General features: G+C 39.8%; 1 protein-coding gene and 1 pseudogene across 1 annotated transcript; both read left to right on the plus strand.

The window, feature by feature from the left end:
* Positions 1–12,103: 12,103 nt before the first annotated feature.
* Positions 12,104–97,514, plus strand: LOC127440581 (uncharacterized; annotated as a pseudogene).
* A 5,200-nt stretch (positions 97,515–102,714) lies between these two features.
* Positions 102,715–121,499, plus strand: LOC127440724 (uncharacterized). The gene is made up of 20 exons (XM_051697500.1): positions 102,715–102,807; positions 103,204–104,122; positions 104,707–104,898; positions 106,721–107,126; positions 107,390–107,502; positions 107,590–107,615; positions 107,974–108,014; positions 108,174–108,218; positions 108,739–108,871; positions 108,962–109,121; positions 112,143–112,266; positions 117,423–117,457; positions 117,575–117,638; positions 119,446–119,480; positions 119,574–119,637; positions 119,971–120,051; positions 120,142–120,155; positions 120,319–120,352; positions 120,538–120,617; positions 120,785–121,499. Exons 1-19 carry the CDS (start codon positions 102,799–102,801, stop codon positions 120,608–120,610), a joined length of 2,568 nt encoding a protein of 855 aa, XP_051553460.1. The 5' UTR covers positions 102,715–102,798; the 3' UTR covers positions 120,611–120,617; positions 120,785–121,499.
* The last annotated feature ends 397 nt before the right edge of the window (positions 121,500–121,896 follow it).

Raw genomic sequence — 121,896 nt, forward strand, 5'->3', positions numbered from 1 at the left:
GTAGAACAGTGGAACTATGTTTTTTGTCCGAAGAGTCCACATTTCAAAACGTTTTTGAAAATCACAGCTGTCGTGTTATCTGGGCCAAAGAGGAAAAGGACCATCCAAGCTGTTATCGGCATCAGGTCCAAAGGCCAGTGTCTGTATGGACCAGGGGTGTGTCAGTGCCCATGGCATGGGTAACTCACACATCTGTGAGAACACCATGAATGCAGACAGATATGTACAAATATTGGAGCAGCATATACTGCCATCCAGCACCATCTTTTCCAGGGACGTCCTTGCATTTTCCAGCAAGACAACTTCAAACCACATACTGCCCAGATTACAAGTGCATGGCTGTGTAAGCAGAGATTGTGGGTGCTAGACTGGCCTGCCTGCAGTCCTGACCTCTCTCCAATTGAGAATGTGTGGCACATTATGAAGCACACCATCCGGCAATGACAACTGTGCAGCTAAACATACATACATGTATAAACGGGGGAAAATTCCACTTTCTAAACTTTACAAACTTTTGTCTTCAGTGCCTAAATGCTTAATAAGTGCTATTTGAAGATTTGGTGATGTTTCACAGTGGTAAACACTCGACAGTCCCAACTTTTTTGGAGAATGTTGCAATCATCTGATTTGAAATTACTGTACATTTTTTTTTTTTTAAACAATGAAATTCACAAGGTAAAGCATCAAATAATGTGTAGTTGTAGTGCTTTCAATATAGCAAAGGGTGAATATAATTTACAAATCACACATTTTTGCTTTTATTAGCATTTTTCTGATTTCCAACTTTTTCAGAATTGGGGTTGTAGTATCTGTATTTTAAAAGCATTAAAGCATTCAAGGCCATGCAATAGTCACTCTGCTTTGCATCATGCACTTTAGCTGTAACTGCTGCATATTACCCTATGTTAATATTTTATATGTCTTGTTCAAACAACGAATTTACAGAGCATTATTCCATGCACAAGCCCTTAATAGTTTTAATTCAGTGTAGTTTATTACTAATTTATTTCTGTTTATTTTCACTGCTTGGCTGACAGATTGCATAACCATGATAACATCATAAATGATTGCAATGCCTGATGTAAAATGAGACTTTAAGAGTGTTTCTGAATGGCAACAATAGAGCAGCAACGGTTGCAAGGCGGCTAAGTCAAGGGTCAGTTCCTTTCCATCAATGACAATTTCAGTGTATTTGACCTTAAATGGGCTCTGATTATTCACAGGGGTGACACAAGAGCCAAAGAGAGGAAATTGATTTTTTTCATTGTCATTTTAATGCAATTATTGTCCAAGTTGACTGAAACAGTCAACCTTGTGCGTAAATGAACTTGCATCTCTTTGGCAAAAATTGTAGAATTTTTTTCATTTCATTAATCATTTGAATTAGTCAAATCTTTAGTATTTGCTTCTGTGTTGTTTTGTTCGCAGTCAAATAATTTGTTCCTAGTATGGATTGTTATTTGGCCAGTTGCTGTTGAGCCTGTTTAAGGACAAAAATTAGAACAATTTCAGAATCTTAACTTAATTCATCCAGTTTCATTGTAAATCATTCAATACATTTAATGTAACAAATTTAATACATTTTAATATAATATTTTTACTCAATATATAATACATGTAAAAAATATAATACAAATATTTAAATTAAATATGTTTATTATTATTATTTATATTAATTAATAATACAATATAGCAAATAATTAATTAAATAATAGTATAATAAATTCATAATTCAATACATTTTCATCCATTTATTAAGAATACACTTGAGGTCGTAGAAATTTGACATCACAGATGGAAATTAGTATAATCACAATACTAAATTCAAACTTTATTTGTATTTGATTGATTGATTGATTGATTGATTGATTGATTGATTGACTGACTGACTGACTGACTGAAAAAATGCAAGTGCGGCTTGCCCATGCAAAACTTGCCAAAAAGATGCCAGGGTGTTCTATGTGGTTACTAGTGCATTACTTGGTGATTGATCAGATGTTGTGGGTGATTGCCAAGATGTTTCTATGCATTTGCTAGGGTGCTCTGGGTCCTTTATATAGTGTGTTAACTTGGTAGTTGCTGGGGCATTTTGGTGGATGCTAACTGACCCAAGTTAAAAGAGCCTAACCCCAAAATCTCTATGATATTATCCCTCGATATGGCTCGGTTTCCTCCTTTAATGTGATTTACACTTTTTTCTTTTTTTGCCTGTTTTAATGTAAATCCCATATTAAAGTAATAACGCTCTTCTCCTCAAGCCACATCATATGAAGTATATAATTCCTTTCCTTAACACAAAGGTGGACAAGTTACTTGCCAAAGTTTTGGGTTAGGCGTTTGTTAAAGGTGAACTATGTAATTTTTTCACCATTAAAAAAGTTTTAATCTTAAAGAAATGAATTGTAATTTTGAAACATATGTATAAAATCATCACCACTCACGTGAGTCACACCCAGGCCTGATTATTGCCAGCCCTGTTCAATCAAATCAACACCTAAATAGAACTTTTTCAGCAGCATGAAGTTGGCTAAAATGTTTCACCCAGTAGCACACTATGCCAAGGTCGAAAGAAATTCCAGAAATGATGAGGAAAAAGGTGATTGAAATACATCAGTCTGGGAAAGGTTCCAAAGCTATTTCAACAGCTCTGGGATGCCAAAGAACCAAAGTGAGATCAATTATCTCCAAATGGAGAAAACTTGGCACAGTAGTGAACCTTCCCAGAAGTGGCCGACCTTCCAAAATTCCTCCAAGAGCACAGCGACAACTCATCCAGGAAGTCACAAAAAAGCCAAGGATAACATCCAAGGAACTGCAGGCTTCTCTTGCATCAATAAAGGTCACTGTTCATGACTCCACTATCAGAAAGACTCTGGTCAAAAATGCCATCCATGGAAGAGTGGCGAACCTGCTAACCCAGAAGAACATTAAGGCTCGTCTGAATTTTGCCAAAACACACCTTGATGATCCTCAAACCTTTTAGGAAAATGTTCTGTGGACTAATGAGTAGAAAGTGGAACTGTTTTGAAGACAGGGGTCCTGTTACATCTGGCATAAATCAAACACAGAATTCCACAAAAAGAACATCATATGAATGGTCAAGCATGGTGGTGATAGTGTGATGGTGTGGGGATGCTTTGCTGCTTCAGGGCCAGGGCAACTTGCAGTAATTGAAGGAAACATGAATTCTGCTCTCTACCAGAAAATCCTAAAGGAGAACTTTCGGTCATCAATCCGTGAGTTGAAGCTCAAGCGCAGCTGGATTATGCAGTAAGACAATGATCCAAAGCACAGGAGTAAGTCCACCACTGAATGGCTCAAAAGAAGCACACTTAAAGTTTTAAAGTGGCCTAGTCAAAGTCCTGACTTGAACCCGATTGAGACGTGTGGCAGGACCTTTAATGGGCAGTTCATGCCCAAAAAGCCTCCAGTGTGACTGAACTGAAGCTGTTCTTTAAAGAAAAGTTGGCCAAAATTCCACCACAGCATTGTGAAAGAATGATCTGCAGTTATCAGAAGCGTTTGGTTGCAGTTGTTGCTGCTAAAGGTGGCAAGTTAGTTTTTCACATGGGTGATATAGATATTGGATAACCCAGTAGTGGGGTAAGATGGCCCCTTTTCATATTTTTTTATTTTGTACTACGACAACAAAATTAGCAAATGTTTCTTTATTTCCCTTGTTAATATGTTGGATTTGTTAAAACACTGGACCTTAACACTTACTTAGTCTACACATTTTAAACCATGAATTGCACTACACATTAATAACTAATATTGGCATTATATTCATGCTGTTTAGCCAGAGGGGAACTGGCCCCCACAGTGAGTCTGGTTTCTCCCAAGGTTATTTTTCTCCATTAACCAATCATCTTATGGAGTTTTGTGTTCCTTGCCACAGTAGCCTTTGGCTTGATCACTGGGGTTCTAAATACAATTATTATTATTTATTTTGATACTCAATTTACAATCATATTCAATAAAATTACACAGTGATGACTCTATGACTTTATAGATATTACAGTTTCGTTTTTTTTTGTTAATGCATGATTTTCTGTAAAGCTGCTTTGAAACGATGTGTGTTGTGAAAAGCGCTATACAAATAAAAATGACTTGACTTTGTGATGCATCCTCATGTGACACTAAAAGTATATCTATAAATGTTACAATTAAAAAGTAAATGAACATTGTTCTTAAGGGTGGCATCTTACCCAATATTTGAAAGCTGTATTTTGTGTTTACTCAGGTTGCCTTTGTTTTATATCTCATTTGAAGATCTAAAACAATTAAGTATGAAAAATACACAAAAAACAGGAGAAATCAGGATGGGGGAAAATATTTTTCAAAAGCACTGTAAAAGCTGTTTTAATCTACATGGGGAGGGGTGCCCTCATGGGGGCTGCCATTTTAGAATCACATGACCAGCTGAATACTACTTACTTGATCACAGTAACCATCTTGTTATTGGACACTTTCAATCATGGATTAAATGAATCATGACTGATTGTGAATGGTGATTTTCTACAATGTCATCTGTAATTGAAAACTATTGACTTTGTATGATGCTGCATCCACACCACTAGGTGTCACTGTCCAAGTTGACAAACAAAGTCACTGAGTGCACCTTTAAATTAAAGTATAAGCAATAATAATATGATGCTTAATTACCTTGGCAAATACCAATAATAATATTAGATCTGTTACTTGGTTGTTGGTTTGCAGTCTCTTTGTTAAAGATTGGTGTCCAGTTCACTTGAATTGCATGAGCTGAACTGAACATCACTTGACAGTGTCTGCATCATTGTTTTCTCCAAAATTAGAACAACTGCATTAGAATTACTTCAATTATGACTCGGACTAAAGTAGAGTACAGTACAGTAATGCAGCTTACACTGGAGGATGGAAGGTCAAAGGATTAAAATATTCAATAAAAACAGAGAGCATCACTGTTAGAGACAACAGACAATGAGGATCACAACCATCTGTAAAAGCTCCAGGATTATTTATCAGTACGTTAGAAGCCACATGTCTGTCATCATAGCTGGGACCAGCTGCTTTTTCAAGGGCACAAAGCCAGACTCTGGACACAAACAAAAATGGAATTGTGGGAAAACTAAAATCTGGAAGTGGGGAGACATTTTAAAGGGTTTGTTCACCCAAAATTGAAGCTTCTGTCATAGTTTGCTCACCCTCTATAACTTAAGTGGAGTGCAAAAGGAGATGTTAGGGACTTACAGCCTCAGTCACCAATCACTTTCATTGTATGGAAAAATTATGCAGTGAAAGTGAAGGGTGACTCATTTTTGCGTGAGCCATCCCGGTTATGATTAGTCCCAGTCTATGTTGGGAAAACCGTAACAAGGTTGTGGTTCCCCTCTTAAAAGTACTGCTACTGAAGAAATAATTCAAGTAGTACAAGTAGAAGTACTGATGTTACAGTAATTATGTTACAAGTTATTTTATGAAAATTATATTATATATTGCATATACGCTTCCATTTTTAGAACATGAAGACATTTTTGTTCTTGAAAGAAACTGATGCTTCCATTCACCAAGGATGCATTAAACTGACCAAAATTATTAATTGCAAATTATTATTACGGTTTGAAATAATTGTTTTAAGTGGTATTTATTCCATTTTTTCTTTACCTGTGATGTCAGACATATACTGTGTCACCTATTCCTTACAAAAGCATTCTAAAGTGCTAATTTGGTATAAAATAAAATTTATAAAATAAATAAAATAAGGCAGAAATAAACATTTCACATGTAAATAACTGGCAAATAACTCCGAAACTGGCATTTCTCTGTGTGGTCAGTGCCTCTTCTATGAGTTGCACAAAGTGTCCTGATCTAAGGGGGAGAGATTGAAATTGCACCCGGCTGAGGCACACTCTGTCGCGGGGATGCTCATCCCTCGAGCGCGCACTTAATGCAGGTAGATTATAACGTGATGGCTCATGACTTATTGAATCACAATAACACAGTGTCACTGTGCATTTCTTATCGTGAAGAAAACTGACAATACGCAGCTTTATTAATAAGAGAGAGTTTGTTTTTTTTGTGAGTTAAAGATGGATTGAAGTGAGAGAAAAGTTGAGAGAGGTAGTGTTCACTCCCATTATACACTGCAACAAAATACGATTTTGATTTGTTTTTCTTTTGGCTTGTTTTCCAATATAAATATCTAAAACTCCTTTAAAACAACGTACATTTACTTTAGCAGCTATACTGCAGAAGAATTTTATTTTTTTTATCTGAGAATGTTGAATATAATATTAAAAATACAAATATTTGAAAATATCTAAAAATCCTTTAAAAAAAATGCATTCACCTGAGAAGCAGCATATAAGATATTTAGACTTGCTTTTAGAGAATAGATCTTGAATATATTTTGTCTTTACTGCAATTGCAGAAGAATAACCAAGTTAAAAAATACACTTATATACAAAATACACTTATATTTAAGATACATTCTCTTAAAGCAAGTCTAAATATCTTATATGTTGCTTCTCAAGTAAATGTATCTTGTTTTAAGGATTTTTAGACAATTTTAAATGGAAAACAAGACTAAAACACTTGATAACAATACGATTTTTTGCAATGAATTTTTTACTTAATTAAACATAATAAAAAGTATTTTTTCAACCCAATTTCATGAAACTTTGTACAAAAATTACGAGTTGGCTATTTTGTATGGTCTCGCACGATGTTGTTCGCATAAACTCATATGACTTCATCACGTGCAAATTCCCAAATGTGTAATGCGGAAGTTAGCGCGAGTTCCACGCACGAGGCGTTAAGGACATACTTATTAATATTATACCCTTACCCAAACCCCATATCTAAACTTAACCATTCAGTAGAGTGTGTAAACATGATAGGAAGCTGTTGTGTGTTACAGAAACAAGAAATTATTGCATATTAGATGGAAACGATGTCCAGCAACGTCATTGACTTTAGTGAAAGTCATAGTAATTTAAACGAGTGCAGTCGCATGATATCACACTGACGATTTCGCCGTGAGAGTGTGTTGCATTTTTTTCCCCTTTAATACAGTGAAAGAGGTATTTTTAAAAGATGATTTTGTCCTCTTTATTGTTAGCAAGCACATAGAAAAATCCCCAGTGTTAAATGTACACTCCTGGTGTTTATATGGTTCTCACTCACTGGTGTTAAAATTGTTATGGTGTCTGCTGGTTTGTTCTCTTTTTTCCTGTTCTTGTTTGTCTTTCCTTCAGTAGATTCTGCTTGTTAACATCAGGTGTCATTACTAATGATCAATCATCACTCAGAGAGTGTATCTACTTTAAATAATTATCTGTTGTAGATTCAACACTGCTTCAGTGTTAGTTTTTAACACCAGCAAGTGAGAACCATATAAATACCAGGAGTGTACATTTAACACCGGAGATTTTGCTGTGCAGAAGGCCTCTCGTAAACCACGCTGCCAAACCGTAATACTGAGAAACATGCTGTGGTACCACTGAGAGCACCAATCAAAGCCCGGGGTCCAGGCGATACACTGAGCTTTTTAAAACGCTACACTGCCAGTTTATTGTGCTATTTTCGCATGATTTGGGATTTTGGGGTCAGGGAAATTAAATATCTGCCATTATGGGACATTACAGTGTACTATTAAATTGTTTGGCAGTAAAATTGTGTTTTTCATGTTTTCCTAATAATCTCATGCAAATTCACTTAGCGAAACCTAATGAGCAATGACAGCCAAACTCATGTATACATGGAGGGACGCAGTTTATGCAAGCTCTTACCCATATCCACTGTTAATACGATGCATCATTTGATTTGATTTTAATAAAGGGATGCTGTGCAAGGCTGGGAAGACACTTCACCAGTTACTTTCCCGCCACCTCATTCTGGACAAATCTGACATATGCTTCCATCTTGTGGTAATAAAATGGTTATAATTCTAAATAAAAAAATGTAAATAAAAAAATTATAAATAAAAACTTTCAATTTGCAAAGTTATGGGAAATGAAAATTGGAAGAAATCAAGAAAGACAAAACATAAGAAAACATCTGACATATATATTGGTCTATAGGTCAAATTTTAAACACACGGCTGTTGATATTGATTCCTCTGAATAATGCTAGCCTCAACTGAGACTGTGTAACCTGGTCATCTGAAGAGTAAGACCACATCCACACTTATACCTTTTCATTAGAACATGCATTAATTTTGCTACATTTACACCTCTCATCCACGATAGAATGGTGTTTCCTCCACCGAAATTGGAGCGTTTCAATAAAGCTCTCCGTATACCATACAAAAACGATGCAGTTACAAAACAATAAAAGGGATGTATTAATATGGATGTGGCCTTCTTATGTTTGGAAGGATGTTCTGTATATTGAATATGTAGTCCATGGCTATTCGTTCACACAAATCTTCATTTAAAACCTCTGTTTTCGGTTTCCTAACTCCATCGTTTTCCAAAGTATGTGGTTATGGAGAGCGTTTTCAAAAGTCTCCATTTCGGTGGAGGAAAAAGCTGTTCTAGTGTGGATGAGAAGTGTAGACGTAGCTAAATCAATGCATTTTCAAATGAAGACATATTAGTGTAGATGCGGCCTGTAACTCCAGAGATATGAGCTCAAATACAAAGTCACGGTTAACTGAAGCTAGATTTTTACATTTAGTCAGAGTAATTTAATTTAATAAAAAAGGTATTGTATAAAGTTGGGCTGTGATTTGACTGTGTAATTGGGCATATTCGTCAACTGAACTGGAAAGTTTGCAGGGCTCAAAAAGGTCATAACAGAGAATAACACAATGTGAAATCCTTTGAATTGAAAGTTCAAACAAGGTAACCTTCATCGTCGCCTGTTGCCCAGCAATCATATCGCATTTAAAGGTAATATCTCCAGGCACTGATAAAAGTTAATGAGTTGCGCAAACAGCATAAGGGCTTGCTTTGTGCCTAAAACAGCATAAACCAATTAAGCTAATTTCATTTCTCCATTTCTTGGAACTGAGTTTGACACCCCTGCTCTCATACGTGATAACCTACTGATGTAAACTAAAAAAAAATAACCATGCTTGCTTGCATGCTTGAATTAGTCAACTGAACCTGACACATGTTGAAACACAAAATATACGAGATACTGTTTACAGTCTTAAATAATGTAACCCTTTATATTACAGTATTCATGAATTAGTGTAATTGATGACAATAATGAGTTAGTGTGTGTAATTACCAGTGTTGGGTAAGTCACTTGAAAAAGTTGATCAGTTGTGGCAAATAATACAACCATGAATTGTAACTACATACAGATTTGTACATACAGTTATTGGCGTAGTTATACAGTTAAGTTCAACTGGATACACATGTGGTCAACTAGCCCACAAATGCATGTTTACATTCGTGTTTTAGGGCTGCAGTAATCTTAATTGTTAAAAATAAATTATATGGATCATTGACAAATAAGGTTGTCTGGGATGATAAAAAATTATAAATCTATTAAAAATATTGTAAAACACATTTAAAACTCATTTAAAACATGTATCAAGTTCGGAGAAATGTGATCTTTGTTGTTATTGGAAATGTTGGTTTCACATATTTCTGAAAAACATTTAAATTTAAATATATATATATATATACACACACTGGCAGCCAAGTTTGGAATAATGTACAGATTTTGCTCTTATGGAAAGAAACTGTTACTTTTATTCACCAAAGTGGCATTCAACTGATCACAGTGTATAGTCAGGACATTAATAACATGACAAATTATGAATTTACATATTACAAATTGAAAAACAAATTTCAGAACTTCTTAAACTACTTCAAAGTGTTCTCATCAAATAATCCTCCACATGCAGCAATGACAGCTTTGCAGATCCTTGGCATTCTAGCTGTCAGTTTGTCCAGATACTCAGGTGACATTTCACCCCACACTTCCTGTAGCACTTGCCATAGATGTGGCTGTCTTGTCGGGCACTTCTCACGCACCTTACAGTCTAGCTGATCCCACAAAAGCTCAATGGGGTTAAGATCCATAACACTCTTTTCCAATTATCTGTTGTCCAATGTCTGTGTTTCTTTGCCCACTCTAACCTTTTCTTTTTGTTTTTCTGTTTCAAAAGTGGCTTTATCTTTGCAATTCTTCCCATAAGGCCTGCACCCCTGAGTCTTCTCTTTACTGTTGTACATGAAACTGGTGTTGAGCGGGTAGAATTCAATGAAGCACTCAGCTGAGGACATGTGAGGCGTCTATTTCTCAAACTAGAGACTCTGATGTACTTATCCTCTTGTTTAGTTGTACATCTGGCCAAAACAATGATTGACTGACGAGTTTCTAGAGAAAGCTGTTTCCTTTTTGCCATTTTTGACCTAATATTGACCTTAAGACATGCCAGTCTATTGCATACTGTGGCAACTCAAAAACAAACACAAGGACAATGTTAAACTTCATTTAATGAACCAAATATCTTTCAACTGTGTTTGATTTAATGGCAAGTGATTTTCTAGTACCAAATTAGCAATTTAGCATGATTACTCAAGGATAAGGTGTTGGAGTGATGGCTGATGGAAATGGGGCCTGTCTAGATTTGATCAAAAATGACTTTTTTTAAATAGTGATGGTGCTGTTTTTTACATCAGTAATGTCCTGACTATACTTTGTGATCAGCTGAATGCCACTTTGGTGAATTAAAGTACCAATTCCCTTCCGAAACAGCAAAATCTGTACTTTATTACAAACTTTTGGTCGCCAGTGTGTGTGTGTGTGTGTGTGTGTGTGTGTGTGTGTGTGTGTGTGTGTGTGTGTGTGTGCGTGTGTATAAATATATATTTAATGACTTGATGTAATCAAGTAAGAGCTATTAAAATACTTTCTGCTCATTAAAGTGTGTAAACTTAATCACTAATTTCAAACATATTTTTCAAGGTACATTTTTATTTTTATTTTTGAGTCACTAATATAAAGAAGTTTTCTTATTTTTACTCCATATTACCTGAACAAAATTTTGTAAAAGGGATTTATTTTCTTCTTCTTCTTTTTCTTTTTTGGTCACATGACAACAGAATGGAAACCTACACTACCTGACTTTGACAAAAGATTTTTGACTATTAATAATGTTTTAAAACAAAATTGTTTCACGTCTTATTTTTTTAAGAAATATAATAAAAGACTCCTAATGCCAGCATTTTTTAAAATATAATTTCTAGCTTTAATGAGACTTTTTATTTATTTATTTGTGCATTTATTTATTGTTTACTCTCTGTGGATGGTTACATTTTAAAAAAAAAAATTACTTTAAGCCCCAGAAAAAGAAAAAATATATATATCAAAATGACTGAACACATGTTCATCATGCATTTAAGTAATTGTTTTGTGTGAATTCATCAATTTAATTGAGCCACATAGCCTATATTTGTCATTTGTATTTTGTTGATTCATGTCTTTTATTTTGAAAAGTTTAGTTCCTGTTCCCTTGTCATGTGATTTACATGTTTTCCCTCCATGTTAATGTGTCTTGTCTTTTCATTGGTTGATTGTTTAATTAGCTTGTTATCAGTGCTGTTTGTGCATTGGTTTATGTTCCCCATGTCCATGTATTTAAGCCCTCATGTTTTCCATTGTCTCTAGACAAGTATTGAATGTCCATGGTTTGTCCATAAACTGCACTTGGGTTCTCTACACTAGCCTTTAAAAAAAAAAAAAAAAAAACAAACACACAAATTAAACTTTTACTCTCAAATCTCTGAGAAATTGTAATAGTTGTTCTGTAATCGTAAAGACTCCTATCATAGCATGTACTGTGTGTCATAGCTATCTCCAATCAAAAGTGGGCATCTGATGCATGAAAGTGATCGTCTGATTCCCCTTTTCCACTTAATCTCCTCCCATCCCCCTTCACTCATCTCCACATTATCCTCTGTGCATTTGAATCATTTTGTCACGGGGGTCTCTCTCTCCTCCCGCCCCCTCGCCCCATTTCTCTTCATAGCAGATTATTCGGGCTGAGAAGAAACATTTCATTCCTGTCTAACGTCATTGCGAACATTGGCATCGATTATATGGGTGATGTTCAGAGGCTGAAACTGAGTAACTTCACATGCACTTGTTCTGTCTGCATTTCACAGTCAGATGTGCTGAAGCGGTAATAAAATGGATTTAACTCTGAATTTGACCATGAGAGCTGCTGGGACATCGATGATGTTTGGAATAAAACCGTTACATTAGAGGAAAACGCGACGTCTGGCTGTTCTTGAGGTGAGTGTACGCACGCGATGTTTCTGTTACAGGTGCGCAGCGTTTCAAAATGAAATCTTTCGTTTGTAAGAATGTAAACTTCTACATTTTGACTCAATTATTTGGGTAAAGTGCACGCAGTTTTCATTGCGCCGTACTGCAGAAAATTAAGTTTGAGCAACGTGTCTTTGAAGTCGGTTTTGCATCGGAATAGTCCTGTGAAAATATTCAATTACGACAATTATCGAAACACTGCAAGGGACATAATTGATAATAATAATAATAATTATAATAATAATAATAATTATTATTATTTATTGCATAGTGAATTCGCCTCTAGTAATTTTTGTTTCTAGTATTTTCTTTGGAAATTGCTTGACAATTTTCCTTATAGATGTTCATTAATCTTTGTGCATTATTACAGTATGTTGACACTCAGCCAGTAATTTGGTTACTGGAACGTTCTGTGAACGTTGTTTTATAGTTATGAAAAATAAACCCTGAAAATCACCATTAGATAACTGTATATAAGTTGTTATTAGGTTATCACACAAACCCTTGGGACTAGAGGTTTTCCTAACATAACTAACATTCATCGAACGTTATGAAAAGGTTCCTCCAAAAATAACCAAATGTGAACCTCGTACGTTATAATGAGATGTTCTTTATTCGCCGGCAAACAGATCCCTGCAAATATTATTCCATTCATCCTAATGCCTGTGCACTATTTAAAAAGCATTACATTTGGGTTATTGAGGAAAGATGAATCTGGAACATTCAGATGGTGTGTTCCTTGCTCAGACTGCCATAATATGCATGTCCGTATGTATTCAGCATTCAGCTGTATGCTGTAGGTTTTTTGGTGGTGGGGGTTGGGATGCGGATATCTTGGCTATCACTCACCTCATGAAAATAGATGAGCTACATCTGAACTTGCCTTAAAGTTGATTCAGCTGATGCTTAATCATAGAGGACTTCTGTACAAAATAGATAAGTGATGTTGGAACAGTAGAATAACTTTCATTAATCTAATTATATGGGGTACATAATTCGTATCAGATCTTTGCTTTGTCTGAATGGAGAATGTTTTCCCCACTTTACAGCAACTGTTTCATTGATTGATGATGAAATCCTGTTGATTGTCATTAAGTGTATACGTTAAAGGGATGGTTCACCCAAAAATTAAAATTCATTCATTGTTTACTTACCCCTGTGTTGTTAAAACCTAATATGACTTCCTTTTTCTTAACACAATGGGACCTTGTGAAAACATTTTGTGCTCAGTGATGTCATAAAATGGCAGTTTATGGTAACCACCACTTCAAGCTTCAAAAGGATGCAGAACTATAATTCAGAAGTCTAATAAATTGTTCCATGAGACTTACGATTGTAATGAAAGCATACCATAATGTTTGATGAGAAACAAATCGAAAACGAATCTAATATTAAGTGAAACTGTTGACCGACCGTTGCTCTGTGTGATTTCATGAGACTGCATGAGACCAGTAGTTCGGGCACCAGCTAGCGAAAAGGAGCATTCAGGCAAAAACACGATTTGTTTATCTAAAAACGGGTCTGCCACAGTTATACTAAAGAACAGAACACAGCTGCACAAAAACCAGAGAACCGAACTAACAAAACATGTGTGAAGAGTTGTAGTCCAAGAATAGATGCATTTCTATGCCCAGCTTTATTTATTTATTTTTTAACCAGAGTATTCAATCAAACAGAGATAGAGTAGGTGGGAATGTCTGTCACCTGTTCTCCATTCTGAACCTCCATCTGAAGAGAGCGATATCTCAGCAAAACATTCGGTAGGTGTGACATTCTCGGCCAAAATCAAGTAGTTTTTAACCAGCTCATTAGATGCTGACTTCAATAAACTGTTATGAGAACGGTTTTAAACTTGTGCCAGTTCACAGCAGGCGAGGTTACCCAGCATGATGATACTGAAAATGGAAATGCGAATGACAGAATGTACTGTCGCTCTTCAGGGATAGTTAACTTATGACAAAAACTCTGATGATTAACATATAAAAGATACCTTTTATCGCATATCGCTTGCGGTCAAGTTAGGACACGGTGTGACTGTAGCTGCCTTCAGCCTCCTCTGTACATGGCTGCGTCCGTAAACTGGAAAATGCTGCCTTTGGAGGTGATATACAGAGGTGTGATGAAAATAAGGTGCCCTTCAAACTGTCCTGAGACCAGTTCCCTTAAGAGTGATATTCATTCATAAATGCTGTCAGTTAAGCCGTTAACTGATTACTTTTTTGGATGCAGTCTATCTCTCACAGTTTGACTGAATACTCCGGCTAAAATAAATAAATAAGGCAGCGGTTGAGATCTGATTTGGTTCTCAGCTATGTTGAGTTCTGTTCCTTAGTATCACTGTGGCAGACCTGTTTTTATATAAACAAAACGTTTTTTCACCTGAACGCCCCTTTTCGCCAGTGGGCTGCGTGAACTACTTGTCTCATGCAGTCTCATAAACACGCAGAGGAGAGCAACGGTCGGTCAACAGTTTCACTAAATAATTCATTAGATTTCCATTTGTTTCTCACCAAACCTCATTGTATGCTTTTTTAACAATCATGTTCTCATGAAATAAATTATTAGACTTCTGAATAATACTTTTGCGTCCTTTTGAAGCTTGAAGAGGTGGTCACTATAAACTGCCATTGTATGACATCACTGAGCACAGCATTTTTTCACAATTTCTCCCTTTGTGTTAAGAAAATAAAAGTAAAATGGGTTTATAACAACACAGGGGTGAATAAACAATGACTGAATTTTAATTTTTGGGTGAACTATGCTCAAAGATACTGCTGAACTGATTGTTTAATAAATCAAGCCACGCATGTGCAATTTAGAATTACATTTACTCGCTTTAATATGATATTGGGTGTGCAGTGTCACCAAAATTTACATGAAGTGAATTCTTGATACCACTAAGAAAAATGTTAGTGTATGATTTGATTCACCAACTTTCGAATAATCTTCACTGGATTCTTATAGCTTTAAAGTTAGGCCCTGTGAAAGTTTTACTCAAGAGAGTACAGCAATAACTTCTGAGATCATGGTTCCATCTGGTGCTGCACCACCCAAAAGGAATCATGGTATATTGTGTGTTTTATCTTTGTCAAGTGATTTAGGTTTTCCAGTCGGTTTTCTTCCTGTTCAGATTATTGCTGGATATGCAGGGGTGCAAAAAGTACTCAGAAATTATACTTAAGTGAAAGTATGGATTCTGAGTGAACATTTTACTCAAAGTCCAAGTAACATATTGAGTGTAAGTAAAAAAGTACTCACATTAAACTAAAGTATTAAAAAAGTAAAAAGTAACTTTTTTCCTAGCTAGAATGAAATCAAGAGAGGAGATTGTGTGAGAGAGGATGTTGTCAAATTAAACTTGTTTGTTAAATCGCCTTTTTACTCAGGGCTCCAGACTGCGACAAAAATGGTCACAAATGCGACCAAAAATAATTGATTGCGACAATAATTTAAGATCGAATGGTCATTGGCGACAGTCAGGTTGTGTGCGTTCATATGCGGTTTCGTCAGATATCATCTTTTGAGTTATTGAATACATCTTTAGAGCGCCAGTGTGTCTCACGGCACTTTTCACCCATTCTGTTTCTGATGAGATCGCTGCACCGCATGCAACAACAAACTCAGCGTGAGAGAGTCGTGAACAAATGACTCTTGGACTAGGTCTTTTTTATGAATCACCCGAAAAGAACTGAGGGGCTACATCCAAAACCAAAGGTAGCTGTATTGTTGCCTCGCTGCCCTGTCAGTCAATGACTCAATAGACAGCGTTTGCATATGAAGGTACCTCCAGGAACTGGTTTCGGACAGGCTGTAGAGGCAGCATAAAGTTAAATCGTTGCTAGGATACCTAGATACTGTGCTGACATTGTTTTTCTTCAGCTCAAAAGCCGTGGATTCGGGAGAACAGGATTGTGGGATTTCATAGGCAGCGAAAGATACATCTATGCTGCCTTCAAAAATCGATCAGATGAAGGTCTCTCAGTAGACAGGATGTGACGCAAACATTGGATTCAGACATGCCTTGATCCCTTCCTACCTCCGTATACAGCAGGAGATCAGCAGTTACAGAAATACTCAAACCAGCCCATTTGGCACCAACAATCATGCCATGGTCGAAATCACTGAGATCACATTTTTCCTCATTCTGATGGTTGATGTGAACATTAACTGAAGCTCCTGACCCATATGTGCATGATTTTATGACAATGCACTGCTGCCACACGATTACCTGATTAGATAATCGCATGGATGATTGTTGGTGCCAGATGGGCTGGTTTGAGTATTTCTGTAACTGCTGATCTCCTGGGATTTTCAGGTGCAAAAAACATCCAGTGAGTGTCAGTTCTGCAGATGGAAACACCTTGTTGATGAGAGAGAACAACAAAGAATGGCCAGACTGGTTCAAACTGACAAAATCTATGGTAACTCAGATAACCGCTCTGTACAATTGTGGTGAGAAGAATAGAATCTCAGAATGCTATTCTGAGATGCAGGTTGGCGCTGTTTTGGCGGCACGAGGGGGACCTACACAATATTAGGCAGGTGGTTTTAATGTTGTGGCTGATCGGTATATACTGGCAATGGTTTGGCGTATTATGACAAAACTTGGGGGTGCCATTGCCACCATGCCCTGGGTAAAAACTTTACAGACGAGACGGCATTCTACTTAGCGTGCAAGTCACAGCCAGCATATATCGGTTTAAATGAATTGTGAAACATATGGTGACAAGAATACTGCTGTTTTATTCAGAGCTTTTGTATGTTAATGCTAATCTCTTGGCGGTGAATTATGAAAACTTGGCCTGCAACATCTGGCATGTAGTGGGGGATTTGAAATTGGGTGGCAGAGGGCGTCTCATCTGCCCTAGTCACTCAGAGACACATCTCTGCCTATTCCCTTTCTGCCAGTCATTCCTCATCTGTGATGTAAGATCTCTAGGCAGGCTGAGTGTACAGAACTAATGAATCGTTATGTTGACCGGGAGGCATTAATGTAGCATCGACTGAGTCACTTTCTTCGGTATGTCCACTTTAATGGAAAATATAAAACCCTGTAACAAACCAGTTGTGTAAGATTGTCTCTCAACAAGCTTGGCTAGCTCAATCTGTGGATTTATGTCTCTAGAGGACTAGAGTTGAGGAAATTACAACTAACTACAAAAACACGCAAATGCTTTTTCTCACCAATGGTGAGTTTGGGATGGAGCTATGCATTTTCCGACCAATGGCAATGAATAGTTTATTAAAATAAATTAAATTATGCATTAGATGGAAATAACTGTCTAAAAAAAAACATATACATATTAGAATGTTTGATCAAGTCAAAAAAGCAAGTTGTTACTGTGCTTCAAATAGAAACATTTGCTTTTTATGTTTTAAATGTTGATTTAATTTATATCTTGGAACATCGGAAGGCAAACAAAACCAGGCAATAACCACTACAATCATAGTGCACTGCAACTGAACAGATTTTACACAGGATGAAAATTTGTAACTTGCTCCAAAATTTATGGAGGTCCAGGCTTTAAAGCCCTTGACTTTACATAGAAGCCCCCCACCCAACACACACACAAAAAAATAGCCTACACACAGAAACTATTAAAACTGCCATCATTATAATACAGATGAAGTTCTTCTCTTTCCCCTCAGAGTTTTAAAATGAATCTATATCATCTTTGTCAAAATACCATTTACTTCAGTTGGTGTAGCTCTAGTAATGGCACACATTATGTCTGGCCTTATGAGATGTCTGACATTCTCCATAGTGTTTCAGAGTAGAAAATTGTCTGTTTAATTCTAACGAGTCTCAGGTTTTGTGGTCTGCGCCGCAGTCCGCTCCGCACAATCCACAATCCAGTTGACACTGATTTATCAATAGCCGCGTTCCCACTGTCGGACAAAAAGAGGGCGTGCTAGTATGTGCCAGGGCCAGTTGCATTCCCACTGTCACTTCTGAGGTTACTGCATCGGGGGGTGTCCCTCCCAAGGGGAAGACACTGCGGAGACCACACCCCACCCAAAAAGGGGGTGGGTGGGTGGGTATTTTGAGTGGAATACGTCACATGGTCTTACCGAGTCTTGCCAGAAGTATGTCATGTGAAGAGGTCCCATGGTAGGTCCTACCCGAAGGGGGAGGAGTTTCTACAGAGCATGGCGACCGAGGGCAGAGGGGCCTCTGCCCAAGGAAGATGCAGTTTGCCGACAGGGAAACGATTTTGCGGAATATATCACATGGGGTCACCTTTGGGGAACCAGCACATGTGGAGCACCTACCTCAGAACAGGGGCTCATTAGCACACATACTGGGCTGGTCAGCAAGTTTCTCCGCAAACTCAACTGCCAGAGGGCTAAGGAGGAAAGTCATCCAGGAATCACAGTCTGTGAACACGACTGGGAGTCAAGAGCACACATCTTCACCTCAAGGGAGGGGAAAGGCGCTATGCGCAAGCAGTACACCCAGCCAGTTGTCCCGGAATTTACCTGCTCGTGCCTGCCAATACACGGGACGAGACCGGCTCAACCCGAAGATTGTAGAACCTCGCAAAGGTGTTGGGTGTTGCCCAGCCCGCTGCTCTGCAGATGTCTGCCAAAGAGGCACCACTGGCCTGGGCCCAGGAGACCGCCACACTCCTGGTGGAGTGGGCTCGTATCCTGAGCCTGCTATGCCATCGCGATGGCATCAATGACCCAGTGGGCGATCCTCTGTTTGGAGACAGCGCTTCCTTTCCGCTGTCCACCAAAGCAGACAAAGAGCTGCTCGGAGCTTCTAAGGCTCTGCGTGCAATCCAAATAGAAGCGTAAAGCTCGCACCGGACACAGCAATGCCAAGGATGGGTCTGCCTCCTCCTGGGGTAGCGCTTGCAGGTTCACCACTTGATCCCTAAAGGGGGTTGTGGGAACCTTGGGCACATAGCCAGGTCGGTCTCAGGATCACGTGAGAGTAACCCGGACCGAACTCCAGGCACAATTCGCTGACAGAGAACGCCTGCAGTTCTCCTACCCTTTTGATGGAAGTGAGCGCAGTCAGGAGGGCAGTCTTCAAAGAGAGTGCCTTAAGCTCAGCTGACTCCAAGGGCTCAAAGGGAGCTCCCTGCAGACCCCGAAGAACTACCGAGAGGTCCCACGAGGGGACGAGGCACGGTCTGGAAGGATTCAACCTCCTAGCAACTCTCAGGAACCTGATGATCAAGTCGTGCTTCCCCAAGTACTTACCATCTACTGCATCGTGATGAGCCGAAATAGCGGCTACATACACCTTCAGGGTGGAGGGGGACAGCCGCCCCTCCAGCCTCTCCTGCAGGAAGGAAAGCACCGATCCGACTGCATCTCTGGGGGTCTTCGCGTCGAGAAGAACACCACTTAGCGAACAGACACCACTTCAAGGCATACAGGCGCCTCGTAGAGGGAGCCCTAGCCTAAGTGATCGTGTCTACCACTGCGGGTGGTAGGCCACTTAGGTTTTCTGCGTCCCGTCCAGGGGCCAGACGTGGAGATTCCAGAGGTCTGGTCGTGGGTCAGTAGGGTGCTACTAGGATGATCTGCTCCTCATCCTCCCTGACCTTACACAGGGTCTGTACAAGTAGGCTTACTGGGGGAAACGTGTATTTGCGTAGTCCAGAGGGCCAGCTGTGTGCCAGCGCATCTATACTGAGGGGTGCCTTGGTCAGGGCGTACCAAAGTGGGAAGTGGGAGGATTCCCAGGAAGCAAACAGGTCTACCTGTGCTCGACCGAATCGACTCCAAATCAGCTGGACCACCTGAGGGTGGAGTTTCCACTCTCCCCTGAGGGTAACCTGACGTGACAGTGCGTCCGCTGTGGTGTTGAGGTCGCCCGGGATGTGAGTGGCTCGTAGTGACTTGAGGCGCTGCTGACTCCAGAGGAGGAGACAGCGGGCGAGTTGTGACATGCAACGGGAGCGTAGACCGCATTGACGGTTGATGTACGCTACCGTCGCTGTGTTGTCCATCCGGACCAACACATGCTTGCCCTGGATCAACGGCCGAAACCTCCGCAGGGTGAGCAGTACTGCCAACAACTCTAGGCAGTTGATGTGCCAACACAGCCGCAGGCCAGTCCAGGAGCCGGCGGCTGTGTGCCCATTGCATATGGCGCCCCAGCTCGTCTTGGAGGCATCTGTTGTAACCACGACGTGCCTGGAGATCTGCTCTAGGGGAACCCCTGCCCGTAAAAATGCAAGGTCAGTCCAAGGGCTGAAGAGGCGGTGACAGACCGGCGTGATGGTCATGCAATGTATCCCACGATGTGTTCCACGGTGCCATGCCCATCTCGGGACTCGAGTCTGAAGTCTCATATGCATCAACCCGAGCGGTGTGGCTGCCGCTGAGGATGCCATATGCCCCAGGAGCCTCTGAAAAAGTTTCAGTCACTGCATCCGACTGGCATCCGACTGGACGAGCCATATGCCCCAGGAGCCTCTGAAAAAGTTTCAGTCACTGCATCCGACTGGCATCTGACTGGACGAGCCCGCTCTCCGATGCAGCGCTCAATAAATCATCTTCTTCCCGGGAACGAGTGGTCGAACTCGCCCTGAGACGAGCTGGCGATCTCGTCCAAGCGCCAGACCGGGGCAAGCGAGCGTGCTGGGGAATGGGAGGTCCGTGGGGGGATACCCGGCGGAGGTGGTCCCATTGAGGTCCCCAAATCGCCCTCAGTGCTAACCGGCACGACCTCATACCCGTAGGTAGAAGGACCGAGGCGGGGAGCCGCTGGGGTGGCTTGCTTCCTTACGAATGCAAACCGTGACCGCAACTTTGCCATGTGGTCATGTTCTCGCAGTGAGGACAAGACCCATCCACGAACGATGTCTTTGCGTGGGCTGCGCCCAGACACGTAAGACAGCGATCGTGGCCATCAAGCGGAGAGATAACGACCGCTACCAGGAATAACACACAAACGGAAAGGCATCTTTAAAAAGACATTCCGTGTGTGCCGCACTTTTAGAAAGAAAATATACTCTTTTTAGAATATACTCTTTTAGTTGTTCTGCCAAAGCGCCCAGGGGCGTTTTCTGCACTCCGCGGGTGCAGAGGGGGAGAAGCCGCTGAAATGCGCCGTAGAATCCAGCAGATGAGGTGAATGAACTTCACGGATGAATTCAGCTTCAATGAATAGAACCGCTCGGCTCCGAAGAGAAAATCTGAATGAGTGGTTGCATACCAGCTCCTTTTATACCCGTATGTCCGGGGGAGTGGCATGCAAATTCCACTCGGAAATTCTCATTGGCCTTTTTTTTTAAAAAGCAGAGGTGTTTGGGGCTCCCAAGAGTGACCCGTAGTGTCACTACATCGACACAACATCGAGTGAGTGACAGATAGGGAATTGTGTATACACTATATGTAGACATTGTAATTTACAGTAGAATTACAGTCCATCCTTAAATAAGTAGGGGATATACTAAATATTGCAAAATATTAGTTGTATGATTCATAAATTCATCTCTTTCTTTCATAAAGAAAGAGAGGTCCAACAAACTGACTTTAGAATATGATGAAGTGGTAAAACAAGGTTTGTCTTTTTTTTTTTTTTTTTTTACAGTGGGCTCCCAATGTCTGAGATCACATTAAAAAACTGGAATTCATCTAATTTAAACCTGAAAATAAACCCATATAACTTTAGTAAACAAAATATTTTAATTTTTAGAATAGAAGTAGGCTGCAACGTAGTTTACAACCTCACTGATTCCTAAAAGATAAATTTAACATGAGCCTGAAGCAGCACCCCAGATATACCGTAGATAAGGTTAATGTTGTTGTTTATTGTTCCTTGAAGGGGCTGCGTGTTTAGAAGACCCTGTGAGTGATTCAGCATGTGAACTGCTTTTCCCTCAAGCGTTTTCTCTACTGTGCAGGTAACTGACCCATATAATTTGTTTTCATAGCTCTGCCAGCTATTATGATGTATTAGAGTGGAACAAAACAAGGATAAACAAGACACTTCAAGATATGAAATGGATTTTATTCTATACCAGTACACTAAATTAAGCTTTATGTGTCTTTTATCACAATGACGTCTCAAATGAGGTTTGCTGGCACAAGTCACTGATGGATTAGTAATAGTTATGGCTAGCAGTGTGACAAGCTGCCAGTGGGCTGTAATATTCATTATCAGATGTCTGTGAAGAAGGAACATATTGAAATATTTCACACCTCCCGTGATTCCAGGATTTAATCACATCATAGCCTAATTATTTGTGTGTATGCCGAAACTGCATTGTGCAAATACTAATTACACCAAGGGCGTAGATTCCAGGGGGAATGGGGGAGGTAACCCCCCCTAATAATCAAAACAAGCAAGTACCAAGTGTCCATCAAATGTGTCAACTAGACTAGAACTGCATTTTCGGTGAAACAGAGCAGAGCAGTCAACACTTGCTGAAGCCATGAGCACTGGCTCTATTACTGACATGTAAAGGTAACTATCCAAGCTTTACATTCCTGGGTTAAATTGTCCAAAAATGTTTTGCAAAAAATAACTGGATCTGTTCCTCTGCCTGGCACTGTGAAACTGCACCTGCTGATGCCAATTTAGTGCTACATGCCATTTGTTCTTTGTAAAAACAACACTGCAGCTTATATGTTTTAAAAGATTGCTTCCTTTCAGGCATATCAAAAAGTCCTCTTGTACAATAAGGGAAGGACAAGTTAATTTATGTTTTTGAGAGGCTTAATTTAGATTTGAATTTTTCTTTCAATTGGTTTTTTAAAGTGGTAGATTAGTTTTTATGTCCAACTTGGTTAAATAATAAGTTTTTGTTTCAACAAATTGTTCACAAAACAAGGACTTGTTTATTTGATCATTGGAAAGTCTTCCCAGTCCACATGAGGCACATTTGTTTTTTTAGTTAAAACGATATGTCACATATTTTGGCTGCTGATACCGATCCAGACATCGGATCGGTGCATCCCTAGTATGTTTTCTACAATCTTATGATGGACATACAAATTTCTTATCCTGTCTTTGAAAGCCTGTAATTCAGGCTTTGTTTGCTCTGTGTCCCTGCAAAAAGTGTTAATTAATTCAACTAGATGGCAGCAACAACTAGGAAAAATAACTTTTCCTATAACACCTTCAATCACAATATGCAAATCTGAAATGCAGGTGGCACTCGCCATGTGCTGATCCAAAAGGTGTGATCCCACACCTTCCCCACTGTTTGTCCACTATTTTGGCCTCTGAGTGGAATAGAAGATCCTCCGCTTTGCAAAGATATGTAAAATGTAATTATTGGAAACATTTTTGAAAACGAAAACATATTTTGCCAAAGATTTGGTAATCATGCTTTTTCTTCTGGTCTAAGACATAAACTTTGATTATTTAGGCTACCCAAGGAAGCTCACAGACAAATCTTTAAAAAAGTTCAGATTTTAAGCTTTCAATTGGTACTACTTATGACTATTTATGTTTCCAGGGATTTTTACTTTTTAAGCATAAACTTATTACACACTACAGTCCCCACCCAGTTTAATGGGTTAGATAATACTAGTTATCAGGCCACGTTCACACTAATATGAAACGAAAACGTATCTTTTTCTCTATGTTTTCGCCTTCCGTCCACACTGAGACTGCATTTTTGTTAGTGAAAATGGAGCTTTTCAAAAGTGGATAAATTCACATTGTAGAGTAGACTGGGAAAACGGATATATCTGAAAACAGTGACGTATTTGTTGTCATGTGATGCAGTCATGTGATCCATTCAGCCCAAAACAATCAAGATGGCGGCCTGTGTTGTAGTGTCGCTGTTGTGCCTGATATACTTGTTGATAGCATGTTAAAGATAAATGTAACCTTATCCAACCTTCAAACTTATTGCATTCCTTTAAAGGCGATGGGAAGTTTACTTGGAATTGCTGTCTGGCGACGGAACATGAGAACAATTGCATTACAGACCGTACAGTAAGGGGATATTCAAGAGTTTTCATACGTTTCAGTGTGGACGAGCAACTTTTGGAAAACACTTGAAAACGGCAGTGTGGACGGAAAGCGTTGTGAAAATAAAAATGCCTTTTTCAAATGTATCAGGATAAATGCACTGATGTTCAGCTCCCACTTGAGGTCCTGGGAGAGGATGGTTCCCAGGAAGCGGAAGGACTCCACAGTGTCAACTGGAGAGTCACACAGGATGATGGGGGTGGGTGGGCCTGGGTGCTTTCTGAAATCTATGACCATCTCCACTGTCTTCACAGCATTGAGCTCCAAGTTGTTCTGACTGTACCAGGTCACCAGATGATCAATCTCCCGCCTGTAGGCGGACTCCGCAAACTTCAGGAGCTTGACAGACTTGTATATAATATAAAAGAGTTATTCATAAGAATTTGTAAGCCTAAATGGGAAAACTCTTGTGCTTGTGTGGGTACTGGAGCTGTTGCTATGGTTAAGGATGGTGGCCGCGTGGCGCTTTAATGGCCAGGTGTGGCGAACTGAACGTGAACTTTCAATTCACATGAAACTGGGGCTACTACACACAAATTCCAAAATATAACAGAGGAATTCAATCTACCAGACTCGTATCCACCAAAAAAAAGCGACTTAAATCGGCTGTTAGGGAGCTTTTAGATGACTGACTGAAGACAACAGATGTAAATTATGCAGACAGAAGTCATAGAAAGAAACATCCTACAAATGGGACAGGATGCTCCACTAGTCGTCCAACAACAAACTAGTAAGTTTAATATTTGTAGCTGTGGTGATTTTAAAGTGATGAATTAAAAGATGCTACTTTTTGTAATGTTTAAGCGTGCTGACAGTGTGGGTGCATTGCATGTACAATAGTTACTATAAGCGAGTAAACTTTTGAAAAGTTGCGTCTTTTCGTCCTCATTATTTAAAGCATTCTATACAGATTAATCACGTTCAACAATAAATTTACATTTTAGTAATTATTGGACTTTAAATTGCCTTCTGTGAGCAATGTTCCCATTATTATGCATAGTCCACGGGTTTATTTGTAAGGTGTTGTGGACAGTAATATTATAGAGTCTGTTGCCAATTCTTTATGTTGGGGAGTCTGACAGACAATGCATTGCTTTAATAAACTGTTGCAGAAGAAAATACTGTTGGATGCCAACAGAAATACGTCCACTAAGATGTTCAGTTGTGATATATGTATTTTTTGCATCAGTGCTATTGTAGCCTATAATGAGAAAGATTGCAAATAATCGTAAAACCGGTTAACCGCGTTTATTTTCTCAGACGTAATCTCACCGTCAAAAACCATTGGCTAAACTGAAACATTAAGGAGTCAAATGGCTGTTTTTAGTTGCCAAATCACAGATTTGCTCAAATTAGATTGCTTTTCAGATAGAAAGCCGAAGAAAAGAAAGACAGCTGATAACCCATTCATCGAAAGTTTAATAAACAGTTGAGAAGATAAGTTTGCATTCCCTTTTGTCTCATAAATGCTCACACCCCTTTCATAATTTATACAAATATAAGAGATAAAATATATTTTATTTAGTACTGCTCTTCAGAATCTACATTACAGATAATTACATATAGTATGCATATAGTAGTGTGTTGTCTTTTGAGCATCAATGAATGTTTGCACCTTGTGTAATAGTTGTGTATAAGTCCCTCAATTGTCCTAAGTGTCAAAAGCTTGATGTCATATATATATATATATATATATATATATATATATATATATATATATATATATATATATATTGTTTTAAAATATTGCTTTAGTCTTTCTTTACTGTTACTGGATGGCCCAGACACAGAGACTACAAGAGAATGAAATTCTCAAATTGAATGAAATTCCAGATTCAGTTTATTGTGCTACTCCAATCCCAATCAATAATTACAAGAAGAGAAACATGTTTTAAACAGTACAGGACCTTCAATTATAAAGAAGCCAAAAATACACATGGGCCTCTTATTTTGAAATGTCTGCACTCCCAGTTGTGAGCTCACTGATGGCTGATTTGCTGAGAAAGTGAATCTGATTTAAACTGCTAACATGAGCTCCTGAGTTCAAACCCTCAGTTCTTTTCAAGTGATTCATGAAAAAGACCCGGTTCAAAAGAGTCATTTTTTCACGACTCTCTCACGCTGGGTTTGTTGTTGTGTGCGGTGCAGTGAGCTCATCATCACAACAGAATGAGTGGAAAGCGACATGAGACACTGATGCTTGCTCTAAAGATGTAATAACTCACAAGATAATATCTGATGAAACCGCATATGAACAACCCGATTTATATTATTATAGATTATATATTATTGTAGCAATCAATTATTTTTGGTCGCATTTGCGACTGTTTTAATCACAGTCTGGAGCCCTGAATCCAATGTATTGTTTATTAGCATATTATTGAACATAAGCCAATCATTGGCATACAGTTCTAATCAATCCATTTTGCAAGTGAATTTGTCAATCAGTCAGAGATTTATTATGCGGGCTTGTCAAAGGGCCCGTCAATGTACACCTGCGTCAGATGAATGCTTTTGGAGCATCTCACTTTGGTTGCGCCGTGTTATAAACATACCATTTTTAGGTCACTGTGTCAAATTAAATGTAGTTTAATACTTAGAAAAACACGTCTTGTGATCCCTTAGTTCGGATTTGTGCTCCATCAAGCTGTGTTTTGAACGCAAGAACGCATCCTTGTGTTGTGCTGTCTGCTGAATGATTTTTTTTCCCTCTGTATAAGCTGTGTGTTGGCTTTACAGCTGAAGTTTCGCTTACAGCCCCTGGAGAAAATAGGTGGTACTACAAGCTTTAATTTCTCAGGAATCTTCCTTTTTACAGTCTGGGGACATCATTTATTGCGTAAATTGTTTTTTTTAATGCATTGATCTAACCCTTAAAAATGACTTCCGTTGGGGTAACCTAATGTATAGTCAGGTTGATTTAGTCAAAGTTATATCATATTTTCGAAATGGAATAAAACCAAATAATTTAGATGGTACCACATGAGCGATTTTTGGGGGGTTAACCGACAAAACATATTTTTACTGTTTTGTGAAGCTGGTTCACCAAGGAAGTCTTACTGGTTAAGCTAATTAAGAAGCTTGGTGGAAACAGCACACCAGCATCCCATGATGGGGGCCAACATTCAAACACACAGCATATGATGACTTTTTCAGCAGGGTGAGGAGTGCATGTTTCTATTGTTGCAAAAATGTTTAAATGTGTAATCCTGGGCATTTTCAGAGTCAGCCTTTAGAAATCTCTTAAAATCAGCTTTTCCTCATCAGAGCCAGGGGCTTCAGGGGAATTTTGTTAAAACATATGTTAACGTAAAGATGAAGAGTGGAATGCCCCTTAAACCTTCAACTGTGACTTAGAAATGAAAGCATGACCTCTTTGTAAAGAGCTGTGTAGAAAAGCATGATATTTTGAGGCACTGGGTTCCCGATACACCATGTGAATGATACCCGAACATGTGCTTATTAGTTCAACTCTGTTATTGAAAAAAATAAAAGAATGTTTTTTTTTTCCTTTTTATTTTTTAGAAAAAATGTTGTCCTTGGCACAAAGCACAAGAATACTGACTGTAAGTAATGTGATGTAAGCTGCTGCTGATGTTTGACATAGCTAAGGCTGTTATTATTTAATGCAAGAGTCCTTTTGTGAATTTTTCTTGGATGTCCTGGACAGTATTGGGTAAATTACTCAAAATAAGTAATCCACTACAAATGACTAAATACTTTTTTAATGTAATAAGATTACTTAAATGATTACTTCATAGAAAAAGTAATCACATTACTAATTACATTACTTTTAAGGGACTTTATAAAACACATTTCATAGAAAAGTTTTTATTTTTCTGATCGACATATTCAAAATATATTTCCTCATACATTGTCATACACTCTTCAGCTGTCACAGAAATGCAAACAGACGTACATATGAATTCATGTCGTAATGTACTTAAAAACTTTAATTAAAAACCAGTAAATGTAATCTGATTACTAGAATTTTAAATGTAACACGTTAGACTATTTTTTTAGACTAAATTACAGACATAACAGCATTATTTTCTCTAAAGCTGCTTTAAAATGATGTATTTTGTTAAAAGTGCTATACAAAAAAAAAATACTTGAATAAAAAATAATTTTATTACGGTAACTAATTACTTTGCAGTTGGATTACACGTAACACTGGTCCTGGATGACTGAAAACCTTAGAGACATGAATGATTTTTAGGTATAGTGAAATGATCATGTATTGATTGTAGGAATGTCATTAAATATTGATAAATCGATTATTGATTGGCACGTTATTTTCTTATGTTTTTGAGGCATTGATATATTACTATTAGCCAGCATTTAAATTAGAAACCTAATTTGTGTGCTTTCCAATTCACAGTCAGTTGGTCTTCCATTTAATGTGTTCTGACGTAATAGTTTTGGGAGTCCACAAGGGGGTGATATAACATTTACTGTACTTCATACTAGGTTACCGTCACCCCTACATTTGTGCAGCTGATGTACGTTGTGGGTAATGTTATGGTGAATTATCAAATAGGAGAGTTTTTGGGAAAGTGCAAAAGAAGCGAAGTTTGGAGTAATTTCGGATTACCTGGATTAATTAAAAACAGTGTGTAAAAGTGCAAGGCAGAATTGCCTTATTCCAGGAACACAACCAATTTAATATCCCAGATGAACAGATATCATGGTGAATGGCAGGGATGTGCTGTAAAAGTAAGTAAACAGGAAGCTTTGAACCCTAGGAAAAAATATAAATTGATTCACCACAGGCAAAGAAGCTAACATAAGTTTACAGTCGGAGATATGCATCCGCTTAACGTGGTGAGTTAGAGGAAATGAAACCAGAGTTTAAGTAGCCCTGCCACTCACAGTTTACTAACGTTGTGTTGAGAGACTAAGAATATCGTGCACACATGGCTTGAGAAGGTGGAGTGCATCGCTCTTACTACCGACTCCTGGACTTCACGATCAGCTACTGATGAATATTGGTAAGCCTTTGCAGTAGATTTAAAGGTACGGTGTAGCAGCGTGTAGTCCTAATTATATCTAAAAAATGCAGAATTTCATATTTAAATGCGGGATGATCCCGTATTTTACGGGAAGTGTGGCAACCCTACCTGGAGGTCTAATTAATTCTCATGAGCAAAGTGTGGATGTGGAAAATCGTGAGTTTATCGGGAGAAATTGTAAATCGGGAGTACAGTGGGAGGAGGGGTGTAAAAACTGGAGAAACCCAGTAAAATCGGGAGTGTTGGCAGGTATGCAGTAAAGTGGTACAAGAGACGGGGGAAATGGGATGCTATGAACATGTTATGAGCACCTCCTGTAACCATGGCACCAATGCAAATGCATTTTAAGGTTTTCTGGAAAGTACAATCCTTTAAGATACATTCAAATTAGCTAAATAAAATGATCTTTTTGTTGTTTCTGTGGATAATGTGCTTTGACATACAGCTTAATTTTTTTCATCGATCATAAAACTTTCTACTTTCCATGTGGGTGCTCTTTTGTGATTTGAAACAGGGCACTGCCAGCTCTCAAATATGTGGACTTCCCTTTAAATCACCCCTGAATGAATAGTAAATTGGTTGTCATATTCCATCCTACGTCTTCACAATGCTAATTTGTAAGCTAATTAATATTTCACACCCTTAAAAGGGAGAGAATCCATGTATGTCAAAGCAAGCAAGCGTAATTCAGAGACGCTTCCCTGACAGTTTAGAAGGCAGCACAACGGAGACTAGTAATGCTTCTCAGCTCTGACCCAGATGAGAGGTGATGCTTGAGCTCTTTAAACACACAGCAGATTGAGCGGCGTGGTGACCTAGTTACCACCGGTTTGAAGAGCAGTCATTCATTACATTAAATCATTCCTCCGTCTAACACAATAAGACACAGCTGGCATGGTGATAATAAAAATAACATTATTTGCTCTGAGTGAAATTGTGTGCCTTTTCTGTTTTTTTTTTTTGGCATATGAACGCGTTGATTGACACGTTTGCTTGTGTTCAGATTGAATCTTTTGATTTGTAACTTGTCTTCAGGAGTCTGATCGTTCAGGCTGCTGCTTCTCTACCTTCAGTTCTTGGTAAATGAAAGGTTGTTTGATGCATGAGCGCACCGGCAGAAGGACTCAAGGCTTTAAAGGGTAGAAAGGTTTTTTTTTTATCTTTGTGGTCAAAGTTGGTAAATTAGTAAAATGAGTGAACCGTGTGCTTCACTTGGAAGTGACATTTCTTTCTTGTTGAGCTTGGATGACAATTTATTCCCACCATTCAAAGAGTGCAAATTACTTTACTTTTATTTGTCCCATCTGGACTAGTAATACATTTCATTTATGAAAAAATTAAACAGGTTGTTCTTGGACAAAGTTTATCCATCAGAAAGCTGATTGTTGTGTCTAAGAATTGAACTCCAACACCTGCGGCGGTACCTTCACAAATGTTCCAGCCATTTTGTAAATTTTCATAAATACTTCTGTCTCTGAAGTCATATATATATATATATATATATATATATATATATAAGGCTTTAGGTTTAAGAAACTGTTACAATCAGTGTTGGGTGTAATCTGATTACAATGTAATTAGTTACTGCAATCTATTAAATATTTTGGTTAAAAAGAAATTACATTTCAAATTTGTGTAATCAAATTATAATGTGACTTTCAAAAGTTAATTACTTTTAAGTACATTATTTGTGTTACAAATGTCTAAAATACTATTATTTAAGTAGAATACATTTAAAACATGAATTATGCACATCTGTTTGCATTTCTGTGACGGCTGAAGAGTCATTAATTAGTCATTGGTAGAAACGTTTGGTGCAGAGTGTACAGACTGATCTCACAGTGAAATTGGAAACAGTAAGTTGACTTTTCTTTAGCTAAAATCAGTCTGTGCTTACCAAAATGCGAAACACTGCCCCCAGTTTCCAAAGTGGTAACTGTTGGTGGGCGCATGGGCGTATTGTCCACAGGGGGCGCCAAAAGCGAGTTGTTTTCATCTGTACATGCTGTAAAACAGTGAAGAGGAATTTATATTTTATAAACTTTACCTCCAATCCAAACCTTAAACCTAAACCTAACCATCAGTGGAGTACAAATGTAATTTTAGAGGGAAAAAAGCAACATCAGAATCACTGCTGTCACTGATTATGAGAACATGATTACTTTCTTGTTTGAAAACAAGATTCAAACCTGGGTCTCCGATACTGCTGATGCAACGTGCTTCTAGTCGCACCACAGGGGAAGGTAAACACACTTGAGCCGATGCAAAAATGTCTGATAGGAAATGCCGCTTGTTGAAACAGTTAATAAATGCTTTCCTCTCAATTTTTTAAAATACATTTTTATGAGTGTGTAAACTGAAAGTTTTTTATAATTCGTGTGTGTAGATAACAGTAGCATTTGTAGCATTCTGTGATAAATGCCTTAAAAAAAAAAACATCTCTGTCTCTCTCCAAAGGGTCTCAGCTGAGCAGTTTGGATTCATTTTAAGAATCATGTGATACTGTGAATGCAACTGGATGTGCTGTGAAAACATCAGAGGAATACTACTAAACTTGTATGCAGAAAAATACAACACAAATACAGACAATCCCACCAACTGCGCCAATTTCATCTGTTTGCATACTGGATATAAAGCTCAGATGACTGGACCAGTACACCTTTGTGTTGAATTATCCTCAGAGGACTAGAGGACTGACTCCATGCTCACCATCTCCATGCTATTGAGAGGAATACAGACACAGGAGGATGTCAACAGAGGCAGAACTTCAAACAGATGTCAAACTCAGTGTGAAAAAGGAGTCCAGGAGAAGAGGTCAGTATCTCGATGTCTTTCTCTCTCTCTCATACGCAATAAAGATACTTGAGAAATCTGAACATAAAAATTTGATAATGATATTGCATCTCTGTCCTGAATGGGTTTATGAAGTTTTTATAGTATGTTGGACTAGAGCAGCAGTTCACAAAATGTGACATGCTGAGTTTGCTTTGGGGATGCACACGACAATATTTGGGTGGAAAATCTTGTAATAACATTATGTCATAGGCCAATGTTTCAGAAAACCTTTTATGTCTTTTGTACACCCTCAGCCCCATTGGCAAGTACTCCATCAACACCAAACCAAAAATGTCTTTCTTTTAACTGATATTGTACATTTAAGCTGTTTTTATACATTTTTAATAAAGGTTTTGATACTGTGGGTGAAAAACATTAGTAGCACATACAGTATATTCTGCTTAAACACTCAGGAAAAAAAGGTACTGTTTAAGGTTCGGTCAAGGGCCGTCACTGGGGTATTACCTCTTTAATTTTTATAACTCTATTTAAATGTATAACTTTTGGGTACATAATTGTACCCTAAGGACCTAATTTGTGTCTTTAAATGTACATTTATATGTTTTCTTTCTCAAAACACACTCTCGTGACTGGCTGGAAGAACTTATACAGCAGTGGGCCACTCCACAATATGTCAGTGCTCTTTTTCAAGCTCCTTTAACAAATGCATGAGCAAGGCTCTGATCCAGAGCTGTTCAAAGAGCTCCGCACCGCTACAGATTTGGCGCTGCGAGCCACGAAAGCTACCGCTCAGGCCAACGGCAAAGCGATGAGCAGTGGTTCTGGATCAGCATATTTGTCTAACTCTCACAGAGATGCGTGACGCAGAGAAAGCTGCCCTCCTTGACACCCCGGTGTCTCCCGATGGTCTCTTTGGCAATGCCATAGAAGGCTTTTCAGAGCACTTCATCGCAGTGCAAAATCAGTGTCAAGCAATGAATCACATTCTGCCAAAGAGAAGTAGCACTTCCCCTTTCCCGGTACGCTCTCAATCTAATTCTGGTCAGTGCCCGGCAAAGAATCCATCTCTTACTGCCCCAGTGCAGCCGAAATCTACTACTGAGAAATCAGTGAAGCCACGCAAACCGTGGTCCAGGTGTGAGCACCCGCCATCTCGCCGCAAAATACGCGCCAATGGAAAAATGCCAGCCGGGCAACAGAAACATTCCTGACGTGCCCAGCCCCGTGAAGAGGAGCCCAGAGCTTGCCATTATTCACGGCCCAGAGCCAAAGAAGGCTCGATTCGGGGCACACAGTGTTTCTCCCCTCTTCCCCAAAACTGTTCATCGGGAACAGACATTGTTCAAAATGTTGCTTCTGTGTGTATTACTCAAACCAAGATTGTTCTCATAAAAGAGAAAATGTAATTTCCACTTCACATATCATGCACCCCACACATTATGCCAATTGTTTCCCTATGCTGAGTGGCACTCTATCTCCTATAGCGAGCGAATCAATAAGTCTGCTGTCCTTCTGCATGAATGCATGGTGAGCCCTCACGGGCGTGTCAGACTGGGTGTTAAAAATGATCGAGCACCGTAATACGATTGAGTTTGTACACCGGCCACCTCATTTCACTGGCGTTTTGCAATCTGTGGTCCAACCACAGGATGCACCAGTGTTGCGTGCAGAGATTCACAGTCTCCTCGCAAAAAACGTGATAGAGACTGTCTCAGACTGCGACACACACAGTGGGATTTACAGCCGTTGTTTTCTCATTCCGAAGAAGGACGGTGGGCTTTGGCCCATACTAGATCTGAGACGCTTGAATCGCACGCTCGCGAAGCACCCATTCAAAATGTTAACTCGGAAACAAATCTTATCGCACATCCGTCCTCAGGACTGGTTTGCATCAATAGATCTGAAGGACACGTACTTTCATGTACCAATTGCACCATGTCACAGGTGGTTTTTGAGATTTGCGTTAGAGGGAACTGCGTATCAATTCAAAGTCCTTCCTTTCGGTCTGTCTCTGGCTCCTCGCACATTCACGAAATGTATCGATACGGCGTTCGACCCATTGAAAATCAACGGTGTGCGTGTTTTGATTTACCTCAACAATTGGTTATTACTAGCCCAATCAGAGGCACTACTGAGTGAACACAGAGACTTTCTGCTTTGTCATCTGAAAAATCTGGGTCTGAATGTCAACTGGGCGAAAAGCACACTTTCCCCAGCCAGCAAATCTTCTTTTTAGGAGTTCGTCTCGACTCCGTGAGCATGCACGTGCACCTCATGAACAAGTGTGTACAGACCATTCTTCGTGTCTGTCTCAGTTCAAACTGGGGAAAACATTGCTGCTGAAGTCATTTCAGAGAATGCTGGGTTTTATAGTGGCAGCATCCAACATCATACCATTAGATCTGTTACACCTTTCCAGTACTGACTCAAGAAACACGTTCCACATCACGCCTGGAACCTTAAGCGCATGTGCATCGCAGTGACTCGCCGCTGTCTGGCTGCTCTATCACCATGGACAGCGCCGGCCTTCTACCAACAGGGTGTTATGCTGGGTCAAATTTTCAGAAGAAAAGATGCATCCAATACTGGTTGGGGCGCAGTGTGCGATGGATGCCCGACTTTCAGCACCTGAGCAGGTGCGAAACGGTGTGGTACATCAACCACTTTGAGCTTTGAGAGCTTTTTATTCTGACATTGTGAATCACCACATTCTGATTCATTACGACAACACAACAGTAGTGGCATACATAAAATGCCAGGACGGACTCAATAATCGCCACAATAATTGAGCATGACACAACGCCTCCTCCAATGGAGCAGGCGTCATCTCCTCTCATTGCGTGTGACGCATGTCCCGGGCTGTCCGATTTTCAGATTGGATCTGTTGTCACACCAGGTAGCATAACCAGGGGAATGGAGACATCATCCTCAGACAGTGATGAGAATTTGGGAAATATTCAGCAAAGCAGAAGTTGACCTATTCACCTCCGTGGAGAATGCCTACTGTCCCTTTTGGTACTCCATGTCCCAATCCCCGCTGGGCGTGGACACGCTGCTCACAAATGGCCGGTGAAATTTCCCCCGTGCGGCTCCATTCTGTCATCAGCAAAGTCCGAGTGGACATGGAAACAGTTCTGTTAATTGCGCCGAAATGGCCCAATCAGTCCTGGTTTCTGGAGATGATAGAAATACTGGATGGCCCTCCATGGGAAATACAGCTGATGGAGAGACCTTCTCTCTCAAGCACAAGGCACGATTTGGCATCCCCACCAGAGCCGTGGAGCCTACACGTGTGGCCTCTGAATGGAGCACAGCAGACGAGCCAGAATTGGCTCAGTCGGTGATGAACTCCATTTTACAGGCTAGAGCACTGTCCACAAGACACCTCTATGCACTTAAATGGTGCTTGTTTGCAAAATGGTGCTCTTCACGTGGTGAAGACCCAGTGAATTGCCCCATAACTGGGATTTTGACATTCCTTCAAGAGCGGCTGGATTCTGGTCTTACCCCATCAACGGTCAAGGTTTATGTAGCGATTTTCTCAGCAAACATAACCTAGTCATAAAGTTCCTTAGGGGAGCGAGGCATTTGAACCCCCCATCCCCTGCTATGGTGCCGACTTGTGCGTATGAATTATCGCTTACTGCTAGCGCTCTTAAAATAGGGCCCATGTAAGTCTTTCAGCAATAGTCAGCATTCCTATCCACCAAAACAGTCAGATCCCTCAGGGCACTCATTTAAAATTGCCTCCTTAACAAGCATGTGGTGAGATGGCCGTGGCCGAGCGACATCTGTGGAGAGCGAGGCTGAGAGAGAGAGCACGGTAAGGGTTGACACCTGGGGAAGATTATCTATGAAAGCTGGAGGGAGATAAAAGAGGAGCCAAGTGGCAGTGAAGGGAAGAATGATCTGAAGCTGGCAACGCTGTGGAGGGCAGCATTATTTTTGTGTTATTCCTTATGTTAAAATCTGATGAGTTTATGAAAAAGAGTGTGGAAAATAAATTACCCTGAAGAATGCAAGCTGGTTCCCGCTTCCTTAATTTCCTTTTAACTGACTGAGAGTGTCATGAAGTGTCACAACAGCATGGACGTACATTCCTAGTATATTCCTATTTCCTAGTACCCCTGGACTCGCTTCGTTCTCCTGCTTTGGAATCACTAACATGGGCTACTTGATTTTATACATGTCAGTGTTCTCAAATAAAAATTTTCACATTACATGCATTACTGATTTCAGCAGCCCAAGCACCTTCACAGTTCCTTTCATCTCGCATTCACAAACACTTCTGCCATCAAATAGCTGCAGCATTTTTCATAATTGGCATGGCGGTTCATATTTGTCTACAGTTGCGTACACTACAGCCATTCGATAGTTTAAGATAATCAGCAATGAAATGTCTATTCTTAGAAACACAAATTAAAGGTTGTGTTCTGTGTTAGTGATTTGAACAATCTCCTTATTAACTTTCATCTAAGTCATCTTGCACTGTTTGCTTTTACTTTTTAAGTGATCTGACTTGTGACTTTCGCCTGGTTTTTAATAAAAATGATAAAAAGGGTGAAAAAAAAAAATCCCAAAGACTTGTTGGAGGTTTTAGAGTTACAGAATTTTTTTGAGAGAGAGAGAGAATCATTATGCCACCACCCAGAACATCATGGCAGGGAGGTTTGCAAGAATCTGTCAAAGATAAGAAAGGGGTGCAGACTGACACACACTTGACTATACAGTTTGTGTCTTTGTGCATATGTCTGAATTGAACTTTTTAAAAGCCAAAAGCCAAGAAAGAGGGAATATAAAGACAGAAAAAGCTGTCACAGTGCCTTTGTGTAATGTCATTTAAGCATAAAGATGGCTTGCATGTTTGTTAATTTACATTATGAATGAAAAAAAAATGTGCTGGTGATCTGCAGAACCTTTTTCCTAAAGTCCTTGATTTTTGATATTTCTGTTCCTCAATACTGAAGATTTACAGAATACAGAAAATTTGACTTTTCCAATAGTTTACTTAGGTCCAGCAAAATTACTGTACTCCACAAAAGACGTTCTTCACATCTGATATGACAAAATTACTGTATGTATTGTGTTGGATTTTGTTCTAGGTATTTGTCTGTAAAAAAAAGTTCACTCCAGGCACGTTTTGCTTACAGAGAACGCTTGCAGGTCTCCTACCCTCTTGATGGAAGTGAGCGCAGTCAGGAGGGCAGTCTTCAAGGAGAGTGCCTTAAGCTCAGCTGATTGCAAAGGCTCAAAGGGGACTCTCTGTAGACCCTGAAGAACTACAGAGAGGTCACGTGAGGGAACGAGGCGCGGTCTGGAGGGGTTCAGCCTCCTGGTGCCTCTCAGGAACCTGATGATCAGGTTGTGCCTCCCTAAGGACTTACCATCCACTGTGTCGTGGTGTGCTGCTATAGCAGCAATGTACACCTTCAAGGTGGAAGGGGACAGCCGCCCTTCCAACCTCTCCTGCAGGAAGGAAAGCACTGATCCGACTGCACATCTCTGGGGGTCTTCCTGTCAGGAAGAACACCACTTAGCGAACAGACGCCACTTGAAGTCATACAGGCGCCTCATAGAGGGGGCCCTAGTCTGAGTGATCGTGTCTACCACCGCTTAGGTCTTCCGTGTCCCATCCAGGGACCAGACATGGAGATTCCAGAGGTCTGGTCGCGGGTGGCAGATGGTGCCCCGTCCCTGAGAAAGAAGGTCCTTCCTCAGGGGAATTTGCCGGGGGGGGGGGGCTGTCACAAGGCAGCGTGAGGTCCGAGAACCACGTCTGGGTGGACCAGTAGGGTGCTACCAGGATGACCTGCTCCTCGTCCTCCCTGACCTTGCACAGAGTCTGTGCACAGACTCACTGGGGGAAACGCATATTTGCGTAGGCCAAGAGGCCAGCTGTGTGCCAGCGCATCTATGCCGAGAGGTGCCTCGGTCAGGGCGTACCAGAGCGGGCAGTGGGAGGATTCTTGGGAGGCGAACAGGTCTACCTGTGCCTGTCCGAATCAACTCCAGATCAGCTGGACCACCTGAGGGTGGAGTCTCCACTCTCCCCTGAGGGTAACCTGCTGTGATAGCGCGTCCGCTGCAGTGTTGAAGTCGCCCGGGATGTAAGTGGCTCGCAGCAACTTAAAGTGCTGCTGACTCCAAAGAAGGAGATGGCGGGCAAGTTGTGACATACAATGAGAGACATATGCTACCGTTGTCGTGTTGTCTGTCCAAACTAACACGTGCTTGCCCTGGATCAACGGCCGGAACCTCCGCAGGGCGAGCAGAATTGTGACAACTCGAGGCAGCTGCGGGCCCGTCCATAAGCCGGCGGCTGCGTGCCCATTGCAAACAGTGCCCCAGCCCATTTTGGAGGCATCTGTCGTGACCACGACACACCTGGAGACCTGCTCTAGGGGAACACCTGCCCGGTGAAACGAGAGGTCGGTCCAAGGGCTGAAGAGACGGTGACAGACCAGCATGATGGCCACGCGATGTTTCCCACGGCGCCATGCCCATCTTGGGACTCGAGTGTGGAGCCAGTGCTGAAGTGGTCTCATATGCATCAACCCGAGCGGGGTGACCACCGCCGAGGATGTCATATGCCCCAGGAGCCTCTGAAAGAGTTTCAGTGGAACCGCTGTTTTCTGTTTGAAAGCCTTCAGACAGGTCAGCACCGACTGTGCACGCTCGTTCGTGAGGCGCGCTATCAATGAGACTGAGTCCAACTCCAAACTGAGAAAAGAGATGCTCTGAACCGGGAGGAGCTTGCTCTTTTCCCAGTTGACCCGAAGCCCTAATCGGCTGAGGTGTGAGAGCACCAAGTCCCTGTGTGCACACAACATGTCCTGAGAGTGAGCTAGGATTAGCCAATCATCGAGATAGTTGAGAATGCGAATGCCCACTTCCCTTAACGGGGCAAGAGCTGCCTCTGCAACCTTTGTGAAGACGCGAGGGGACAAGGACAGGGCGAAAGGGAGGACCTTGTACTGATACGCCTGACCCTCGAATGCAAACTGCAGGAAGGGTCTGTGTTGAGGTAGAATCAAGACGTGAAAGTACGCGTCCTTCAGGTCTACCGCCATGAACCAATCTTGATGCCGGATGCTGGCCAGAATGCGTTTTTGCGGCAGCATCTTGAATGGGAGTCTGTGTTAAGCCCGGTTCAGTACTCGCAGGTCCAAGATTGGCCGCAACCCACCGCCTATTTTCGGTACGATGAAGTAGGGGCTGTAAAACCCCTTCATCTCGGCCGGAGGGACAGGTTCTTTCGCACCCTTCCGTAGGAGGGTGGAGATCTCCGCACGCAAAGTAGCAGCGTTTTCGTTCTTAGCCAAGTTGAAGTGGATACCGCTGAACCTGGGCGGATGCCTGGCAAACTGAATCGCGTAGCCGAGTTGGATGGTCTGGACCAGCCATCGCGACGGATTGGAAAGCACAAGCCAAGCGTCCAAGTTCCGCGCGAGGGGGACCAAAGGGACAACGTCGTTGGACATACCGGCAGGTGGGGCCTCGCGGCGGGGTGGAGCTCGAGGTGCCACACCATGTCATGGCCGTGCTGAGTCTAGGGATACTGAAGCACTTACCTGGCTCCTTGTGACCACCCCTGGTACAGCCAGGTACGGGGGAGGAAGAGGCCTGTCCTCGCAACCCGTGGAGATCTGTCACATCGGGGGCAGACATGTGCCACAGCTGGGCGCGCAGGGGCGGGGAGACTGCCCCTGGAGCGCCAATCCTGCAAGGGAAAAAAGGTGGACGGTGGTCACGATGACGACCATGCACACTGGGTATGTGACCCAGGGAAGGAGGAAACCACTCTTTTGCTGAACTGTTGGGTACCGCAGCCACTTGGGCATGCGGTGAAATCAAATGAAAAGACAACAAAAGATTCTCCACCCGGCCCTCCTCTGGGGGATGGAGTGGTCATACTACCAGCTCCAATGCAGTGGGTTTCTGGGTCGCCCGTCTCAGGGGCGCTTTGACGACCTTCGTGGGTTCTTGGTGGCCGGCCGTGAGACAGGTGGCGTCTGCTTCCTGCGGTGGGCTCCATGCCGGGGCCGGGCCGACGCCCTTGGCGACGAGCAGACGGGGTGTGGGATTTTGAGCCGCGCCGGGGCAGGATATGCCGGATAGCCTCTGTCTGCTGCTTCACCTTCGAGAACTGCTGGGCAAAGTCTTCGACGGTGTCGCCGTGGACATCGTCTGCCCGAGAGACCGTGCCGTGACCTTCATCACTCGGAGAGTGAGGTCGGTCGCCGAGTGCAGTTCCTGCTTCAGATCTGGGGTGGAACTACCCTCATGCAGTTCTTTTAGCGCCTTGGCTTGGTGGGCCTGTAGGAGAGCCATGGCGTGCAGAGCAGAGGCAGCTTGTCCAGCAGCGCTGTAGGCTTTGGCCATCAGGGACAACGTGAACCTACAGGGCTTGGATGGAAGCTTTGGGCATCTGCGCCAGGTGGCGGTGCTCTGTGGGCATAGGTGCACCGCGAGCGCCTTATCCACCAGGGGAATTGCGGTATAGCCCCTGACTGCCCCGCCATCGAGAGTAGTGAGGGCGGAGGAACTGAGAAATCGGGACCGATTTAACCGGGACCAGGAGTAAAAGGTGCCTCCCATGATTTTGTCAGCTCCTCGTGCACTTCTGGGAAGAAAGGCACTGGAGCGGGGCGTGGCTGCTTTGAGCAGCACCGCAAGCCCAGGAACCAGTCATCAAGCCGCGAGGGTTCAGTGGAGAGCGGAGGGTTCCACTCTAGCCCGATGCTCGCGGCCGCCCGGTAAAGCATGTCTGTCATCTTTGAATCAGCCTGTGACTGGGCAATCGTCCCCGAAGGGGCGAGCCCAGCTGAGGCTTCTGCGTCCGACTGGACAAGCCCGCTCTCGGATGCTGAGAGCTCATCAGCTTTGCGGGCTCTGAACAAGAGGTTGAACACACTGTGAGACGAGCCGGTGGACTCGGGGTAGATGAGCGTGCTGGGGGATGGGAGGTCCGCGGGGGGATACCCGGCGGAGGCGGTCCCATTGGGATCCCCAAATCGCCCCCAGTGCTAGCCGCGCTGGCCTCAAACCCGTAGGTAGAAGGACTGAGGTGGGGAGCCACTGGGGTGGCTTGTTTTCTTATGAAAGCAAGCCGCGACCGCAATGTTGCCATGGTCATGTTCTCGCAGTGAGAACATGAACCATCCACGAACGCTGCCTCCGTGTGGGTCGCGACCAGACACGAAAGACAGCGATCATGACCGTCTGAAGTAGAGAGGTAACGGCCGCAACCAGGAATAACACACAATCGGAAAGGCATCTTTAAAAACACGCATCTTTAAAAAGACGTTCCGTGTGTGCCACTCTTTTAGAGAAATATACTCTTTCAGGAAAATAAACTCTCTCTTTTTTCTGCCAAAGCACCCAGGGGCGTTCTCTGCAGTGCACCAGTGCAGAGGAGGGAGAAGCCGCTGAAATGCACCGTCAGATCCAGCAGAGGTGAATGAACTGTCGTGAGAATTCAGCTCAGTGAGCATGACCGTTCGGCTCCGAAGAGAAAATCTGAATGAGTGGTTGCATACCATCTCCTTTTATACCCGTATGTCTGGGGGAGTGGCATGCAAATACCACTCGCCAATTTTCATTGGCCTTTTATCAAAGACCAGAGGTGTCTCGGGCTCCCAAGAGTGACCCCTAGTGTCACTACATCGACACAACGTCGAGTGAGTGACAGATAGGGAACTGCATTACTTGGCAATGAAAGTCCTGTGTTTACAGGTTAAAAAAAATGCTTTCAGGATATCTTAATTATAAAAACCAATAAAATCTTCACTTCATTAGGATCTGAACTGTTAAAAACCATGGAAAGTTGTGCTCAGATGCTGCTGTTGTTTGTTATTAGAGAATCTGTATACCTGAGTTTTGCTCTTGCAGCCATAAATGATAAATTAAATCGCCTCATCCTTGAATTTCTTCCATCTCCATAGCAACTGCTGCTTACCGACAGTAATCCATGTGAAAAAACACACAGGTGTCACCAAAATACATGTACACAAGCTACACAAATACACACATAAATATAACCTGAGGTTATAGAAATCTTTAATAGATTTTCATTAAAAGAAAACAAGTCCTGATATAATGGCAACAAGCATAACACTGAGGCACTTCCAGCACCTTCGTCCTTAAGTATATGACACCACATTGCAAGAAAATTGTACTAATTTTTTAAAGCATCTTAGTGGCTGTCTGTGATCTCACTCTTCCATTTTACACCTCCAACTTCGAGCATTATAGGGCACGTTATTCCCATTTACTCATTAGAGACTTGCATGTTGGGAACTGCAATTCACATTGGGTAAAAAAAATAAAAAAAAATAAACTGTAACCATTAGTATAAATCAGGGGTGTTCAAAAAGGGTTAAAATATATAAATGTCACTATACTATATATTTTCATGGAGAGAGATCAATTTAAACTATATGTGAAAATTTAAAGACATTTTAAATAACTGGCTTTTGTATTGATAATGTACTAAAGGCAAAACAACATTAGAGTAATGTTAAATGTATAAACCTGAAGAGAAACATTTGGATTCAACTGAAATGGCAATAATGTCAAATTCAGTGAGACTGTATGACACATTTAATATATACATACATGTTCATTCTATATAGACACATTTACATTTTTCAATGACCCCTCACTGCCCCCTGGGTTTGACCCCAGTTTGAAAACCCCTGGTATAAATCATTATTATTAATTGTGAAGCAGCATATAAAGAAGATAGTTTGAACATAGTTCTTTGTTCATTGTTGTCCATATTTTATTGCCAAATTCGTTTTCAAACTTAGTCTACTAACTGAAAAATACTGTCATAGATGATATAATTGTCTTGGGAACCCAGTTGTCTGGTCCTTAATTAAATCTGATAAATATTTCTCCATGAGTCATGTATAATTTGTGGTAACTCATCTCTTGGGGGTTGAAAGGTCAATGAGTTCCTGTGCCAAACCTCCAAAAACTAAAGAGGCTCCTGACAGATTGGGGCGTCTAGAGAGAAATCTTCCTCCTCCCATCTGCTGCCATCTGTGCTGCTCTCACTGAACTGTTGAACATTTAAGGCTGTCTGACACATTTCATATAAAAGGACAACAGGGTCCTCTGGAGATATACTGATTTACTTTCATGACAAAGGGAACAAAAAGATTATGCATTTTCTTCTGAGAACGGAACAGAATACTGTGATGAGAGATGGCTTTGAGCAGAGCACAGTAGTTTTGCCGTTTCTGTTTTCAAATTATAGCACAGACATTCCAAATGCTTTATATGGATGAATCTCATGAAAATTACCAAGATAATGTGTCTATTTACCATTCAAATAAGGTCACAATGCAAAAAAAAAAAAAACTAAGAATAATAAGCTGAATGCAAGATATAATCTGTATAAATCTACACTATCAAAGTGATCTCATGAGAACATTTTCTTAAGTTTGAATAGACACTGAAATGTACAATATTGGCGAATTGACATACAAATGTTTACAAATCCATACTGAATCCATTACTACTGAATCCATGGAATTAATTTGTTACTTTATTGTATTTATAATCAATTAGATTAATTAAATGTTCAATGCTAACACATTTATTTAACGCAGATTAAGCATTTACGTATTTTGACTTTACAATGGTCTCATTCTGTTCTGTTTGATTTCAGGTGCTGTTTTGAACTAATTTCGCTGGAAAGACTAAACTTAAAATTTTAAATGAATAAAAATTCTGTGATCGTGTACTCATTATTTAAATTTTATTTTGTTTACACAAAATTTGTTTTCAGAATAAGTTGTGGCACAAAATCACAGCCTGATCTCATGAAAATTACGTGACCACGGCAACAATTTTGTAAAACAAAATTACGTGCTTCATTATATGTTTGGCTGCATTTCCCCAGTGAAATGTCCAGCGGGGGGGGCGCCAAAAGTGAGTGAAATTGTGTCAAAATCAGACAAGGTTTTTAATGTGAATGTTAGAGGTTTAAATGATTAGAACCTACCTCCCTAACCTAAAACTTTAACATAAACCTAACCAATAGTGTCCTAAAAGATAAATGAGAGGTGAACAAAAAAGACATCCTTACCCTTAACCAACACCTAAACCAAACCGATAGTCCTAAAAGCAAATGCAACATCAAAGAAATGTTTTCTGAAGCAACCAGGTCATTTTGTGTCACTTCTATGACACTTTTGTCTCACGTGTCAGCTGTCATTTTTCAAACGATGCGTTATAGTAAAAGTTTCGATGTCATAACATAGCAGTGTGAGCAACAGAGTGAAAAATAAGGGTTTATAATGTCATAATGAGCCATTGTACTTGTGATTTGTGTGCAAGTTGTTGTTTAGCACCTCTAGGGTTAATTTCACCAGGAAACTGCAGTAAAATGTAAACGAGGCACATAAAACCAGAGAGTATTTAGCAGAGACAGGCACTAATGTTCAAATTAATGGGAAAGATTGGAATGGCCAACGGATGTAGAAAAGGAAGTCCCGCCTTACATGTAAAAGAACACAAGCACATGCGCATTAGCTATACAAAACAGGATGCCAGCCTGGGCACCTGCCCATGTCGCCCATGCCTTAATCCGCCACTGGTTGGAATCCATGCCATCCATTGTGTCATTTGAAAGTGTGCTCTCCATGTTTGCCATGTTTTTTTTATTCTTCTTGCCAAAGATGTTGTTAGTCACTGCTTCAGCTGTCCCTAAGCTAAAAGGAATAACTCATCCAAAAATAAACATCCTCTCATTATTTACTCACCATTATTTACTTTGCTTAACAAACATTATTTACATGTCTTTGTTACATGTCTTTCAAACAACAAAAGTTCCTAGCGACCATGCACTGTAAAGTGCCATAAAAGCGTTCTGTATGACTTGTGTGCTATAGTCCAATTTTTTATTAAGTAAAACGATAGCTTTGTGTGAGAAACAGAATGAAAATTCAGTTGTTATTCATTATTTCCCAGCGTCAAATCTCTGACGTCTCATTTGTGATCGCGTTTAGATACTGTACGTTAAGATTGCATTGACATCATAAATTATGACCAAATTTTCATTTTATTGTGAACTAGTCCTTTAAATATGTCTTTCCATGCCTGACTGCCTGAATTTTTCTTTCCAGCGTTTTTTTGCTCGACACCTTTAGTTTACTCACCTTTATCTGACCTCTCTCTTTCTCTATTTTGAGCACTTTTGTTGGAGATTATGTATAACATCGTACCTCAGAACTGCCTTCCAGAAATCTAATGCAACCCTTGACATTGTATGCATGTGAATAAGGTAGAATGCTGAATATTAATGTGGAAAAAGCTGTAAATTATCCTGAAAGCAACAAGCTCGACATTTTCACAGCTTCATTAATATACGGTATGGTTAAAGTGAGTCCATTAATGTTAAATCTTCAACCTTCAGTCTGCTTAAGAGCTCTGAATATCATCACATAATGTTACAAGAATCTTTTTGCAAGCTGTTCAGTCTTCACTCTTGGAATTAGGTCATTGTTTAACCAGCATTAATGTATGATTAATATATATAAATATAGTTTCCCTGGAGCAGTTCCAAGTAAATTATATTTTGGTTATCTTCTAACAGAATGTTATATGCTATACAGTCAGTCAGTAAGATAATTAATGTTTGTACTGGATCAAAGATGATACTGTATACAGTTTATCACGGACATAGTTTTACCATAGTTTTATTTTGTATTTATTTTAATCATCAAGGCTAGAGAAACTGAAGGAAAAAAAGAGGAAAGTGTGACTGTGAACAGCTGGAAGTGTTCCTGTGGGAATGTTTATTTATTTATTTATTTTCTGCTGCCGTGGCATTGGCATGTGGTGTTTGCCCGTGTTTTTAAACTTCATCCTCTTTAATATCTCTGATCCGGCCCTGAATCCAGTAGCCTTTTCACTGAAAACAGCTCAGCTTAACAACCCGGCAGTGTCTAAATCCAGAGAGAGCTGTTGCTAGCCATGCACAGTATTTTCACACTAATATTTACTTAGCTTTAATGCGTGCTCATATTTTGGCTGAAAAGTACCAGGTGCCAGATGTATCTGTTCTTTTTTAGATGCTGTTAGTGTTTTTGTTCCTGTTCTTTGATTGGTCAAGTGGTCTTCCCTAATGACCCATCTGTTCACAATCACATCCGTTAAATCCTTTATGTGTGATTGATGTTGTTGATTAGTTTGTTGCTTGTAGCTTTTTCTCTTTGTTGTTTGCGTTTTGGGTCTTAGGTTGTTGTTGACTACTCCATGTACCAGATGTTTATTTGTTACCTTTGTTATATTCATTATTTGTCGCTATTTTTGGAAATTGTCGATATTGAGAATTTACTCTTTAATATGTCACCCTTGATTGATCATTTTACAGTATAAGAAAGGGGATAGTTATGTCAACTTAAGGGGCTTTGTGCCATAACAATCCAGTAGATGCATATAGTGTAAACAGCTTTATTGATTATAATTAGAGTGGTAAATTACTTTTCACACTTTGCGATGCACCGCTCACATTCATTGTAGCAGACTGATCACACTGTGAATTCGGCAACAAGAGGTCGTAAGTTTTGCTGCTGAAATCAGTCTGTGCTTATCGAAATTCAATTCACTGCCTCCAGTGGCTGAAACTGGAAGTGTTGTTGGCCAGTTTCCAGGTGAAATGTCCACAGGGTGGTGCTAAAAGTGAGTTATATATTTTTAGTTGTGAATATTTTTATTAACTCTACTCCTAATCCCAAACCTTAAACCTAACCATCAGTGGAGTAAAAATGCTAATTTTTGAACAAAAATGAAACTTCTGGATCATGCTTACCATTGAACGCAATAACTTCCTGGTTTCCATAGGACGAGAAACCTTGTCTCAGAGGTTGTTTGTGCAAAGCTCTATAAGTAGCACCACAGGGAAATGTGAAGATGTCTGAATTGATGCAAAAATGTCCGATGGAGGGTGGCGCTTGTCAGTAATTTGGTAGAATGGAGTCAACTTCAGGGTACATGAACAGTCGGAACGGAAGCAGCATGCCAATGTCTTAGATCATGTTGACTGTAGTCAGGGTGTTAGGCTAATGAACTGTGTAAGCTTAACATTACATTGCTTATTCATATTCTTCTTATTTAAGCTGAAGTATGTAAAGACTGTGTTGAAATATTTTCTCCAATACCAGTTTGATATACTATTTTCAGAGAAATGTTAACACTGTGGCTCTGTGGTGATTGTGTGCTTGTTTGTTAGAGCATCCCAACCAATTCTCAATTCTGTTGATGCTAATAGCACAAAATGACTCACGTCAGCTTTAACTATTTAACTATTGGTGTCTTTTGTCATATTGATATTGCACCATTTATAAAAACATAAACCACTCAAGGCCTCATTAGGACATTTACATGCACTTTAAAAATTAGATTTAAAGGGATAGTTCACCCAAAAATGAAAATTCTCTTCTCATTTACTCACCCTCATGCCATCCCAGATGTGGATGACTTTCTTTCTTCTGCAGAACACAAACAAAAACATTTTGAAGAATATATCAGCTCTTTAGGTCCATACTATGCAAGTGAATGGGTGCCAGAACTCTGAATGTCCAAATATCACATAAAGGAAACATAGCAATAATCCATGTGACTCCAGTAGTTAAATCTATATCTTTAGAAGCAATTAAATAGGTGTGGGTGAGAAACAGATCAAAACTGAAGTTCGTTTTTACTCTAAATCTCCACTTTCTCTTTTACATCTGAAAGTCACATGTTGTGCCTGTTTAGTTTCACTTTCACATCTGAAAGTTAAAGTTAAAGTGGAGATTTAGGGTAAAAAATAGGACTAAATATTGATCTGTTTCATCAATATTTAGTCATATGGATTACTTTTATGTTTCCTTTATGTGATTTTTGGAGCTACAAACGTCTGATTGTATTGTATGGACCGACAGAGCTGAGATATTCTTCTAAAAATCTTCATTTGTGTTCTGCTGAAGAAAGAAAATCATACACATCAGAGATGGCATGAGGGTGAGTAATTGAGGAGAGAATTTTCATTTTTAGGTGAACTATCTCTTAATTTGGACTTGAGTAATAATTTGTCTTTTTAAAATATCATGTACACACTTTAGTCTGACTGAACCCAGAGAAATGTTAACACTGTGGCTCTGTGGTAATTGCAAACTTGTTTGTTTGAGCATCCCAACCAACCCAACGTAGCAACATAAGCTATTTTCCCATCAAGGCTTTTTTATGCGCATTTAAGGATATCGCTTAAAATCTGCTGGATTGAAACACCAAGATGTGAATAAAATCTCCAAAATGCGCATGGAAAGCCTATACGCTCGCTTGAGGTGAATACGTTTTTTATTTGATAAGAAGAAATGTGCATAAACTATGATGGAAACACATTTACAGAATAAACTCCTATTGAATTTATCAGGAATACAAGATGCTCATCAAAAAAATCATGTGACTGAATAATTCATTCATAACTGGATGAACCAGCGGACCAATCATCGCACCTGAATTGTTGCCCTGGTCATTCTGAAACACCGGTGTCCTAAAAATCCAAAGCCTGCATAGAGTTTTCAGAGTAAATAAGTTAAACACAAACTTGCACTTTTTCCAGAAGAGCAGGTTTATTGATACCTTTAAAGAATATCTTATAGATCCCCACCACAAAGTTATGATGGAGGAATGCACACACATAGTGCTCCCAGAACTGTGTGACGCGCTGTCATTTCCAGTCATGAAACGAGTTATTCAAGTGTTTTGTCTGCATGTCCTAAACCGCAATTATTTTATTAATAAAAGAGACACACAGTCACTACAATTTCCCTGGAAGTGACGATTTTGTTCTTTTGAACGCAAGGGATGGAAATACTGCTTTATGCGCATATTGTTCTTGCGATATTCTGATATTTCACATAAATTAAATGTGCAACTTGGATGGAAACATAGCTATTGTCTACAAAAATTACTCACGTCAGCTTTAATAAATGTAACGTTTGGTGATTTTTTCCACATTGCTGTTTTCCGCCATTTTATAAAAGAAATAAGCCACTTAAAGCATTGTCAGTAGCATGCCCTTTAAAAGTTAGATTTCATTTGGACTAAAGCATGTGTAATGTAAACACTTTAGTCCAACTGAAGTCGGATACCAGTCTGATTTTTGTGAAGTCGCACTGACTAGATAATGTGATTGTAGCTTGACTTCTTCCAGCATGTATACACCTTAATCGGATCACAACTAGACTCAGTGTTGTGCGTATGTTAAGTCTGATGACAGTTACGGGTGCTTCATATTAAATCATATGGATATCAACGGGAGAATCACTTCTACATGATTATTTAGATAGATGGGATGGCTGACTACCATACTGCTCTTGCTGTTTCTGTTATATCTGTGTTTGGCAAAAACAGTGAGAGAAGTATGGATAGTATGCCATTGTGAACACGGCCATACACTCACGAGCATGTGGCTCGTGAATCAGAGCTATGCCCGATGCATGAAATAATCTCTGTTTTGAGTCAGTTCTTCTCATTGAACTTGTCTAACGTGCGGACTGAATCGTTTGAAACACTTTGTCATGCAGTAAAAGAGTAACGGGATGATTTAGAAGACAGAAGACATAATGCTGAATACAGTGGATATTTACTTCAAACAAAACCTGCAGCTCCTTTCAGTTGTCACGCGTGAGTGCGTGCACAGTCTGTGAACGATTGTCTACTGCAGATAAAGACATTTTCTAAATAAAAGTGTATCAAAATACTAACATTACATGAAAGCGCTTAAAAGTACCAAAAATTACCAAGCCAATACCATGTTTATTGGACATGATCCTTGGAGTAGCCTTCCATAGAAATACCATGCTATAGGCTTACTGTATTGTGTTGATAGTGCCTTGAGTCTATTTGCAGGGATTTATGATTAAACGTTAAACGACAAATGAAGTGGACTGACTTACTGAAGAAGTTAAATTTCAGGTTTAGACTGCAAATGTCACATACATATTGCTGGAATTGCTCAGACGTGACGCACAATCTCAAATATTTGATCACGCATTGTGTCATGTATACTTTTACAGACAGTAAACTCATCAGCATCTTCAATGCAAAAACCCATTGTAGCTCAATTATAACTACTCAAACATACTGAGTGATTTGACCTGTGGTAAAATCATTGGAATGAATGGCTTCTTTTATGGCTGATTTGGATGAATCACAGTGAGTTTCTTCATAATTGCTGGCAGAGGATCATTAGAGAAAATCAAATACTGTTTCTTTTCAGTTGAAAATGTATGTATTTTAGTGTTTTTTGTTAAATATTATTTTCCTTTGATTTTATGTTAAAATGAAAGTTCTTTAATGGGTAAATGCCAAAATGCAAAAATGAAAGAGTTCTTTAATGTGTAAATGGCAAAATGCAAACCCAACTGTGTGTTTCAGTTCAGCCTCTACACAACCACCAGTCCATGAGCGTTTCGGTAATTACCCTTTAAGAGGCAAAGTGAGAGCATTACAAAGTCTGTGGCTCAAGTCTATAATCTCCTGAAGCTGAGATTTATAAAGAAAGGTGAAAGATGGCCAAGATCACTGTAAATAAAGGGAAAAGAGCCTCTGCTAAACCCACATAATGCTCCTCAAAAGCGTCTTTCACGCGGTGGTACATCAAAAGACCCCTTGAGCAGTGCGGACTGGAGGTGACCCTTAGCTGCTTATTCATTTCCTGAGCGTGTTTGAGCGGTTTTGTCCTCCTCATATACCCAAAAGTGCCATTTATTTTGTATCATGGTTTTTAGTGTTCTTCTTAAAAAGCTCCATTTACTGTAATTATCCATTTTATGTTCATTATTTGAAATGGGAAATCTATTATCTTGCTCTTTATGTATCACGTTAAAATGATTAAATCATGTAATGCTCTATCCACATCATCAATGTAAATACAGAATAGACAGAGGGAGGAAATTAATGAGAAGGAAATATAACATCTTGGTTACTTTCGTAACCTCCGTTCCCTGATGGAGGTAACGAGACGTTGTGTTGATGTAGTGACACTAGGGGTCTCTCTTGGGAGCCCCAAACACCTCTGATCTTTGAAAAAAGGCCAATGGGAATTGGCGAGTGGAATTTGCATGCCACTCCCCCGGACATACGGGTATCAAAGGAGCTGGCTCGCAACCACTCATTCAGGTTTTGTGCTGAGGAGCCACAAGGACTGAATTGTGTTACGTGGACTGGTGGTGCGAGATGGGAAGACCGCTGTGTGCCTCGTAGCCAGCGCACCAGGCCATCACGTAACCTCCTCCAACGCTCCTACGAGCGTTGAACGATCCCATTGGTCAGGGCCCAGGAGGCCGCCACACTCCTAGTAGAGTGGGCTCGCAGTCCCAATGGGGATGGCACGTCCTGGGCATGATATGCCATCGCTATGGCGTCAATGACCCAGTGGGCAATCCTCTGTTTGGAGACAGCGCTCCCTTTCCGCTGTCCGCCAAAGCAGACAAAGAGCTGCTCGGAGCTTCTAAAGCTCTGCGTGCGATCCAAACAGATACGCAAAACACGCACCGGACACAGCAACGCCAAGGCTGGGTCTGCCTCCTCCTGGGGCAGCACTTGCAGGTTCACCACCTGATCCCTAAATGGGGTCGTGGGAACCTTGGGCACATAGCCCGGTTGGGGTCTCAGGATCACGTGAGAGTAGCCCGGACCGAACTCCAGGCACGTTTTGCTGACAGAGAACGCCTGCAGATCCTCTACCCTCTTGATGGATTTGAGCGCAGTCAGGAGGGCAGTCTTCAAGGAGAGTGCCTTTAGCTCAACTGACTCCAGGGGCTCGAATGGAGCTCACCGTAGGCCCCCGGAGGACCACAGAGAGGTCCCATGAGGGGATGAGGCACGGTCTGGAGGGAGTCAACCTCCTAGCGCCTCTCAGGAACCTGATGATCAAGTCGTGCTTCCCCAAATACTTACCGTCTACTGTATCGTGATGTGCCGATATAGCGGCTACATACACCTTCAAGGTGGAGGAGGACAGCCGCCCCTCCAGCCTCTCCTGCAGGAAGGAAAGCACCGATCCGAGGGTCGGGGGGGCTTCCCCTGTAGCACCATACCTGATGTAAGTGAACGGTGGGTGAGCACCGGATATGCGACCCAGGGAATAAGGAAACCGCTCTTCTGTTGAATTTTTGGGTACCGCTGCCCCTTGGGCATGCAGTGAAATCAAAGAAAAAGGAAACAAAAGATTCTCGTCCCGGCCCTCCACCGGGGGATGGAGTGGTCTGTCCACCAGCTCCAGAGCAGCGGGTCTCCTCGTCCCTGGGTCGCCTGTCTCAGGGGCACTTCGAAGCCTTCCCTGGGTTCTTGGTGGCTGACCATGAGACGGGTGGCATCTGCTTCCTGTGGGTGGCTCCACGCCGGGGCCGGGCCAGGGGGGTGGGCTGAGGCGGAGCTGGTGCTGTTGCCGCAGGATGACGTCCTTGGCGACAAGCAGACGTGGTGTGGGGTCTTGAACCGTGCTGGGGCAGGATGTGCTGAATAGCCTCTGTCTGCTGTTTCACCGCCGAGAACTGCTGGGCAAAGTCCTCGATGGTGTTGCCGAACAGGCCAACCTGGGAGATGGGGGCATCAAGGAACTGTGCCTTGTCAGCCTCCCTCATCTCGACCAGGTTGAGCCATAGGTGGCACTCCTGGACCACCAGGGTGGACATCGCCTGCCAGAGAGACCATGCCGTGACCTTCGTCGCCCAGAGAGCGTGGTCAGTCGCCGAGCGCAGCTCCTGCATCAATCCCGGGTCAGAACTACCCTCGTCTTTTAGCGCCTTGGCTTGGTGTACTTGCAGGAGAGCCATGCCATGCAGGGTGGAGACGGCCTGTACAGCGGCACCATAGGCCTTAGTCGTGAAAGACGACATAAGCCTACAGGCCCTGGATGGGAGTTTTGGGTGGCCCCGCCAGGTGGCGGCGCTCTGCAGGCACAGATGCCCTGCAATCGCCTTATCCACGTGGGGAATCGCCGAATACCCCCTGGCAGCCCCACCATCGAGGGTAGTGAGAGCGGGGGAGCTGAAAGACTGGGATTGGGCAGTGAAAGGTGCCCTCCACGATCTTGTCAGCTCCTCATGCACCTCCGGGAAGAAAGGGACCAGGGCGGGGCGCAGCCGTGAGCGGCGCTTTGGGCCCAGGAACCAATCATCGAGCCACGAGGGTTCAAGGGAGAGTGGGGGATTCCACTCCAGCCCGACACTCACAGCCACCTGGGCAAGCATGTCTGTCAGCTCCGCGTTGGCCTGCGACTGGGCGACCATACCCGAAGGTGGAAGCCCAGCCGATGCCTCAGCATCGGACTGGACGAGCCCGCTCTCTGATGCTGCGATCGACAGCTCATCCTCTTCGCATGCTCCGAATGAGAGTGCGAACTCGCCCTGAGATGAACCAGCGGTCTCATACCAGAACCCGACCGGGGCAGACGAGCGTGCTGGGGAATGGGAGGTCCGTGGGGGGTTTTCTGGTGGAGGTGCTCCCATTGAAGTCCCCAAATCCGACTTGGCCTCATACCCGTAGGTAAAAGGACTGAGGCGGGGAGCCGCTGGGGTGGCTTTCCTTCTTACGAAAGAAATCCGTGACCGCAAAGTTGCCATAGTCATGTTCTCGCAATGATGACATGACCCGTCCACGAACGATGTCTCCACGTGGGCGGCGCCCAAACACGTCAGGCAGTGAACGCGGCCGTCAGAAGCGGAGAGGTAATGACCGCAACCAGGAATTATACACAAACAGAAAGTCATCTTTAAAAAAGACGCTCCCGTAAGTGCCACTCTTTTAGTAGAAGAAAAGAAAAGAATATACTCTTTTAGCCTGCCGAAGCGCCCAGGGGCGTTTTCTGCACTCCACCGGTGCAGAGGGGGAGAAGCCGCTGAAATGCGCCGTAAATCCAGCAGATGAGGTGAATGAACTCGGCGGATGAATTCAGCTCAATGAATAGAACCGCTCGGCTCCGAAGAGAAAATCTGAATGAGTGGTTGCGAGCCAGCTCCTTTTATACCCGTATGTCTGGGGGAGTTGCATGCAAATTCCCTCGCCAATTCCCATTGGCCTTTTCTCAATGATCAGAGGTGTTTGGGGCTCCCAAGAGTGACCCCTAGTGTCACTACATCAACACAATGTCAAGTGAGTGACAGATAGGGAATGTACAATCTTGTTTTACCTCCACCCCGATACTAAGATTTTGTGTTTGAGTTACCAAGGCATTGGTATGTGGTTTCTAAAATGTTCTGGGTGGTTGCTGTTTTTTTTTTTTTTTTTTGTGGTTTCTAGGTGCTTGATAACTGACCCAAGTTAAGCCCAACACCATGTCTCCATGACATTCTGGAGTCTAACATGGCTTGAGTCCATTCTTGAATATCTGAGAGATTTTTTTTTGCACGTTTTACCAGGAAAAAATTCTGATCGGTTAGAAATGTAATATCACACCTCTCCTCAAAAAGCTACATTATTTCAGCTAGCATTCATGTCTGTTGCACAAAGGGTGTAAGATGAATTTACACATCAAAGTTTAATACTAAGAATTAGGGGTTTAGAAATAAGGACAATTTCTTCAAAAAGACATTTAATCGAAAGCTAATTGCTAATAAGCTTTGTCATTGTTTTGATAATTTTATATTTCATTTTAATTTATGAGATGTGGAATTGCTCAGACATGGTTTGCAACACTATACCATACAATGATGTGAACTTACTCATAATCTTCTTGAAAGCTCACAAGGACACCAGCACACACACTGAAGGTGTTAATGAGTGCATGATTTATCAGTTTGAATGGATTACAGTCACAATCCATCTCTCTGTGTAGGTCAGGACTGCAGTGAACAGGCCCTGATTCAGCGCTTCAGAGGGGATGGCATCAGTTACAAGGCCAAGCTGATCGGGATTGATGATGTGACGGCGGCGCGTGGAGACAAACTGTGCCAGGACTCCATGATGAAGCTGAAGGTAAAGATGTCTGATAGAAGAGAAAGGAGCTGGAGGTTTGATTGCTGGAAAGAAGCCATGTTAGGATGTATAAGAAAGGCTTTACTTTGAACAAAACAAATTTGTTTCTTCATCTATGGCTACTTTTGGCACACTTTTCATACTTGGTCAGTTTATTTAATTTGTCCACTAACAATGTCTTACATTAAATATATATATACTACATCACTGGCTTTGTCATTTAATACAGGGTCCTCTGATAATCTCCAAAGAGTTTAACATCCTAGATTTATGGACAGATCAGTTTGTTTAATATAGCAGGTTCTTCAATGTGATACCAGGTATCAACCGGGTTAGAATGAAGAAGAATGGATTTCCGATAGCATTCCCACAAAGCCATAGATTACTAATCTACTGATCCTTAGCTGTCAGGAAATGTCCATCTCAGCATCGCTTCTCCCTTTGTTCTCGAGTCAGTGCTCAAACGGATTTGACAGCTCATTGAGGGTGAACACAGGCTGCTGGCATTGGTAGCTGTATCTGTGTGTATTATAGTTAAGCTGTTAAGCATTGACTTAAGAGAGATGTCAGGAGATCAAACCTGCTCCAAGTGACCATGGAACGTGTTAAGAATTGCTTCTCATTATACAACAAAAGACCAAGGCAATGGAAAAAGTCTTCTTCAAAGGCTTCAGTCAGCACAATCTGTTTAATTCCTTCAATCAAAGAAGTCTGAGAATATTAGCAGTCAGTGTTCTAGACACGTCTCCATTGAGTCTTTTGTAGTGCTGAATGTAAAGTAACAAAAGAGACCTAACAAAAATGATGTAGAACTGAAAAGGTGTCAGTTATGTAACATATGCAACCATCCCCCCATTCAAACTATGGAAACCTCTTCATATCTCACTACCTTAACTGCAGATGTTTTAATTGACGTTTGCTTTAAAGCTGAAGTGTGTAATTTCTGTGGCACTGCACGGCGTCACCAAGTGGAATTACACAAATAATCACTGTTTTCATACAGATTACAGGAAACTCCTCCTGTCTTCCATTGGTTGTGCAAGCAGATAGTCCTGCCCCTAACTCACACCATGGGTCGAGCCAGTGTTGCTGTGTTGGAATGGACGGGTCACTCAAACAAACAGAAATGTTTTAATAGTGGCACAGTGCCACAATATTACACTTTTGGGAGAAATCAACCTACAAATGGCTTACTAGTTTTCTCTGCAGATTATGGTGGGATACAAGAAAGAATTTCAACATCGAAAAGTTACACGCATCAGCTTTAATTTGGTGCACTTAGGAACATCCATCCATCCATCCATTTTACAAAACGTAAAAAGGGGACTCATCCTTTTTTTCTTTGAACTGCAACAGGGAATTGCTACCTCGGCACGGTCAAAAGGGAACCACAAACAGAGAATTTTCTTGACAGTGTCCTTCGGTGGAATCAAGATTTATGATGAGAGATCAGGGGTGAGTGGAGGATACAATTCATTTGATTGTTATACACATGCACTTTTAAAGAGGTCATACTTTTGTAGCATTTTATCATTATTTATTTATTTTTAGTCCACAAGGTTTTGTTGCACCACAGATTCACACAAGGTACAGTGATATAAATACACATGGAATAATGTACATTAAATAAAAACAGGTATAGAAAATATGATGCATAACATAAAAAAATCTATTAAAGAAAAAACAGGCTCACTGTCTTTGCTTTATTTAATTATTGCATATTTGTATTGAATTCAGGGTTTCTTGTGCATGTGAAAAGAGCACCATTACAGAGGGGTATTCCAGAAAGCAAGGTTAATTTACCATGACATAAACCCTGAACTCTCGGTTGATTAACCCCAAACTTGCTTACTCGTGGTATGTGGGTTCCAGAACACCTGCACTGGGTTAGTTCACTCAACCGTGAGTTTGAAACTCAGAGTTTGTGCACGTTCACGGTGAACTCAGAAAGGCATTCTCAGCAGATCGCTGAATTATCGAGTAACCAGGGAAACAGATGCTAAGAAGAAAAGCGCCATATTTCAGTGATGCAGAACATGAAGTTTTAATGACTGCAGACAAGCATTACTTCATCTTCATTCGTAATAGCGATAGAAGCTGCATCGGTTTAGGACTGAGAGTTTGCGTGACAGAAAGTATACTGAATCATTGCGTGAATTTTTTAATTAATAAAACTATCAAGTTTTACCATACATGTAAAAGCTTAATTCAACATTAATATTAGACCTCTCTTGCCTACATTAATGTTTAATAGGTCGACCGTTATGTTATTTGTTTGTGCTGAACTTCATTCTAAGTATTAACATTCATATTCTATTAATATTATGATAATTGGCTATAGGTTTACTATATATTTTATTTTAAGATACATTTTACTGGTATTTGCCATGTCCTGTGCATGCTCATTTTATTTTACTGTTTATCATGTGAACTGAATGTATTTCCTTTATTTTTAATAGCATTTGATGTACCCAGTTGGGGTTTCTAAAAATTTCAGATCACCTTTAATTTCCCACGGTTGCTGATGGTGTCATTGTATCGATAGACCCTCTCTCAATTGTAGGATCTGTTGTGAGGTAAAGAGGTAAAGATTGCAGTTTACCGTAATATTGCTTTAAAAGTATTATATTGTGCGTAATCTGAACTTCCACGCCCACTGTGTCGCTATTAAAAGGCCACGCATGCACTGACAGCCTCTGAAACTTATTGACATCTACCTGAAATTAAACTAACTTGGGAACATAACCTACTCCGGAGTAAGTTGCTATGGCTACTAACATACCCTGAAAGTTACCTCAGTTTTTGGAACAGAATGCCGAGGTTGTCCGCTTGCTCTGAGTAAACTTACCTGGGTAAGTTGCTTAACCTGCTTTCTGAATACACCTCAGGAGTACTTTGTTACATTATCCTTTCAATAAAAATAACAGTGAGGTTGTGCAATTCGTTTGTTCACAGTAAATTATTGCATGTAAAGAGTTTTTTATGGAATATTTTGCTACGAGCTTAGTCGAAATGAATTGCTGAACCTCACTGCTATTTTTAACACCAGGTTAAAATAACAGGCACAGTAATATACATATTAAATAAAGTAAATAATGACAAAACACTAGGTATATTATAAAATATGAGGTATCAGCACATTACAAAAATCCAATCCAATGCTTGTGTTTACCAGTTGATTAGCGCCACCAACGTGCTGGATTGAGCAGCTGTAGCCACTCTAGAAAATTCCAAAAGCTTGTATCTCATTGGTCTGTTCGTTTTCATCGCAGTCTGAAGAAAAAAAATCGGACCCGATTTGTCGGACCCGATGTGAATAGCGCCATAGGAATTTATTGGTCCAGTTCAAAAGCTCGTTCGAAACGAACAATCGCACTGAAAAAACGGACTTGGTGTGAATAAGCCTTTACAACTGAACCGTGGCTAATGACTACTCAACCCTCTTGACACTGCTTTTTTAAGTAAATCCAACAGTTTATTTTTTGAGTGAACCTGTTAATCAGCCTTGGGGGTGCTCACACATGAGCTTGGGGTTTGCAGTCTTGTCCAATGTACTGTAGTTAGGACACAGCAGCAAACCCGACACACATCCAAGGTCCCATTTCCCATATGGAAACATAAAGACACAAATGTGGCTCAGTTTGGTGTCTTCCTCTAGTGTAGAAGGGTTGCATAAATATACTTGTTGGCAATGCAGGCACAGTAGAGATAATGATCATTATTATCCTTTCTGATCATTAGTGCTCTGTAAGTGTTTTAGAGTCCTGCGGTTATTTCATGCTTTGTACTCATCAACCACATGCACGCACATGCGCACACACGCACACACAGATCAGCCCAGCATCAATCGTTAGTAATCATGGTTATTTATTTAAAAAGAAGCTTTTAGCTTTGAGGTTGTCATTATTCTACTGTAAATCAACTTTTAGCAGATATGCACATGAACATTTACAGTCTGTTTGGGAAAACCAACAAATATTGATAAATGATTAACAAATATTGAAATACTGATATGGATTAACTAAAGGCCATTTGCCATTTAAAAAGACAGGCCCTTCGATATGTTCTGCCCTGATGTCCTGTTTCAATAAGGAATATGCTGAAACAGAAAAGAAAACTGCTCGTCAAACCATTTCTTAGGGATTAGAAAAGGATGGTGAATTCAACCTGATACAGTTATTTTTGTTTTGAGACACACATAGGAAGAGTCTTTAGCCTAGTTAGCTTTCAATCCAACATGGTAAATAAAGTGAGCTTAGCTTACATTATACCGTTACAATAAAGTAGGGCCAATTATTTTACATATAGCTTGCAAAAATGTTTCAAATCCAGTGCAATAAGCACATTTTTAACAGGACAAAATGGTAATACAAATCTGGACTTCAGCCTTGTTTATTTAACCATTTCTCACCAATATAATGAAGTGATAACATTATCAATCCACAGGTCTTACAACACCAGCACTCTGTGCACGAAATCTCCTATATTGCCAAAGACACAAGGGACCATCGCGCCTTTGGCTACGTGTGTGGAAAGAAAGGAAACCACAAATTTGTGGCAATCAAAACGAGCCATTCGGTTAGTGGTTTTGGTCTAAATTTCCATAACTTCAAAAACATTCTAACTGTTCTCTTGGTTAAAACTGCAGTTATTCTTCTTTAACGTCAGTGTTGCTCCTCCTGTAGGCGGAGCCGGTTATACTGAACCTTCGTGAACTGTTCACCCTGGTCTATGACATCAAACAGAGGGAGGAGTCACAGAAAAAGACTCAGAAGGACAAACACTGTGAGCCAGCCATCTATCAGGTAGATCCCAACAACATGAGCCTGAACTGAAGTCTTTCTGGTCAAAAGTGCATTTCATACGTTCAAGAAAGTGTCAGAATGCTTCATATTACTTTTTATATTTTATTATAAGAATATGTAGAGACAATATTGGGTGATGCTGACAATAACATTGCACCAAAACCTTAAAGATTATAATGGAAAGTAAGAATTATATTCATAATATCTCTCATGTTTCAAATGTTTCTGTTGGTTTACCTCTAATGTCTTCTCTACCAATATGCTCCCAATTATGCCTGTTTGTCTCGATGGCTGACACAGAGCATTCTGGAAGATGAGATTGATGATCCAGTGTATCAGGTGGGCAAAATTCACATTTCTATCAGTAATTGTGTCATGTATGTTGACATGTACATGTAATCTGATTTTATAAAGAATAACTGACACATTCTGCTCATATTTTAATCATTTAAATTTCATGTAGTAGTAGTAGATGTTCACGGAACATGAATTTCTGTTAATCATTCAACTCCTACCATTGCCAGTGAATGGATATGCAGTCATGTTTTGTTGATTTGTGTGTATGTTCTACGGAGAGTCATGTACACTCCCACTGGATGTACTGTGATCTTTTCAATCCAGTGCTCTCTCGCTCACACTGAATACAGACAACCTTAACCATCTTTTTGACATCCACATTTTTTCTTCCACCAAGATGGAAGGTCTCAAAATGACACTTTAGTTGTTGTATTTTTCATTATGAAAAAACTTTAAATGATTTCATTTGAAATGTTTTTTGTATCACAATTGTAAATTAAATGCACAAAGTTCTTTCTAACTATAATATTTTACTGTATGATCTTGGAGGAAATGTTATTGCTCAGAGATTGCTCTTTCAGACTTAATGGAGTTCTTGTTTAAGGTATCATCTTTGTCTCAGATGTTTCTCCTAAAATTCCTTCGAAGAAATAAAAATAGACACATATGAGACAATTGTTGAGAAAATAATAGTAAGAGTGTAGAAATATATAATGTATGTGGATTGCATAGCTCTCAATTGCCATTGGATGAATTTGATGAGAAATGGTTGAGGTTATATTGAGATCTTTGATTTTTTGACTGCAATGCTGACAAATCTGAGCACAGTTTGAGACACTGTTGACATCTCTTCTGAAACTCTAGAGAAAATGTGTGAGATTACTGGGGTGATTTTCTCAGAAGAAAATTCAGAAAAGCACGAACCTTAAGCAAAATTGTATATTTAATCTCTATGTAAGCTATTGTTGTACAGGGGAAACAATTGAGATAGTAGAGATCTCATTTGGGATCTTTCTCTCTTGTTAAAAACATATATGGATAAACAGTGAGTTTTGAATGTCGTTAGTGTTGTCGTGTCTGACTGGTTCCCTATGGGGTGTCTCTCGTTTTCTTTCCCAACTCCTCATAGTACATTGTGTTTGAAGCTGGACATGAGCCCCTCCGTGGCCACCAATCAGAAGAGAGCGTTTACCAGGTACTTTGTTAAGCCCATCCCCTTTCTGACCACACCTGTACAGTTAGAGTATCTCAAAGAGATGGGTAGAGTTGCCTTTGATTTTGATTAATATACATTTTATATAAAATCTAAAATGTATATTTTCCAATAACTTGTCAGTTGAAAAATGAGTTGCTCATGTTTACTCTTAGAATTCTACAGTAGACTTAAAGGAATAGTTCACCCAAAAATTCACCATCATGTTGTTCCCAACCCATATGACTTTCTTATGTGAAGCAGTTCGTCTTTTCAATACAATGACAGTTGATAGTAAGCATGACTGCTGTGTGCATTTTCCATTTCCGTTTCTGATTTGTAACTAGTAGCACCTAATAAACAAGCAAAAAAAAAAAAAAAAAATCTAGAGCAAATAGTTTTTCAGAAAATGTATGTACAATAATACCAAGCTATAAAAAGTCAGATTTTTTTAAATCAAATTTTTTATTATGTTTCCAGGTGTTGGTTATTCATGTTTTTGAGACGTTACAGACAGTAAAGCTGAATAAATAATTCTTATTCAAAGTAATGGCCAGCACCATCAAATCACTGCCAACCATGTTAAAATAAAATGTTGCATTACAAAATTCTAAATGTAATCTATGTACTGATTATCATTGTCCCATGTCTTCCAAACATGTTGAGTGGTCCAAACATCTGCAGCCTGAAACTGAACTTTTGGTCGGATTTTAGGAGTGAATGCACTTAGCTGCATAGAAAGCTTTAGGATGTCCCCTTGCTTCCTATTTAGTGAATGACTTAACCTCCAGTGTGCTACCTGTCTGCACTGGTCTCAGAACAGTTCGAAATGCACCTTATTTTCATCCTAACTCCATATAAAGCCTCTGAAAGCAACATTTTTCAGCTTTTGGATGAACCCATTGATTCTCAATGTGAAAATGCACAGCATATATACAGTATGAATGCACTTATTAAAGTTAATGAATAGAACAGTATTGTACAGTGATAATAAAATAAAATATAACAGAATTTATATTAAAATGAAGCAAAATTACCCACAGATGTGTTAATGTTAAAAGTCATTAAAAATATCTAACATGTTTTTTTCATCTTTGGAGGGAATAATGTCCTAAAATCCACATATGTGGACATCATGTTTATCAGTGCGCTGACGCGCGAAAAATGATTGGATTTTTTAAAGTGGCATATCAAACGAAACTAGAGACGCTACTCTTTACACCCAAACAGGTTTCAATGAAAAAACTTAGAGGTTTCTTAGCAGAGGCACTTATGTTGGCTCTGCACCCGTAGAAGCGCTTCACAGAAATCGACGGCATGCTATTGTGTCATATGACTCGGTGCGCCAGAAGTTTAACCCTTAAATGACAGTCTAGAGTGTTGTGAACAGTGTTCAGTCAGTATAAATTAAATTAAATTATGCGTTGCGGATAGCGAAGCCAAAATACAACGTGTACACATGTGGACAAGGGGTCGCACGAGGTTAAAGCTTAAAGGACCCAAAAGTATCATAAATGTAGTTCATGCAATTTGTGCATCATATTCCAAGTCTTCTGAAAGGCATGTAATAGCTTTTGGTGAATAACAACCAGGGGTGTAAAAAGTACTCAGAAATGATACTTAAGTGAAAGTATGGATACTGAGTGAATCTTTTACTCAAAAGTCCAAATATCTAACCAAATACTTGAGTGAAAGTAAAAAAGTATTCACATTGAATTGTACTGAAATATTAAAAAAAAGTAGCTTTTTTCCTAGCTAGAATGAACTCAAGAGAGGAGATTGTGTGAGAGAGGATGTTGTTAAAGTCGACTGGTTTGTCAAGTTGCCTTTTTACTTTCTCTGAGTGTCATATTCCTCCCCCAGTGGCATTCGCAAACTGGTCATAGAATCATGTTACAGTAAATACATGTTTGCAAAATTATTTTATGTGGCCTTTTGTACATAACACTGCAGTTTCCTCGTGGAATGAACAGTAGAGATGCTAAAACAATTACTTTTATCCCCTTTCACTCAAATCACAAGTAAAATGGCAGATTATCAGTTCATAAACACTTTTCGCTCTGTTCCTCACACAATGCTATCTTATGACATATAAAACTTTTACTATAGAGCATGACGCATTTGAATGTTTGCATTACATAACCAACTACATTTACAAGCTTGTTTACATGATCAAGTTGCGCTGTAGCTCAATTGATAGAGCGTTGCACTTGTGATACAAAGGACCAGGGTACGAGTCCTGAAGAGCATGCGAGTCGACACATGAGCCCAAAGTGTCAAATGACGCAATTGTGTTTTTCATCTCACGTTTACTTTTTATTATACTATCGGTTAAGTTTAGGCTCAAGGTTTAGGGTAGGGAGGTAGGTTTTGTTGATTTAAATCTCAATAGAACTTTAACCTTAAAAACCTCATCCGTTCTGGAGAACATTTCACTCACTTATAGCGCCACACAGTGGACATTTCACTTCGGAACTGCCCTGAGACGTGTAATGAACCACATAATTTTATTTTGCAAAAATGTTGCCACAGTCATGCAATGTTCGTTGAATAGCAGAAGCCACTCACGAATTGCGATGTCAGAACACCCAGTCCCTTGAGACAGAGAGAAAGATAAAAAAAAAAAAAACAATTTAAAAGCTTTTAAGAAAGTTAGTAATGTTGTTGCTTTTGTGAATTGTTTTCTGAGGTTTGTTACCTAACCTTGCTGTTGAGCAGATGGATGAATTCAATAAAATTTCATGATTTTTATTTTATTTATTTTGGGGGGGGGGGGGGGATGGGGCCAGTTGGTTGCTTAGGAAGCCTGACTGGAGTCATTCAGCACGCCCTGGATTCGAACTTGCGAAAATGTCATGATTAATATTTACTCAGATATGTACAGTCGCATACGGTCTAGTCGCATAGATATTTCAACGTATTCGAAGCTCAAATTAGATCAGATTCTATCATCTGTCATTTGTCGGATGCAGTGAAAAGGTGGTTTCAGTCCAGTAAGAAGAAAGAAAATGATCTGCAAAAATGTAATTAGTACTTTTCAAGTGTAAATAAAATTGTAAGGAGTAGGGGGCCTGGGTAGCTCAGAAAGTAAAGACGCTGACTACCACACCTGGAGTCCAGGGTGTGCTGAGTGACTCCAGCCAGGCTTCCTAAGAAACCAATTTGCCTGGTTGCTAGGGTGGGTAGAGTCACGTTGGGTTAACCTCCTCGTGGTCGCTATAATGTGGTTCTCACTCTTGGTGGGGCACGTGGTGAGTTGTGCGTGGATGCCAGGGAGAATAGTGTGAGCCTCCACGGTAACGCGCTCAACAAGCCATGTGATAAGATTCGTGGATTGACTGTCTCGAGTCACTACGCCACTTAGAGCGTATTGGGAATTGGGCATTCCAAATTGGGGAGAAAAGGGGAGAAAATAAAAAATAAAAAATATAATTGTAAGGATCTTTACTTTGGAAATGTAATTAAGTAAAAGTACAAGTATTCTGTTTAAATTGCACTCGAGTAAAGGACAAATCCCCTAAAATATACTTAAGTATTTTTATTCAATTACTTTTCACCGCTGAAAACAACCCAAAATGAAAGTCAATTTACAACGAAAATATCGATGTCCGTTGAGTGTTCATGATTGCGTGAAAGAAGCTCGGTCGCAGCGGCATGTTCAGGTGAGAAACAACGCAAGTGTTTATGCAACAGATATCAAGAGTTTCACTGAAAATTATAGAAATCTCAGGTTGTTTCTAACCAAAGCTTATCGTATGCCTTTAGAAGATTTGGAATATGATGCCCATACCACACGGACTACCTTTATATATCTTTTGGGTTCCTTTTTTAAGCTTTAAAGCGAGTCACTTGTGTTTAGCATAAGAAAGAAGAAAAAAGTAATACGGGAATGGCAGAATTTTCATATTTGGGTGAACTATCCCTTTAAATACCCCTGCTGAAAACCCCCAGCTTAAACCAGTATAAGCTAGTTTGCTGGTCTTAGCTGGTTTAAGCTGCTCTAGTTAGCCTTCCTGCCTGGCCAAGTTGCTGTTCAGCTGGTTAAGCTAGTAGGACAGCTGACAAGTGCCCCAAACCCCTCTAGAACCAGCCAACAGACCAGCCTGGTTTAAGGTTTTATTTTTTTTTATTTTTTTTTCGGGGGGGGGGGTCAGCAGGGACCTATAAATATCCTCATTAAAATATGTTTTGGAGCAAAAGCCTTTTTTTGATAACCTATTATAATTTTTAGGTCCCCACAAGTCAGCAGAAAGAAGGAGCCTATGACGTTCCAAAACGCCATTGTATGACTGTAGGTGCTTTTGTACCTCTAACATTCACCCAACCTCCCTGACCCTTCACCATGTATTTAGTGTTCATCTATTGTCTCGATGTACTGCATGGGTTTAGAAGGAAATGTATTAATGAAGAGTAGTTTGGGCAGAAATGAATGAAGTTAAATATTGGCTCTAACAGAACACTCATCATTGCATGGAAAATTAATGGTTGTGGCCAGCAACCATCGTAAAAGACTATTTTTATGAAGAATGTCATAGTTCTCACAATTAGTACTGAGTTTGCTAAATGCATAAATCATTAAACTTACTTATAGAACATTGAAGAATCAGGCATGCAATGCAAAATCCCAGACAGATCTATATCAGTCGCAACAAAGGCTTGCTTTCACCTGAATGAAACTTGTTACTATCAATCCATTTCACAGAGTGTTATTGCTTGTCTGTTCATTCAGTCGGAGCCTTTTGAGTGCCTGGAGCCGCCCTCACATAAATCCAAGTTTCCCCTCCGCAATGTTTGCCAAACATCGATCCTGCCTGAATCTATGAACACTCAAGCCTTCTGTGTGATTTGAAGAAGGCTACTCTAGTTTTCTCTTTAAAATGACATATGTGTTGTTTTTCTTCTTTATTTTTTTCCTTTTTGTCCTTTTACACATACATCTTATTTCTCATCACATCATATTTATACCGATTGTGTTGTGTTTGGATGTGTTGCCTGATTCCCTTCAGTTGTTGATGTTATGCAGTCATTCATAGTCAATTCTTCCCACTGGTACCCAATCACTGTAGTCTTTTTAAGTAACAGTATTATTTCCCAGTCAAGTCCACCACTGGCTTAATAACATCAATGATCACTAAAACTCTAAATCAAAGACCCGTTGTGAAGTGCTCATTGGTGAAATTGATTTTGTGCAGACATTCTTCCAGCATGGTATTATATCTTATTTATGTTCTTCTCTGACTGCCTTGCAGAATATAAACCAGTTTGATCTCTTTGGTGACATGGCCACCCCTCCAGATATCCTGTCAGTAAGTAAACCTCTAGAGAACATTAACAAATCATGTGTTATGTCTCAGGAGCAGATCCAGATGAGATATCTATGAGATGAGATATATAGCATTAGCATTAGCTATATGTGGGGCCAAACATTAAATAATCATATAAAATCTGAATTAGTAGCTGTATACTTGAATGTAGTTATAAATCCTGAAAATATAGTCATAAATTAGAAAATATATTTATTAATCCGAATATAGTTACTATTATAATTTATATTATACTAATATTGGTGTTTCTTCAACTTTGGGCACCTTCATGTTCCTTTTTTCTTTTTGTTATATGAAGGTCTCATTAAAACTGAATGGGAAACTTTTCACAAGGCCTCTACCATTTTTTTTATACTTTTCAAAAGCCTTTTATGTATATATTGTACTGTTTTAGCTTTTTATTCAGTGTATTGTGATAGTATCAACTCAGTGTACTTATTCCATGTCAAACCTACACCTTTACTGTGGTATGGTAATGAAAATAATTTGAGGTCACAAATTGCACATCAAAAACGACATCATTGTCATCACAGATGCCAGCGTCGCCTGCTAACACTCTGGATCCCGAGAGGAGACGACATCAGCACCCCCCAGAATTCTTCACCCATTTCAGCCCACCAGCAGTGCCCTCAGGTATCCCACAAGTGCCATTTCTCATAAGTAATCCAGAGACAGTTTAAAAAAGAACTTTCATAAAAGTTGTTATATTTAAGGCCAATACTATTGATGAAAAATTAATAGTCTGGTTCTGTTTTTTATCTTTATACAATCCTGAAGAGAATTTCACCAATCAGAGAATTGCAGCAAACAAAGCTCGCAAAAAGAGCTCTGCATCGACCTCCCACTCCCATGACGCACTGTGATTGGCGCAATCTCTACACTCTCAGATTAATTAAAGATATGTATATATCTGAATATTTTGCAATAAAATTAAAATCTATTGTTTATATACTTATAATCAACAACTTTAAATCAATAGTTTGTTTTTCCATCATTTTTAATTTAATTACGTCACTCACAATGCTGCATGGGATTGTAGTGACATGCCTTATTGAAAGACGTTAAGTACAGTATTGTACTTATGTTTTTTTGTCAATTTTCTACAAATTTGTTTGTTTTTTGTTTTTTGCTTCAAATCAAATGTTTGTCATATTGTGAGTCATCTCGGAGCTGGCTGGTTTGGTTCATTTCTTAGAACTCTTTTAAAAAGAATTTTGTGAAATCCCTGTGGAAAAACGTATTGGTAAAAAACTTCTGGAAACAAGATGACTGAAAAAGTGGGTGGGAACTGTTGCGCTATTTAGCATACATACCATATCAATAGCACACTTCGTACATACCATAGACTCTATCTGCGTTATTATGCAGACTATTTCAGCATTATGTATACTGTGCTCTCGGTGCAGATTTTCTGTAAGTACTGTATGGATTCCCAGATAGCATACGTACATCTCCAAGATGTCTGTTTTAGATCTTTTCATCTGAAAGCATCACCAATTAACATCTGCTAAACATCTTAAAAAGATCAGATTTAAAAACAATCCAGATCATAAACATCTCAAAAACATCTGCTGAATGTCTTATTGACATCCGAGACATGATAATTGACAAATGTCTTATAGACGTTTTGCAGATGAGCAATAAATGTAAAAAATTGTCTTTCAGATGTAAACACGCACATCAAATAGATGTCTGGGTGATGTATGTGTGCTATCAGGGTTACTACATTTGCTAAAATGTACAGTATACAGTAACAGAGAGCTGCTGTATGTGGGACTATGCATTGCATTTCAAAGTATTCTTTACTTGACCTTCCATTTCCAGTGTGACAAATGACCCACATGTAATATCAGCCATGTTTTTTAATATCTCCTTTTAAATATTTTATCTGATAAATGAATGCTACTTGCTAAATTAAGCATACAATGTAGTGAGTTCATGTGACAACAACGTCAGACTGATCACACTGTTATTTATCGGCATCTGTAGGTCAAATGTTTTGCTGCTGAACTCTGTCTGGGCCTACTGAAATTCAAAGCACTGTCCCCAGTGGCCGAAGCTAAAAGTGTTCTTGAATTTTTGGGCACGTTTATGCTGTAGTTTCTGGGTAAAATGTCTCCAGAGTGGCACCAAAATAAAGTTGTATTTTTAGATACATCAGGAATGTGTATTTTATTAACTCTTCCCTCTGACATTAGGTTTAGGGTTGAGGTTTGGGTTTAAGTAATTTGAGAGCAAAAACGCAACCTCTGAATTGCACTTGTTATTTTTTATGTGAACGTCATTATTTTTTACTTCCTGGTTTCCACGGGACCAGAACCCGTGTCTCTGAGGTTTCTCGTGTAACATGCTATCAGACGCGCTGCATGGAAAATGTGTTCACTCCTGAATTGACACAGTCTGATGGGTGGTGGCACTTGTCTGTAATTTAGCTGAATTATATGAACTTTCAGAAATGACCATTTCCTGTGTGATCTTGGGACTGTCGTTTGAAGACTCTATCGTTGCATAATGCATGTTTCAAATACAATTATTTTTAAATAGTTAACAGTATACAGTATATTGGTGTTCTATTCCAAACGCAGCCGATGACTGGTGCTCAGGAGGAAGGGTATGATGCTCATTCTTGTTTCTCAGGGTATATGACCATGGGTGCTATTCAGGCAGCTCACTGGGCTCAACAATCCTTTGCTACCCAGGCTGCTCCAATGGCCTTTGGAGTTCAGGCACCATTGCAGGTGGCCCAAATGCTTCCTGGAGGCCAGCCTGTGATTTGGGGTCAGGCCAACCTCTTTCACTCTCCAACCACGGGCCAGCAGCAGTGGGCTTTCGTCCCAGCCCAGACGGTGGGCATGGGAGCGCATCCAATTCCAGCCGCTGTGCTTCAGGGTCTTGTCCCCATAGCGACCATGCGGCCCCACTCCTGTGAGCCCCCTGAAACATCATCAGCCATTATGAGTCCTCAGCATTTTGTTGCCTCTACCCTGCGGCGCAGTGGATTTAAACACGCCCAGAATGAGGACCCTCAAGAGGAGACGATAGTAGTACACATGCACACTAGACAACCGGAAGCTGCAGCAGACCCTGCACAGCCCTCTAAGAAACAGGAAGTAGAGGAACTGGATCTTTCACAGATGAGTTTGAATCCAGGGTCGTCGATATCTCCATCCACGACTGACTCTTGTAAGTTCAAAACACACAAATCCCTCATAATTGTTGCGCGTAAATGTTGGAGATCCTACATAAACAAAGATTGAAAATGATCATGTATCAAGGGTGTTAAGTAGTTTAGTAATAAAGTACAATTACTTAAGTATTATTTTGGGGAATATCTACTTTACTTGAGTAATATTGAAACCAAATACTTGTACTTTTACTCAATTATATTTCTAAGAACCATAAGAAACAAATTACTGATTAAAGGAACACTCAGTAATGCGCTTTGGTGCACTGACACCTAGCATTGTGGATGCAGGATCACACAAAAGTACTAATGCCGTTGCAGAAATGTGTAATTTACAGTAAGCCATGATTAATTTGTCAGATTTATTAGTTTATCGGGCATTTTCCCCCCAACCTGCTCCATGTACAATAAAACAGCTTTTATTTAGGGCTGTGATATATGATATTAAATATAACATAAAAAAATGTACGCAATTAGTCATGCCCCCAGTAATAAGGAATTTTCCAACAATCAGAGCAAAACATGCTTGAAGTATCACTTTCATGTTTTTACGAGTTTTTACTCAGTCAGCAGGGGGCAGTAAGCGCAACCTACTGACAGCACAAGATGAGGACATGTTCTTGCATTCAAACATGCAACTCTGAATATAGTTGTGACTTTGGTCATTTCATCGAAAATATGTCTCCTCCTCCGCCAACTATAATCGTTACAAAAGAAGCCCAAGCTCCAAGACATCAAAATGAACAATGAATTAAAATCTCCACCACTATTTGGAAAGCCATGAACACGGAGATGGGAGTGATACAAATAGGGAAGTGTTCAAGTGCTGTTGGAATGTAGATCTTGGAACGCCACTCGTCCAATCAGATTCGAGGACCAGAACTAACACTCATTTGATTTTCCTTCTATAGGTGCTACTCCTGGGCCTAAACAGGAAACTACGTCCCTATCAGCAGCCACCTCAATTGAGCCATCACTGCTGGAGGCAAGAGACAGCTCAGGCCAAGTGACAGAAGAAGGATCGGTAATAGTTCTGTTTGTTTCATGAGAGATTTCTTTGTTTCTGATTGAGTTTATTTCTAATCAGTTACCATTTTTGTCCACAACAACTCTTACAAAGTTTGTCCAGGATTCACCAAAATTGGCTCAGATCATCTTCAGGAATTTTCTTACATTTCCTTTTTCTTTCTTTTTTTATTTTTTTTATTCCATTGACACAATGCCTTGATAAAACAACAAATTTGTACACACACAAAACAAAATACAAATCTACATTCCACTGGAATTCTTGGCGCTGTAATTGCTGCTTGCACCTATTTATTTGTAATTTTTATTTAGATATTTTAAAAGGCATTCATTTTATTGCCTTTACAGTGTGATTAATTATATAAAGAATAACACATAAAAAATTACCGCAATTAAAAATGCCCCCAGACCGTATGCAGATTCTGTAATAAGAAATTTTCCAACCAATGGAGCAATTTAGGTACCACCTACATGTATAGTATTTTATACTATATTTATGAATTTTATTCTTTGATATATTTTACATTTTACTTTATTCATTTTCTTTTTCTATTTTGGCACATATATAAATGGACAGGTTGCTTAAACTAATGTGAATTTCAGTTTTACAAGCACACATGTATATCAAAGAAGCATGCTGCCATTCTATTTATGAAGTTCAGTCATGACAACTCTCAGAAAGATTTAGCACGTTAATGTGGGTATGACATTTTGATAGGATATTGGTTTTGGCGGACTAGGTCTGCTAACGCTGCTTCTGCAGAGCAAGTATGGAGACTTGCTACCGCTAGAAAATACATGTACATACGACATTAGCATGTGGACGTGCTGCTGCTGCTGCTGCTGCACAATTAGACAAACACAATACATGCTGCATCAAGCAAGTATGACATGCTGCTGCAAAGTTAAACATTGTAAACAATCCCCAAGTACCAGATCTGGACAGGTGGTGCTGGGGTTGAGGTGGATTTCAGAGAAAAACACTAGCAAGCGCGCTGCAGAAAAACCGCCTTATATGCAAAACTGAGCAATTTAAATGTTAGACAAAGCGAGAGACACAAGTTGATTGGCTACCCGATTACAAGTCAAAGGACAAATCAGCTTACACCATGCAAGCCGATTGGCTTAGCATGTCACGTGAGCGAGCCGATTGGCTAACAGATAACAAGAACCTATCAGCTTGTGCCACATAGTGTTTCATGGTTAAACTTTGGTTATTTATTTGAAGTTATGAATGTTTTGTGATACTTATAAATTGTTAATATTTATCATTAATATTCTGATATATTTAAAATGTCTGTTTGAGTTTCTTATTAGTGGTCTCTTTGTCTAACAGGAGGTCTGTTCTCAAACTCTCAGCTCTGATATGATGCCAGCAGATGCTCCGACAAACATGCCAGACTCTTCACAGCCAGATGTCTGAAGAGAAACAACTGGTGGGTCTCCTCTGTTTCCTCACTTTCTACATCAAATGAGAAATGTTTGAATTCATAGTGAAATATCAGACTTTTGACTAAAGACTTTGGTATCTTGACAAATCTGAGCGCAGTTGAAGCCACTGTTGAGATCTCTTCTGAAACTTTAGAGGATGCACATTTGAGATTACTTGGATTGCTTTAGACAAATCTGAGAAGCAGGAAAGAAAAAAGTCGCCATTTATTAACAGCTCAAGCCAAGTCATGTTTATTAGTATAACACTTCTCACAATCAAACGATTTGCCAAAGCTCACTGCTTTTAAAGTCAGAATAACATAAACAGGCACAGTGATGTACAAATTAAATAATGTAGGACACATTAAGACAAGACACTAGTTATGTTATCAAATACTGTATGAGGTATCAGCACATTATGTAAATATTCTAAAAAGAAAGCATGTGTTCATAGTTTCTATATTATTTATTTACAGCATATTCGCATCGAATTCAGTGTTTTTGTTAGTGAGATGAGTAACAGAGCTCAGGAATACAATGCTGGTGTTTCATGTTCATTTGCCACAAATGTGCAAACACATTGGTCATTGGTCAGTCAATTTTCTTCACAGTCTGAGGAAAAAAAATCAGACTGCTCTCCATAAAAAAAAATACAAAAATAAACTTCAATAACCCAGTGTGAATAGCTCCAAAGGAATCCATTGTTTCTATTCAAAATGTTGTTTGCAATGAACATTCACACCAAATATTCATCTTGGTACATGAATAGACCTTAACACTGAGGTCATTCATTAAAACCTCTTGAGCAATTACATTTCTGTCAAGAACTGTTTGCCATTGTTTTTAATTGTTGTTTCCCTTCAGTTAATGTGCATGGGCAGTGTGTGCAGATGGTGCTTCAGTAAACAGACCCCTGCTGTCTTACAATGTGTGTGTGCACACTCACTCAAAGTCTTCATTATATTTCTGGGCTCCGCTTCATGCTTTGAACAACCTAAAACAAGGAAGCTTTCAAATTGATCTCAACAATTAGAGTTTATAAGTGTTAACTGGCTGTTTAGTGGTTATAAGACATTTTATAATTTGTAGTGATTTTTAATCATTTTGCACAATTTATTTTGCATTTATTTATAATTTTTGACTTATCTAAATGTAAGCAATCAGACCACTTTTTGGGTCTCAAACATCATCTGTAAAGAGTAAGGTTCATGTGATTTATGAAAGGCAATGTCTTTCAGTGTTAATAAATTGCACTGAATGTTTAATATATGTTTGGATATAGCTACTGAATATCTTTAATAAAAGTACGAGTGTTGACAGTTTAACAGTTAATTTAGCCATTACAAGATTTATACTCAAGATCATGATAATTAGTATGAGTTTATTTAAAGCTGATATTTCCACATATATCCACTTTTTAATTATCAGGGTTTTTTTTTTTTTTTCAGTACAAAATCATGGTAATTCTCAGGAAGTTTAAGACGAGGACCCAAATTGCAGAGGTAAAATGATGAGTTTATTAATGTAACCACAAACAGGTGACTGAGCAAAATGTCCATCAATAAACTGTAGAACCGAGCATGCAGGAACTGTAGATGATAGATGAAGGACACCCCAGTGGCGTGCAGCAACAATGGTGTGAGGTAAGTAAACAAACAGGTTACAGTCCAGTAATAATCCACAGAGGAAAATCCTGGTGGTGAAATAAGCACAGGAATCGTCCAGACAAGGGAAACAGAGAGAAAGCGAGACAAGACAGCTACATGAACAGTCTTACAATGAACACGAGAAACAAAAGGGAATATATAGGCAGAGATAACGAGACACATGTGAAGAAAATAAGCTGTGAGCGGCACGAATGAGCGTTTCCAAGGAATTTCCAACTGCATCTGCGTGGCAGAGCGAACACACAAGGGAAACAAAACAACAACACGTGAACACAGGAATGCAGAGTAATCTCACCTGGACATGACAGTACCCCACCCCAAGGATGCCTCCTGGCATCCCCCAGAGTACCACCATGATGCTGATGGAAATCGTCAATGAGGGCGTCATCCAGGATGTCCCGAGCCAGAACCCAGCTTCTCTCCTCCGGACCGTAGCCCTTCCAGTCTACCAGATATTGATATCCCCTGCCCTTCCACCTCACATCAAGGAGGTGCCTGACTGAAAAAGCTGGAGCTCCATTGATCAACTGAGGAGGCACAGGAACTGGGGAGTTGGGGAAAACAGGCTTAATCTTTGAGACATGAAACACTGGATGAATTCTTTTAAAAAAGGGGGCAATTTGAGCCGAACTGCCACCTAAGAGATGGTAAACGGTTCAGTAAATTTAGGTCCTAGCTTATGTGAGGGCAGCCTGAGAGGCAGGTCTTGGGAAGACAACCAAACTTGCTGGCCACACACATAAGCTGGAAGCTTGGAACGATGGCGGTTCACGATGCTTTTTTCCGATTGCCATTCCGGAGAAGGGTTTCTCTGGTGATCCTTCAGGTGCGATGGCAGCACTGGAGAAAAGTGTGCGCAAATGGAAAAAAAGCGTCAGGTTCTTGGGAGGGGAACATAGGGGGCTGGTGGCCTAAACAGCACTGGAAGGGCGACTGGCCCATAGACGAAGCCAACAGGTATGTGCGTACTTGACCCAGGCGATTTTGGAACTCCAAGTCAGCAGATCCTGAGAGACCATGCAGCGTAGGACCCTCTCTAAATCTTGGTTGGCTCGCTCTGTCTTGTTGTCGGCAGAATTCTCACCCAGTTGTCGGCAGAATAACGGTATCTGGAGGTCTTGAGGTGCTCTCAATTTTTAAAAGAGCGAGACAACGCGTCCGGCTTACCGTTCTTAGATCAGGGGCGATACGAAATGACGAAATCAAATCTGCCAAAAAAAAACAGCGCCCAGCGCTACTCAAGGTTCTTGTGGTCAGTCCAACCCACGAATGGAATCCCTGAACCCTCCAACATGCTGGACATGGTTTTGGAGATTGCGAAAAAATATCAGAATGTCGTCTAGATAAACAAACATGAATTAGTCGACCATGTCCCGGAGCACATCATTGATGAGTGCCTGGAAGACGGCCGGGGCATTGGAAAGCCCAAAAGTCATGGTGAGGTACTCGAAATGCCCAGTGGGCGTGTTAAAATCCATCTTCCATTTGTTCCCCTCCCTGATCCAGACAAGATGGTAAGCATTGCGTAGGTCCAACTTCATGAAGAAAGTGGCCCCCTGCAAGAGTTCGAAGACTGAGGACATCAGAGGCAAAGATAACAATTCTTAAACATGATGTCATTCAGCCCCCGATAATCAATGCGCAGGGTCTTAAGGAGCCATCCTTCTCCATGAAGAAGAACCCCGCCCCAGCCGGAGAGGAAGAAGGACGAATAATACCTGCTGCCAGAGAGTCACAGATATACCTCTCCATGGCCTCCCTTTCAGGAACAGAGAACAAATAGAGGAGACCATGAAATGGAGAAGTACCAGGAAGTAGGTCAATCACACAGTCGTACGGGCAGTGCAGAGGAAGAGAAGCAGCTCGGGACTTGCTGAACACCGCCCTCAAATCGAGGCACCCCTTCGAGATCCACTGGCTCCTCCTGTGACACAGAACAATGCAAGACTGGGGACAAAGCAAAAACAAGACATTGTGACAGACAAAATGAACTCCATCACAAGACTGTATTATCTGCCCGGTTGACTGGATAGCAAGAAAACATATCTCCTCCACGTGATTGCCTGAGATGGTGAGCGTGATGAACGCAGTGGTGTGAGTAACCATAGTGAGTGGAGTGCCACACAAAGTACTGGCCGGAATGGGATCTTTTAGAGGATGCACCGGAATAGCCCATTTAGTAACCAAGTCCAAGTCCATGAAGTTCCCTTCGGCTCCAGGGTCAACCAAGGCTTGAACGGAATGAGAATTATGATGAAATTGGATTTTAGCCAGGAGAAGAGTCTTATTGTCAGGGGATTTATGAAGGGGTGTCACTCTAACCAATAACCCCTTGCCTACTGGTGAGCTGGGGCTTTTACTGGACAGATAGTGGCGGTGTGCCCCGGTCAACCGCGGTACAGGCACAGACCATTAACCAGCTGATTATAGTGTTCCTTTGGGGATAGCCAAGCTCTCTCAACTTGTATGGGTTCCTCCTCTGACATGGGTACAGGAGTGGCATCCAAAGAGACAAACAGTTCAGACATGAAGGAAGTGGAACCCTGCGACGTTGTCCACTCTGAGTGCCATATCAATCAGATCGTCCAGTCATTTGGGGAGATCAAGAGAGTAGATCTCGTCTTTTACCCAGTCAGAAAGCCCAGCCAGGAACTGATCCCACATCGCTTGCTCGTTCCAACCACACAATGCGGCGAGAATTCGAAACTCAATGTAATAGTTGAAAAGAGAGCGACTACCTTGATGTAACTCCAAAAGCTCTCTCACCACCAGAATGATAGAAAATCTTGGTGAGTTCTTCAGAAAATGAGCGGAAGACGAGCAGCACTGGTGTTCATCATCCCACACTGCCGTTCCCCATTCCTGAGACCAACCGGAGTGCAGAGTGATGACATAAGCCACCTTGGCCTTATATGTAGGGTAGGAAGATGGCTGAAGGGTGAAAATCAGAGATCACTGGGACAGGAACAAATGACAAGTCTTAGGGCTCACTGGAGTAAGAAGCTGGAGGATTCAATCATGGCCCAGGTGGCCTGGTGGTAGAATCAACTGCTGGGGAAATGGCAGCGGTACCAGTGGTGGTGGGATCAGAGCTGGGAGAGATCTGAAGATGTCGAAGAGCTGAAGTTAGTTTGGCTATCCGCCCTGCCATCTCCTCGATGGCACGGCTGGTGTTGTTGATTTTGGTCCTGCTGTCGACCGAGGAGCACTCCCTGCTGGTGGAGGGCAGACCAGAGGGTGGCATCCTCCGCTGGGTCCATTCACGCTGGGTCAGTTTTAGATGAGGACCCAAATTGCAGAAGTAAAATAAAGAGTTTATTGATGTAAACACAAACAGATGACTAAGCAAAATGTCCATAAACAAACTGTAGAACCGAGTGGGCAGGAACAGTAGATGAGAACAGGAGATGATATATGAAGGACACCATGGCGGCATGCAGCAACAATGGTGTGAGGTAAGTAAACAAACAGGTAACAGTCCAGTAATAATCCACAGAGGTAAATCCAGGTGGTGAAATAAGCATAGGTATCGTCCAGACTAGGGAAACAGAGAGAAAGCGAGACAAGACAGGCAAGACTAGACACGCCAGCTACACCAACAATCTGACAATGAACACGAGAAATGAGATGGAATATATAGGCAGGGATAACGAGACACACGTGAAGACAATCAACTGTGAGTGGCGCGAATGAGCGTTTCCAAGGAAACACAAAACGTGTCGCTCACATGGCAGAGCGAACGCATGAGGGAAACAAAACAACAACACATAGACACACAGGAACACCAAGTGATCTCACCTGGACCATGACAGCAACAGGGATGAAATTATAAGATTTGAAATCACAAACCGAACAAAATGCAAGATAAGGTGATAAAAAGAGGGGACCCTTACTTGTACCTGTAGAGTTCACATCCTGAGAGAATGATGTCCTTATGACAGTTTTTTTTTTTTTTTATAAATAATATTGTACATCATTTTAATAAGTGGGAGTTATGATGGTAACAGGGCTGACACATAACTTGGAAACACAACTTTAAGTCTTTAAAACAATATATTATGTCCACTAAAAGGGTGTTTGCTAACACCCAAGGAGAAGCTGGAAACACAGGGCTGGGGACAGACCAAAAGCCATCCCCATAAAGAAAGACATAAAAAAACACTTAAAAAAATAAAGTTACTAGATATTTGGCTGGTGTGTTCAGAAAAGTGTCTATAATAACACATTGTCAAAGTTGGCATCAGCTATTTATTGTTAAAGTCGCTATTTACACAGGTGTCAATGAGGGACACAAAAGGCACTGATTTCATGGAATGACCCATGAATTATAATCCGTGATTTATGTCAAGTCACACCAGAATACTGATACTACCAGAATATACTGAAACATTTGTTCAAGTAATAAGTATATGATCAATGTTCAAGCTTCAGATTTGGGCTCAAGACTAATAATAATAAATACATTTTGGTACTTTGCAGGGCTGTTTCCATGCATATACTATACGACTTAAACTGTCATTTAAAATATTAACACTGGGGGAACTTCATGGTCCCCAAATGAGCTGTTAGCACCCTGGAACTGTTTGACCTGAAGTTAAAAAAAGACCCCTTATTCCTTTTGTGGCTGTCTTCACTTCACTGAAGAAGAAGGACTTAGATTCACAAAACGTGCATATGAGTATTTTTGCATGTTAGTATCTGCAAAATTTAGATTCCCTATGTTGTTTTTGATGTCTAAAGCTGTATTTGTATTCTCATCTTTAGGAAGAGTTACTCTGGACATGCAGGAGTCAACGCTGGACAAAAGTCACTCTGATGAACATCAAAACAACCCTGTACTGAGAGCTCTGTGGAATATCTCACAAACGCCTCAATTTAATGACTATGACAGGCTGAAGGTCCATTTTATAACATGACAGTCAGATTAATAGACATAGATGAACTAACAGAGGACAAAAATGTTCATTTTAAATAAATGTAGTGCACCTTTCGTTGAGATGGACTTTAATATTGGCTGTCTACCAGGAGCCGCCAACCATCCAGACTACTTAAAAAGTGAAATATTTTTTATCTAAAACAATACTAATCTGTCACGATACTGGAAATTGGATCAGATCAAAGTGTAACTGTGAATTTGATGGACTGTAAGAGTTTATCATCTTTTTCAGTGTCTGCAGAACTGCTTAAACATTTGTAATGCACAGAGATTCTGCATTCAGGTTTTGACCTGAAGTGATTAATCACTTTGACTGTGAAAGTTGCATTATAAATATGGAGAAGCCAAAAACATAGGTTAAAACAGTGTTGCTTTTGTTTTTTCACAGAAGGAATTAAATGTTGATGATATGTGTGTTTTTCTTTTTTTTTTTTTCATCAAAAAGGAAACAGATTTCCTTACATGGACCATTTGCATGGATTTGGTCAAAAGCGACAAAGACACATACTCTTTTGTTTTTTAGTTGTTGTTTTTTTTTTGTGTTTTTTTTTTTACATTGATATATAGTATGAGTATTAAAAACAGACCATTTTAAAATTCACTTTTTTATCTCTCTATTATGATGCTGTTAATATTATACAGTCATGGGAAAAAGAAAGTACACCCTCCTTGAATTCTATAGTTTTATGTATCAGGACATAATAAAAATCATCTGGTCCTTAGCAGGTCTTAAAATTAGGTAAATACAACCTCAGATGAACAACAACACATGACATATTACACCTTGTCATGATTTATTTAAAAAAATAAAGCCAAAATGGAGAAGCCATGTGTGAAAAACTAAGTACACCCTTACTGCTTCCATAGGAATTAATAGGCTAAGTAGTAGCCAGGTGCTGCTAATCAAATGCCCTTGATTAATTGATCATCAGCAAGCGTGACCACCTCTATAAAAGCTGAAGTTTTAGCAGTTTGCTGGTCTGGAGCATTCAGGTGTGTGTTAACACAATGCCAAGGAGGAAAGACATTAGCAATGATCTTAGAGAAGCAATTGTTGCTGCCCATCAATCTGGGAAGGGTTATAAGGCCATTTCCAAACAATTTAAAGTCCATCATTCTACAGTGAGAAAGATTATTCACAAGTGGAAAACATTCAAGACAGTTGACAATCTTCCCAGGAGTGGACGTCCCAGCAAATAAACCCCAAGGTCAGACCGTGCAATGCTCAGAGAAATTGCAAAAAACCCAAGAGTTACATCTCCGACTCTACAGGCCTCAGTTAGCATGTTAAATTTCATGTCAGTACAATTAGAAAAAGACTGAACAAATATGTTTTGTTTGGAAGGGTTGCCAGGAGAAAGCCTCTTCTCTCTAAAAAGAACATGGCAGCATGGCTTAGGTTTGCAAAGTTGCATCTGAACAAACCACAAGAATTCTGGAACAATGTCCTTTGGACAGCCGAGACCAAAGTGGAGATGTTTGGCCATAACAGAATGGCTGAAAAAGAATCAAGGTGTTGCAGTGGCCCAGTTAAAGTCCAGACCTCAACCTGACTGAAATGCTGTGGCGGGACCTTAAGAGAGCTGTGCATAAACAAATGCCCGCAAACCTCAATGAACTGAAGCAACGTTGTACAGAAGAAAATTCCTCCACAATGATGTGAGAGACTGATGAAGTCATACAGAAAACGATTACTTGAAGTTATTGCTGCTACAGGTCGTTCTACAAGCTATTGAATCATAAGGTGTACTTAGTTTTTCACACATGGCTTCTCCATTTTGGTTTTATTTTTGTTAAATAAATCATGACAGGGTGTAATATGTCATGTGTTGTTGTTATCTGAGGTTGTATTTACCAAATTTTAAGACCTGCTAAGGACCAGATGATTTTTATTATGTCCTGATACGTAAAACCATAGAATTCAAGGAGGGTGTACTTTCTTTTTCCCATGACTGTATGTTTTTGAATGACAAACTGTTTTTGTCTGTTTGTTGAATTTTAAAGCCTCTGCTCGGGAGCTTTTGTGCCATGAGATTTGCTTGTCTCAGTGTTGCAAGCTCAGTGTGATTCATGAGCAATACTGTATGCATATATCTGTACCTCTTCAGGGTTCTTGTTTGTTTAACTGACAGACGTTTCCATTCTGCATTTGCCTTCTATTTGTACAGTGTTGGGTAGAAACAGACTAAATGTAATCTGGATCCACTTCTACTTAATCAGATTATAAAAATCAGGTACTTAGAATGCGTTACATTTTAAATGCATCCATTTAGAACTTCGTTTTCCATAACGGCGTAAATTCTGCAATCCCGGTAAGTGATAATTTAAACTACTTTACAGCTCAAATAATTTATACGTTTTAACAGAAGAACTAATGTACTTTTTTTACAAGTTTAAAAATTCTGTCTTTAAATCCCCAAAAATTGTCCCCATTCACTTCCATGGTAAGTGCCTCACTGGAACATCGATTTTTTTTTTTTTTTTTTTTTTTTTTTTAAATAAAGGAGGGATCTTTCCTTTTTTTACTTATTGTCAAAATAGCACAAGATTATGTATTAGATCAATGGCAGATTATATCTAAAATGCTTAATCTAAAAGATTGTTACTAATTACAGTTTGAATTTTGTAATGTGTAACTAGTACCAGATTACGTTTCTGAAGTTAACTACCCAACACTCTTTGTGAATCTGTCAAAGTAGAAGGTCCATGCTTAGGGTTTCACTATTGTGATTGGAAAACAGTGTTGTAGTTCAAACGGTTCAAAGCCAATAACTGTCTGGATGTTGTCTGCTTAGTTTGAAGTGTTTGGTTGACCGTCACAATGTTTTTTTAAAGATATTGATCTGAGTTTTGCCCAATATCCTCCAAAATAACATTTATTGACCTTACATTGAGCCAGCTCTTTGTATTATTAGTCGTCTTCTCAAATGATCCTCCTTTCCCTAATATACAGTATATATAAACAAAATGTTTGCAAGTTAAAGTGCCATGTTAATAAGTTATGTCCTTCACTATACTGATCAGATCTGCTATTTTAATTTTGCCTTAATACTGTCAGGAAAACAAAAATAATAATATTTGGGATAAAAAAAACAATAGTTAAACTCTATCCATTTAATTTTCTTAAAAAAACATGACTGTATGTGTTATGTAGGCTACTTATTCAGTTTGATACAAAGAGGAAAAACTGAACTAACTGTGATAATGCTGTCAAGATTGCATCTTAGAATCAGCAAAGCAATTGAAATAAAGCAAATAATGTAAATTGTTAATATGTTATGGGCTAGATTCACTTATATTTATGATAGGCATCTACATGCTTTTGTCAGGTTCATTTATGCACTGTCCAATTAAAAACAGTCATTACTAAACATTCTTGATTATTGTTGTCATTATGTTTTGTCTTAAAGGGTTTATTAGGATCACTTTTTAAATAACTGGTGTTAATCTTGCACTGTTTGAAATTAATAGTAAAACTACCACACTGCATGTTATTTGGCCACAAATAAAAAAATTTTTTTAAATATCATCGTTGCACACATACGTCATCATCATTATGAGCATTCATCAATGAGCAAGCCCATACAGAATCAGAGTGCAGATTTCCTCAGAATTATCTGTCATTCAAAAAATTCATTATTCAATATTTTGACTAATTTATGCTTTTATCTACAGTACCAATATGAGAGTAATCTTAGCTCCATTTGACACATTTCTACATGTTTAAATGTGTTTCAGAAAATTCCACAGATTTCATTCAAAAATCCAAAAAAAAAAAAAAAAAACATTTGGAAAAAAGTCAGCAGAGTCAGAGTTATTATTTTGTAATCTGCTATACCCTACTATTAAAATGTATATGTCACACTTTGGATGGAAGGAGGACGAAGACGGGAGTCGGAGTTAACCCAAGTGCAGTTTAATAACAAAGCAAGACTATATACAAGAACTACAAAGAAAACACTGAGCACTATATAAAAGGCAAAACAAAGAAGAATATCAAACAGCAAACATGAAACAGACCAACAACTACTAAAATATAGGGGATATTAGTGGTGTGATAAGGGATGGTGATCTGAGACCAAACTCGATCCTGACTGAGTGAAAGAGGTGAGATTATATATAGTCCTTGATGAGGTGATTGGTAACAGGTATGGCAGATTAGAGTGTGAATGAGTTGGAGCTGATGATGGTTGAAGATGGGGAGACTGATGAGGGTGTGACAGTACTCCCCTCTCCATGGGGCGACTCCCAACGCCCCTCAACAAAAGAAAAACAGGACGGGGGGCGAGGGAAACCAAGGGGGCTGCCCAAAGGTGGGAATGGGGTCCAGCAGACAGGGAGGAGAATTCAGGAAAGGGGCGTGGCCCGGCGGCCATGGAGGAGGTTCCAGGAAGGGGGTGGGGTCCAGAGGTCGTGGAGGAAGGTCCAGGAAGGGAGTGGGGTCCAGTGGCCAAGGGGGGGAACCCCAGGAAAGGAGCGGGGTCCAGCGGAGACAGGAGGCAGAGCCACAGGGGGCGGAGCAGAATGCGGCTCAGGAGGCGGAGCCACTGGAGGCTCAGAGGATGGAACCGCAGGAGGCTCAGGAGGCAGAGCAGACAGAGCTGCAGGAGGCAGAGCCATTGGAGGCTGAGGATCAGAGGGCGAGGCCGAGGATCAGAGGGAGGAGACTCGGAGGTCAGGGCAGCTGGGGATGCAGAGGTCTCAGGCGTTAGCTCTGAGATGGACTGTCATGGTCCCGGTGAGTTTCCGGCTTTTTTCTGTGCTTGTTTTTATTTCCCCGTGTTACACAGCATTGCCGTAGCAATCTTGGCCAGCGGCTGATCGGCTGATCAGCGACAGCTGTGGTTCATTTTCTTTCTCTATTTAAACTCCCCAGTGTGTCATGTTCATTGCCAGATTGTTGCGTAGTGTTTAAGTTTACCTCACTCTGTCTCACCTCGGACTTGTCTCTCCACTGTGCTGTTTCCACCAGTGTCAGTTTCTATTGGTTGGATTATTTGCCTGTCCTTGGATTGCTCATTGCTCTTCGCTGCACCAGCTGCTCGCCCGTTTGCTCTACTTGCCAGGGGGTCCAGTCTCACCACACCACCTCCCTCTGCTGGTCAAGTTCAAGATACTGCTCTTCACCTCACTGCAGTCTGTGCCGGTTGACTTCTTCAGTTTGCTCAGTGATTATTTTGCTGCTGTTGTTAGTTAACTGTGAACAGTTTCCCTGCATCTTAGGTCCTTCATTACAATCGGTGACATGAACAAGGCTCCAAGTGCTGGCTCAGGGATGGATGAGGCTCTAAGTGCTAGCTCTGGGACGGATGGACAGGCGTGGGCTTGGCTCGTGGACTGTGGCAGGCGTGGGCGCTGGCTCATGGACTGTGGCAGGTGTGAGTGCTGGCACGTGGACCGTGACAGGCATGGGTGCTGGCTTGTGGACCGTGGCAGGCACGGGCGCTGGCTCGTGGACCGTGGCCGCTGGCTCATGGACCTTGTTGAAAATGATGGGGAACTCTGCATGGAATCCACTGTAGGAGGGTTGGTATCCTTCACAATCTCCACCGTGAAGTCCAATCCGCTCAGCAACAGATCGATAACTTGGGCCAGAGACCATGGGCTTTGGCCTTAAGGCATGAGAGACTTAACTGACCCGTTTAGCCCAATCTGAAAAAGGTCCTTAAGAGCCACGTCATTAAAGTCCACTTCATTGGCCAATTCACAAAAGTTCACCACATATTCCTCCAGACCGATTCCCCTGACGCAGATATAAAAAGGCTCACTGCTGGGTTCATTTCTATCGATCGAGTATTCTGTAACACTTTGGATGGAAGGAGAATGAAGACGGGATTCGGAGTGAACCCAATTGCAATTTAATGACAAAACAAGACTATATGCAAGAACTACAAAGAAAACACTGAGCACTACATAAGGCAAAACAAAGAAGAAGAATATCCAACGGCAAACATGAAGAAGAACAACAACTACTAAGATATAGGGGATATTAGTAATGTGATAAAGGATGGTGATCTGAGATGAGACTCGATCCTGAGTGAGTGAAAGAGTTTATATATAGTCCTTGATGAGGTGATTGGGAACAGGTGTGGTGGATTAGAGTCTGGTTTATCAATGATTATCAACTCGAATGAAGATTGTTAGAAGAATATTTCAGCTCTGTGGGTCCATACAATGCAAGTGAATAGGTGCCAAAAATGTAATGCCCCAAAAAGCACATAAAGACAGCATAAAAGTAATCCATGCGACTCCAGTGGTTAAATCCATATTTTCAGAAGTGATCATGAGAAACATTTCAGTCAAGTGTTTCAAAACTTTTGACCAGTAGTGTATGTGCATTTTGGAGCTTAAAAATGTTGGTACCCATTCACTTGCATTTTATGGACCTACAGAGCTGAAATATTCTTCTAACAATCTTCACTTGAGTTCATCAGATGAAAGGAAGTCATACACATCTGAGATTCACTTCAAGTGTAAAATGTAACTGCAGTGTTGTCCCTTGTTTATGAAAGTGTTTTATGTTGTCAGAGATGAGGGGAGGGGTTGCTGGTAGGTTCAGGTTTTAAGGTCTGTAACTGTGTTATCTTCTCTAGTCAGTCTAGGTTTCTTTGAGATTATAGTGCTCTGTTTTTCAACAGCAAATTCAGCTTACAGCAAAGCCAAAAAATTTGGGCCATTATATGATATGTAGGAATCTGTTTTTTTTTTTTTTTTTTTTTTTTTTTGCACAATTTGGGTTGAAAGTGGGTTTGGGTTCACTTTACTGTCAAGCATTGTTTGTATCTGTTTCATGTTTGATATTTGCTGCTAGAATATCATTCATTTCATTTCATCAGTAGTGAATGTGCATGACAAGTTCATATAATTGTTGAAAATACGTTTAGTGAGCTATAGACAGGCCACTGATCAGTTACAATTCAATATGAGCCATAAAAAAAATTTTAAACCTCGGATTCATAGATTGTTATTATTTATTTTTCTTCATGTTTTAGATGTAAGTGTATTTGTTATAATAGTAAGAATCTGAATTTGTTTTCTGAAAATAATCTCATTACTTTATATCACAAGCTGACAGTGCGTTTATGATTTTTATTACCTGATATCTTAAGTTTAGGGTATTAAAAAAAGTGGAAAGTGTAAGTAGGGCCCCAAAAATGAGTCCAGCCCAGGGGCCCCACCCCTCTAAATCTGGCGCTGCTTCGAGGACACCTGTGTCTGTCAGAGTCCTGCCTCTTTGGTTCAGTCTTGCTTTCTTCCTTTGTGGTAGGATTCTGACATTCTCTTCATTGTTTACATTTTGTTGGTTTTCTGCTGTCTTGTCTCGTGTTTGTGAGTGCATGTGGCTTTGTTTTGTTTATCATTGCCATGTGCATTTGTGTCTGTTGTAGTTGTGTAACGTTTGGTCCTGTATGACCAACACATGGCTTTGTGTTTGTTAGCCATGTGCCTCTCCGAATCTGCCCCCTTGTTCCCTCATTACACTACCTTGTTTAGTCCTTGTGTTAACTGGTTTCACCTGATCCTCATGTGCTATACTATATATACTGCTTTCTTCCCTCATGTCTTTGCTTGATTGTATTGCTTTTCTGTGTTGCTTCTCCCGATCAGCCTGTCAGTTCCTGTAGTTTGTTTTTTATATTGCTTATCATGGTTTCTCCATTGTGAGTTTTTGTATGTATTTTGTGTTTCTTTCATAAAACCTCTTGCAATTGGGTTCTTCACTAGAACATTGTGTGACAGTGTCAAATTGAGGGGAACTGTCTTCATAAATTTACTAAAAAAAACCAGCTTGACACCATTTGGTTGGAAATCATTGAAAAAATGGCTCAAAAGCTCTTGCAGCATTTGTTTGTCAATGCCACTTGCTTTATTTTGAATCCAATTCAATAACACTGACTCTGGGAATTCATTGGCATATAGCCTGCCTTAAGTGTATCTACAAAGGCAAAATATCTATTTAAACAGAATCTACAGTGCATCCGGAAAGTATTCACAGCGCTTCACTTTTTCCACATTTTGTTATGTTACAGCCTTATTCCAAAATGGATTAAATTCATTATTTTCCTCAAAATTCTACAAACAATACCCCATAATGACAATGTGAAAGAAGTTTGTTTGAAATCTTTGCAAATTTATTAAAAATAAAAAATGAAAAAATCACATGCACATAAGTATTCATAAGTATTCACAGCCTTTGCCATGACACTCAAAATTGAGCTCAGGTGCATCCTGTTTCCACTGATCATTCTTGAGATGTTTCTACAACTTGATTGGAGTCCACCTGTGGTAAATTCAGTTGATTGGACATGATTTGGAAAGGCACACACCTGTCTAAATAAGTTCCTACAGTTAACAGTGCATGTCAGAGCACAAACCAAGCCATGAAGTCCAAGGAATTGTCTGTAGACCTCCGAGACAGGATTTTATCGAGGCACAGATCTGGGGAAGGGTACAGAAAAATGTCTGCAGCACTGAAGGTCCCAATGAGCACAGTGGCCTCCATCATCCATAACTGGAAGAAGTTTGGAACCACCAGGACTCTTCCTAGAGCTGGCCGCCTGGCCAAACTGTGCGATCGGGGGAGAAGAGCCTTAGTCCGGGAGGTGACCAAGAACCCAATGGTCACTCTGACGGAGCTCCAGTATTTCTGTGTGGAGAGAGGAGAACAACCATCTTCCAGAAGAACAACCATCTCTGCAGCACTCCACCAATCAGGCCTGTATGTTAGAGTGGCCAGACGGAAGCCACACCTCAGTAAAAGGCACATGACAGACCGCCTGGAGTTTGCCAAAAGGCACCTGAAGGACTCTCAGACCATGAGAAACAAAGATTGAACTCTTTGGCCTGAATGGCAAGCATCATGCCTGGAGAAAACCAGGCACCGCTCATCACCTGGCCAATACCATCCCTACAGTGAAGCATGGTGGTGGCAGCATCATGCTGTGGGGATGTTTTTCAGCGGCAGGAACTGGGAGACTAGCCAGGATCGAGGGAAAGATGAATGCAGCAATGTACAGAGACATCCTTGATGAAAACCTGCTCCAGAGTGCTCTGGACCTCAGACTGGGGCGAAGGTTCATCTTCCAACAGGACAACGACCCTAAGCACACAGCCAAGATAACAAAGGAGTGGCTACGGGACAACTCTGTGAATGTCCTTGAGTGGCCCAGCCAGAGTCCAGACTTGAACCCGATTGAACATCTCTGGAGAGATCTGAAAATGGCTGTGCACCGACGCTCCCCATCCAACCTCCAATGGAGCTTGAGAGGTCCTACAAGGTGTGCCAAGCTTGTAGCATCATACTCAAAAAGACTTGAGGCTGTAATCGGTGCCAAAGGTGCTTCAACAAAGTATTGAGCAAAGGCTGTGAATACTTGTGTACATGTTGTCGGGCTTTACTGGTTGTTTAGATCAGTGTTACTATCAGAAATAATTAATAATTATTTCTGTAGTTATTAATCAATATTTAAATTAATTAATTGGATCTAACTCATTAAAACCTCATATGGGACTCCAGTAAATGTAGTGTGCTACGTTTAGGAGCAAGTTCGGTTATTAGCAATAATTAATAATTATCAAATATAATTATTAATTATTAAAATCAATAGAACATTGATGAGAATCAATGTTAGCTTTTCTTAATCCTTCAAAAAACAAATATCAAAGATAATCCTTAATTGTTAACATCGATGAAACATTAATTAAAATTAACACTAGCTTGTTGATCATTCAAATTCAATCAAAGATAATTATCAATTATCAAAAATCAATATAATATTAATAAGGTTTAACATTGACGGGGCACCACCCTGGAATCAGGGACTAATAACCGAATATTAAAACAGTCTCAATATTAGATTGTTTTCTTAGGAAAATCGGCATCCGAAGAATATCGATTTTCGGGAAAAAAACAATGAATGAAGGTTTGAATCCGAGCACTGACATCCCGTCAGCATGACACAGGCGTATGCAAAACAAACCAAAACACTTCTCTTTGTAATATAAACAAAAGTTTATTTATGCAGTAATATCAATTAATAATTAATACAATGCAGTCAACAAACTTCCGACTTACAACTACAAACTAAACAGTGATATGATTAGATATGGAAATAAAAATAATCCTATAACACATAAGGTGTGTGTGTGTGTGTGTGTGTGTGTGTGTCAGTATGGTTAGTGAGAGAGAGAGAGAGAGAGAGAGAGAGAGAGAGAGAGAGATTATTAAGTGACAGCCCGAAAGCTGATTTCGCGAAAGCTGGAGATAAAGCAGCCGTGTTCATCACTCAGAGACGCGGTTTTATGAGCGGGGCTCGTAAAAGTCCTGCATTATTTGACTCTAATGGATGAACTCAGTTGCTGTCTCACCCGCGATGGCGAAATTGCACAACAATCCAATTTGGTTGGACCACAATACAGCAAAACAAATTCGTGATAATTAATACCCTGAGTATTAACAATGAGCGGACATGACGGTCCGTAAACTGTACAAGCAAAAACCTTGAAACACAAGAATAACACACTATAATATTCTATCTCTGCCCAGACGTAAACCTCTTACTTGAATCGCATGAGGATGCAGGTAGAATGTGTTTTCCTCCGTCCTTTAACTCTGACCCGGTTCCTTGAGGCTCGGGTAATGACGGGAGGCCGTTTCCTCGCTCTGTCGGCGGGCGGTACGGCTGTTGATTCTCGGCGGCTGGCGGAAAACTCAGAAATGTTGACTTGATTGAAGATGGAAGAGAAATCTTTAATCTCTTCACTTCTGTAGGCCAACGGATGAAGATGCGAATTGCTCGGCGGTCCCCTTCAGATTCGTTAGAGTGTTCGGTTGAACACAGAGTAATCTCAACTCGTCCAGCGAGATGGAGATTGTATGGCTACAGTTTCAAGTCGGACATTACTCCCTTGATGCCACGAGTTTGCACCGGAGAGCAGCAAAAGCTACGTCTTTATTCGGTGAACGAAGTCGCTGGAAGCGAATTCTTTTAGCATTTCAGAATTATTTGAACCCCTGATGATGTCATGTTTGAGGGACGTTCTGTTGTGTGCCTCATCCAATAGGAGTTGAGAGCTCGATCCTTTAGTGAGCAAGGCTTCCTGGATTTGTAGTCTGTTTTGGACTCCCTTTGTTTGATTTTGGCACGATTTTTATCAGTAAAATTTACGACCTATAAGGTGGGGGCTTGAGGAATGTTTTTATGACTGTTAGGCCTGCCTTTGTCTTCTATCTGAATACATGAGGCCCAACAGTGTGTGGTTTGTTTGTTTTTTTCTTTTTTTTTTTTTTTATAAATTTGCAAAGATTTCAAACAAACTTCTTTCATGTTGTCATTATGGGGTATTGTTTGTTGAATTTTGAAGAAAATAATGAATTTAATCAATTTTGGAATAAGGCTGTAACAAAACAAAATGTGGAAAAAGTGAAGCGCTGTGAATAATTTCCGGATGCACTGTATATAGGTCTTAAAGCTGTGTTTTTTGTAACAGGTCACTGTGTGTTGGAGGGTCTTCGCTGTAACTGTGATGACTGTGGTGATGGATCCGTTGAACAGAGATGTGATACAAAGTATGTAATCAGCCAACTGAAGAGTATTATGGAATCGAGAATCTGGCCAAATGGTGAGTGTTGATGCACTTCTATAATCACCTGTTGCGCTTGTCTTTCAAAAGTACAGCTCAAAGGTTCATCTCTAATTCCATACTTTTTATTCTTATGAAAATGTAAGCACTTCAGAAAACGCTTTCCATATCTTTTGTTGCTGATATTTACATTTTTGCATTTGGCAGACGCTTTTATCCAAAGCCACATTGTATTCAAGGTATACATTTGTATCAGTTTGCAGGGCCATTCAGACCATTCTGGTGCCCTAGGCAAGTTTCATATTGGTGCCCCTGTTAGGGGGTGTATGGGGTGCGTGGCAGCGGCCTCCTTTTTGGCGCTCCCTCACAGCAGGTGGTGTGCTATGCGACCTCTTAGTTTGCCTATCCCTAGAAACGGCCCTGCCAGTTTGTGTGTTCCCTGGGAATCAAACCCATGATTTTGGCATTGCAAGCATCATACTCTACCATTTGATGTCAAATCAATCAAATCACTTTGTCACTCAACCATATATACAAGTGCAACAGTGGCTGAAAGTCTTGGGTGCAGTTCCAAGCAACATAGAAGTCATGACAGTGATGAGACATACCAATCTGCAATAAACATCAGATTTACACAACACAATTTACAAAACTAATATACACAATTACTCAAACACAATATACAAATAATATACAATGTACAGTATACAATACACAATATAGAATACACAGTATACAATAAAAATAATAATATATATATATGTGCAGTAAGGTTGTACAGTGTTGTATTAACATTCAGGCTGTCGGTTGATAGTCAGTTGCCAGTGTGTTGTTAACAGAAATATAATTATGACAATCCAGTGTTTCACGGTTAAATGTGTTTTTTGTTCATGTTTTGTTCATGTCTTTTATTTTGAAAGTTTAGTTCTTGTTTTCTGTTTCATGTTCATGTGTCTTGTTTTCATTAGTTTATTGTCCTGTTAAATCGTTATCAGTTCTGTTATGTCATTGGTTCATGTTTCATTGTCTTATTAGTTCAGTCTTGTGATTGGTTTTCTTGTTATTGTTTTACCCAAGTGCAGTGTTTATTTACATGAAGAGTGAAATCCAAAAATGTAAATGCAAAACAAAACAAATGACTTGATGTGACTTGACTTCGCTTAAACAACATTACACAAAACAACAATACATTAACAATACCTGACAATGGACCATGGCAAACATGAGGGTTTAAATACAAGGACATAGGTAACCACATGACATAAACAACCAATGATGAGACTGAATTAGTAGCAAGATAACTAGATACTAACATATGAACCCATGACAAGACTGAGTTAACAAGACAATAAACCAATAAAAATAAGACACATGAACATGGAGGGAAACAGAACATCACATGACCAGGAAACCACATGATATGAACAGGAACTAAACTTTCAAAATAAAAGACATGAACACAAAACACAAACGTGACACAGCCTGAGATTAATAAAGTGCAGTGCTGATGTATGTTGATCGTGAGCGATCAAGAGTTCAAAAGTCTGATTGCTTGGGGGAAGAAGCTGTCGTGAAGTTGGCTTGTGCGGGTCCTGATACTGCGATACTGCCTGCCTGATGGTAGCAGTGAGAGCAGCCCATGGCTAGGGTGGTTGGAGTCTCTGATCACCCGAGCTTTTTTCACACACCGCCTGGTATATATGTTCTGGAGGGAGGGAAGCTCATCTCCGATGATGTGTCTGGCAGTTCACACCACCCTTTGTAGGGCTTTGCGGTTGTGGGCGGTGATGTTGCCGTACTAGGCAGTGATGCAGCCAGTCAGGATGCTTTCTACAGTGCTGGTGTAGAACCGTGTGAGGATGTGGAGGTTCATTCCAAACATCCTCAGCCATTTCAGGAAGAAGCGCTGGTGAGCCTTCTTCACAATGGCCTCAGTGTGGACGGACCATATGAGTTCCTCAGTGATGTGGACACCGAGGAACTTGAAGTTGCTGACTCTCCACCGGTGCTCCATTGATGGTGATGGGGCTGTGTTCTCTGTCTTTTCTTCTGAAGTCCACCACAAGCTCCTTGGTCTTATTGACGTTGAGGGAGAGGTTGTGCTCCTGGCACCAGCGTGTCAGAGTGTGCACCTCCTCTCTATAGGCTGTTTCATCATTGTCAGTGATCAGACCTACCACCGTCATATCATCAGCGAACTTGATGATGGCATTGGGGCTATGTGTTGCCACACAGTCATGTGTGTACAGGAAATACAGGAGTGGGCCGAGAACACAGCCCTGTGGGGCTCCAGTGTTGATGGTCAGTGGTGAGGAGATGTTACTGCCCATTCTGACCACCTGGCATTTGCCTGACAGGAAGTCCAGGATCCAGCTGCACAGTGAGCTGTTTAAGCCTAGAGCCCGGAGTTTCACGTCAAGCTTGGAGGGCACTATGGTGTTGAATGCTGAGCATTGAATGAATTCGTCAAAGGCCTTGGGATCAATCAAACTACACTATTTTTGCAAATGCATGTGACTATTGGCAAAAATCCTCTGTCACTTGGTAGTACCTGTAGCCAAATTAAACAGATGCCAACATAGACAAGTTTTATGACTTTTCTTATTTACTGCTGCATAATATTTGGCTTACAGCATTTGTTTTATGCATATGGCTGGTAAATCAAACCTGCTGTTTATACTTTAGACTAAAACATTTATTTTACAAAATTTGGTTTATACTTGTACATGTTAAAAATGTAGCATTTTTGGGTAATATTAATAAATTGGTGGTAAAATTATGGTAATAAATGGTCAATGTCGTATTTTATAGACATTTTTGATTTCACTCTCTTGTACGATGAAACAATTTTGGTACAGTGTTGCGTCACCACTTAGTGTTCAGCGTCCAACAGGACCTCAAGCAAAACCAGTTACCAACCACTACACAGATCAAATATAAGGGGTTGATGTCTTCTTCATTCATAGAATTAACATCTTGAACGGTAAGCTGAAAGCAGTGGTGCTTGACAATCAATGCTACACTGGTGGCTGCTTGCCTCATTTCATCCAAGACGATCGCTTCAGGAAGCCATATAATCTACAACAGTACACAATAGAGGCATGTCTCTCCTTAATTACAATACAATAATGCACATTACATGCTACAAAACTAGTTCTTTGGTGAAAGTGTAACAACCAACTATTTCAAAGGTTTTGATTCTGTCTTTAACGTATGTGGTAAATAATTCTCTTTTGTTGTTTCCAGACAAAAGGCTCCTATGATTTCAAGCTGGAGGCATATGATTCATACAGTGACTTCTCCACAAATTGAAAGCAAGGCAACTCTGTCCAAGACCAGCATCTCTATTGGAATTGCTATTCCTAATGTTTTTGAGTTCAGTTTTAATTATAATGACCACAAGTACAAGAAGTCAGTGAAGAAGATGCACAGCTTTGCAGGGACAGTAAGATGCCTTTCTACGACAAAGTTGAAGTGAAATTCAAGTTGAGTTACATTCATTAGGTTGTTGAGAAACAGCGGGGTGACTTTAGCTGTAATCGGTCTGTGCTTACTGAAATGCAAAACACTGCCCCCAGTGGCCAAAGCGGTAACTGTTGTTGGACATATGAACATGTGTGAGTTCCTTTTTGAAATGTCCACAGAGGGGCGCCAAAAGCGGGCGCTGCTTCGAGGACACCTGTGTCTGTCAGAGTCCTGCCTCTTTGGTTCAGTCACATCGAATAACTTGCATATACTTCTTATATATAAATGCACAGTAAAAGTACATTGCCTTTGCAACTGTGTACCACTGTCTATTTGACAAATAAAACTTTGACTTTGAACGTGTGGTTGCTGTCTTAAAATGTAGGGTACACGCTCAATGAGACCAAGACATGTATTCAGATTGGACTCAAAGTCGGGGCCAACATTGAAGGAGTGTATGTGAGCGGACGACTTTCTGGAGGTGGCTGTAAATATCTACTGAAAGAACTCGAAGGTGAGCAAAAGCCACAGTCACACAGTTTAAGTGAATTTGTCATTGAGCATGTTTACATGCACACCAGTACCCTGATTACTCCTAACAATCAGCTTATTTCAAATTCTGACAAAGCTAGAAATCTGTGTTTACATGACATTTGAAATAATCATGTTACTCTCTGCTTTTGACGTCAAACTGTGAAGAGGCATGTGCACAACACGTGCGCACATTGGATAAGCCGGTAAGAATGCTGGTTAAGGTGTTTACATGCTATGCGAAATCGGCGTAATGGGTAAAAATTTACCCGTGTCGATTGGTTTATTCTTACACCGTTTATTGCGTTTACATGACAACACGTGTTGTCAGCTTATTAAGCATAATCAGTTATAACTTTAATGTAAATGTGCTCATCATTTTGATGTAAAAATACTTCTTTGCTAATTTAATGTGTAAAGACGTAAGCCATTTGTAGGCTGATTTTCTCCAAAAGTGGATAAACCCTGTGACTCAACCGTCAACTTCTGGCTCAAACAATGGTGTGAGTTTAGTGCTGGACCGTCCGTTTGCCAAACAATGGAAGACGGGGGATATCAGGTTTCTTGTTGCAGTTCCTTTTGATGCTGCTAGTAAAGAAATTACTCATTTAAAGTCTACATAAAATCCAAATTTATCCTGTTTACTGTCATAATACATGTTCCCGGTTTGACGTTATTTTAAGGGAAACATTTTTGTCTTTATAAAGTTCAATTAAAATGTAGTAAATTGCTCCACCTTTTAAACAACTTTCCTTTTTGGCTTATGTCACATATAGCTGCGCAATCTATATTGGTCATTTTTTATCATTAGCCAAAGAACTATTAAGGCATTGCTTTAGGTTGCTGCTAAAGTAGCCTTTCCAAAATCTTACCACAAGATTGTTGTGAACACCACCAGCACCAAACCAGCTTAAATGGGATGAAAATTACTTTTCATGTTACAGTCGATTCCTAATGTCCTATAGTACACTTTTTTTTTTCCTGCTGAATATCCGGTTTCACACAATCGCAAAATGCCATATCATGTTGACTTTAATGTTGCGAATATAAATATTTAGTTTGATAAAAGTCCTGTTCTGTGTCTGGTGCTCCAGACTTATTGTGGTGAGAGGAGGTGACAGTGAGACAGTTTCACGTCTAGCAGCAAAAGAACTACCAACACCAGATATCATGCAGCTGTGGGGTGATGATGTCTTCTACAATCCTGACTTTATCTGCAGGAAGGTAAACCTCTCATCCAGCATCTATGCACAATATCAAATCCTCATATGATTCAGGGACAATTGTTTTGAGAAGATGTGTCATTGAATCCTGAAACTGCAACCACAGCTGTTTCTTTATACCATGAAAGTCTGCGACCCAACCCGAGCCCGACAGGAATGACGCTTATGAACTGACGAGTTGTTGTTCTATGTAGGCGGAAGAGGGATGTCATTAACCATTGTGTCTTGCTGTTGTTTCAGCATCTCATGCAGGGCTGCTGCATTTTTTAGTTACCGTATCAAGTTAAAAAAAACTTCAATTTTTAAAAACGGATAAAGACACCTGCTTTCTGTATTATTTGTTGTTATTACTGCAGGAGTAAAACTGTTTGTTTACTGTTACTATACTTTTGCCTACGATGCTTAAATAAAATGCAGCTTATTGCAATACATTTACTTCTTAGAAAATAAATTATAAACCGGGGACTAAAAACGGTTCAAGGAACGAAAACCGAAAACAAACAACATTTTTAACAGAACGTAACCAAAAACCAGAACAAAGTCACTTTCAATTGTTCCGGAGTGGAAACTTTATTTTTAAATGCTAGTAACCAGTTATAACTGGTTAATTTTGTTCTGATAATTTTTTCATGAAACTAAAGGCCAAAGGGTTTATCACAGTAAGTTTTTGGAACTACACCACTTCATGTTGCCCAAAAAAATGAAACGTGCTTTGATCCTGAAGGAAACTTCTGCATCACACATTTCTTTGCCTAATTGCTCGTTGTGGATGAAGCATTCTCTGAATGAACACTATGTATAATTACTACATATACTGTACATGCACCACTATTAATACAGATTTGATGCTGCCAGATTTTTAACTGAGAAGCAGATATGTAATTAAAATTATACTTAATTAATTAACTGTATGTTTGTTATGATTTCTATGCTGAAAAAAATGTATTGCTTATTTTCACTTATTTTAGTGAGGCAAGTGGCTTATTTTGGGCTTGTTTTTTTCAGACCAGGTTGCTTGTTTCTCATGTGAGATCTGGCAACACTACAACTGGTATTTCACCTACCCATTAGCACAGAGTACTGTCATTTTAAAAGAACGTAATTAACCGCTCTTTGTTCTAACTGGTTACCATTTGGAAAAGAGGCTGCAGAACTTCTGAACCGGAACAAAAAATATATAGTTTTTGCTCCGAACGAAACGAATAGAAAAACATGTAGTTTTTAGTCCCTGTTATAAACAAAGTAAACAATTTCAGGTTCGGGTCTGGTTCAGACTTATAATTTGACAATACCAGTCAGCTCGGGTCATACGGTCTTGGGTACGGACCGGGTTCAGGCTTTTACTTAAAGGGATAATTCACCCATAAATGAAAATTCTCTCATCATTTACTCACCCTCATACCATCCTTTTGTTTTACCAAGCATTAAAAAGCTGCTTTCCAACTACTTTCAATTTACACTGTTGCAATCTCTTATTCCATACAGAGAATGTGCTTCTGTTTTTATATGTATTAATTTCACTTTACAGTTTGCAAAGTAAAGGATATAACAGTTGTGTTGGCAAAATTATGTTATTACATGTGGGCTATTTTAACAAATATAGCTGCTGTATGAGCTGGTGTTGGAGAAGTCTCACGACAATGCTAACATCCTGAAGAAGAAACTGAGGAGATCTCTGGCAGAGTACCAGAGAGAAATCAGCTCCTGTTGCTGCTTGCTGGTGAGAACCATAATCCATTAATTACTATAGCTAACCAAAATTAGTATTGAACGCAAGCATTTACAGAGTAACTCCACATTTGTATGCCAGTTTTGAGTGCTAAATTGCAGATGATCTAACAGATTATGACCGGTTATAACACTTATCAAATTATTTACATATGTTGATTAATTATTTAAATTAATCGCTATTAATTCCATGTATTAATATTCCATGTGAAAAATTACTATTACAATTTGAAAAAAAAAAATTCTGAACTTCTTAAACTACTAAAGAGTTCTCATCAAAAAATCCTCCACGTGCAACAATGACAGCTTTGCAGATCCTTGTTATTCTAGCTGTCAGTTTGTCCAGATACTCAGGTGACATTTCACCCCATGCTTCCTGTAGCACTCGCCATAGATGTGACTGTCTTGTCGAGCACTTCTTACACACCTTACAGTCTAGCTGATCCCACAAAATTTCAATGGGGTTAAGATCCATAACACTCCTTTCCAATTATCTGTTGTCCAGTGTCTGTGTTTCTTTGCCCACTCTAACCTTTTCTTTTTGTTTTTCTGTTTCAAAAGTGGCTTTTTCTTTGCAATTCTTCCCATAAGGCCTGCACCCCTGAGTCTTCTCTTTACTGTTGTACATGAAACTGGTGTTGAGCGGGTAGAATTCAATGAAGCGAGGTGTCTGTTTCTCAAACTAGAGACTCTGATGTACTTATCCTCTTGTTTAGTTGTACATCTGGCCAAAACAATGATTGACTGACGAGTTTCTAGAGAAAGCTGTTTCTTTTTTGCAAGTTTTGACCTAATATTGACCTTAAGACATGCCAGTCTATTGCATACTGTGGCAACTCAAAAACAAACACAAAGACAATGTTAAGCTTCATTTAATGAACCAAATAGCTTTCAACTGTGTTTGATATAATGGCAAGTAATTTTCTAGTAACAAATTAGCAATTTAGCATGATTACTCAAGGATAAGGTGTTGGAGTGATGGCTGATGGAAATGGGTCATCACCTGTCAATGATTGTCTCTAACAGTGGTTTGTCATTGCAGTGAGAGTGGGAGACGGTTTTAAGTGCGAGCCATATGCCAGTGAAGGAGGAGAGAGACACATGCAGCAAAGTGCTCTGTGTACACGTTATCCTATGCTGAAAAACTATTTTTGTTGGAAAAATAATAACCCTTTTGAGTTGGATCTCGCCATCTCCCGCTTCCTCCTTGCAGAGAGTTAAAGAACCTGTCACACCTTCTAATAGGGGAGCCTACAAGCTTAGCCTAAAATAGCATAACGCAGCGCTCCCATTGACATAATATGGGCGGTATACTGACGAGGAGACAAGAGACCGTTCTTTTTGAATTGATGTACACCATCATTCAAAAGTTTAGCGTCACTTACTCATTCTTTATAATTTTTTTTATTTTATTTTTTTCTCACATTTTAGAATAATAGTAAAGTCATCACAACTATGGAATAATAGAAATGCAAATATGGGCATTATGTTGTGACTAAAAAAATCCAAAATAAATCAAAACTATGTTATATTTTAGCATCTTCAAAGTGGCCACACTTTTGGCATTTTCTCAACCAACTTCTTGAGGTATCACCCTGGGATGCTTTTTAAACAGTATTGAAGGAGTTCCCATCTATATGCTCGGCACTTAATGGCTGCTTTCCTTAATTATTCGGTCCAAGTCATCCATTTCATAAAAAAATTTAAAAAATTAAATATTAAATTTTAATATGTTTTGTAATTAAATAAATATGTTGGCACAATTATATTTTTGTCTACAAAACGAATTTCAAACATTTAAGCATTCACCTTTAGATCAAAAGATTTTTAAGATCATGAGAAACATTTCAGGCAAGTGACCCCAAACTTTTGAACGGTAATGTATATGGAGAGATACCTCAGTGTGCTGAATAAACAGGTTCTGTGAGGAAACAGCTCATCACTTAATGAATTGACCACCTTTTAGCTAATCTTCAACATGTTTTACACTAAACAATCCTTTTGGAATTAACTATGTGTTGAGTTTACTACGATAAATTGACGTTTTATAATAGAAGACACAGACAATTTTGCGACAAGTAGGTGTCACTTTACGGCTCTCCCCACTCATTTATATGGTATGCACAAACGCCGACTGTCGTATCACGCTAGTTGACCGTTACGCTCTCTCCTATTGTAGAGCTGCGGAGGTTGTATATAATATAAAATAATCTCTTTTAAAGCCCTATTCACTCCGCTCGTAGCCAGTCACTGTACTGGTCTGTTTGTTCTTGATATAAGATATCTGACACATGGCCGGATCTGTGTGCTTTGCCCCAACAATTATCCCTATGTCCCCCCCAAGTGCAAGTTAAGCACTTGGCGTCATGGCACTAATCATAACCTTAATGCGAGTGCGCTGGAGAAACACTTGCGCAACACCATAAAAACACTCATGCATCACGCATTTTTATTTATTTTTTTTAAATAAAGGCCACCTAGTGTACTAATTTGTTATGGAAAGAAATTACATTCATAGAGTTTTAAGTGTGCCTTAGGTCAAATACTGTATATATACAGTGTTGACTTGCGCATATTATTCCACTATTAAAAGGCAAAATAGTTTAATAGAAATAGCCAAGAAACAAATCGTGTAAATTTCAATGTATATCATACCCCTGAGTAGCTTTCTCAGCTCCTGGTCTTTTATATTTGTCTTTTTGCAGTCAGTCTCATCTTTCTGTGTTAGACAGTCCATCTCATCATTACAACAGAGCTGCTGTCCGATACAATGTCCTGTGTTTTAAAAGACTTATAAGCCAGTGTATTGTAAAGGCCGAAACATACTTCACGCAAGTATGCAAACGCAGACTCGAGCGTTTGGCCAATGTGTGTTCCCGTTGTACATACATTATGTTCGCTCTTGAGTTGCTCTGTCGGTTACAAACCTCAGACCACAAGAGGGCAATAGATTTTTTTAGGCATGACCACAAAACCGGCGCTGCATCCGAAACCAGGAAAATGCTGCCTTCGGAGGCTGTATATGGAGGCAGGATGAAAATAACGTGCTTTTTAACTGTTCGGAGACCAGTTTCCTTAAAAGTTCCATTCATTCAAAACAGCTGTCAGTTAATCCTTTAACTGATTAGGCAGCAAGCCAGCTGCCTATGTTTTCGGATGTAGCCCGGATGTGGTAGAAGAGTCGATAGTTGAAGAGTGGGGAGAGACACGGAGAAAAAACAAGTTTGTTTGAATGGATTGGGGACAAAAAGTCGTATATATATTTTTGAAAATTTTCAACTCAAATTGCTGACTGAGTCCGCCATGACAGTTGTTGACTGAAAGAAGAAAATCTACTCTAGCGCCCCTTGTGGCAATGCTGAGAATGCAGCGCGTACTGGCGTTGGGTTATGAATTGAGCGCTGACACATTTCACAATGCAACGATGCCTGAAATCGAGCTAGCAAGGAACGTCTGCGTTCACGTACTTGCGTAGAGTATGTTTGGACCTTTAAAGCTGAAGTATGAAACTTTTTCAGTGTTAAAATACTTTCTTATATCCCAGCTTATTATGCTGAGACAACTATAAATGAGCCATTCATAGCTTAATTTTCTCAAAAACTGTAAACACTGTGTCTCTGTGGGGCTAAAAAAATTCCTGTGTTTGTTTTGAGCGTCCCACTTAGACCCGCTTACTCAATCAATGGTGTGAGTTGGGGCGGGACTATCTGATTGTTTAATCAATGGTAGATGAGGGGCGTATTCAGAAAGCTGTTTTGAAAGCATTGTTTATTTCTGAATTCCATTCGGTGGCACTAATGTCACAGAAATTAGATACTTCAGTTTTAACAAAGAACTAAAATGAAAACTAAATGAAATCATTTCTGTTAACTCTGTTACAAAAACTAATACTAAAACAGATTAAAATATATTTATATATTAAAATACTAAAACATATACCAAAATATTGTTTCATGACAAGCACAAATAAGTTTGTTTTAGTTTTTGATTGCACAGAATGCTATGGAATGTGAAACTTGATGTGACACTAGATAGTCATGAGACATTTATCGCCGTTAAACATATTTTGGCAGCTCTGAAATACTACATTTTTTTATTATTATTATCATATTGTACGTTTTATTATAGTTGAAATACAACTACAATAAAAATTGAATATAATGGAAAAATATAAAAACCCTGACAAAAAATACATGTAAAAAAAACCTTTATGAAATCTAATGAAAACGGCCATTTAAAAACAAAATTAAAATTAAAACTAAACAATAAAATTCAAATATTAAAATAAAAAAACCCTGAAACACACAAACGTATGGACAGAAATGCAGGCAGACATATTTACCATTGGGCCCACATGCAAACATATCCCAACAGTGGTCTTGAGGCTCACACTCGCCCTCTTCTGGACACAGTCTCTCGTCCCACTTTTTTTAATGAAGTCTTTTACACTGTTCAGGTCCTGTGAGTTATATGCAACAGTATGAATGGTATATTCCAAAATCAGCAACATTTACAAACAAAAGCCAGAGGGTTAGAAAATGCCATTTAGATTACTCTTTTAGATTACTGCTAACATGTTAACATGGGGTATGCATTATCCCTTAAGAGACAAAATATGGTGTGGTAACAGGCATGACACTACATGTATTTATGCCTATTATATTTATTTTGCCAATAAATATAATGTTAACTGTGATTTTTCGAGCGTGAATGTGTGAATATATATATATATATATATATATATATATATATATATATGTGTGTGTGTGTGTGTGTGTGTGTGTGTGTGTGTGTGTTTAATTATTATTTTATTTTTTTATTCTCAGTCATGACTTAAATTTGTAGGCCAACACGGGAAGTTAATTTGTCATGGGTTCCTCCACGGGTTTTCAGAATAGCGCTTTTTAGATTAGGACTGGGTTTAATGTTACTTAAAGACAACGATTTAACAGCATAAATTACACACAGTCATACCTCAGTAGTAACATTTGAAGCCAACATAAATTGCTGTCAAGTTGCTAATTAAGGACTACTACTTAACGTAATAGACCACAACGTTTTTTCACGAAACGTAATTAATTTTCATGAGCCACGCCTTCGCCACAGCACTCACTTCACCGTCGCCTGTTTTCCAGCAAGTCATGTCGGATCACTGGGCGGACCTCACGAAACTAAATTAATATTCATGAGGCAAGCCTTGTTAATTCGCCAGCTGACCAGCACTCACGTGCCCGTGTCTGCGTTTCAGCCACTCAGAAAAGACATCTGAGGGAACGACACGCAACATATTTATGAGTCAATCACTCCATGTAATTGATACAAAATTGACTGAACGCGTTGTTAGAGTTCCTCGGAAAACTTCGTATTATGCAATATTTAAAGTGATAAAACAGCAATGGAACAGGTAAGGAAATTGTTTTGTGAGAAATAACTAACAAACTACTGAAAAAACGCCTTGTTGGTGTCATGCCAAATGGATGGATGAATTTCAGTGGAATGTTTGGTTGTTTTGATGTAACCCACGTTCCGTTTCATCACAAACGCATGCTTTGTTTATGTTGTTATAGTTATCTAAATTATTGTATTCATATTTATCTATATTCATCTAACCAATGTGTTTGTCTACTAGATGCATGAATCAAATTGTGGAAGTTTAAATGTGTGTGTGTGTATGTGTATGTGTGTATATATATATATATATATATATATATATATATATATATATATATATATATATATATTTTAATGGGTCAATTGTTTGATCAATCTGTTATTATTGACCTTTTTATTTTGGCTATAGGAAGTCTCCAACTTCAAATCCATTAGGGCAAAGTTCCAAGAGGAGATCCAAGCAAGAAACCGACCATTGGTTCCTGAGAAACCCAAACGCCCCCCAACAGCATCTGAAGGCCGCTCTGGTCCATTGTCCACCATGAGCTCCAGCTCAGCTGTGGACACCAAGACCCCTAGTCTTGCTCATGTCATTTTCAGAAATGGAGAAGACCAGAAAGCACCCTTAGGAAAACACCCTGTTTCGTTCCCCAGCTTTCCTTACACAACTCATGAACTCCATCGATCTGGAGATGGGGGGAACCGGCAGTCGCTTAAAGTCCGGCATCTGCCACTCGTGTTGCCATTTTCAAATGAGCTAAAGCATGATTCTGCTACTTCTTCGTCAAAGGGAATCACCTCACCTCTCAAGTGCATCAAGAAACCCATGCCTGCACCATTCAAACCTACCATCATTTCAATGTTTAGCAAAGAGATTGGAAGAAATGGTGGAGAGCATATGAAACGCAGTAACTTTCAGGGAGTAGAATCCACCATAAAGGCTGTGAATACAGAAGCTGGAGAGATCCACCAGGCTAGGGTATCAGATCCTGGATCGTCGAGTCACAGTCCAGAGCATCCATCTTCATCTTCTCCAAGCGAATCGCTGACGGATTCATCTCCTGGTAGTGTTACGCAGTTCTTTGACCAGCACGTCCTGAGCACACTCGAGAAAGCCAAGAGGAAGCTTTCCCACAAGAACCTGCTGATGTGTGGTCGACCAAAGGGGTTCTACTATAGTAAGTTTATAGTACCCTCTGAGAGTCCTCCATCTTCTACTGAATCTGAGAACCCAGAGACAGTGTTACCTTTCCAGCCAGGATATTCCATCTATGGTGTACCTGTCTATGCCTCCACTTCTCCATTGAAGATCAATGGAGCATCACGCAGTAAGTTTCGAAGAACTTGAAGGTCTCGTTTAATCTTAATCGTGGATACATATATGAACCTTTTCTATTTCATCTAGCTTTATATTGATTGCAAATGTACTTAAAGACATTTTTCCTGATTGTAGAAATTAGCCATGTATTTCTTAAAAGCAGCTGTGATTTTGATGTGCACTACCAGCCAAAAGTTTGGACACTTCTACACTTTCTCGATTTATACAATTTTCCACATTTTAAAATAATAGTGAAGTCATTGAAGCTCTTATATTTTAGCCTCTTCAAAGTAGTATTTGTCTATATATTGCAGCTCTACACACTGTTCATTCTCTCAAACAACATTGAGGTGCATCCTAAGATGCTTTTATACAGTACTGAAGGAGAACTGGACACTTGTTGACTTCCTTCTCTATCAACTCCATCCATTTCATATTAATATATTATATATTAAAATATTCATATGTAGATGCAATTTACATTTGAATATCAAACTAACTTGCACCATCAAAGCATTTTGAGGTCTTGAGAAACATTCATTTAGTCAAGTGTGTCCAAACTTTTGAATGGTGTGTTTTTCTACTTGCTTTCAGGTGCTATCATTGGTATGGAGCTAAATGGAGTCACGCAGCCTGAAAGGGAATGTTCTCGAGCACGCAAACCTCTTCCTGACCTCACATCCTTGGGGCCTCAGCCCATAAAACCCAATCGACCTCCACTTGTGGATCTCAGCAGATATAAAACTCGAGCCCATGTCATTGATTCAAGTGAAACACTTCCTGTTGGTTGGTAGAAGTTCATTCACCTGCCTCATTTATATTTTTTCTGATTTGTTACTTGACATTTTCGCACACAATAGCAGTTTACTTTATAACCTGTATTCAGAATTGAGACAGGTGACCTTTTTATTGACAAGTTATTAAATGAATGTTTTGGGTTCAATACAAGTTAAGCTCAATCGACAGTATTTGTGGCATAATGTTGTTAACCACAAAAAATAATCGACTTGTCCCTCCTTTTTTTTTTAGAAAAAGCAAAAATGTAGGTTATAGTGTGGCACTTACAATGGAAGTGGGTGGGGCTAAGTTTTGATGGGTTTGAAAGCCGAACTGTGGAGTTTATAATTTTGTAAAAGCACTTGCATGAATTCTTCTGTTAAAACTCATGTATTATTTGAGCAGTAATGTTGTTTAAATCATCGTTTTCAAGGTCGTTTTAGAGTTTAGTGTCATCATGGCAACAACGTTGTAAAATTGTCTATAACTTTACACAGAGAAGATTAGTAAGTTATTTTATCACATTAAAATCATGTTAACACATATATTGTTTATGTCTTGTGGCTATATGTGATGGTGAGGAGGGTGTGGCCGGCGCTGAATCAGCTGATCAGCGGGACAGCGAGATAAAGTTGTGGCCGGAGGTGCCGGTTCGAGAGAGAGAGATGCACGTGGCCACGCTACACATTTATGTTGGTTTAAGTTTATCATTAAACTTTGTTTACTGTTCAACCAGTTTCTGCCTCCTCCTGGCTTGTCCTTTATGTGTTACTGTGGTGCCGAGACCCGGGAGGGAGGAGGGATGCACTGTCGTGGAGTCCTCGCCGCTGTCATCCACCAGGGGAGCAGCCGCAGCCATCTGCCTGGGGACGGAGGGGTCGCTACCAGCCGCCGAGAACCGGAGGAACCACGGCCCTCTGCCGAGAAGGGGAGGAGCGGTTCCGTCCGCCAGGGGCCAGAAGACTCCCTGCCGTCTGCCAGGGGAGGCATGAGCTGGCGTCCACCAGAGGGCGGAGGAGCGGTTGAAGACAAGGGGACAGCGCGTCTGGGAGCCGGCGAGCAAGTTCTCTCTCTCTCTCTCTCTCTCTCTGTCTCTGTCTGTATATCTCCGCTCACCCTTTCCTTCCCCTTTACGCCTCCCCTCGTCTCTCCCCCCAGGTTCACAGGAAGCGGGCTGGGCTACAGATGGGGGGTGGAGTTAGTCAGACCGGTGTCACCCCGGCCTGAATCGGGCAGGGGAGGAGTGTGACGAGGAGGAGGGCGTGGCCGTGACGAAGCACTGCCGGTGATGAATCAGCTGATCAGTGGGAGAGCAAGATAAAGGGGCGGCCGGAGGCGCCTGTTCGAGAGAGAGAGAGAGACACATGGCTGCGCTGCACGTTTGTTTATGTTGGTTTTAAGTTTACCATTAAACTTTGTTTACTGTTTAGCTGGTTCCCTCCGCCTCCTTGCCCGTCCTTTATATGTTACCTATACTTTTGAAACGGTGAGTATTTTAATGTTTACGGATTGGACCCATTCAAGTCTATTGTAAGTGCCTCACTGTAACCCAGATTTTTATTTTTTTTTTAAAAGAAAAAGAGGGACAAGAAGAAATAAATTGTGGTAATCAACATAAAGCCACAAATGCTGTTGATTGGGCAAGTGGTTGTCTCATTGGACCGGTGGGGTGGGGGGTGTCAGATGTTTCTGGAGGAACACAAGTAAAATCTTAGGGGGCAGTCCCCCCCATAGCCCCCATTTAGACCCACCCATGCAAGGAACCAAAATTAAATTGTGTTCATATTTAAAGATTTGTTGTTTAATAATCGATTTGATTGTATTGTTTCAGAATTTGTACCGGAGTCTGAGATTTTTGCTGTCAGTAATGCACCACTTCAGAATACAACTGTGCCGCCCCCTGAATTTCCAGATTTTGACATTCCTGTACCAGGAGACACAGTCAGCAGCGCCATAAATATAGCAGCCCTGGAATTAGAGGCGACTGAATTTCCTGAGTCTGACTCCTTGCCTCCATTTCCTGTGCCAGATGAAGACAGTAGTTTGGACTTTCAGGCTGTGGTCATACGGTCAAAAGAGGGTCTCGCTGGATCTGTAGAGTCGTCGAGAAGTGTAGAGATTATGACGTCCCTACAGTCAGTCGTTCCTCCAGAACCAGTGACCTCTGAAGTCCAAATGAATGGATCACACACTGCTTTCAACTTGAGCACTGAACACCAACTTCCATCTGAACCAACGTAAATTAAGATGTTCATTTGTCTCACTATGTGGTCAAATCACTATTGCAAGAAACTGTAATAATCATTTATTTATGGACCATTTCAGAAATAGATTTAGCAAAATATGTTGCACTTAAAAATTATTTTAAGTTTTAACCTCAGATTTTTTTATTCTCTTTATAATTGTATACATCATGCATACATTTTTTTCTGCATTAGTCAAAGTAAAACTTGTGCAGTTTCTCATCCTCATTCATATTTCTTTCCATTTTGTCCCTCAGTTCTCAGCCAGGACATTTACATGAGAGCTGTGACAATGTCTATGAGGATGTGGAAACAGTCCCCAAATTCCCTTTTTCCCAAAACTCCAAGAAACGCAAAGGACCTCCAAAAAGTGAGTAGTACACTAGTAGTGCAGTTACAGTTGCAGAAAGTTAATTAATTAATTAGTGGTAACATACTATTTATGTATGTTTTTCAGATCCATATGTTGATAGCAGCCATGTGGTCAGTAACAATTATTTTACTTATTGGGGAGATTTTGTAGATCCAGAAATCAAAACCCACATCATGTCTTATGGAGTAATTCTAATTCTTGATCGATTGTAATTATATTTCTGATACATCAATGTCTGTTTTTTTTCCCCTTCAGAATGATTTATAAGCAATCATAATTCCAGCATTATGATACATTATAATACTATGTCCTTCATACAGAATTACACTTTCAAAATTTATTCCATCTTCCATCTTGCTCATGGACTTGATCAAGTTTAATCTCCCTACTCTGTCTGAAGCCTGCATGAACAATACTCCAATTTATATTAATTTCAGATTCTTAGTTTTATTGATTTATTTTTGACAGAAAGAAGAGACACGGAGGCATATATGGCACGTCACTCAATGGTTTGTTTGCATTTGTTTTACTGGGAACTTATTATTTGTGAAGTAACAATACGTTTTCAGACGCATTGCAGTTTTAGAAAAAAGTTCATATTAAAACTTATATTATTTTTATAGTTAAGATTTGCTTTTAAAGTCCATTTCCACTATTTTGCTTTAAAGGTCTAGTGTGACTGAAGATCAAAATGGGCAGACACAGCATGACAGGTATCTATCGGTTTTGTTCACTTAGGCCAACTTTACTGTACTGTAGCGTGGACAAAAGGCTCATTCTTATTACCATAGTGCGAAGGGAAAAATTGATGGTAGTCATTTATTTTAAAAAAATGTAATTGAAAATCTTTGTGTCCAGACAGGAAGATTTTCATGGATTAGATTAATGAGAATCACCATTAAGAAGAAGAATAAGTATTACAAACAAACTCAAAAGTAAAACATCTGGGCACATTATAGGAATGAGAACTGATGGGGAAATGTGCTTTATTTGTTTTGAAAATTTCACAATACCAAAAAAAAAGTACTAAAATATGCTTCATTTTATTGTGCAAACTATAATTTATTGGTTTTGATTTTGGGATGAAAAATGCCATTTTGGTGAGATTTACCCTTCTATCTTTCAGTATATACACTGCACTGGCTTTGATACATCACACTTAAATATATTTGTCTGTGGAGAACCTCCAAAACCGACCTGCAATCTCTCTCGATTATTTATTTATTTTTTTAGAAAGGAGCAGCAGAGCCCTGATCTCCACGATGAGAAAGAGCAGAAAAAGAAAGAGAAACACCGTCTGGAGAGAGAGAAGAAAGAACAGAAAGAGAAGGAGAAAAAGAGAAATGAGATGCAAAAGAAATTTAAAGTGTGTGAAGTCACATACAGTACACTTAAGACCCACTTAAGTTGTGTAGGTCCTGGTTATGGAGCTCTGACATGTTTCTCATCTCCATAGATCACTGGACTGGAGGAGCCCATGTATCACGCCAGAGTGCTGGTGGCCAGCAAACTCCGCAAACACGACCTGCCCGTCAAGAGCGGAGACGTCATTAGTATCATACGAACCATCAACTGCCCCAAAGGCAAATGGCTTGCCAGGGATGCCAACAACAAATGTGAGAAATTTCTGCTTGAAATTCAGAGGAACTAACCTCCTGTTCTGTATTTATTTTATGTATCAAAGGTGATTTAAAAAGTTTAAGCTGCAACAACTGTTGCATCTCGCCCTCTATTGGCACTTGTGATGAACTTTCCATTTGGCCACAGTGGCGAAACGTGATGTTGGAGCTCCCAGTCCCAGATTAAATATTGAAAATGAAGCTTTGAAGAAAGTTTGTAAGGTTGTTGGTTTTATGAGATTGCTTTCTGAGGTGGATAGTCAAGTTGGGTTAACCTCCTCGTGGTCGCTATAATGTGGTTCTCGCTCTCGGTGGGGTGCAGGGTGAGTTGTGCGTGGATGCCGCGGAGAATAGCGTGAGCCTCCACATGCGCTAGGTCTCCGCAGTAATGCGCTCAAGGCAAGTCATAAGATGCACAGATTGACTGTCTCAGATGCGGAGGCAACTGAGATACGTCCTACGCCACCTGGATTGAGGCGAGTCACTACGCCACCACGAGGAATTGGAGCTCATTGGGAATTGGGCATACCAAATTGGGGAGAAAAGGAAAAAAAAAAATCATTCAGTGACTGGGGAGAAACTAAATACATAAATATGATTTCAATATTAAGGTTTAACATTTGCAGATATAAATGACATATCATCTGTTGTTTGTCAGATGCAGTGAAAAGGCAGCTTTTGGGTAACAAATAGCAACTATAGCAGAAACGGCATGTCTTTATGTCGCTGCTGGATCAGGGTTGGGCAAAATTCTGAATATCAGAGTTGGAATTGGAATTTAATAAGCCTCACCCTACCGAAGGTCAATTTGAAATTTATTTGAATCACAGGAAGAGGAGTTCACTGAATTGCAATCCAAATAAATTCAGTTGCACAACAGAGCAATTTCCATAGTCTAACACACGTTTTGTGACAAAACATATTTACATAATTTTTGACTATACCTGTTTATTCCCTGATGTAGAATTAAAAAAAAAAAAATCTCAACTGATTAGACATTTCTCTATACTAATTTCAATGCTTGTAAAACCATTAACAGACAAAGATACAGTTGTTGCCAAAAGTTTGGAATAATGTACAGATTTTGCTCTTATGGAAAGAAATTGGTACTTTAATTCACCAAAGTGGCATTCAACTGATCACAATGTATAGACAGGACATTAATAATGTGAAAAATTATTATTACAATTTGAAAAAAATGTTCAGAACTTCTTAAACTACTTCAAAGTGTTCTCATCAAAAAATCCTCCATGTGCAACAATGACAGCTTTGCAGATCCTTGTTATTCTAGCTGTCAGTTTGTCCAGATACTCAGGTGACATTTCACCCCATGCTTCCTGTAGCACTCGCCATAGATGTGGCTGTCTTGTCGGGCACTTCTCACACACCTTACAGTCTAGCTGATCCCACAAAAGCTCAATGGGGTTAAGATCCATAACACTCTTTTCCCATTTTCTGCTGTCCAATGTCTGTTTCTTTGCCCACTCTAACCTTTTCTTTTTGTTTTTCTGTTTCAAAAGTGGCTTTTTCTTTGCAATTCTTCCCATAAGGCCTGCACCCCTGAGTCTTCTCTTTACTTTTGTACATGAAACTGGTGTTGAGTGGGTAGAATTCAATGAAGCTGTCAGCTGAGGACATGTGAGGCGTCTATTTCTCAAACTAGAGACTCTGTACTTATCCTCTTGTTTAGTTGTACATCTGGCCTTCCACATCTCTTTCTATCCTGGTTAGAGCCAGTTGTCCTTTTGTCTTTGAAGACTGTAGTGTACTACAGTATGAAATCTTCAGTTTTTTGGCAATTTCAAGCATTGTATAGCCTTCATTCCTCAAAACAATGATTGACTGATGAGTTTCTAGAGAAAGCTGTTTCTTTTTTGCCATTTTTGACCTAATATTGACCTTAAGACATGCCAGTCTATTGCATACTGTGGCAACTCAAAAACAAAAAGACAATGTTAAGCTTCATTTAACGAACCAAATAGCTTTCAACTGTGTTTGATATAATGGCAAGTGATTTTCTAGTACCAAATTAGCAATTTAGCATGATTACTCAAGGATAAGGTGTTGGAGTGATGGCTGATGGAAATGGGGCCTGTCTAGATTTGATCAAAAGTAACTTTTCTCAAATAGTGATGGTGCTGTTTTTTTATATCAGTAATGTCCTGACTATACTTTGTGATCAGTTGAATGCCACTTTGGTGAATTAAAGTACCAATTTCCTTCCAAAGCAGCAAAATCTGTACATTATTCCAAACTTTTGGTCACCAGTGTATATTAATCGCATTGTTTTCAGATAACTTGATATTGACATACATTTTTTTTTAAATTTGAATGTATTGTTTCATAGTATATTGAGCTATAACCAAACAAATGTACTAATAATATTTATCAGGAATTTCTATTTTCCATTATTCTGTGTAGGTTTTCTGTACTGATACAGTAAGTGAGATGAGAATTTTAGAAATAATCTGTAAGTTTACATGCACTCTCATACACGTTTTCAGTCAGACTAAAACAGCAATTGGCTTTTTATAAAATGTAAATGTTTGAATTTGACTGAAATCATAACAGTCCAAATTTTACGAAGTCTGACTATCAGACATAGATAATATGCTTGTAGCTCGGCTTTGTCCAGCATGCATACACATTAATCAGACCACAACTGGACTTGTCGCTGTGCGCACAATCTAAAAGACACAGGTGACGTGATATTGTATTTAACCTGAAAGTAGAATGCAGCACAATCAAGGTAAAGGCATATTATTTGGTTATGCATTGTGCCATGTATACTTGGACAGACAAATGAAGACTAGCTCAACTATGCAAAAACCCACTGTAGCTCAACTGTAACTGCACATATAAACTTACTGAGCATCAGCTGAATGGTGCACAATGCTGCACTGTATATGTATACTTGCATACTTTTGTAAACTTGTTCCTGTTCACCACTGCTTTGCTTTTCTCACTGATGCAGGTAACTGACTTGATCATGTCATTGTTTTTTGATGGTTTATATAGATGGCTACATATCTGTGATGAATGTGGAGTTGAACATTAAAGAGATGCTGGAGCTCGGAAAGAGGGTATCGCAGGCTGCCGGACGAGGTCAAACTGATGGAGATAACATCAGCTTCAGTAGCAGGTGCGGAGAGAGAGGAACTATCAACAAACACACTCATACCTAAAACAAAAATGACATAGTGAATTATGAGTATGATTTTCAGGTCAAGTACCACCTTTGATCAAATCAGAACAGTATAACTAATGTTTTTTTTTTTTTTTTTTTTGCATTGAGTAAATTTATAATTTCTGAAAGTGCAAATTTAAAGGTGCACTCAATTACTTTTGTCTGTATCTTTGACTTACACTGACACCTAGTGGTGTGGATGCAGCAACATTTAAAATCTATAGTTTTCAGTTTCAGATGTCATTGTAGAAATTTAGTATTTTCAGTCAGTCATGATTACATTAATCAATGAGTGAAAGTGTCAAATAACAGGATGGCTAATGAGATTAAGCCAGTAGTATTCAGCTGGTCATGTACAGTAATTCTAACATGGCAGCCCCCATGTGCGGACCCTCTCCATGTAGAATAAAACATCTTTTATAAGGTTACTGATATGACTGAGTCTTCATTTTATTGTTAGTGCTCATGATTTCCTACATATTGCAAAATTACAATTCATCTCTTTTAAAAGTTAAACTTTTTTAAAAGGAAAAAATTACTGAGTGCACCTTTTAAGGACTAAGAAATATACACATTAGTATTCCTGTAGTTAACCTTAAAACACAGCTAACTTTACTTCCCTAGAATGCAAATACACGTGTAATGTACATATACTTACAATTAGATCTATATTCTTCATAAACTACTTTTGTCAGCGAAAATACATTTGAATGATTTTTAGATTATTTGTGTGTAGTCTTTACACTAAGACTATAATAACATTTAGAAGTTTTACCATCCCATTAAAAAAAAAGTATTTTACAAGCCAATTTAAACATTCTAATTACTAAATAAATATATATACACACACACACACACTGGCGGCAAAAGTTTGGAAAAATGTACAGATTTTGCTCTTATGGAAAGAAATTGGTACTTTTATTCACAAAAGTAGCATTCAGCTGATCACAGTGTATAGACAGTAATTTTTCACGTTATTAATGTCCTATTACAATTTGAAAAAATTCCTAACTTAAACATCTTCTCATCAAAAAATCATCCACATGCAGCAATGACAGCTTTGCAGATCCTTGTTATTCTAGCTGTCAGTTTGTCCAGATACTCAGGTGACATTTCACTCAACGCTTTCTGTAGCACTTGCCATAGATGTGGCTGTCTTTTCGGGCACTTCTCACGCACCTTACAGTCTAGCTGATCCCACAAAAGCTCAATGTGGTTAAGATCCATAACACTCTTTTCCAATTATCTGTTGTCCAATGTCTGTGTTTCTTTGCCCACTCTAACCTTTTTCTTTTTGTTTTTCTGTTTCAAAAGTGGCTTTTTCTTTGCAATTCTTCCCATAAGGCCTGCACCCCTGAGTCTTCTCTTTACTTTTGTACATGAAACTGGTGTTGAGCAGGTAGAATTCAATGAAGCTGTCAGCTGAGGACATGTGAGGTGTCTATTTCTCAAACTAGAGACTCTGATGTACTTATCCTCTTGTTTAGTTGCACATCTGGCCTTCCACATCTCTTTCTGTCCTTGTTAGAGCCAGTTGTCCTTTTGTCTTTGAAGACTGTAGTGTACTACAGTATGAAATCTTCAGTTTTTTGGCAATTTCAAGCATTGTATAGCCTTCATTCCTCAAAACAATGATTGATGAGTTTCTAGAGGAAGCTGTTTTTTCTTTTGCCATTTTTTGTCCTAATATTGACCTTAAGACATGCCAGTCTATTGCATACTGTGGCAACTCAAAAACAAACACAAAGACAAAGTTAAACTTCATTTAATGAGCCAAATAGCTTTCAACAGTGTTTGATATAATGGCAAGTGATTTTCTAGTACCAAATTAGCAATTTATCATGATTACTCAAGGATAAGGTGTTGGAGTGATGGCTGCTGGAAATGGGGCCTATCAAAATTTGAACAAATGACTTTTCAAATAGTGATGATGCTGTTTTTTTTACATCAGTAATGTCCTGACTATACTTTGTGATCAGTTGAATGTCACTTTGGTGAATTAAAGTACCAATTTTCTTCCGAAACAGCAAAATCTGTACATTATTCCAAACTTTGTGTGTGTGTATGTGTATATATATATATATATATATATATATATATACACAGGTGCATCTCAATAAATTAGAATGTCGTGGAAAAGTTCATTTATTTCAGTAATTCAACTCAAATTGTGAAACTCGTGTATTAAATAAATTCAATGCACACAGACTGAAGTAGTTTAAGTCTTTGGTTCTTTTAATTGTGATGATTTTGGCTCACATTGAACAAAAACCCACCAATTCACTATCTCAACAAATTAGAATACATCATAAGACCAATAAAAAAAACATTTTTAGTGAACTGTATATGTACTCAATACTTGGTAGGGGCTCCTTTTGCTTTAATTACTGCCTCAATTCGGCGTGGCATGGAGGTGATCAGTTTGTGGTACTGCTGAGGTGGTATGGAAGCCCAGGTTTCTTTGACAGTGGCCTTCAGCTCATCTGCATTTTTAGGTCTCTTGTTTCTCATTTTCCTCTTGACAATACCCCATAGATTCTCTATGGGGTTCAGGTCTGGTGAGTTTGCTGGCCAGTCAAGCACACCAACACCATGGTCATTTAACCAACTTTTGGTGCTTTTGGCAGTGTGGGCAGGTGCCAAATCCTGCTGGAAAATGAAATCAGCATCTTTAAAAAGCTGGTCAGCAGAAGGAAGCATGAAGTGCTCAAATTTCTTGGTAAACGGGTGCAGTGACTTTGGTTTTCAAAAAACACAATGGACCAAAACCAGCAGATGACATTGCACCCCAAATCATCACAGACTGTGGAAACTTAACACTGGACTTCAAGCAACTTGGGCTATGAGCTTCTCCACCCTTCCTCCAGACTCTAGGACCTTGGTTTCCAAATGAAATACAAAACTTGCTCTCATCTGAAAAGAGGACTTTGGACCACTGGGCAACAGTCCAGTTCTTCTTCTCCTTAGCCCAGGTAAGATGCCTCTGACGTTGTCTGTGGTTCAGGAGTGGCTTAACAAGAGGAATACGACAACTGTAGCCAAATTCCTTGACACGTCTGTGTGTGGTGGCTCTTGATGCCTTGACCCCAGCCTCAGTCCAATCCTTGTGAAATTCACCCAAATTCTTGAATCGATTTTGCTTGACAATCCTCAAGGCTGTGGTTCTCTCGGTTGGTTGTGCATCTTTTTCTTCCACACTTTTTCCTTCCACTCAACTTTCTGTTAACATGCTTGGATACAGCACTCTGTGAACAGCCAGCTTCTTTGGCAATGAATGTTTGTGGCTTACCCTCCTTGTGAAGGGTGTCAATGATTGTCTTCTGGACAACTGTCAGATCGGCAGTCTTCCCCATGATTGTGTAGCCTAGTGAACCAAACTGAGAGACCATTTTGAAGGCTCAGGAAACCTTTGCAGGTGTTTTGAGTTGATTAGCTGATTGGCATGTCACCATATTCTAATTTGTTGAGAGAGTGAATTAGTGGGTTTTTGTTAAATGTGAGCCAAAATCATCACAATTAAAAGAACCAAAGACTTAAACTACTTCAGTCTGTGTGCACTGAATTTATTTAATAGAGTTTCACAATTTGAGTTGAATTACTGAAATAAATGAACTTTTCCATGACATTCTAATTTATTGAGATGCACCTGTATATATATATTATACATGCATCTCTGGGAAAAATTAAGAGACCACTGCTAAATTATCAGTTTCTCTGGATTTATTATTTATAGGTATGTGTTTGAGAAACATTTGTTTTATTCTATAAAGTACTGACAACATTTCTCCCAAATTCTAAATAAAAATATTGTCATTCAGAGCATTTATTTGCAGAAAATGACAACTGGTCAAAAAAGATGGTGTTTTCAGACCTTGAATAATGTAAAGAAAACAAGTTCATATTCATTTTTAAACAACACAATACTAATGTTTTAATTTAGGAAAAGTTCAGAAATCAATATTTGGCGGAATAACCCTGATTTACAATCACAGCTTTCATGCGTCTTTGCATGATCTCTACCAGTCTTTCACATTGTTGTTGGGTGACTTTATGCCACTCCTGGCACAAAAAATTCAGCTTGGCTTTGTTTGATGGCTTGTGACCATCCATCTTCCTCTTGATCACATTCCAGAGGTTTTCAATTGGGTTCAGGTCTGGAGATTGGGCTGGCCATGACAGGATTTTGATCCAGTGGTCCTCCATCCACACCTTGATCTGGCTGTGTGGCATGGACCATTGTCCTGCTGGAAAAAACAATCCTCAGAGTTGGGGAACATTGTCAGAGCAGAAGGAAGCAAGTTTTCTTCCAGGATAACCTTGTACATGGCTTGATTCATGCGTCCTTCACAAAGATGAATCTGCCCGATTCCAGACTTGCTGAAGCACCCCCAGGTTATCACTGATCCTCAACCAAATTTCACAGTGGGTGCGAGTCACTGTGGCTTTTAGGCCTCTCCAGGTCTCTGTCTAACCATTAGATGACCAGGTGTTGGGCAAAGCTGAAAATTGGACTCATCAGAGAAGATAACCTTACTCCAGTCCTCTGCGGTCCAATCCTTATGGTCTTTTGTAAACCTCAGCCTGGCTCTTCTTTGCTCCTCATTGATGAAGGGCTTTTTTTCTGGCTTTGCACGACTTCAGCCCTGCCCGAGGAGCCTGTTTTGAACTGTCCTCGCCGTGCATTATCACAGCAGTGGATTTTATACTTTTCCACGTTAAATAAGATTTGGTTCAGGTGATCACATAATCAGTACCTCATTAAGTAGAATGACGTGTGCTTGTATTGGAATTCAACAGACACTGGAATGGAATGGCTGCCATACATGTGGATATGCTGATTTAAGAAAAATTTGGAGTGATCTCTTAATTTTTTCCAGAGCTGTCTGTGTTCCAGAGCGTTAAAACTTATCAATAACATTTCCCGTCTATCTTAAATTGCTTGGAACTGCTCTGTCAGACTGGTTACATTGTTAAAACCATACTCAAAATTGAATCCAGTGGTTGAGTCAGAAGTCTCTCTCACTGAGTCATCTCATCTTTTTGTTCATCACCTCATGATTTCCACAACAGTGTTACGCAGGTGTTTTTTAAAAATATTTTCCCTTTTGTAGGTCCTCTCATCAGAATCCCATATTCACAAGCAGCTGTAAGTTTACATTTTTATTTATTTATTGTAGATGACTTGTTGCATCTCAGTATATTATCAGTAAGGTTATAGTATACATGTTTTTTTCCTGTCCTTGTGTCTTGTTTTGGCTTTCAGTCACCGATGACAGTGAGGAATGGACATGTGATGAAGAAACATTGTCGCCATCTGCTGACAATTTGTGAGTTTGACAATAGCTCTGATTCGATTTGTGTTGGATGATCAACTCGGAGATATTTCACAAAGATTATGCACAAAAACAGAATTGTGTTAATATTGCAAAGCCATGTATTACACCTAGTAGTATTGTGAAGGTTGAGATTCTACTGCAGCAGTTTTACAGGTTGATGTTGGAATCTTGAGGATATTTTATAAAAGCTATAAGCCACAGTGACTTTACAACTATTCTTTAAGGGATGTCATAAGGTGCGATGCCAAGTCTTGAGTGGCTGATTGTTTTTATGAAACCACGGCAAAAGTAATAGACACCAATATTTAAAAAAATAAATAAATACATTTTGTTAAAGGGATAGTTCACCCAAAAATGAAAATTCTCTCATGATTCACTCTCCCTTATGCCATCCCAGATGTGTATGACTTTCTTCTGCGGAACACAAATGAAGATTTTTAGAAGAATATCTCAGTTCTATAAGTCCATATAGTGCAAGTGAATGGGTGCCAACGTTTTGATGCTTCAAAAAGTACATAAAGGTATCATAAAAGTAATCCATAAGACTCCAGTGTTGTAATCCATATCTTCAGAAGTGATATGACAGGTGTGGGTGAGAAAAAGATCAATATTGAAGTCCTTTTTTGCTATATATTCTTCTCCCTGCCCAGTAGGGGGCGATATGCATGAAGAATTTGAGTCACTAAAAACACAAGAAGAAGAATGTGAAAGCTATCTGTTTCTCATCCACACCTATCATACTGCTGAAGATATTGATTTAACCACTGGAGTCTTATGGATTACTTTTATGCTGACTTATGTGATTTTTGGAGCATCAAAATGTTGGCACCCATTCGCTTGCATTGTATGGACCAAAAGAGCTGAGATATTTTTCTAAAAATCTTAATTTGTGTACAGCAGATAAAGAAGTCATACACATCTGGAATGGCATAAGGGTGAGTAAATGATGAATGTTCATTTTTGTGTAAACTATTCCTTTAAAGCTGATGTAATTTTTGTGATGTTAAATACTTTCTCCTATCCCAGCTGAATATGCAGAGACATCTATAAGTAACCCATTTGTTGGTTAATTTTCCAGAAAACTTCTTTGTCCCCATTAAAAACATTTTCTCTTATTTGAACATCCCAACCGGCCCGACAGAGCAACATTGGCTCAACCAGTGGTGTGCGTTTTGCTGGACTGTTTGTTTTGTTGACCAATGGCATACTTAAAAGTATTCTGAATATATGTCTGGTTCCAGAAGTAAAAACCTCATTCATTTTCTTCAGAGGGGAATTTATTATTAACTATAACTTATAAACCTTTTAAAGACAGACTTACCATGAGCTCCAAGGTTGTTAATCAATGGTGTATATGCTTCTGTTGAAGCCATTGGTCTGCGTTATTTTAACTTCAGTTTTAAAAAAAAAAATCATGTTTAATAGTGGAATTTCTACCAACATTACCCATGATCCTGAAGTGAAGTGCAAAAAAAAATAAACAAACTACTTATTTATTTGTAAATGTCTGAACATTTGGTAATAAACTTAAAATATATTGTTTATGTACTTTTAATCAGCTTAAATTAATATTTGTTTAGATTGAAAATACTTCTGGAAAATGTGGGCGGTCAAAGTTGCGCTCTATTCCGTTTGATGAAACTAATGCTGCAGAAACTACACACTTCAGCTTTAATAATTACTAGATATTTACATTTGCTATTTTAGATTTTAAAGTTGAACTAGTACGTTTTTGACCTGTTGATCTGCAGTTTACACTGTTCTTGACTTGTGTTTATCTTCATTTGTCTTTATACAGGAGTCAGAACAGGGCTGTGTCTATGCCTGACATGTGTAAGTATGTACTTTCCCTTTTTTTAATTACTATTTTATGTTATACCATGCAATGGTGATTAATCATTACTTTCTCTATATATCCTTTGTCAGTTTACAGTAACTCCTCTGCTCATTATACTGTCAGTGATGGCAGTATCGAGGATGTCCACACACAGTGAGTTGAAAGGGATAGTTTACCCAAAAATGAAAATTCTGTCATTTATTTATTCACAATATTTTCCAAAGCCGTATTACTGACTTCTGTGGTGCACAAAAGCAGATGTTAGACACAGCGACAGCCTCACCATTCATCTTCATTGCATTTTTTTGTTTCCTTACAGTGAAAGTACAACATGAGGGTGATAAAATGATAACAGATTTTATTTTGGGTGAATTATCTCTACACATACATGCAAGAGGTTTTTTTTAAACACCAGTATGAACACCAGTGAGTTTGTACAAGTTTTGAAGTAGACATTAATGTTGAAAATATTCTTGCTTACGCCAGACACGAAGCTCTGCAGAAATTAGCTGTCTTCTTCCAGAATACAAACGAACACATCACAGAAAATGAATCGTCTCTCCCGAAGTACAATGTTTTCATAACTATATATTTTTTAAAGTTATATTTTTAAACATGTCCTGTTTAATTCAAATTTGTGCTTAATTTTTTCTGCAGCACCGATGATCCAAGTAAGTGATCTTAATATCTCGTCACTTCTAAACACTTTCTTACAGTCCACTCATATAAGGCTTAACTGAATTATTTTAATGTTTACTTGTTAATCAATATTAAGATTTTGCATGGAGTGCATTGTTTTATGAGCTGGTTGTCATTAGTTTGTCTGTTTAATAGGTTTTCTGAGTGCTGTGGATGAGCCCCCATACTTGTAAGTAAATGAGAAATTGAAATATGTTATAACCTATAAAGTACATGTAGCCTTGAACTACAAAGCAAATGTCAATGTAGACTTTCCATTCTGTCTGTAATTCGGGTTAAATTTTTTTAAAGAAACAAAACATGCTGTATATGTGATAATGTCCCATCTTCATAATCCCTGTGTGTTTATGACAGAGAGGCAGAAGACTTCCAGTTTGCAGACATTGATCTGCTGCCACCGCCTGAGCTGTACGCTGACTCTCTGTGAGTGTTTGGTATGTGTGTTACTGCTTCATTAACTTATTCTGATTGATCAAGGTAATAAGTGTATGATTTTAACCCATTGTAGGCAAAGGACTGTAAAATAACAATCTTTTAGCGTTTTAAGTCTTTCAATTTAGAAATCTGTAAGTGTCACAAGTATTGTTTCTTTCCTCCACAGTGAAACAGACCTCTGTTACTGAGAAATTCACAGCAAACAGTTCTTCAGTAGGTGGTTACTAAAAAGCAACTATGTAGCACTTGACTTTTTTTATTGAAAGGAGTCAAATTAGACTTAATTTGCACATACAGGGGACATAATTCTCTTGGTTTTGCAAAGTTTATGCACTGATGCTAAGAAAAAAAAAAAAAGTACTTTGTGACATTTTGATGAAGGTGAAATTTCAAGTTTAAAACCAAGTTTGCATTGTGAGGAAGGAGGGGTAGATTGAGGACGGACAAGTCCAGCTATGGGTAAAGAATTCAAATTAAACCGGGATAAGGCACTTTTTCTATGAATTATTAAATGGTAAAACTTAAAACATTTAGTGACTTGAAAGTAAATCTGTATTGTCTCTAAAATCCACCTTGGATGAGCTAATTTTGCTTTTTTTGAGTCATTGTATGGGAACTTAAGAAGTTGGTGGTTTGATTTGCATGTGTTTTAATTCTTTAAAACATGACTGGTGAAGGTTAATATGCAATAAAATGATCAGTAAACAGCAGTGATTCTGACTTGCTGGTGATTTGAGACTTAATAATGTCTAAACACCGTTTTACCATGTCAATGATATAATGCAGGCCTGACAAGGGGTTATTTTTTACCCAATTTTCAGCCACCAGAGGACACTGTTGGAGTATTTTATGAAGGGTTGTATCAAACTGATGCTCACAAACTGGTGTTTATCTCTTAAGATAAAGTTCATTTTACCTTTATCAACATACAGGTTCCATATTTTCATCTTGTTTGGTGCATGTAGTTTAGTGCATTTTCTGTAAGATTGGCTTATATGTAAAAAATCGACAGTTTTTTATATATATATATATATATATATGGAAACGCCTTGTTGATGAGAGGTCAACAGAGAATGGCCAGACTGGTTCGAATTGACAAAGTCTGCGGTAACTCGGATAACTGCTCTGTACAATTGTGGTGAGAAGGATATCAGATCGGAATGCTATTCTGTGATGCGGGTTGGTGCTGTTTTGGTGGCACAAGAGGGACCTACACAATATTAGGCAGGTGGTTTTAATGTTGTGGCTGATCATTGAGTGTGTGTGTGTGTGTGTGTG

Source organism: Myxocyprinus asiaticus, chromosome 5, assembly GCF_019703515.2.
Source record: "Myxocyprinus asiaticus isolate MX2 ecotype Aquarium Trade chromosome 5, UBuf_Myxa_2, whole genome shotgun sequence".
Classification (NCBI taxonomy): Eukaryota; Metazoa; Chordata; class Actinopteri; order Cypriniformes; family Catostomidae; genus Myxocyprinus; species Myxocyprinus asiaticus.

Bases quoted from the DNA above. Each gene is read 5' to 3' on its own strand.
- LOC127440724 (XM_051697500.1), top strand. The intron at 108,219-108,738 runs GTATCTATCGGT...TTATTTTTTTAG, and splicing joins GGGCAGACACAGCATGACAG to AAAGGAGCAGCAGAGCCCTG. The intron at 119,481-119,573 runs GTAAGTATGTAC...ATCCTTTGTCAG, and splicing joins TGTGTCTATGCCTGACATGT to TTTACAGTAACTCCTCTGCT.